Here is a 128726-nt window from a genome sequence, read left to right as displayed (position 1 = left end):
TTCCCAGTGGAATCAGAGATACTGATCTGACAAAACCCTCCAATGCCTAGAACTTTGAATTGTCTAAACAGAAAATGCACTACATCCAAAGCCAGGTCTTTCAGTTCAAAGCCCCTCTGAGTGGCACTGAGGTCATGTGAGAAGGCATCATCTCAACACGACTGTGTTGCTCTCTCACCCTCTCAGATGAGACTTCCTTCATCAGGATCTAACTAAAATATGTCAAGGTTAATATGTTAAGGTCCTCCCTACCGTGGTCTCAGTGGAGGCCAGAGTGATGCTGACAATGGAAGAAAATCTCCATCTCGTCATGCCTTGCAATGGCAGCTCTCAGGCTATGCTGACCAATTTATGCAGGAGCACCTTTTGTTACTGTTAGAGCAACTGGGATGCCATATCAGGGACACCACTAAGACCTAGCAATGCTATTAGATGTCAGTGTAATGTAAGATGTCATATCTTTGCCTAACAAAGAGCTTGGTTTAAGACAGTTCTGGAGAATCTCCTGCTGTCTTCTCTGTGACTGACAGTCTCTGCTGGGTGCTTAACGTAGTGCCAAACTGCACACACAACAGCTCCACTGCAAGTGGTAGCTGTCATGCCAGATGACTTCATGAGCAGAACATAAGTACCTGTGTGAGAATCAGCCTGATTCTCAAAAGTTTCCAGCCTTCACTGATTCCTTGTGTTTATGGAGAAACACATTCCTGCAGGGCCATGGGTGGCATGTGACCGTAGCATACCCTTGTGCCAAACAGAAGCTGTAATCCCACCAAGGCTAGTGGCTGAACACTTGCCATCCTAAGGCAGCCATGTGGGTAGAATGTGGTACAAATGGCAGTGTGACTAGACAAGAAAAGGAAGGACCAGATAGCACTGGGAAACCACTAGCTTTCGCAGTCTAAGTGCTAAGGACAAATTGCCTTCCAAGGACGTGTTGGCAGTGAACATAACTCTAGCTGTGTCTTGAGCTTTCGTGAAAGGTTAAGGCACAAGATGAAGAGCTATGGCAAACTATGGAGACTTGACTCCACAGAGTATGGGTACCTTCCACAGTTCCCTGCTCTTAATTTCCTCTTGTGGTCAGGTTTGCTGTGGAAACGTTTTTTTAATAAGAGAATACACTGTTATATCTCTGTGACTCAGTAGGCGCAGCTTGGGTCTTCTTTGGCAAGAAGAACTTGAGAAAATAGAGCAAATAAAATCATTATTTTGAAGTAGCACACATGTTACAGGTGGGATGGAGCACAGGATGGAGGATATTCAAAATAGCAGGGTTACTGTTACCTTGAAGTCCCTCACGTTTTCTGTGAATTCATGCTCTAAAGCTGAGAAGGAGCAAGCCCCAGCTAGCAGTGCTTCCCCTGCCTTTTCCCTACAGATCAGATCTATCAACACACTTGGCAATTACTCACCTACTTTCTCCTAAGTTCAGGCATAACTATAAAGCACAGGATGCTTTCTACTAATGTTACCTATAAAACTGTAAGAATTGAAGTAATAGACTATTTTTTAACCTCTGCCATAGACCTGTCTCACATACCAAGCACACAGTAAAAGGTAATGCTTATAGTGTTGGCTAATACACAGTAACATGTCCACTCTGTGTAAAGATAACTCATAAATGTAAAAGCCACTCAGAAGCACTGATATTTTAGTAACAATCTTCACAGAAGTAAGTCCAGAGGGGCCACAACATTCGAAGTAGGCATTGCTTTGAAATGTAGCATTACAGTTCATCAGAACTTAAAAAGAACTGAAGTTACTTCTGAGTCTGGACAAAAGCTGCTGAGGAAAAAGGAAAAAAAAAATCCAAACCGGCAGATCAGACCAACAAATGAGGTCTTATTTTAATTGCAATCACATCTTTGAGGATGAAAACCTGTAGGCAACTGTGGATTTGTCACTGCCAAAGAACTGCATGAAACTAACAATTATAACTGATGGCAGCAGTGGAGGAACTAATCCCACAGCAACAAATGCAGCTTGAAAACCTCCCTCTCATACTAAGGACAAGACTGAATAAATACTACAGAGCTAATAGGAAGCTGTAGATGAGAGCACTTGTCAGAGCTGGCTGTGAGTGAGTTTGACCTATTCAAATAGCCTAGCAAGTCCACAAGGCCTGTGGAGTTCCTGGAAGAAAAGGCTGCTATAGAATGTGCAATCAGTCGAACACACATAGATACACAGACACAAATGCCAGACAAAATATCCCAGCACAAAAAAAACCCCCTTAAAGTTATGTAACAACACTGTGTTCTTGCTTGCAAAAGTCTCCTTTCACAGTGACAAACGTGATATGAGTGCTTATTGCTCCATGAACATCTTCTTGGCTTTGAGACCCGGCTGGCAAAAGGTATGATTAGAATAAAGCAAAGATTCAGCACATTGTTTTGATTAGGTGCTGGGTGCCACTGTGGCTTCAGGTGCCTGGGAATATAAATCATGATATAAATGTTTATTTACATTGAAGAAGAAAACTGCCAAAGCAGAGCTGAATTTGATTTCAAAATAAAACAAATTAAAATCCATAGAAACTGGGTGTTTAAATCCTATGGCATGGATTAATTATTAGATTCCTCTTGCAAGGAAAAACAACCAGCTGAAACTTCAAGGAGTTTTCTTCTGCAGGAACTATCAGAAAGAGGCTGCTTATGGATTTCAGACTTTCATATGAAATCTACAGGAATTATAAATGCAAAATATATGAGGGTATCAAACTATCAGAGCTATCAAAATACTCAAGGGGATGCTTCCACATCTAGAGAAATATTCTCTCATCTTTGTGCTACATGCTGGAAGACAGGATTTTTACAAAAGAATGAGCATGAAATTTAGGTCTATAATCAATAAGACTTTTTAAAAAGAGAGATTCATAGTCAATAAAAAGTTTTTTTGCTGAAACTTGGGCAGTGCATGCTTATTGTGCATTACAATGCACAGCACATTAAGAAATAATAATACCAGAATAGAATCACACGCCTTAAGTGCAGCAGAGCAAAGAGAGAATCTCGAGTTGACATGCTATAGAGTGTGGGGCGGGAAGATGGAAGTAGAAAATCTCTTGCATCTCTAGTAATGCAGAGTAACTTACTGAAATTTTTCTCTTACTAATTAATTTGTATTTAATTTTTGTGTCAAATATTAATTTCGGGTGTGTGTCACAATTTGCAAATAAGGTACTAAGGTAAAATTATATAGAACTGAAACCATCTCCAAACTTTGTAATCCTTGGATAAATTTCCTTTTACAGCTTTTCTAAATTTGGCTTATGGTGTTGACAGATTCATGGAGGAGTTCAGTAGACGAGTATTTTTACATGTCTTCATGCATTAACTGAATTAAAAACATGAACAAGTTTACAGGGGTTAAAAATACTATTAGTCCCTGCTACTATTAAGTGCTTGCTGTAAGCTTCTAATCAATTAAGAATTCTGACTGTTCATTGCTTTTCAGAGCTCCCTTTCTGAAAAAAAAAAAATTGTTGGAGGATTGATACTAATCTTACATGCCTTACCTTGGCTGCACAGCTGTGAGCTCCTGCCTCAACAGCTCTCACCCTGCTGTCTGCTGCTCTCAGATCTGCTGTGGGTTCTTTCTGAATCCCTTTTCAGCCCTGCTTCCTCATGGGTAAATCCTGGAGGCTTACTAAAAATCCACTTTCTCTCATGTGCTGTTCTTTCCCTCCTCTAGTCCTAGTTTCCTGAGGGTTTAACATGGTTTTGGGTTCCTGCTGGGCTAAGTAGTGGAGACTGAGCCAATTCTGTCTGGAGCAGTACCTGTGATCAGTTCTCCCCACACAACAGAAGGAAGAAGAGGAAGGTCTCGTAAAGCAAACCGACACAGCATGCTGTTATATTCCGATCAGCATAATTTCCAAAGTAATCTCACTTGTCTGAGACAACTTTCTGAGGATACAATGAATCACTAAACTCTTAGCATGTGAAAACTTTTAGGTAGTGGCAGTCCTGCAAAGAGGCAGCATCAGTCCTCTGGTACTCTTTAAAACTAAAGCTTTAAATTAGAGTTTAAAGGGTGTTGTTTCAGCACAGACGAGAACATTTTCTGCAGGTCCTGAGCTATCTTTGGAGAGGCCTTTTTTATAATTGTATATATTCTCCAGAAAATGGTTAGCAAAAGCTGACATCATTTAATTGGCTGAAAGTAACTTCATATCATTTAGGAAAGACATCGGTTTAATCTGCCTTTTTTTTTTTTTTCTTAATTAAATTTGTCACAGTGATGTATTTGCACTATTAAATCATCTTGAATTTGCAAGAAGATTTAAAAACCAATGTATTTTTAGAATGACGCATTTTCAATCAATCATCTGAATGAACCTGCCGGGAGAAAGCAGGCTATGGAAGGCACAGCAGGGACAGCATTCTCCCAGAAGAGGGATGCAGACCTATCTGGTTTTCTGCAATGTCCACCATGCTAATCCTCTGACTCAGCTGTAGTGAAGCAAAGGTTAAAGCTGAAAAACAGCTTAAAGTGTCTTAATACCGTTAAAGGGAAGGATATTTTCATTGTCTGATAAAGGTAATTTTGTATTATTATTTTATTTTAGAAAAAACATAGGGAAAGCTTTGATTAGCACTGACAAGGAGCCTATGCCTAGAAGAGGTGAACATGATCTGCTCTACCTTGAGTTTATAACCTGCACCCAGCTATGGACAAATCCTGTGGTTGGAAAAATTTGAACTGAAACCATATTCTGCGCTTTGAAAGTGAGACAGAGAGAACTGAGTATAGAAAATCCGTGCTTTGCTCACTGCTTGACAAATTCCCCACTATTGGCTTATCTAACCTACCTTTCCCACTCCTTTCCTGATAGCTTTACAGAAGCCAAAACAACTCTCAATAAGAGCTGGCTTCATAGCTGTGCCCCAAAATACACCGCATCTACATAGTTCTCAGAACTTGGTGACATCAATATCGTTGTGGCTTGCTCTCACCTTTCAGTACAGGGAAGTAGATTTGCAGCAGAATGCTGATCTCTTCCTTGAGCAAACATCTACTGCTTTTTCCCTGGAAACAGTAAGGTGGAGTCCCTGATAAATTAAGCTCTAACAGGCTTCAGAGCTTCAATCATTTCCATGTCAGTTTGGGAAGTGTAACATTTTCCTTCTTGCCATAATGTTGCTTCCAAAGTTATGTACCTATGTCAGTGTGTCGCCACCCACTAAGGTTGTGACAGCAATCTAAATGGTTTTTTTTGTTCTTCAAATCCAAGTACTTCCTTCAGTTTCAGCTTCTGAACTGGAACTGCTCAGTTATGAGAGTTTTGAAAGTACTCACCAGGATGAGTTTGTCATATATTTCTTAAAATTAATATACAAAAAGAAACAATCTGCTACATCAAAATGATATTAACCACAAATGTTCTGGAAGCCCAGCTGCAGAAACTGCTGTTGTCACCTGTTCCTGCTTGGTTCCCTAATGACTTATTGTCACAGAATTTCACAGGGAAGAGTTCTCTAAGATGTTGGTCTCGGAAGACCTGTGCCAGGCTTTATAGGGAACCAAATGAATTAATCACATTAGCTCACACAAAAAGATTCCATCAGATATTTATCCTTGTAAATCCCACTTGTACTGGATAAAAATATTATCTCAGGGATGCTGCTGTGCTCAACAGGGGCACTGCAGGACAAGTGGGATGTCTGCTCCCCAATTCAAGGTTATGACACATTTCCCTCTGCTTCAGTTCATGCTTCCTGCTTGCAGCAGCTTCTGCTTAAAGTGGATCTGTGAGCAAGCAGAGGTGGCTTGGAGATAACCTCCTTTATTCCTGGGCAGCCTATTTTCATTTTCCAGTTTCAGAGTGGAAGAACATGGATTTGATGAGTCCGTGTTGAATGACTTTGCTCTAGGTATTTGTTTTCTTGCAGGCAGGAAGATGCAGTGGGCAATCATGCCTGGATTCCTGCGTTGGATACTCCTGGGACTTGCAAATCTGAAATATCAAAGGCATTTGGATAGGCTAGCTCCTAGACTCCAGTGTAAGGGCATGTGTTATGTGCAATGCTGAGCACAAGAAGGAAGGACTTGCAGATTTTTCTCAAGATATGAAACCACTTGTGCTGGTTTAAAAGTTAACCAGCAGGGGGAATGAACCCAACTCAAAGGAGAGATTATAAGTCAGAATAACAATTTATTAAAATAATACAGTAAGTACAATAATACAAACAAACAATTGGTCTCAACCCACAAAAACCCAAATGTGTAACCCAGTACCCTGGGGCCTGAACAAAGTGGTGTTCCTTGGGCCCTGTTTGAGTCCAAAGTAAAGGGAGAGGGGAAGAACCTGCTGGTGGGAGAGCTGCTGCAGTCTGGCCAGAAGTGGTGATCGCAGTCCAGTGGTGGTCTAAGTCTGGTTGAGAGCGATGAGATGCAGCCGTCCTCTGGATCCCACGAGTGGGTTAAAAAATGTTCCAAAACTCCAAGATTATATATCCTCCAGTTCAGGCAGGAATGCTTGGTACTCTCCTCAGGGCGGGGAGTTCACAAAGGGTGTGAGGACAGAAACATCCTTCTATCTCACAGGCCTCTTAACACCTAGTTTATAGCCTGAGGAGTCAGGCTCTATGGGCAGAGGGTGCGAATAGTCTATTGACAACAATAGTCTAGTTTCTGGGAAATGACATGGAAGGCTATAGAATACAGTTTTGGGTTACACCCACCATGATGAACTGATCTCAGCTGTCCTAACTAGGACATTATCCACCCCTTATTCTATGCCATCCATGTCATGCCCAAATTAACCCCCTTTAAAAACTATATCCCTTTAAAACTATATACATCTATCTATCTATCTATCTATCTATATATATACAATGAAACATTACAGACCATTCTCACTCAAAATTAGGTCCCCTTGTGGTACACAACGTGTCTCCCCATCTTTTTGCATTACCCACCAGGTGGAACCAGGTCCCTGAGCAAAAACAATCCCTCGGATGGGTTTGCCTTTGCTTGAGGTGGGACTAATCCAAACAGTCTTCCCTAACATTCCTCTCATATGTACCACGGGGACTTTATCTCCATCTACAGTATGCAAAAGTTCTGATTGGGCAGGGCCAGCTCGATTGATGGAACCTCGGGTGTTGACCAACCAGGTGGCCTTTGCTAAATGCAGCTCCCAGTGTTTGAGAGTCTCCCCACACAGTGCCTTCAGAGTGGTTTTCAGCAGTCCGTTGCACCGCTCAACTTTTCCAGCAGCTGGTGCATGGTAGGGGATATGATACACCCACTCAATGCCGTGCTCTTTGGCCCAGGTGTCTATAAGGCCATTCTTGAAATGGGTCCCATTATCAGACTCAATTCTCTCCGGGGTGCCGTGTCGCCACAGGACTTGTTTTTCAAGGCCCAGGATGGTATTCCGGGCAGTGGCATGAGGCACGGGGTATGTCTCCAACCATCCAGTGCTTCCTTCTACCATGGTCAGTACGTAGTGCTTGCCTTGGCGGGTTTTGGGGAGCGTGATGTAGTCAACTTGCCAGGCTTCCCCATACCTGTACTTTGACCACCGTCCACCATACCATAGAGGCTTCACCTGCTTGGCCTGCTTGATGGCAGCACATGTCTCACAGTCATGGATGACCTGTGAGACAATGTCCTTGGTTAAGTCCACCCCTCGGTCACGAGCCCATCTGTATGTTGCATCTCTCCCCTGGTGACCGGAGGCGTCATGGGCCCATCGAGCCAGAAATAATTCTCCTTTGTGCTGCCAATCCAGATCTACCTGAGAGACTTTAATCCTGGCAGCTCGGTCCGCCTGCTCGTTGTTACGATGCTCCTCATTAGCCCGTTTCTTGCCTACATGAGCGTCTACGTGACGGACCTTCACACTCAGCTTCTCTACCCGGCCAGCGATGTCCTGCCACATCTCCGCCGCCCAGATGGGTTTCCCTTGGCGCTGCCAGTTGGCCTTTTTCCATCGCTCCAGCCATCCCCACAGAGCATTGGCCACCATCCATGAGTCAGTGTAGAGATAGAGTCTTGGCCACTTCTCTCGTTCAGCTATATCCAAAGCCAACTGAACGGCTTTAAGCTCTGCAAACTGACTTGACCCACCTTGTCCTTCGGTCGCTTCTGCAACTCGCCGTGTGGGACTCCATACAGCTGCCTTCCATTTTCGGTTTGTCCCTACAATGCGGCAGGAGCCATCCGTGAAGAGCACATATCGCCTTTCATCTGCTGGTAGCTTGTCATATGGTGGGGCCTCCTCAGCACGTGTCACCTTCTCCTCCTCTTCTTCAGAGGATAGTCCGAAACTCTCACCTTCGGGCCAATTGGTGATAATTTCCAGAATCCCAGGGCGATTAGGATTCCCTATCCGGGTTCGCTGCGTGATCAGAGCCATCCACTTACTCCATGTGGCATCGGTGGCATGATGTGTGGAAGGAACTCTTCCCTTGAACATCCAGCCCAGCACTGGTAGTCGGGGTGCCAGGAGGAGCTGCGCTTCGGTGCCGATTACTTCTGAGGCAGCTCGAACTCCTTCGTAGGCAGCCAGGATCTCTTTCTCAGTTGGTGTATAGCTGGCTTCAGATCCTTTGTATCCCCGACTCCAGAATCCCAGCGGTCGTCCTCGGGTCTCCCCAGGTACTTTCTGCCAGAGGCTCCAAGAAGGGCCATTCTCCCCGGCTGCGGTGTAGAGCACGTTCTTCACGTCCTGTCCTGTCCTTACTGGCCCAAGGGCTACTGCATGGGCAATCTCCTGTTTAATTTGTTCAAAGGCTTGTTGTTGTTCGGGGCCCCACTGGAAATCATTTTTCTTCCGTGTCACAAGGTAGAGAGGGCTTACAATCTGACTATACTCGGGGATATGCATCCTCCAAAAGCCCACAGCGCCTAGGAAAGCCTGTGTTTCCTTCTTGCTGGTTGGTGGGGACATGGCTGCTATTTTGTTAATCACCTCCATTGGAATTAGACGGCGTCCATCTTGCCACTTCACTCCTAGGAACTGAATTTCCTGAGCAGGTCCCTTGACCTTACTCCGTTTAATGGCAAAACCGGCTCTTAGGAGAATCTGGATTATCTTCTCTCCTTTCTCGAAGACTTCGCCCGCTGTGTTCCCCCATACAATGATGTCATCAATGTACTGTAGGTGCTCTGGAGCCTCACCCTTTTCCAGTGCAGTCTGGATCAGTCCATGGCAAATGCTGGGACTGTGTTTCCACCCCTGAGGCAGTCGATTCCAGGTGTACTGCACACCTCTCCAAGTGAAAGCAAATTGTGGCCTGCACTCCGCTGCCAAAGGAATGGAGAAAAAGGCATTGGCTATGTCAATGGTGGCATACCACTTGCCTTCCTTGGACTCCAGCTCGTACTGGAGCTCCAACATGTCCGGCACAGCAGCACTCAGGGGTGGTGTGACTTCATTGAGTCCACGGTAATCCACCGTCAGCCTCCACTCTCCGCTGGACTTACGCACTGGCCATATAGGGCTATTAAAGGGTGAGCGAGTCTTGCTGACCACCCCCTGGGTCTCCAGTTCACGGATCATCTTTTGTATAGGGGTCACAGAGTCTCGGTCGGTGCGGTATTGCCGACGGTGCACTGTTGCTGTGGCTATCGGTACCAATTGTTCTTCAACCTTCAGCAGTCCCACAGCAGAGGGGTCCTCTGAGAGACCAGGCAAGGTGTTCAACTGTCTGATTTCCTCCGTCTCCACAGCAGCTATGCCAAAAGCCCAACGAAGTCCTTTTGGGTCTTTGAAATACCCACTCCTCAGGTAATCTATGCCAAGGATACACGGGGCCTCTGGACCAGTCACGATGGGATGTCTGTGCCATTCCTTCCCAGTCAGGCTCACTTCAGCTTCCAGTACAGTCAGCTGTTGGGATCCCCCTGTCACCCCAGAAATAGAGATGGATTCTGCCCCTACGTATCTTGATGGCATTAATGTACATTGTGCGCCAGTGTCCACTAAAGCCTTATATCTTTGTGGCTCTGATGTGCCAGGCCACCGAATCCACACAGTCCAATAGACTCGATTGTCCCTCTCCTCTACCTGGCTAGAGGCAGGGCACCCCTAGTCCTGGTCATGGTACTCATTGTGCTCTTCTTGTGGGTATGACCTGGAGGTCCCTTCAAGAGGATCAGACGTATCATCATTCCTGTACCGTCTGGAGTCTTGCCCACGAGAGACTGGAGCAACGTTTACCCTTGAAGAGTTCTTTATGGTATTTGTTCCTCTTTTCAGTTCACGTACCCGGGCTGCTAAGGAAGAGGTGGGTTTCCCATCCCACTTCCTCATATCTTCTCCATGCTCACGGAGGTAAAACCATAGATCGCTACGTGGAGTGTACCTTCTCTCCTTAGCTGGGGAACGCTGGCTCCTGATAGCAGAGACTCTTGTTCGTCCTGGCGAGATATGGAAAATCCCTTCCTTAATTTCTTCTCTTAGCTTCTGGTGTCCCTCTTCAATTTTCTCTTCTAGGCTTCGGACGTGTTCAGCCAGTTTGGTTTCCACAGATGAGACGTGGGCTCGTAATGGGGCGGTGACAGTGTCTTCATAAATCCTGAGTTTGCTAACCAATGCTCCCACCTTGTCCTCTCCCTCCCTCCATTGCAGCGTTGCTAAGTAGCGGGAATACATTTCTGGCCCGAGTCGTGCAAACTTTAACCACATTTGGGAGGTGCACTGTACGCCATCTGGACTCTTAGGGAATCTTTCATCCTCTGAAAAGATTATCTCCAGTACAGCTAACTCCCTTAAGCACCGGATACCTTGTTCCATCGTGTTCCACTGTCCTTGCTGTACGTGGAGGTCCTCCTTGCAAAGGTATCTCTCCCTCACACTGGACAACAGTCGCCGCCAGAGGCTGAGAGTTTCCTGCCTCCTTCCAATCCCCTGATCAATGACTACATCTCGAGACAGGGATCCCAGCTGTCTGGCTTCACTCCCATCTAGGATCGTATCGTTAGCTGCGGCATCCCAGATTCGGAGCAGCCAGGTCAGAATGGACTCGTTCGCCTGTCGTGTGAACTCTCTCCGGAGCTCACGTAGCTCACCCAGGGACAGGGACCGAGTGATTATTTCTGGCTCTGTCTCCTCCGGTGGATGTGAAGGTCCCGCCTCTTCGTCATCATTTGCTATGCGAACTGATTTAGTCTTTGATTTCCTTTTCTGGACAGGGGCGACTGCTATTGGTTTTGCTTGTTCTTCTGGCTCCTCGATGGTTTGTGTGGACACGGTGCTGGTTGGTTCATTTCTTTCTCCCTCTGACTCAGCTGTGGTTTGGGTGGACGTGGTGTCTGCGGATTTGGTCCTTCTCTCCTCGCCCTGACAGTGCTGTATCATGTCAAGCAGTGCCCGGTAGGCAGTGGCCAGGGCCCAGCAGGTTGCTGTGAGCTGGCCATCTCTGGAGCTGCCAGAGCATTTTTCCTTCACCAGTCTTATCATGCTAACAGGATCCTGCAGTTGTTCAGGGGTGAATTTCCAGATCATTGGAGGAGAAAACTTTTCCAAATACTGGCTGATGTCCTCCCACTTCCCGTGCCACTCAGCATTATCTGCTCCCAGGGCAGGTGTCCAACCAACCTCCCTAAAAGGCACTTTTCTGACCCTAAACATGGTGTACACAGTACAGAGCAGACAGAGCAACACTAACAATAACATTATGCTGTCCTTAACATCAAAAGGGAACTCAATGTTTTCAAAAACTGTTTTAGCAGGTCTGAAGGGGAAGAAGGAGGTGGGAGGCTGGAAACCATCCACCCCTGTTCCCCCAAAAAGCTGGGTACGATTTTTAATGAGGCCCCAGAGGTAGCAACCCAAACCAGGACAGGCAAACAGGACTGAATACACATTTACAATGAAACTCATTGCTTCTGATGTTAGAATGACATAAACATAATATACTAATAAAGCAATTTGGATCCCTCTCCCTGGTCTTAAAGAGAGCATCAAAACAGGCAAATAATACGCCATCTGTGGAAATATGAACAGGCTCAAATACAACATCCATGTGAGTGCATCAAACAACATGGTGATCAGGGAGTTTCTATATTCAAATAGACAAATGCTTCAAATGAAATTGTGATTCTGACTTCTCTCTCTCTGCCCGACGTTTGGGCGCCAAAATGTGCTGGTTTAAAAGTTAACCAGCAGGGGGAATGAACCCAACTCAAAGGAGAGATTATAAGTCAGAATAACAATTTATTAAAATAATACAGTAAGTACAATAATACAAACAAACAATTGGTCTCAACCCACAAAAACCCAAATGTGTAACCCAGTACCCTGGGGCCTGAACAAAGTGGTGTTCCTTGGGCCCTGTTTGAGTCCAAAGTAAAGGGAGAGGGGAAGAACCTGCTGGTGGGAGAGCTGCTGCAGTCTGGCCAGAAGTGGTGATCGCAGTCCAGTGGTGGTCTAAGTCTGGTTGAGAGCGATGAGATGCAGCCGTCCTCTGGATCCCACGAGTGGGTTAAAAAATGTTCCAAAACTCCAAGATTATATATCCTCCAGTTCAGGCAGGAATGCTTGGTACTCTCCTCAGGGCGGGGAGTTCACAAAGGGTGTGAGGACAGAAACATCCTTCTATCTCACAGGCCTCTTAACACCTAGTTTATAGCCTGAGGAGTCAGGCTCTATGGGCAGAGGGTGCGAATAGTCTATTGACAACAATAGTCTAGTTTCTGGGAAATGACATGGAAGGCTATAGAATACAGTTTTGGGTTACACCCACCATGCTCTATGGGCAGAGGGTGCGAATAGTCTATTGACAACAATAGTCTAGTTTCTGGGAAATGACATGGAAGGCTATAGAATACAGTTTTGGGTTACACCCACCATGCTCTATGGGCAGAGGGTGCGAATAGTCTATTGACAACAATAGTCTAGTTTCTGGGAAATGACATGGAAGGCTATAGAATACAGTTTTGGGTTACACCCACCATGATGAACTGATCTCAGCTGTCCTAACTAGGACACCACTGTACAACAACATGTGCCTTCCTAAGTGAAGCTCGAACTTGGGGACAAGAAAAGTCACCTTGTAGCAAAGGCATATTAGTCCAAACACCTTTCAGGTCTCCCTCAACTGGCCTCTAGGAAGATGGAGCAAGTCAAAGAACTGCATGAGAAGCTGCAGGTGCCCAGAGATTGTTTCCTGAACTCTCCCATGGCATTTTTTTCAAAAGATGGGTATTCTCCTGAGAAGTCATTCTGCTGAAATAAACTGGGATCTGCACTCTCTCAAAAAAATCAGATGCAAGACTGTTAAGTGCACACATAATTGCGTTGTTTATCACGGCAGGTAGTTTGGTTTAGCTCAACAAAGTAGGCTTCAGGGCAGGTCCTTTCGCTGTGGTAGATTTACCCCAGAAACATTAATATCTTTGGAATTCTCTGAACTCATTAAAAATGTTCACTTTAGAATGAAAAAATTGTCTGGATTTTAGAGTTAGTAGAAAGAAGCTTATCAAAGGCAGGAAAAATTCTTCCGCAATACTTCTCATTCCCTTCTGAGTTTTCTGATATGATGAAAGAACATGAAAAGGGAATGTGCTTGTTGCAGTTTTTCAGCAGCAGCATCAAAAGTGTTCTTGTTCTTTTGGTAAATATTTCAGCTTTATTTTGGTAAATATTTCATGCCATTTGAGGGTTTACTCTGTCCTCTTTAGTGAGGAAAATCGCCAGTCAAAAGTTTCTTTTTCCCATAAACCGGAGCAAAATGAAATTCCCCCCTGGAAACTGACAGGAAAATAAAATGTTAATTACATCAAGACATTGTTGAAAAAACCAATACAATATTTAACTCTGTACTGCTGAAAAGAAAATAGTCTTTTTCTTTCAAGCAGCTCCATTAACAGGGAATGTTAGGAACAAGAACCAAAACCAATACAGAAATGGCCCTCTCAAAATCTGCTAAGGCACATGATCTGAAGGCTGGAGCCTGCCTTCTCCCGTGTGAGAGAGGACAGCAGTATTGATATGAGAGAAAGGAAAAAAACTGTCATTTTTTTACAAAGCTGTTCTGATACACAGTACCTCAGCTGGTACAGTGTTCCACAGCACACTTCACAGACACACTTCTCTAGCCTGCTCCAAGTTGATTTTCATTTACCTCCTTCTAGAAAATAAGATACTGCTTGCAGAGATCCGATCAGTTGTTTCCTACTGTTGCCACCAGCATCTAGCTTAAAACTGATGATTTATGGATGTCTAATTGACACAATTGTTACCCATTTTTATCACAATCAGGTAACAAGACTCAGCTGCTTAGCCAATATATCCCAAACTATTTATATAACTTGCGTTGGGCATCATTCCCCGATTAAAAGTATGTCAGCTCTTCTCTCTCTTGGACCAGTTCTCTTGGCTGGAAAACAGTTTTGTTTGCTATGTATTATATGTGATGGTAATTAACACACTGTCTGGTTGACCTCTATTTTCACCGTCCTGTACCTTCAAGAGACATGGAAATCCTGATGATCTACGCTTTTAGCTGGAGGAGTACAATGTTCAAAAGACATAGTTACATGGACAGCATCTTGATTTAATAGTATGATAGAGAAGAAGAAATAAATCTCACTATTTTTAAGCTACTCCTGGTCAGAATTTTTTTGATTGCGTATTTCTTCCCCAAACAAAGGCATAAAAAAGTTCTGAAGTTGTCAACAGAAATGTTTGCCATAAAAAGAAGCCTATTTTACATTCAGAAGCAATTTTTGGTAAGAAATACAACCACTTCTGCTGCAAAACTGAATTCCTAAAATGTCTGAAGTTTTCAAATTCTTCCATCTGAAAAATGCTGACACTTCTTCCATTTCATGGCAAAGTTATGAATCTGGTTTTTTTTCCTATGTGTTACCTTAAGCACAGCATTGGGTTAAAGGTGGTTTAATTACCTTCTTGTTGATATCTTCCTAAGGATAACCCTAAACTTCCTTTTAGTTTTGTATATTGATGGATACCTTCCATTAGTGTTAATAAATGAACAGCTGTAAAATTAATGAAGTTTTCATAACCAGGTTAACACAGTCTATAGGAAATACTGATACTTCTAGACCCATCCCCTTCAGAATTTGGTATTTCAAGACATTTCTCAGCCATTTATCCCCGTGTCTTTCTTTATCTCTGTCCAAAGTTGTCTGTAGAGTCCTGCCATTTTACCTTCTTTCTTAGAAAGCACCTGCAGCATCACCTTCTCTGCTCACTGTGCTTTGTTAGCACTCCCTACCACATGAGTGCTCTGAAGTGCCTTCCTAATGCCAAACATAAATAGCCCAGTGTGATCTGGCCCAAACTCTGTAAAAAGGGGCAAACTTTCTGTTGTGAAAGGTAAAGAATACTCAGCCAGGGAGTGCTGGACATCTGCACATGTTGGTGTGATGCACTCAGTCAGAGAATTGCAAGCCTCCCTTCATGCTAGAACACTGTATTCATTCAGTTGCAGAAGCAAATAGTGTAGAATTGTAGGACTGTTCTACTTCCCCTTAATTTTTCTACCTTTTATGACCAATGGTATCTAGGATTTTGATGTGTGGGGAGCCTGACAAACAAATAAATGACTTTAATACTCTGTTTGATTTTGCAGTCTTTTGATATTAAAGTCAAACTTCGAAGAAACCCCATAGCTTAAAAATAATGTTTTAAATATTACACATACCCTTTCCCTTGATTTTTTTTCTTTTCTAAACAATAGAGTTTGTCAATTAAGCATGAAGATGTTTTTCTTCCTTGAAAACTGCACTTTTCTTACAGTAAGATTTTTTCTTCACCAGTAATAAAAAGAACACCTGACATCTAGTTTGATGCTGAAGATAGTCTAATAGTTCCCCATGGACCTAATCTGCAAGGCAGGACTCTCCATAACTCCAAAGTTCACTTCTCAATTTCCTCCCTTCCTGTTGAAGCATGCTTGGTAAATTTGTCCTTGGGGAACCTCGAGTGAAGATTGTCTTCACAGATGTTATGAAGAAATATGATAAAGGGGAACATTTCCAGAATAACTTCTTTTTGCTTCTGTTACGATATTGTCATCAAGAACTGTTTTTCCATCTTAGCACTTTCCTATCCAATTTCTTTGGAGTGAATGGGACTGAATGCATAAATTCTTGATAGTAACTAAGGGCTTGATAGAAGAAAAAAGAAGGAGAAACAGAATAAAAAAAAGGAAAAGGGAAAACCATGAACCATTGAGGGCTGTAGGCAGGAGGAAGAGGAGAGTCCTACTGGAAGCAATCATGAAAAAAAATATTTTCCTTAGCTTTGCTTCACTCAGTCCTTTGTCTTGCTTTGCACAGCAGCAGAAAAATTATGACTTCCTAAAAACAAAATCAGGACCAGAGACTCAGGTTGCTTATTTTTTTGACAGAAGGGAGAAGATGAAGTGCCTATAGACTAAGCAGAAGAGCCAGAAGTTACAGGCTATCATTCTTCATTTGTCTCCAGACAAAAACCAGATAGTTTGGAACTTTCTGAAAGCAGATACACCAGCCTAGCAGTAGTCAGAAATGCTGGAGGGAATTAAGGAGATCTCCAGGGCTGCAGACAACCTGTTCCAATAAAGGGAAGTTCCAGGAGAGAAGACATGAAGCTTTGTACCTTTGTTTCTACCTGAGGCAAAGCCGAATGGTTTTCCATCTCAGAATCATAGAATCACACGGGTTGAAAGGGACCTTAAAGATCTTCTAGTCTCAACCCTCTTGCCATGGGCAGGGACAACTTCCACTGGACCAGATTACTTACAGTTTTTCCCAGCCTGGCCTTGAGCACTTCCAGGGCTGGGCCACCCACAACTTCCCTGGGCAACTTGTTCCAGTATCTCAACACCCTCACAGTAAAGAATGTCTTCCTAACATCTAACCTAAATTTCCCTTCTTTCAGTTTGCACCCATTACTCCTTGTCCTATCACTACAGTTCCTGGCCAAGAGTCCCTCTCCAGCTTCCCTTGTAGGCCGCTTCAGGTACCAGAAGGTTGTCATGAGGTCTCCACATAATCCTTCTCCAGGCTGACCAGCCCCAACTTTCTCAGCCTGTCTTCGTAGGAAAGGTGCTCCAGTCCTCTTATGAACATTGTGGCCCTCCTCTGGACTGGCTCCAACAGTGCCAGGTCCTTCTTAATGTTGTAAGCACCAGAACTGTATGCATTCCAGGTAGGTTCTCAGAGAGCAGAGTAGAGGGGGAAATCCCCTCCCTCAACCTGCCGGTCACTCTCCTTTTGATGCAGCCCAGGATTCCATCGGCTTTCTGGGCTGCCAGTGCACATCTCTGGGTTGTGTTGAGTTTTTCATCAACCATCACCCCAAGTTCTTCTCCACAGGGCTGCTCTCAGTCACTTCTCCACCCCGCCTGTGGGTGTGCTTGGGATTGCTGGGATGCAGGTGTAGGACATTGCACTTGGCCTTGTTGAACTTCATGAGGTTTGTGTTGGCCCACCTCTTAGACCTGTCAAAGTCCCTCTGGATTGGCAGCTCCTCCCTCCAGCATGTTGACTCCACCACACAGCTTGGTGTGTCAGTGAATTTGCTGAGGGTGCCCTCGATCCCGCTGTCCGTGTTGCTGACACTGGTCCTAGAACTGACCCCTGAGGGACAAACTTATCACTGCTCTCCACTTGGACAATGAGCTGTTGACCACAACTCTAAGTGCAGCCATCCAGCCAGTTCCTTATCCACCACTTTATCCACAAAGTTCTTTATCCATCAATCAAATCCAGGTTTCTCCAATTTAAAAACAAGGGCATCCATCACATGGGACAGTGTCAAACACTTTGTATCCTGTTTCTTGCTTCCTGTGGGCACTACTCAGATCCCAGTAAAAAAGGAGCAGTTGACTTCATGTTCAAAACAATGTTGTCAAATGGGGACAAGGCTCTTCTAATTCAGACTTAAGAGTATTTTTACCTAGCAAACATGCTGTATTTTCCTAACAATTTTCAATTGCAGCAAGAGATGTCCCATGCATAATACTGCTTCATTGAAAGGAGCAGTGTAGGAGAGTGATCTCAGTCATAATGTAGATCAGTTATCCTTACTTCTGAACATTAATGGATTGTCAGTTATGATTAGTTTCTTGTCTTGTCTACAAAGAAATTAATTCTACAGAGTAGTTTCTTACATGAAAGCACCTGTCTCCAAACTTGCTTAAACCAACTAAGGCACCCCACAGAAGTCAGCCAAGTATATACACATATCTTCTGCTATTACCTACTCAACAGAGATGTCCGATGACCAGAATCTTAATAAAAATCCACAAAGGAGTCATCTGGAATAATCCCCATACTTATTCCCCAGAAAAAAAATGTCAGTTTACTTGCTCTGTAGACTAGCAGACATGATCCTGCTGAATATGACAACACTGTCTCCATATTCTTATTCACATGAGCAGAAACTGATTTGAGGGAAGAAGTCTTCTCACATAGAGTCATTCCTGATCACCAGTATGTGCTGATCAGGGCCATTAGGCCAGAATTCCTAAACAGGGAAGCACATGGTACAAGAAGCCTTTGGTAAGAAAAGTTTATTTTTCTGGTGCTTCATGAACCTGTAGCATCTGCAGAGGTGCTGACAGCTAGGAAACGTGCCTTGTAGTGGTCAGGTAGTGTCACTCATCCCTCTGCCCATTAGGTACCATGCTAGTGGAAACCTATTTTACATCAAGTTTGATGTGAATGACTAGTAATGATTAGTAATGCCTAATCATGCAACAAGAAAATCTGCTGAAGATTTGGCATCTTAAACAGTTTCTCCAGCTCAGCCTTGCACTTAATGCCAGTTCTCTCATACAAGACTTACAAGCCATCTGCGCTTTCACTTTGTGGGTGTTTACTTTTTAACATTGGGCCAACAACAAGATCGGTCTTTAATTTGCTTAAATTAATCTGAAAAACTGAAGATATTACTTCTCCATCAATGTCACAGCCCTAAAACGCTTCCAGTTACTCTGATTAACAATTTATACTTGAAATTCCACAGCCTGCAATATGCATTAGCCTGAAACATCACATTCAGAGAGACATGAAAACGCTTATGCCATCGAGCCATTCAAGATATTTATCTGTCTTTACAGAGAAACTGCATGTGTTTATTCCTAGTGAACTGGCTGGAGCTGAGTTTGTGGCCTAGATACATGATACTGAAAGAGCAACGACATCAGAAAAATAAGTGTCTTGTCCAAATTCCCCAAGTTCTCTTATTTTCCCATCTACTTATTGATTATACCAGCCCGCATGCTAATCAGGGGGAAGTAAGTAATGCAGAAACATGAAGGGAATGCAAAATGGTGAGGGTATGTTCTGGTCTTACCTCTCAGAGATCTGTTCTACTACTTTACAAGACACACAGTTATGATCTTATGCACTATACTTAACATTTGCCCTATCAGTTTGTCACATTTTGGTGTTTTGTAGCATCACATCTGCATTTTTATTGGTAGCCTATCTTCAGGAGAATTTCCTTTCCACTGATGGAAATCTTCACAGCCGTGGAGAAAAGTGCAACCATTTACTACAAATGTTACCCTAGAGGCTCAAAAGCTACAATAGCAGGATATAAACAGGGAGGAATATGTATGAGACACCTGAGAAAGCAATGAGAAAACATTTTTCAAGAAGAACAAAATAGTTCAGAGCAAAGTACAGATCTGTTACTTCATGGGAAAAGAGAGCAAATGATGGGTGATACAAACAAATATTGCACTTTTTTTTTTCTCTCTCTCATCTTCACAGAACTGTCACCAAACAACATTACAAGGCACGAAAAACAGTACTAGGGTAAGGAAAAGAACAGGATAAAAATACTGTGAAAACTGTGTAAGTCTGAAGAAACTTGTCCTTGGGTGCTGAAGGAAACAGACAAAATAATCATAAAGATTACTGTTTCTGAGAAGTGGTAGAGGAAATGCAAAGCCCTGCGAACGTGCAGGGCAAACATATATCCACTTCTGCAAAGGGGAAAAGTTGACTTTTGAGAGCTCTGAGGTAATCTCTAACTTCAGCTGCAGAAACCACGAAATTTTGGACTGAACGAAGCTCACTGTGGAGGAAAGGAAGACAAAGACAGGTAAAAGGCATTTGCCAGGAATCAAGTAGCTGGCCTCACTTGTAAGGGCACACTCAGTGGGTGTAATACACATCGGTTTCAGTAAACCTGCACATCACTTCCTTGTTAGCACACAGTGAACCTACAGCTCTAGTGAGCTTTCTAGGGAGCAGACACCTGGCTGGAGGGTGGTCTGTGTGTTTTTTAGAAGGCAGTCAGAGGAGTTATTGAGGAGTCACTGTAATTTGTGGAGAGAGATGCAAATTGGTTCCCGTGGGGGTCTGTTCTATGCCTTGTGTTATTCAATTGTTTCATTAATAACCCGGAAGATGAAGAGTAAGTGCATTTACAGAACTTGCAGATGACACAGATTGAAAGGGGCACTCAGGAGGACTGGATCAGAATTCAAAATGATCTTTACAAATTGGACAGATGGCCTGAGGTCAACAAGATGAAATGCCACAGAGATAAGTGACATATTTTGAAGGAAACAAACCAAATGTCACATACAAAAAAAGGCAACCATATGGCTAGTATAATGTTAGGGGCTTTGAGGTTGAAACTAGCTCACAAAGAGCATCAAGACTCTGGTGCTCTTCTCTTGGGATATGTTAATAGGAATATTTAGTAGATACTCTAAGGGAGGGGAAAAGGTTTCAGCTGCAGTACTGTGTCCAGCATGGAGCACTATACTTTGAGAAAAATGAATTATTCTCTGGATGGTTTTCTGTCTATAAAGGACATAAGAGATATTAGAAGACATAGTGGTCCCTGCTTGCCTCCAGCCGAAGTCATATAGCAGTCCAGAGGTATAAGACTTGGCAAGACACAGGACTTCTGCTCCCCTGCATTGAGCTTCTTTGTACAACTTTTTAATACAATTGATAATTTTAGTCTTGCAGCTAATATAAGGATGCCTTTAGGTTCCAAGTTTCAGTAAACAAGACATTTTTCCAAAGCCTGGAAGGCCTACATTCTGCATCCCTCTCTCCCTTCCTCCCTTCTTTCCTCTCCTTCAGAGTATTTGCTTGTCCTATAAAGAAGACTGAAAACTCTGTTCCTTGCTTGCCATATGATCGACAATATGCCTTTTGTGTTTGCCTCAGACAAACATTTATTTTTCTTCAAAAAAGTTCAAGTGGCTAAGCCCTTCTTCCATCTGTATATGCTTTTTGTGACTTCCTTTCTTAAAACCGATTCCACTGCTTCACTTTCATTTCCAGTACAGGATTATGTTCTTTCTAGAAGCTAGCACTTCAAGGGCAGCTCAAAGCCACTCCACCTGTTAGTCAGGGACACTGACTTCCTCTATCCTTGCTAGGCAATCTTTCTGAGGTTAGTTTTCCCTTTAATGGCACATCATAATTTTGTTTTGCTGTTATTTCCCAGAGTTGAGCACGCTCACAAAGTTTCCCTGGGAAGAAGAGCTGGATACTCAGAAATTGTCTACCTTTTTTTGATTGTTTCTTGTTCGTTTGGGGGTTTTTGTATGTTTTTTTTTGTCTGTTTTCTTAATTCTTCCCCCAACCTATGATCAGTCATGGAAAGCAAAAATGTTATATTCCCATCGTGAACTGTGAGGATTCTGAACAGCTTTCAAAGTTTTGCCAGAGTATCCAGAATAAGATGTCTTTTCGCACCTAGCGTAGAGATCAATATTTGTGCACCTGTTTCCTACTGTGCTTTATTTTCATAAATCTAATTAATCTTTAACGACATCATGTGGGATATATGCAGCTACAGTAAATGCTAGTGACACACTCAAGTGCAAAATATAACCACTGAACTGTAGTCTTCTCCAGTGCTGAAGGCAAGCATGGGAAATGGCTCCAAGCAGCTAAGTCTTAGTTCAGTTTTTCAGAACTGTATGAGTTGCTGGTAACGGGGCACTTTCCTACTCAGAAGATACTACAGTAGTATTAGACTGTACATTTTCACACGTCCCTTCCTTCACTTTTGCTAACTCAGAAGGCTTTAGTTCTAGGGATTTTTTTTTTTCAGTCAGAGGCAATGTTTGTCCCGTCTATTCATAACCATGCATTGCACTTGCATATGTATGACTTTGCAAATAGGCCAGTAATGGCTGGAATTCAGATGTGTGTGTACAATAATAATTTCTTGCTATCATGATTTCTATCTAAGTCTCAATAAGAATAATAATAAACACTTTGCATATTAGGCTTAGTTTTGTTCTTATGCGACATGCTGCAGAAAGTCACAGCCTAGGTACTGATGTTACAGCATACAGCTCAAACGGAAGCATAACATCTGAGTAAAGGCAGTAAAATACAATTTTTTTGGTGCAAAGAAAGGAAAAAAGCCACAGTGGCAAGTTTTACATACTCTGAGCTTCAAAGGAGCTCCAGGAGCTGCCATCAATAATATTGCCTCTTCTACAAGAAGCTTGATCATCCACCCATCCTTAGAGAAAAATGGTACTGACATGAGTACTTACTGTGAAACTCAAACTGGTCCATGGTGCTGCACTGAGCCAATGGTGCCTACTGATTCCTGCTCCAACTTCTTTGGGGTAGTTCTGTACAGTGTTAGATATGTTAGATACAGCCTCATTCATACCCATCAACACGAAACACAGATGTGCCTCTCAAATCCCCGGACAAATGAGGTCCACGGCTAGAGGTAACTATTTTAGGCAATGATCTTCAGCATCCCATTGGCAACAGTCAGTATTTCAAACTCTTGTGCATTGGAGTGATGTTCCCAAGTTCTTTTAATTAATTTGTATTTCCAGCTGACATGGAATTGTGATGCACTCTGGTATGCCTCTTCTTAATAATCTTTCATAAGTCTGAGACATCTTCAGAAAATGTGTGCTCCTTCTGAAGATAACTAGAGAAGCCAGTCCTCTCTTTCAAATGGCTTGGGACCACAGATTATGCTTTTCTCACTTGCCTGAAGTGAGTCAAATACATTTCAGAGATGGACCCAAAGATCTGTTGTCATATTTTGAGGGATTTTTTTGTTTGTTTGTTTGGTTTGGTTTTTTTTCTTTGTAGATGCAGAAAACATCCATAAGCAATTATTTAGTTGACTCAGCAATTCCCTAGGAAATGAGGATATAAGCTGCATTGTTCTATAGCAACATCACAAAGTACAGTCATTTTAGATGAAAGCCAGTGTTCAATCTGTTTCATGAATCAGAGAAAGATCCTGATACTCTTTGCACAGCGGCTGGCTACAGATCTGCTAAGGGGAAGATTTTACTGGTTCAAATGCAGATGTCTGAAAGTCAGATATCTGCTACAAATTACCCACTTAAGCTCCCTTTGTCGAGAGACAGAATCTTAAAACAGCTGTTTGAGAGAGGTGGGTACCTGCGGGCAAGCAAATATACCTTGGAGATTCACAGTGCTGGTAGTGTGTTGGAACCAAACTCTTCAGGGGCACTGAGGTTGCAAGGAAGGCTTTAAGCATCTCATTGAAGGGCCTGTGGGACCACAGTAGTAATCACTGCCTGCAAAGAACAGGAGAACCTGCTCTCCAGTGATTGCAAAAGAACTCCCCAGCCACCAGACAGTGGTGAATACCTTTAATGGGAGGATGGAAGTGGTTTGCCTGCTAATATTCTTTCCAGACACTTCACTGTCCTGTGACTTGAGGGATTCATATTAATAATTGCAAGCCAAGTCACTGCAGGCGGACCTTGGACTGAAGTAGCCTCTTGCTGTATCAAACAGGCCAGTTCCATGAGGACTGTTAGCAGGCTGTGTCATCACATGTGAGGCTGTACACACGTATCCTCTTCTAGACCAGGATCTGTCAGGAAGGAGGTACCATACCCAAGAACTTGGTTTTGCCTCTTCCACAGAACCATGTTATCATGACTGACATGAGTTACTAAGGATTCAGGCAAGCAGCTCTCCTGAGAATCATGGAAGTGGAAGGGAGAGACAACTGCTACTTGTAAATCACCCCTCCCTGCAGTCACTCTAACACCTGGTTTTCTAGGGATATCCATGCCTGATGAGAGCAATCCTGGAGGAATGGAAAGGAAAGGAGCATTTTTATTCAGATCAGCCTTCTGTGAGACATTACATTCACCAGTGTTACAAAAAACTTTTTGAGATACATCTAGCACTAATGGGAATAAAATGACATTGGTATTATAATTCTTTGCTGTTAACTTCCACTCAGAACTGCTCAACCCTAGATACAGTAGGCTTTTTTTTTTTTTTGTAATTTTCAGAATTTTTTCTGCCTAGACATGAATTTCTGTAGTTCTCTCCTCATGCCTCCTCAACCCCAGGCATTCCTATTAAATATCCGTCCTTTCTATCTTTTCTGTTTCACCACATCATATTAACTCTCTGGGTTGCCTATCCAGTGACCAGAAAAAAAAATCAATTTCCCAGTGTTAATGTCTACAGTAAGATTTCTTAAACAATGTTAGATTGTTAGAAAATCTGTAATTCATAAAAAAAGAAACCTCTCATTAAAAAAGGAAAAAGGTTGTAGACTATTTACTGACCTGATTCTGGTTCTAACAAATAAAAAGAAGATTTTGGTGCCACCTGGTCAAGGAAAGAAAAAATTTTTGATTGTTGATTAGTTGTATGTAATATTTAAAAATAATAAAGACAAATTCCTGCAGCATGAGCTATATAAAAAAATAATTATTAACAAAATCCCAGGGCAAACCTAAAAATACATTTATATCTCAGGACACTTCTAATTGAGCCCATCTGTGTAGAAATTAAATATTGCTGATTTTTTTTTGCAAACAGACATGGCTGAATGGTTTCCACGCTGCCCTCACAAATGTGAATCCAACAAACACCTACACGGAGAAGATGAAGACATCACTGCCTGTATATTAGGAAGGGCAGCCACTGATGAAATCAGCACTGAGCCAGGTCACAGTTTAAGGGACAATTTTGGTCCTTCTCAACAGGAAAGACTCGATGTGTAAGAAGCACAGGAAACCAAAACATGCACAAACACATGACAGTAGAAGTTACATGGGCAGTGTGCTTCAGGTTGCAATGGTTTCACACATTTTCCCTGTTGCATGATGTCAAGCCTTTGTACCAGCATGCAATGTGAGAACCACCTGGTGATGTCTAATCAGGCATGGAAGACTGATGTTCCCGTGTAAACTGGCTCTTTGTGCCATTTCAGAATATCCATTTTCTCAACCCCCTGTTCCTGAAATCTAGTCAAAGATGGCCTGAATGCCTACCCCAGCCCACATACTGTGGAGGGCCCTGAGCATCACCTGCCAGGAACTGACACCTTAGATCCTTTGCTCAGTGCGTTTTCCCAAATATATCCTTCCTTGAGAAGTGATCACTGACTGGAGCTTCCCCAGCAGTTTTGTTCCTTCCCTCAGACATTGGGAGGCTTCTGCATTACCCAGCTCATCTCACAATGCTTTCTTCCCTCTATAGGGAACTCCAGCTCTGGCTAGAGAACTACTTCACCACAAGTAGGAAGGGAAATACTGTGTCTCTCAGCCTCTCTAACTCAGGATGAGTGCATGAAAGCAGCTCAGTGTTCTCCATCAATTTCACTGTGCTGGAATGGCCCAAGAATGGCTCCCTAACTCACTGGCTACTGCAAATATGTGAAAACCTGAGGGGAAAAGCATACTGTATAGGGTAGACATGGGAAAAGCACCTTCATATGAGCAATGAATATTTTGTGAATCTGAACGTGTCAGCAGAAAGATACCACAGTATACGAGAAATGGGTAGAGGACAGAATGTAACTAGAACTAGGTAAAGCATAAGGGTGTTTTTTGTGCAAGAAAAAGACACCCTTTATTTACACATGGCATTTTTTACCTACTTTCAACTAATAGTTGAAATAGTGCTTTAGAGAAAGGCTTGCATAATTCAAATTTTTATGAAACACCACAAATCTGAACAAGACAGGAAGAAGTTAAAAGGATCTGCATTCTCATTTAGGAAATAAAACTCTTGTTCAATTGGAATCTCTGGATTTTTCCTCCATGTCATTGAATCAGCCACATAATTGTAAGCCTTTAGAGAAAAATACTAAAAAATATCCCAAAGCAGTGGGGGGGGGGGGGGGGGGAAGTTTCATCTCATTAGGGAGAAATTGAGCAGTAAAAGCCAAATGAAAAAAGATTGTAATTTACATAAAGGAAATCCCTAAGGACAATCTAAATGCTCATAAAGAGAGGGCACAATGGCACTAGGTCCTTTTATTTTCATTAAGCCATTAAAATGTAAGGCAGAAGAACTGAAATGTCTAGAAAATGTGTAAGCTTTGAAGACAAATCTAAATGTCATGAAAAAGGCAGAAATCTAACATGAAGGAGTGTTCTTGGTACACTGACAGAAACTGTTCTGTAAACGCCACAACCAGACAGATACCACACATGGCTTCAGGTAGGCATGGTTTGGGAATCTTAAGTGCATTTCTCTGTATCAGTTGCATTTTAATAAAATCAGTTCAAAAGCTCCAATTATAATGATGATCATAAGATGTCCGAGATTACATGTGCAACATTAGTGCTCCTTAGGTCAATGAGTGGAGGCAAAAAAGCAGACAGACAGACTTGGATGGTCCAGAAGATGACTGAGACAAAAAACCCCACAGGAATAAAAGTGATGCTGGATGTAAATGGTAGGGTCAGAGAGAGAACAAGAATTGGGACCACCTGAAGAGTGCCAACTGAGCAGATGGACAGATACATGGATACAAAGATTCCCAGCTTCTTGTCAGTGCTCATTCTGGACTGAAAGTCCAATGGAAAATATAAACAATTTTTTTTCCAGTGTAAGTATTTCAGAAATGTCAATAAGATTTTGACTTGGGTCTTTGAACAGCAGTGGCATTTTTACTTTTCAGGACTTTTGTTGCTGTTTTCCACAGTTTTCAGCTACTCCAAAGAGAAGAAAAATGAAGCAAACAAACAAACAACAACAAAAAAGAAAATCTGAGAGAAAAATAAATATTTCTGAAAGGGAGAAGCCATTTTTTAATTGGTGAAATACTGTCCAGACCATTCTGAAGGTCTGCAGTGGTTTGGGATGAACAGAGAGAGACAAATGAGAATGCAGAGACCAAGAGACAACAGTTTTATTACATTGGTCATTGTAGCTGTGCCTAAAGGAGACAAATCAGGATAAAAGGATCTTTCAAAATACAGATGCCTTGTGTGAAGAAAAGGCTCTGATAACATTTATTTTTAAAATCTGTATTTTGCACAAAATACCTATTAAACTGTGAGGGTTGGAAAGAAGCAGTTTGACTCCTCTAATGCCTGAATGCTTAGAAGCTGACTTCTGCCCTCAGGCTTTGGTTGATTCAATGTGTTTGGATACAAAGCCCTTGCTGTTTCCCAAACTAAAGCCTTGTCATTTGAGTCCTCATTGTATGCTGTGGGACCATGGCAACTGTGCTCAATGAATGACTACATCTTCAACCTTGCTCACAGGAGAAGCCAGGTTTTATACCTTATCTCTGTACACAGAGATGGGATTTGCAGAGGGGCCACATGAGTGAGACCCTCTAAATATTGTCCCAAGACACCTTGAAATCTCGGGAGACAGGGACAATTTTCAAATCTTCATTCCACCTGGGTATGCCTGTTATTCTAGTTCAATAGAAGCTTGTAGTCAAAGGCATGGGGAGTCCTTTGAGCCCATCAGGGTTCCTTTAAAAACAGTGAGTCATACACAAATTAGAAATGCTGTACCTGCCAGAAACTGTCCAATGGGTGTCCCCCTATAAAAACTGTATAAACACTGATTGTACATTACAAGAAGGATGCTGAAGTTGGAGAAGGGAAAAATATGCATTGAGTGTACATTAATTAACAAAATTCCATGCAAGTTGTGGGACACCCACAGAAAAGAAGTAGTCTTTGCCCCAGAGCTGCTGTAGTATGCTTACAGTAGGCTTAAGTCATATGGAGCTTTCTGTGAGCAGAAAGACTAATATGTGTAGTAGAAGCCCCCTGGCAATTTCTTCTGCTTAAATGATCATTCCTATTTTTCACAATTAGATTCTGATCACTACCCTGACAGGTAACTGAGGAATACAGAATGGGTCGTTATTTTTCTGTGCTTAATATTTTACTGCATTATAAGTGTCATGATGCTTAACAATTAAGAATTTTTCATCTAATTCAGCTCAATTTATTGAGGTGCTCAGTTAGAATCCTAATTCCTCCTTTAGCCATTAATCTGCCAGATGTGATAATACACAGCTAGCTTTCCTCTCCTTGATTGATATTTTCCTGAATATTTTTCATCTGCATATTTTCGGTGAGGTTACACAGGAAAGTCTGGGGTTTTCTGATGGCTGTGAGTTTTTGTCTGTGACAAGAATGCATACACAATAAAAGGTAGTTGATTCCTTAGTATCTGGCTCTGCATACTGTGGTTATCACTTTTCCAATTATCTGAGGAGGTCAAGACCAAGAGAAGGCTAGCAAACCTTTATTGATGATTTAGATCAGCGGACTGAGTGTACCATCAGCAAATTTGCAGATGACACCAAGTTGAGGAGGGAGTTTCTATCAGCTGGAAGGCAGGAGGGCTCTGCAGAGGGACCTGGACAGGCTGGAGAGTTGGGCTGATTCCAGCAGGATGAGGTTCAACAAGGCCAAGTGCCAGGTCCTGCACTTTGGCCACAACAACCCCCTGCAGTGCTACAGGCTGGGACAGAGTGGCTGGAGAGCAGCCAGGCAGGAAGGGACCTGGGAGTTTGGATTGACAGGAAGCTGAACATGAGCCAGAGTGTGCCCAGGGGGCCAAGAAGGCCAATGGATCCTGGCCTGGATCAGGAACAGTGTGGCCAACAGGACCAGGGAAGTGATTCTTCCCCTCTACTCAGTGCTGGTGAGGCCACACCTGGAGTGCTGTGTCCAGTTCTGGGCCCTCAGTTCAGGAAGGACATTGAGGGGCTGGAGCAGGTCCAGAGAAGAGCAACAAGGCTGATGAAGGGACTCAAGCGCAAGTCCTGTGAGAAGAGGCTGAGGGAACTGGGGTTGTTTAGCCTGGAGAAGAGGAGGCTCAGGGGAGACCTCATCACTCTCTACAACTCCCTGACAGGAGGTTGTAGCCAGGTGAGGGTTTTCTTCTCCCAGGCAGCTCTCAGTAGGACAAGAGGGCAAGGTCTTAAGTTCTGCCAGGGGAGGTTTAAATCAGATATTAGGAAGAAATTCTTTACAGAGAGAGTAATCAAACATTGGGATGGGCTGGCCAGGAAGGTGGTGAAGTCACCACCCCTGGAGCGTTTTGAGACTGACTGTGGCACTTAGTGCCACGGTCTGGTAACCATAGCGTGTTGGATCAAAGGTTGGACTTGATGATCTCAGAGGCCCCTTCCAACCCAGCTGATTCTATGATTCTACGAAATGGATTTTTCAACTCTCTGGAAAAAATATGAAGTTTTCAAATCAAGGACCCATGGGGCAAGTTAAGGGGCCCAGGGTTGGGGAAGGGGTGCTGGGTAGGCAGAGGGGCCATGATCATCCATGGGGCCACATCCATGAATGTGTGTGTACTTGTGAACTGGGAGAGTGTCATGTTAGCAAAGCCAGCTAAGTCATTGGCAAGCCAATGAACCTTGGTCTGGGGCAGCAACAGGCTTAGGATTAGAGCTCTTTCCCGGAAATCTGTACTAGCCAGTACAGTCTGCTTGCTGTCGTGGATGTTTAATAGGTCTCTAGAAATGGGAGGCAATCTCTCTGCAAGAGATTTGACTTCAGAGTTGTGAGATTTTAATTACATCTAGTGAATCCTATTATATTGTGCTGTATCATGCTGCAGAACAACTTCAGGAGCTACGAAAAATTGAATTTCATAAGGAGGGATAAAACCAGAAAAAAATCCACACATGAATATTAATATTGAATACTGCTATTAAACTTCTCCTAACTACATTCCTGCTACTTGCCAGTTAGTGGAGTTAGCAAGCTAAGTTTGCAAAGGGATATTGGGATTATTGAAAAATTTGGGGATAGTGTATGAGAAAATGGCATAGATAGGAAACTGTTATAATGATCAGAGTTAATAGACATGAAGGCTCCATTCCAATAAACAAAAATTCACAGGAGATCCAATGATCTGTAGTCTCTGCAAACCTTTGGCTGTTGCTATGAATCTTTCTTTAATAAACTCTCCGTTAGTAGAATTTTAACTATGCTGACCCTAGCTGGCTTGAAGTTGGAATGATTGCCACCAGCTGTGCTGTCAGTATGATAGGAAAAATGACACTTCCATTTGTATGTGACATTTAAGGTGTTTGTGAGCCTGCATGCATATATAGAGAGCTAAAAATAGGTCGATAACCAAAATAAAAGTTTGTTACAAGAGTATGATTAAGGAAAAAAATAAGCAATACCTGATAGTAATCCCACCATGTTCAAAACATGCTTCACTCTGAGAATGCTTTTAAGCCTACAGCTTTTCAAAGCCATATCCTGACTACCTGAATAAACCTCCACCATCATGACAGCCATCTAACCAAACCCTGGAAATGGAAATACACAACTGGAAATGGAAAGAGTGAATGAATACACAGCCAGTCCCCCTCTCACAGGCTAGCACACAGCGAGCGGACTTCTTCAAGAATGAGTCAGTGGCTCTGAAGCTCTTCCTAGTTCTACCCTAGACTACCTCCCAATAGGCCTGTTATGATCGCCTGTAATAAAATAAATCCTCTGCCTCATTAACAGGACTGACATGAATGAGATAGCCCACTAATCCACTCCTTAAGAAAGGAAAACCGGGGATCACTATTTTATAAGCTATACACAGGTAAAGCTGAAACCACCTCATAAAGGAACCTGACAGTTCATTCTGTTTACAGAGCAAGAGACTGGGGCCCTGTGAGACAAAGTGACCTGACTGACATGAGTAGCAGGCTGAGAAACACCTCCTATAGGATTATTGCTGTCTGATTTCAAGAATAATTTCTTGCAGCACTCTTTGCATACAGTGGAGAGTGTTGTCTGACTCCTAGAAGAGTCACAGAGAAAACTTGTTTATGGATATACCCACCTGCACTAGAAAGTTGTTTCTTGAGGGCCTTTCCTTCTTCACAAGTTATGCAGCGCTCTGATTTTTACTGCTATAGACCATGCTACCTCCCTGAAACAGCCAGGGACCAAACTTGTCTGTGATCACTTTTAGAATCCCAAGTATGGCAGCTCCTTTCCTCTGCCACAACATCCCTGTGCTAGGCAGGCTGGCAACCTTTAAGAAGGTGACAGATGTTTCTGTTTCTCAGCTGCAACCAGAGGAAGGTAACTTGCATTCTAATGTAAAAAGAGGTTGCACGCAGCTACTTAATTTTTCATTATTTCAACCTCATTTTTCAACCAAACATTTTCCATCCTCGACTCATTGTATGGCCCACCATTAGACAGGCTGCTGCATATTCTTTTCCTTCCTAACTTAGAGAAGAAACCCACTCCTACCTCCTCTGTGAAACAAATCGTGTCAACAGTTGCAAAGATGATTGGTGCAGAACTTTACTCTCAAAAACTTTAGTTGGTCCCTACTGTGCAAAGACATGGCTGCTTACATTTTCCATAGCAAAAAAAGTACAGATCAGTCTGCTCTAGTAAGTTCTTTATAAGGATCAACAAAAGCTGGGCTGAAGCTGGAGCTGCTTAGGTTTAATGCACTAAAAGCATTCTTGTGAATGCTGTTATAAAGGCATAAATTGCAATGGTAACTGAACAGAACAGCTCAGAGAGGAAGCTGATGCGAGAATATAATGAGTTTTGGACTGACAAATGCATGAAGAGCCTGCTAGGCCACCTGAATGCTGTTCACTCAGAGGTCACTTAGCCCTTTGGGGGAAATACACAACTTAAAAGAGGCTGTGAAAGAGCTTCCCCCTGATCTTTGGGAGCACAAAATCTAGGAAGACATTTCCAGACTCCGGCTCCAGCTCAACGGTGCTCAGAGATTTCTGCAGACACAGAGAGAGAGCTGAGTCTGTGGTCTTCACATACTTTCAAAGTCACCATCAGATGACAAAACACTCATGTAAGAGTGGGAAATGGTTCTGCACCTTGTCCCCGGTTCCATTCCTTTGTACACAGATCTTCTCCCCACCTCCAGGCCACCATCAAGAAGAAAACAGATGATGTTTTCCATTCCTTATCATGGTTATGCTCCTTAGATTTCCAGTGCTGTTACACTGCTTATGGCATGTTCTCTCTCTCCTTTTGCCTTTGATTCATAAGGTTATTACCATTTAGCCTGGGTTATTTCACCTTTTCCATCCCTGTTTTAAGGCTGTGATCTGAAGGCAAGTTAAAAGCAACGGTTCAGGAGAAGGCAATTCAATCCGATGTGCTGCTTTGCAGGGTGGCTGGTCTCATGAAATGGTCTTCACCTCCAGCAATGAAGCTGCAAATTCAAATCGACACCAGAGGCAGACCTGCAGTTATCTTTGTTGTCTTCCTACACTTTTGTGTGCATGTCTGAAAGATCACAGATGACTGACAACACCACCTCTAGACATCTAAACAGAACTTTTCTTGTTGCCTTTCACCCTCTCTTTAGTAGTCTTCATAGGGTTGCCAGAAACGGCTGTTCCATAATAAAAGTCTTTCAGCAGATAAATAGAAAGGAGTAAGGGATAATGCTGAATGAAAGCCACATGCAAGAATGCACGTTGCAAACACTTTATCTTGGTTAATTTCTTTTTGTCTCTTTGGAAAAATGTTTAAACATCTAGTGCTGGGATTTCACACACACATAGACACACGCAGTCCCTCTGACAAAGGCTAGCAAAAATAATAGCACTGAACAGACTGGGCTGACATCTGAGCTCCATATCCAACATTGCCTGAGTAACCATGGCTTTCACTAGCACCCACATCCTTAGTCTACATAATGCAACCTTTGGACAGCTGCTCTTCTTCAGTGGCTCTTCTGTCTGCTTGTGCATGGCCTCTTGGTCCATGTTCACAAAGCCCCCTCAGCATGGTACTTGACAGATTTTCCATCTCCATTCCTACCATTCCCTAGAGAGAGACAAATCTCTCTCATACCTTCAATTCCATCCAAGTATTTAATCACACTGAGCCTAACCCAAGGGACCTTCTCTACTGTAGCCCAAGTTTTGGCCACTTCTGCACGAGTGAGAAATAAGTTAAAGAGGTGAGGTGAAAGAGAGTGGCTTTTTCTGGTCTCAAAAAGAAAGTTCTGACAAAAAAGTGGCTTAATAAAAGAGCTGCTTTAACAAGGAAGAATAAAAGGAGAAATATAGATAGCAAGTAAATCTTATGTCACCTGAGATACTGAGAGTCCCATGGCTGCACAGCATGGATGGACTCTGGATGGATTTTCTCATGGTATGCTGTGCTGATCTCATCTGTGGAATAAGGTTCCTCCATTTTGCTTTCAGGAAAACATCTCTATTCTCCATTTATACCATCAGACAGGAAAGAACTTTTCATGAGACCTTCTTGCTACTCTGTTATATAGAGGCAGGTACAGCCATCACTAGCACCAGGTGGGAGCCGCAGGGTGCAGTCCCTGTGAGCTGTCTGAGTTTATCCTGAAGCCAATGAACTGTGCAGCACAACACAAGCACCAAGGCTGCGCCGTATGAGCAGCACAGCACAGGTCTGGCTGTGCTCAGGTGAGCTGTGCTGTGAATCACTAACTCCTCTGTGTACAATGGTCTCCTGACCACAGCCATGGCAGGATCCCGCCAGAAGCACTTTCTCACCACCATGCTGATAAGTACTGTATGCTCTTCTTCTTTCACCTTCCCCACCCTATACCTTGTAACTTCTGCTTGATTCACAAGCTTCTGTATCACAAGCAATGTCTTCTTTGCATGCTGATTATGTGCCAAAATAGAATCATTGCCTTTGACATGGAGTCTTTTAACCCACTGTATGATTTCTACTAGGCACAGGGTAGGAACCTAATTTCACATCTACCTGTCACTTATTTGATGCTATTAGCTTAGTCCTGAAACTTCACCAGCCACTAGAGCAGGTCCAGTTCTGTTGTGCGCATTTAAAATGCTTTTGACTAGAAGAATGGCACCTGAGGTAGCTGGCAAAACAGGAGGTGGTGCATGTAGTAAAAGCCCTCTGTAACCGCTCTCTGCCATGGGAGGAACACCCCATTATTCTGAAGATGTTTTCTACAATTACTGTTGTAAGTTTGGCTTTGATGAACGCTACACTCATTTCAATCATTAGTGCTTTGTTCTCTAGAAATTGCCTATAGCCCACAAACAAACTGCTTAGATTTTGCTTGGTAAAAAAAAATAAATAATTTCTTTATGTAGCTTCTTGTAAATGTGAGAGCCTTTGGGGTGTTTTTAAAAAACATCATTAGCAGTTTTATTTTTATCATAATTTTTGGAAGAAGGTTATTGCTTGCCATAGAGGCTTTCACACTCAAAGGGGTTATTGTTGCACTGGGAATTATATTGACCATAATAACTTTAAAAAAAAAATAAATCACAGACTAAAAATAAGGAAATACAAAGTGCTCTGCTTCCTGCTGTTTACACATCACATATATGTCAGACTTTCACAGCTCTTCTGCAATTTCCTCACTCCAGCCTTGCACACCCTGGGTACCTGAGCCATGTACAGTTGGGCTACTGCAGAATGTCTCACACACAGTCACTAAAAATACTGGGTCTTTTTTCTCTGATGGACTGCTGTTTGAAGCATTAGTTTGGAGTCACATTAGGCGTTCAGCAGACAAAATAAAGACTGCCACAAAAATTCTTATGCTTTTGGAATATGAAATCAGAAGTACTGTAGAAAGATCAGGAGTCAAGCTTGGCAGGGCTTGAGAAAAGTGATGGTTTAAACACCGTTCCAGGTTCTGATTGTTTTCTAGTACCTATTTGCACAGAAAAAGCCAATAAGTCTGTCGAGCTCAGTTGATATTTCACTGAGGCAGGTAAAAAACAGGTACAGGCGGGTTACATGAGCTATTTTCTTTCCCCACACAAATGCTAGCACAGAAAGAAAATATTTTTCGGAGAGAATTCATTAATATCCTGAGATAAGTAATGAGTGAGGCACAATACAGGGAACAATGAAGCCTATACAAAGCAACAAAGGGTGCCTGCCTACAGCAGAGCAACATAAAATAGAGGAGTTCACATTTAGAGACAGGTTCCATAAAAACTTTGAAATCTAGATTTCTAGATCAGCCAGGGCCAGTGCCAGAGGACAGATTATTTAAAAAATGAGAAGGAACAAACAATTCATGGCACCAGAAGCCAGAGGTGGGTGTTTCGCAGTAGGATAAATTAAGGGAAGACTTTTGCTATATATTTTGATATAGGTGATACCTCTCTGGACATTACAAACTCCAACTGACTGTGAGTGCATATGGAAGAACAAGAACTTCCCTTGCACTTTACAGGCATATTTGACTGAAAAGAAACTACTAGAACAGATCACCATTGTATCAAAACAGCCCTATATATACAGCAGTTTCCCAAATCCATCATCAGCCAGGAAGGCAGGAACATTACCATTAATACTGCCCACCTCACAGTCCTTAGGAGCTCTCTTCAGCCAGTACCTGCATGTCAAAAAAAACTATATCACATGTGAATAGATCAGAGTTGGCTGATGTCAACACTCTGATTAGAAGTCAGTCTTATGAACACATTCATGTTTCGTTTTATGTGCCAAAAATACAATACCGAAGAGGCTAAAATTCAAGGACAGAGAGGAGGTGAAACCTGATGTCAGTACACTTCATCTCCCACAAGGTATGAGAAAAAAGTCGAATGGCTCTATTCTTTCAAGTGAATCAGAACAAATGTGGTTCAGTGGTGTTCAACCGAATAAGGACTGGAAATCAAGCAGTTAAAACCACATATAAAATAAGAAGTTGATCACACAGTCCAGTAGGTGTGCCCTGGCAGCCAATGAAGACACCCAGTTGTTCCTATCAAAACTAGAAAAATCATGGGTTCACTGGTGTAATAAACTGGGCAGTATATCCTAAGACACAAGGGGCACTGTAATCCTCCAAACAGAACCAAAATTCTATAAGGAAAGAAATGCTGCAGGACACATTTCAACAGAAATATTTACAGCAGCACTGTAGATCACAACTGTACATTTACAATTGTGGTCAGAGTGTAATTAAATTGTGAATTTACAACTGTGCAATTACAGCAACATTGGCAAAGAAATTCAGGACACTGAAGCCTAGACACAAAAATGCTGGGATGGAAAAGGAATATCTTGACTTTTGTTAACAAACATTCAGCAACTGTCCTGTTTGCTGTTTTGAAGAGACCACCAAATCATTTGAAGTCCAGCATCTGCCTTGTGGTGTTTGTTCTCCACTTCCTCTCTGCTCCTTTCTCAGCCTCGTTTCTCAATAAAGAGAGGACATGAATGAGCTACAAGGGAGGTGCTGAGGTGATGTGTGGAAAGGAGACAGAAGGAGAGCTGAGGGAAGGGACAGACAAGAAGGGAGAGGAGCTGCAGGCATTGCCAGAGGGAGAGAAAATGAGATTCAGGGCAACTGTTAACCATCAGTCACTGTTTTACAGTAGTAGAGACCAAGTTCATACTCCTACCCCCCCAGTATTATAACTTTTGTAGCTCCCTTTCACAAAAACAAAAGCAATCAAGATAGATACGATATTTTGATTGAAAACCAGTTCCAAAGAGAGTGGGGTAAAATCGCATTACCTGCCACTCTCTACTGAGCTCTGTAACCCAGGTATTGTTACAGATGTGATGAGTAAGAAGCCTGGGTACTGCTAAACATCTTGCACTGTCTGGAAATGACAACAACATCTTCATCACAGCTTCATTTCTCTAACTTCTTGCTGGGTTTTCCTTGCACCTTAGGTAAAGCAATTCGTTTTAACTCACTCCTGCCACATTTTGAGTCTACTGGGATGAGGAAACCAGATGTGCCAAAGTCAGTGGCATTCACATGCAAATAGAATCCTCAAACTATTAATTCAAACTGCATCTTTAAATTTCACCTCCAAGCAGAAATCCCACTACATGAGGCACTCTTTAGTTTGCCATTAGCTAGTAATGGGTACACATTAAGCATGAAATAGAAGTCAGTAAAATCTTTATGACTGTAATATTTAGAAGCAAGGCACTCATCACCACAAATTAGAGAGCAGTGGGAAGAGTAATTTTTTTTTAAAGTTGTGCTTCCAGCTGGGTTTCTAAAGCTAAAATTTTAAGAGGAAAGCAGACAGCAGATAAACTAGTAGAAATCAATCTCTCCCAGAAAGTATTGAAATGCACTTTGGTCACAAGCAGTGGGCTTTAGGAAATTGCTGTGTAAGTTTTAAATGTTCAGTGGTGGCCAATTCCTCTCACAGTTCTCACTGTCACTAGAGAGTGAGCCTGGGAGTAAAAGGAACATCAGCATTGCTTCTGAAGAAACTTCACAAACCCTTCTCCTTCCAAAGTGAACCATTAAATGGTGGTGTGGCCAAGGACACTCCTACCTCTATCACGGAGGATAACCTGGAGGTATCTAAGCACAGTGTTTTCCAGCTGCAGCAGGGATGCTTTGGGGACCCACTCATCAGGAGAGCTGGCGGTTTTCTGTGAACTGTGCCTGCTTGCTGAACGCTCTCAAATCTGTTCATCTGCAGAGAAAACAGGTGTGTTTGATCAGATCAGTGGTCCACTCAGGCTAATCTTGTGTCCTACAAAAGTAATATGTGGATATGAATGAGGAAAATAGGGTACAAAGCATCAACACAGAGAGGTTCTTTTCCCTTCAATTCCCACATTTCAGCAGCTCAAGTGCCTGGCTGAGGCAAATTATGATCACTTCACAGCAGGTTAGAACACAAGATTCAGTTCTACTCCTCCTACAAAAGCACTCCATGGAGTCCCTTAATGTAGATCCACATCAGTTTTTTTCCAACATGACAATGGTGTTCCCAGACTGGCTGCAGGATATTTTCTATCTCCATCACAGTTCTCCATCAGCAGGACAGAAGCCCTCTGGTTAGCTGCATCTCTCCACATATGCACATGAAGCAACATTAATACATTGGCAGTGGTTGTTTCCTCCTGCAAGTAACTCAGAGAGATTGCATTATCACCAAAACAGCAATACTTACCCCCGAGGATCACTGTGGAGGTGAAACAGTATGCTATATCCTTACCGAAGAGAACAGGAAAAGAAAAGCAGCCAATAATTGCCATTTGGGCTTGGATCTGGAAGGCAAGAAAACTTGACCCTGTGTAAGAGATGGCTTCATCTCTTACTCTTTTTGTTGTTTTCACATTGACAGGTTTGGTGAATAAAATGGAGGACTTTGTCTTTAATTCCTGGCGGGTCTGCCTCCATCGTCCTGAGAGGACATTTTTAGACTACTTGCCAGCCCCTTCTGGAGAGTCTACAGCAGAGAAAAGTTATGTTTTCCCTCCTCAGCAGAGCCAGCCTGCCCAGATACCGACGGTCTAAACAATCAGCAGCGTGGAGGAGTCTGCCCGGAGGCAAGCCGGCCAATGAGCATTGATCGTGGGTTGCCCAACATCGCCAGTAGGCAGTTTTTTGTTGGTGATGTTTCGTTTTGGGGGTCCAAGACAGCTGGAGTTCAGTTTTGTTTTGGCCCAGGACATGCAGTGTTCAAGATCCAGTCCACCAGGCTCTAGTGTTCTAGTCTACTCTGGTCCTGGCCCCGCTCCTCACTCCATCGCACCTGACTCCATCTCACCTGCCTCCGTTCCACCTCTCTCACTTGCCTCCAGCTTGGTCAGGTTCATCTCAGGGTCCAGTGTTGGCTGCTGACCCCCGGACCTGCTTTCACCCATTTCGCCTGCTTGTCACCATCCCACCTACCCATCCACTCTGCTCACCACCTGCCTCCATCCGAGGGTCCTCTTGCTGACTGCCTGAGGTCGTAAGCACCTGGTTTCTTCCCTCACTGGTGGTGGCCATCCTTTTGTAATTTAATTTTGTAGCCTTTCCCTTTCCTTATTTTTCCCCTTCTCCTCCCCTCTTCCCTCATTTTTACCATTTACTTGTTGATAAAAATAAAGCTAATTTTCTGTTCAAGACCTTAACATTTGGATGTAGTGCCTGAATCTCATCTTTGTAGTATCCATCTAAAAAACCTCGTTGCAGTCGCTAACTGGACTGTAACACCCTGTCCAGAAGCATGGGATGCAAAGTCCTGGTAAAGGCTGCAGGCAAAAGAAGGCATCTCAGAGCACAGCCACACACCAGGCCCAAACCCTCCTCTGCGGGCACACTGTGCAGCAGGAAACAATGTTGATAGACCACCTGCTAATCCTGAACTGCCATGAGCTGGCTGCATGATCCTGCCTTCTCCTTGCCACCTCGACTTTCTGAAAGTGCCTCCACAAGACCTGCTCCCATAGTCCTTGGCATCGCACAGGATAGAAGGCATCTATCACATCTATCACCACACTCTGACAAACACTTAGTGCCCATCAGTACCCCATGGGACCTGCCAGAGGGCTTCCTTTATATTCATGTCATACAGCAGGCAGGAAATATGCACAACTGAGTTCTGCAGGGCATAACACAACTTAATGTCCTGATGTTTCCAAGTGCTGAACACACGGTCTAAGACTTTGGTAGATATGTATTCTTGTGGGAAACTTACTGTCCAGAGAAAGAAGTTTCTCTGATGTACTTGTGAAAGAAATTTATGCCATTTCTAATATTATTTTAATGAGTACTTTTATTGTCCTCCAGAAATTCTGCAGGTAGACAACATTTTTGGGATCCACTTTTAGATTCAACTGTTTATAATATAAATATAGAGAATAAGTATCTTTTGTGACGTAGCTAGAAAGTTTCCTTCTAAGTTACAGTATTTTGAGAAATATCTGATAACAGAAAAGTCCATTTATAATGAAATGGGGGAGAAAAAAGGCACATGTATTGGGATATTATGCTAAGATTTTGGCTGACTCTTTCCCATTTGCAAAGGAAATCGTCCCTGAGTTCAAAATCCCAAGAAGACACTTACTAAAGATCCCTGTTAAGGTGGCCCATGTAAAGTAACTTTCAAGGAAGGTCTGTGGACATTTAAAGAGCTGGTAAAGGAGTTCCACAGCACAATGTCACAATGTGCAAAACTCAGCAAGCTCAGCCAACAGTGGGAGCTGTGCAGTGAGGACCAGGTGAAAAGAGACAAGAACCTCTTGCCAGTAATTTTGCCTTCTCCTTAACACAATTTGTAGAATCAAAAAACAAATATTTTAATTACAGATAAACACAATTGTCTAAACTGTTTTTATTTACTAAAATGTGGGAAAATTTAAAAAGGGAGAAATCAAATAAAAGAAAAATAACTTGGTTAATTTTTATTTTTTTTCCCACTAAGGTGAGTTTTGCTGTCTGCAGCAGGGACATTGTCTTAAGGGATGTGTAGTTCTACATTTGTTTTAATGCCACATGCACAAATTGGTCTGTAATGGCATTTGGGTATACCAGATATTTTGGTTTTTTCTTGGTTGCCAACCCACAATTGTGGTGTGAATATAGGAAAGGGAGACGTATATTAGCACATCTGAAATCCTGCAGTTTTTTGACACATTAGGGTTATTTACATGAACATAAATAAGCCAATATGAACTGCTGAGCTCCTGATGGGGTTTCCGAAAGCCACCAGGATTCAATCCACAAAAAAAATCCTATAACATGCTTTTAAATCCTCTGGAAGCAACTTTATGTTCCCAGATTCCTCTGCTGCTTTTTAAATAACATCAATAATATAAAAAAGCAAGGATGTTTCTTCATTATAAGAAGATACAGTCAAAACAGTTACAAATTAAGAAATGTTCAACATAAGAAACATTCAGGCAGAAATAGGATGGTTTTTAGGATTACAGCTTCTCAAAGGGAGACATACAGGGCTGGCTCCTTGACAAGGACTCATGGTTCCCATGGGAACATAAATAATAAACAACTATAAGAATAAAGCACTCTCGCAGTGATAAAGCATAAAGCAGCACAAAAAAGGCACATAGTATATTGCCTAAGAACCAAGAATTTTGGTTTTTATTTTTACTGCCCACATGCTCTCCCTTCAGATCAAAACCACATAAAATTATCTAAATGCAAGCTTCAAACAAAGCCAAGTAGACTTTCTTCACATTTCAGTGCAGCTTTTCTGTGTGCTGATAAATCTGTCATGAAAAGTTTATTTCAGGTTTTCAAAGGAATTTTGGCTTTTGTATGACCAGGAGAAAACTTTCAGAATAAAAAACTCTGACTACTCCAAACAAACAGTGTGAAATGCTGGGATCTTAGCAAAACCTCTAAAGAGATTTGGTCCCTTTATGAACAGTAAAAAAGACTGTTTTCTCACCCTGTTGCCTGAAGAAGCAGCAGTAAGTCTTCTAAGGACTGTATGCTAGGCTTCTTGCATTTATTGTGTGGATTTTGGCCATTCCCCTGCTCTCAAAACATCCCCAAGCAGGGTTACTTCTTAAAATTGCAATGATACTTTTGAAAAAGCCTATAAAATATTTTACTTTTTCCCAGTTATCTAACATCAGTGAGCTATTTTAACATGCTTCTCACTCGAGAAGCGTTCATTATAATCCTGTTTCTGTAAGTTTACCACCAGGATAACTGTAAAGTCAGGCTCTAAAAAAAGAAAATTCTGGTAGTTTTTCAGTCTTCAGTCAGTTTACCAAAGGCTAAAAATTTTGAGTGACTGGCTCAGCTTTCAGCGGCTACTCCTACAGGGACTTTGGCTTCTGGTGGCCTTATATGACATAGATCCTTAGCACCTTAGGTATCTGAACTTTTCTAAATCCAAATTACACTGGCTAACTTGAGCCCCTGTGTATGATTCAAAGCCTTTTGATTCCTTCTTGACTTCAGATGGCTCCCAAACTGAAACAAAGGTTGTATGACACTGACCAACAAAAATGGACTCAGTGACGTACAGTTCATCAGATTGCTTAATATGCAAGTCTTAGCCCAGATTTTTACTATTACCAAACAGAAGTTAAAGAAGCAAGTCCAGATGAGGGTATTTTCTCCAAAAGGAGACTATGCATGCTGCAGAGCTAGAGCTGGGCCTTGCTCTCTTCTGCCATGCTTGCAGTTTTCTTGGGATATAATGCTGGAGATAGTTTTGTTGTTTCTGCCCAGTCACATATCAGAAGCACTATGCCAGTGCTCTTTGGATGTCCATGCTCTGGAGCATTCTACAGTAATGTTGTTCCAGACAAATATGGATGGTGGAAAGCTAGCACTCCATATGCCCAGGGAGGTGATGGAGTCACCATCCCTGGAGGTGTTCAAGAAATGACTGCACGTGGCACTTGTTGGCAAGGTGGTCAAAGGTTGGACTCAATGGTCTTGGAGGTCTTTTCCAACCTAAATGATTCTGTGATACCCAGTTGTCTTTCTCTCAGCAGGGTAGAGAGAGCCTACAATCTCTCATCGGACTCTTCAGAGATGGAAGGAGACTTTGCCAAGTGCCCACGTACCAGGCATGGTGTGACAGTAAGTGCAGAATTAACCTGACAGCAGCTGTTATGTCTGTGTTGCAGCTGGCTGAGAATCTGCACTCTGCCACACCTGGCACTGTGCTGAAATGCTTAATAAAGCAAAAGTCCTGTGTTCCCAAACAACTGCAGAAAACAGTATGAGAGAAGAACAAACCCTGAATACCCTTTGAAACAAATTGTGACTTCCAGATAGGCTTCTAGAGTTGAGATTAACAATGTCATCATACAGATACCATATACAAGTCTCTAAACAACTTAATTAGTTTTAATCTATTTCAGTTCAGTGATCATCTGTGAAGAGCCCTATTGAAAAAGGAAGGACTTGAATTGTGACAGCTGATCAATGAAGAGCCCGTAATGGCACGTACATGATTATTCCAAAAATAAAATGTTGACAATTTCTTCCATGGTTCAGTATTATTAGCAAGTTTATCTTCAGTGAAAAGGCAACATTAATGCAAAAAAAGTGTCATGAGGCCAAAAGAGGAAAGAGTTTCAGATTTTGTTTTGATAAATGAAGAGTTATCAAGGAAAATGTAGAGAAAGAAGATGCCCCCATAAAAGTTGCCTCTGTCAAAATAAAGCCTACACGAGGGAAACCCTTCTAATACAAAACAACAACACAAGACAAGTTCAAAGCCAATTTTAAGTAGGACTTTCTGATTATATACACTTTGTGATGGTACCTACAATTGGAAATATTGCAGAAATTACAAGATTTGGCATTATCAAAAAAAAGGCCAATGCATAAGTAATCAGCATGAGCTTTCCACAGTCCCACTGAATTAAATGCATTCAGTGTATTTCCATTTCAGCGAAATACTAAGGAGAAAATATTTTAATCCTAAAATAGAAGAATTATGCAACTTCGACTTTAATCCCAAAATTATCCCTGCAATAATAATTGTCTAAGATACTTCCCTTTCATAACAAATGATTATTCTCCTCTTTCACAAAAGAGGACCAATACGTTTTTATTTATTTATTGGCTTTTTATTTATATTTAAAATAAGAAGGAGAACATTTGTGTAATAAGAGAGCCGGATTTGCAGAGAAAGCTATTTTTATGTCTCCCATCAGTGGATTCTAATAGTCAGTCTAGCTCTCACGAAATGTCCTCACTTTCCCTTCTGACCCATCCTCTCTCTGCCATCTGTGTGTCTGGCTTCACTTACTGTGAAAAATATCCGTGGAAGCCAGCTGTCAAAGAGCGCGCCGACTGAGGAGGGAGTTTCCTCTGACAGAGCTAGGATTTGTGCTGAAGGTCCTTCTAAGACATGTCCCATTTCCTCCACCACTTCCAGGACTGATGCAAGAATTATCAGGTGAGTTGTTCACCTGTATTACAGAAAAAGTCCACTTAGGAGATCACAGAAGACTTCTGCTCCATCCCCTGTGCATTTCCTCACAGAGCTCTGAAAATCAGAGTTGTGGCCCAGAGCTGGAGCTGCCTGAATTGAGTGCCAGGGCAGAATTATGTGTTCTGAGATTGCTTTTTCGGCACAGTTAGGTACCCATGGCCTTACAAAACTGGAGGCACCCAATGAAATGGAATCTCTAGCACAACCAGTGGGACCGCATACCACCATGAATCCAGTTGTGAAAAGAACAATATTGCAAGAGGAAAGAACAAAACAGCTTATGTTCAGACTTTTCTTCTTTCTGTTTGTCTTTTTTAAAAAACAAGCAACTAATGTCCTGGAGATATGATGACAATTCAGACCATAAAGTGCTCTCTGCTCAAATTAATGCACATCTTTTATTTGTTTTCTGCAGAGCCTGGACCAAGGCATATGTTTAAAGGAATAGGGAGGGACACAAAAATGAAACATAAAGAAGACTATATCTACTGTGTATGAGTAGTGTGATTTAAAAAAAAAAATTTAGAACCTTAGAAAAATGAATAAGAAACATTTACCTCCAGTGCTTTAACAGTACACAAGCAAAATTAAATTGAAGAAAGTATAACCCAGCACATAAGCATTACTGCAATGAGGCAGGAAGTGTCTCCTGGAAAGGATGTTTTGCTTATAGCATGTCTGAAAGATCTCAGGGCTAATTCATCAGAAACTCGATGCAAGTGCATACAGCATGTTAATATATGTGGCTAGAGTCAGAACCTTAGCAAAGAAACAACTCTTTGGTTGACAGCTGTGCTCCTTTTTTTTTTGAGTGGTTGCTCTTGTATGAAATTTGTCTTTAAAGCTCTATGGCTTTAATAGAAAGAAATTATCTTCTCATCCTTCTCAAAAATTCAACTGTGCCTTCTCAGTCCAAGGATCAGACTTGGGAAACTGAACTACAGTGAGACAGTGGCTTTCATTACAGCAGAGACATGATCTTCCTTCTAAATGCTGCGTGAAAGCAAACACATGCAAACAGAGGACAAGTAAATACCTTTTGCAGCAGGCTCACTACACAAATTCCAGATATGGCAGTATACACCCTCAAGTCTCTTACACCATGCTTACATGTGTGCATAAATATGTAGTGCTGATTCCACAGTGTGACAGCTATTGCATTTTGTCCCATACACAGAGAAGTCAAAAAAGAAAGTCACGCATGGAATGAGCAGGATCAGGGAAGACCTTTATTTACTTTGAATGCAATACAAATATCTCTAGCACCCACAGAACAGAGCCTGAGAGAACCAAACTACACAGCCTGGGTGCTAGAAGCATAAAACAGAGGAAACTTGGTCTTGGTCAGGCACTTCAAAAAAGTTCCAAACATTTCATCAATTCATTATGTAAATTGGTTAAGCTGCCCGTGGCACTGCATCCCTCCTGCTCCCTCTTTGCAGTAGCTGAACTGTGAATTCTATAGGAGTGAGAGAAGTGTGACTGCAGAGCACTTGTTGTAAATCCTATTTCTCAAGAGCTTGGGTTTCTGAGGCTCTACCAGCAGGTAAAGCCTCTCCTGCCCACTACTGGGCAGGCCCCTCCTCAACACTTGATACCATTCAGATATGCATTCCTGGATGGATGGGGTCATGCATGCTGGGGAGGATGGGGAAGACGTGTCCTATGGCACATCAAAGCCTGCTTGCAAGGAAGAGATAAGCCCACAAAATCTCAGCACAGGTCTTTTCATTAGATCATACACTCTTGTTGAAATGTTTTTCTCCATCATTCTGATGTTGTCTTGTGCAGAGTTTCGATTGGTCTTCATTTTGTTTAAGATATTCTGAGGCTCTCTGGCTTAATTTCCAGGGAGTGAACAAAAAAAACCCCACATAAAATATAAGAAAAAAACCTGTCAGCTTTAGGCTGATGACAAGAACTTTAGATCACAGGAGATAGCAGCCCTGGGGCAAGTTCTGTGGCTTTACCATCTATTTGTGTTGCACCTGCTACATTAAGGCATTGGGTCTATTACAGAGACACTAACACAATGTTCATTTATGTAAGTGCAAGCCTGTCTTCCAACCTAAGAAAGAAATCCCTGAGAGTGGGTTTATGTTAGGGCCTGTGAGAATCAGTGCCTACCCAGCCCTGAAAAAAAGCACCTACCAGATACCTACTGCCAGGTTGCTGGGAAAACACGAACTGGTGGAGATAGCAGGAGCAGTATCCAGGAGTGATACAGATTTACAGAGTGAAAAATCTCGTCTGTGTTAGATTACGGTGTACCAATATTGGCTGATGAGTCTGCGAACTGATAGTAGATGCACAGCTGAATTATTAGCTGCACACAGTTCCCCAAGTCCTTCACATGCCACATAATACCAACTTCTAGATCACTAACCATGACCATACAACCAAATCATGAGATTAAAGCAGAAGGCTTAATTTGATTTGAGAAGTCATCCTGTTAATCTGTGACAATGTGTTGTGTTTCTATTAAGGGATTAATGTCAGGATTTTCTGTTACAGTCATTACAGAATTCGATAATTCTTTAAGGAAAAAGTTACTGTGGGATTGAAATGACTGACATGAGTTTTGTACTTGAGTTTGTAATTGTCATATGTTTCTGCTAGAATATTTAAAATATGGCTAAGTGCCATGAAACAGATTGCTCACAGGACTCACACATTTCTGGTTTGATTGTGGAAGCTGCGAAAGGGGATTCATACACCCTAAATGAGCTACCTAGAAGTTAGAGGTATGAGACTGAGTTAGTTAGTCAAGACTTTCTTCATACAAAAAGGGGAAGAATAGGACCACCATATACATTCACCTCGTCAAACAATTGCTCAAGACAGGTTTGGACATGCTTCTTAACATCCAAAAGAGGAGCCAGCTCAGATACAGATGTTGAACTGTATGGGCGATGAAGAAATGAGGTTGCACACACAGCATTCAGTTTTTGGGATTCTGTACAGAGCTGTGTGCTTCTCATTTGCTGCACAGTTTAAAAAATTCCATGTAACTATACATATACCCACTCATACCTGGTTAAAAATAGACGAACATATAAAAGTGAATTTTTTAAGTCAAGCATCACAAACTGGAAAACATCTGAAAAAAGTCCTGCCTCAAACTCCCATCATATCGTGAAGATCAAACAACCTCCACACGTCCTCCACGTTTTCTGGTGCAACTGCAAACACTGAGTTACAACAAAGAAATAAGTGTAGATGTTTCATGCTATTTTCCTCATCCAGGAATCCCTTCTAATTATCAACACACTGAAGAGCTTTGTGAAATAAATATCAGAAAGGGATTTTTCTAAACACAAGTTGAAGGTCACCTGAAATACAGTAATAACGGAGCTGATCCTCCACCCATCTAGTTCTGCAGCTGTATTTCAGGTGACCTTTAACTTTTGAGTTGTGAGCCTTGCCCCAGACTGAGGAGTGAGGATTTCACATGGAAATCCCTTTGTGGTAACAATTTCTTAAACTTTTTCTGTGTGGTGATGTATTTCCCACTGTAGGGCTCTTGACTGAAAGAAAATGAGAGATTTTGAAAGCTGGATTCTAATATCTCATTTTTACTTTTTTCTTTTCAGATGGAGCGCTTTTTTTTTCTTTTTTTAAGCAGCATAACATACCACAGGGGAAAAAAAAATCACTATTTCCTTTTTTCTTTCTTGTAGTCTAACAGCTCCTGGAGAAAAGGATCCCTTCTTGGTCTTTCCAACAGCTGTGAACTCTCCTGCTGGCCTTCTCTTGGCAGTTCCAGACTCCTGGTTTAGAGGTTTTCAGATGCTAATGCCACTGAATATACAAAGAGATCTCTCCTTATATGCCTCTGAAACAATTCTTACCTGCACAGCATTGAAGTGAAAATACAGCAAATTTGCAGAGCGTCCTTTCAGGGGAATGCTTTGTGAACATCAATGCAGGAGAGAAAGATTATGCATTGAATGAAGATAGTAAACAAAATTTTCCTTAGAGAAAGAATAAAGTAGTATTACTTAATTGGCAAATCACAGCACATATTGATCACAGTAAGTGAAAACTCATGCATTATCTGCTCAGGAATAATTATCAGAGCAAACAGTGGTAAATTACTCTATAGAAAATGTAGAAAAAAAGTACCTGGTGAAAAGAACAACCATTTATTTCTTTGCGTGATTGCTAGCAGTTTATGTTCCCCCTTTCTGAATCTGCAGAGATTCCAACACATCTGCTTGCTTTCTTTCAGCAGGGGAGGCTGAGACCGTTTGTACATTAATGTTTAATAGTGATTGGATTGCGGCAGAAAACAGAAGAGAGAACAAGCAGAATGAGTGAGTTGTCCTGTCCTGCCATAGGACTCATAAATGTCCTTGTGCGACTCACATCAGACAAGATGAAAGAACAGAGCAGCAGTAAGAGATACAGAGATAAATATGAGCATGTGCAGGCTGAAGCCTCTCCTGTAGACAGAGGTGAGAGCCCAGCACTTCTCAGCTGAGATTCCTTGCACCATCATACACCAGAATGTTATTCGATTCCCAGCACAATCAAATCCGCCTATCCCTCAGGACCTCACCATTCTTCTGTCCAGAAACATCCTATTTTTTTCAGTGGGCTGAGAAATTCGTAGCTCAGCCTGACTGGATATCTAAGTCTTCCTGCTGTGTCTCTTGAGGAGTCTTTTAAGGAAGGAGACCAAGGTCCTAAGTGGCCAGCACAAGCCACCAGTAATAAGTTCCACATGAATGTGAGTAAAGTTTCAGTCAGAGCACATAGATAAGGTCTTATGGTTCTACTCTTTTACTACAGATTATAATACTGGTCTTCTGCGTAAGTGCTGGCCATGCACTTTGCAATATTCTATATGCATTTTTGAAAGTCCAGTCCCAGAAAAAGCTACACCATTTCAGTGGCCCATACGGATGAACATCTTTACCCAGTTCATCTTTCAGTCAGTCTCATTGCCAACAAACACAATCTCTGAATGGTAAGAAATGGAAGGAGGGTGCAGCATCACTGAAGGTGGTAAAGCTTCTTGACCCATTCTGTCACAGGCTCCCTGGAGAAACAGGCAATCCGGGCTAGTCCTAAGAAAAAGTTGTCTGCCTTACCTGTGCTGCATAGTCACTACTGAAGATCCAGTGGTATAGAACTGGGTAGAAATAGAGATCCAGCAGTATGGATTTCTCCTGAGGATCACTATTGCAAGGGTGTAATGGGAAAGGAGAGGAAAACATCGCAAAACTGGAAGGGTTGTTAAGAAAATTAGGCTCTTTCTTAGACTGAAATGAAGTTAAAGAAAAAGTAGCTTAATGGTCATTTTTCTGAGTGGAAAATATTCAGTAATGATGTCCCTCAGGTTTTAGTTAGCATCCTCATCAGAAAACTTAAGAAGGAGTTGAACAGTGAAATATCCAATCCTGCTGATGATAGTCTTTCAGGTAGTCAAATGCCACAGTTAATGATGAGGCAGTCCAGAATAACTTTTCAAAACTGATTCAGTGGGCAAAGGATGGCTGATGACCTCTAGCATAAACAAACATGAAACAACGTGTCTACAGAAAAATAATTCTAAGCTGTGTTATTGTGGCACTGAGAGCAGAACCGGCAATTATAGCTCAGGTCAGAGCTCTCAGAGTCACTGCACACAGGTCTCTGCAAACATCACTTCAGCATGCAATAGCACTGAGTTGAACAAACCACAGAATGGTAAACACCAGCAGAGAAGATGCAGAACAAGATGGGGGGAATCACTGTTTTGTACCCAAAGACTTGGTGCACCTACCTCATAACCACTGTGTGCAGTTCTGTTTCGTACCCCTCTAAGTGGGTGGTGGTGAGGATCAGAAAGATAAAGGTAATCAGGTGGTAGACTTCTAGAGAAAGACTGTTCTACAGTCCTAGGCCAAAGAGTGACTTGATGAAATTAAAATGAAATGGTTTAAAGGAATAAAAGAATTCAGTGGGGAAGAAATTTGTGGAATCTGCTGTCATAGGAGGCTCAATATGGAGACCATGTCAAAAGTTGTGGTCAGCAAGTCTGTAATTATGTAGTTTAACTTTTACATCACAGTTCCAGTGACAAGCTGAATAGCAAATCTGCAGAAAACAGTCAGGTTTCCATGGTTTCCCTCAAGGTTCACCTCTGCCAACTCTCACAGCTACCCTCTCTGACACTCTCCAACAGGAGAGAGCAAGCAGGGAACAGTATTGAAATGAGAGTTTAGAGGGTCTCCATGGCAGATAAGGGATTTTCTAGATATAGAGAGTAAAGATGGATGATTCCTATTCATGCCAGTTCTCTTGAAAGCCTGGGAACATGCAGATGGTCTGACCCATCGTATAGCCAGAGGCAGAGAAGGTTGATCCAGTCTAGAAGTAAAACCAGCTGCAGACAACAATACTGGAAGACCACAGGCAGGTGTGATCTCAGAGAACAACCTACTTTGGAAAACAGGAACTGCAAGACCAACAGCAGAAAAAGCCTTCTTAATTTTTTTTTCCCATCATTTGTCTCAGAAATTGAGATCTGTCTGAAGAAGCATTTTGGCCCAGAAAAATCAGCTTAGATACTAACCAAAAATATTTGAATAAGGAAAGGCAGAGCAGTATGTGCTCTAAAGCACTAACCAATCCAAAGAGAACAAGCAGTGTTTTCCTTGTACCCAAGAAAGTTGCAATTGCTCAGCTTCAGCAGCATGGAGATACTCACGCTGAGGATGTTATTTCCATTTTGCTAATGACTGCTGATACTGGAGAGGGGAAGAGAAGGCAGACCCAAATACAAATAGCTGCTACCTGCAAAAATCATCCCCCTGTGGGTAGAACACACCTGGCCCAGCTGGTGTGAATGGGCCTCTGCAGGCCTTGAGCCATACAGTATGGAGGAGTAGGTGACAGTAGGACATGCTCTTGTTCCTAAGTTCAGACCCTACACTCAGATACACAGCAGATCCATGCTTGCCCAAATGTTTCAAAAAAAGGTGGGATGATCATTTAAAGAGATCCAGAGTCTCAAATGATAGCACCGTTCTCACAGGCCCTGCTCAAAACTTAAAAGAGATGGTGACACTGGCTGCAGAGCAGAGTGCTGGGTAGAGAGTGGCCCTTCACTCCAGAAGTTCCTCAGACTCTTTCTGGTATCTACCTTGGAGATAAAAAAATTGCTCAGGGATCCATTCTGCTGGTGCTAATAACTCCAAGATCAGGGTTTCAATCCCCATGGTCATTCACTTACGAGTTGGACTCAATGATACTTGTGGGTCCCTTCCAACCCAGAATATTCTGTGATTCTGTGACTGTTTATTTGTCTAATCAGAGACAATTTCCATTATTTGTTGTCTATTGCTTTCTATCTGTTTGTGTACGGCTGTATCCCTAAAAGTTGTTAGGAGGGTTTTTTTTTCTATAGAGTTAATTGAATCCACTGTACGTGTATTCCCCCCCTCTGTTCAGTTTTATCAGTCCAGATTCATCTGAGTTGCTATTTCACAGATTATCTAGGTGCCCCATTCCACATGGGACCACAGTGAAAGTGAAATCTGTGTGCAAACTGTATGAAACTTCTGGGGAAAGACATATTATCAGCCATTTATTGGTTGCTCACCCAAATACAAGAGTCTGGCAGCTCCATACAGAGACTAGTCTGTATCTAAACTGCCTCTAAGACACTTGCTAAGTTTATTGTTGAGTAAGGTGGGCTATACATAAGTTCCAGCTGGCAACAGTCCTTTATGTGGTTTGCCAGTAGAAATGAACAGTGCAGAGTAATCTAACACCTGGTTGGATCCAATGTGTATTATATACAACTCACTGCCTGCAAAATACTTTACTTTATGAGGAGTCATGCAGCCAGTGAGCACACCAAAAGAATATATTTCATCTATAAAATGTGTGGAATTTCAAGCAGGCAAGCTGACTGCTTGAATACCAGAATAATAAAGATGGTTTCAGGCCATTTCAGTCTGATCTAAACATCTGCCTTCTATGAGGGTTCTTTTAAGTCCAGAAATCAGACTTAGTCTTTCTTCTCCTTCATCTTTGAATAGAGTCATCTTTCAAAAGGCATAATGAGGAATGTATCTTGTTGATAATTTACAGTTCTGGAAGAGAGAAAAGAAATGCTGCTATTATTATTATTATTATTATTATTTTATTTTTAGTTAAATGAACTTCTCTCTTTACGGAAAACAGAAGCAGAACAGCAAAATGGGCAAATGTTACAACCTGAAGCTGTCATAGCAGCTCTCCTGAGAATTTTAATCTGCCAGACTTGTCACAACCCATTGCACTGTTTGCTGTGTCACCTTGCATCTTGAATGAGCTGTTCTTGCCAAGTAAAAACCAAACTTTCTTCCCAGGCTTTGCCAACCCTTTCCCTGCAACTGTGGTGGAGAGTTGATGCCATTTAACTGCTCCTTCAGCAAATTTGGAATGCCTGTACTTTCTTTCACAGCAGAGACTCAGAAAACTGCGAGTGCTTAGTTAAGCAGCAAAGACTTACAACTGAGCTTTTGTTTTCTCTGCCATATCATATATTAATTTCTAAGGGACAGTGTGTAAAGTGGCACATATTCCTTCATTCCACACTACTCTCTCTCCTTACTCTGAGAGGAAGAGATGTGGCACATGGGGCTGAAGATCCAGAGAGGAAGCAGGGTGGTGGACTAGGTATGTTTGCTCTGCATGAGACAGAGCTGGGGACTAATGGGTGCAGAGGGAAGGCAATATGTAAGACATGTCATGGTCATGATGGGGAAGGCAATATGTAAGACATGTCATGGTCATGATGGGGAAGGGAAAGGCAGTGGGGAAGCCAGAATCAGTGTTATGATCTTTGGTTAACAATTTGCTTTTGCAACTGTCTTGTTTTTCCTTGTTAGTGTGTCAACAAACAAGAGACATTCCACCTCCCCTACAGCTGTCTCTAAAGGAGTAAAAAAACCCCTATCCTTCTTTTGTAGATATGGAGAAATTTATGTACTACAGGAAAGGCAGCTTTGCCACTGCCCCATATACCAGTCAAATAAAACCCATCAGTTATCCTTATAACTCTTTTAAGATTACAAGACAAGAATACAAACAGGGAGCTGAGCTTTGGAGTTGAAAAGCATGGAGCAAATCCATAAAAAATTTCGGTGTGAATTGCACATCTAAAGGCTAAAAGGCTAAAACCTTCTACCAAGACACAGAGCAGTGGAAGAGGATGGAAAATTACTTGGTTTAATTAGTTTAAACAACAGAGGAAGATTATGAGGATTTCTGGATGATTCATAAATGCAATGCTTCTTTTAATTTAGTCATTAAGGGATTGAAAAATGAACTTCATAGGATTTTTCCTTTATGTTCTGAAATTGGTGATTTTTTTAATAACTGTTTCAACTGTCAAAGCAATCTCTGGTTTACTGACCCGGAAATATATTCTGCCTTATTGAGAAACAATGTCTGAGACTGATTGCTATTGTTGATAAAATTATTAGCTGACAGCAACAGAGCTGGGGAGAGCAAGGAATCCTGCCTGTTACAGTCTGTGGATGCTTGTTACACACACAATTTCCTTCCAACTTATCCAGTGGGTCTGGCCTTCAGACACATCTCATACACTTGTATTTTCTCACCAGAAACTCGCTTCTCTTTACACCAGTTAGTTTGTTTCTTTTGGATATCGGGCAGGAACATAGTAAAGATTTTTCAAGTCAAACAGCTGATCAGATTTACCTGAAACTTTCTAAATAGCATTCAACCATAGAAGAGTATACCTGGCATAGAAGAGTATAGGCCTGGATGCAGTTGTGTCAGGTGGGATGTCACGGAAAACATCTGTCACAGAGCACACTATCTGCTCTCCCAAAAGTGAGAGGACCAGTCCTTGTGATTTTCTGTTTATCCAAGCTGACTATAGCTCTCTTTCTTTGAAAAGCATATACCAACAAGTGGGATATCTGACGACAAGACAGTCAGCCTATCTGAACACGTATCTCACCGAGATCTCCAGAAAATTGTCTGCAGGGAGAAATGTCTGGGAAGCCAGTACCAGCCTACAGATGAGAAGCGCCAGACTAACCAAATGCAGTTATGATCTTAGAATCTCATGATTGGTAAGTTTCTGCATATTTGTGCTGCTGCTGAAAGGGGTTCAGTCAGATAGATCAGGTACATTTTGGAACAATAGAGATGTAAATTAAATAGTGAGTTTTGTCTCTGGTTTTCTGATAAAATCTAGATACCCTCTCCAAACTGTGGCACTATGAAGGTGGGAAGAACTAAGACAAATGCTGCCAGATTTGTAATACAACCATAGCTGTCCCAATACTCTTGAAGACCTGGAGGTTAGTAATCTGTTCTCCTTCCTTTCCTTTGCAGTTTCTGCTGTCTGTCCCTACCTCAGGCCCTTGGGCCAGTTTCAGGTGTTGGCAGAGCATGCCGTTATCATCTGTATATACAGGATAAAGGAGACACTGTCCTACACACAGTATTTGAATTCTGTGCATCAGAGAGGAACTGCACATCTGATTTTCCAGAATAGTTGGCAAATGAAGATAAAATAAAAAGCTCTGTGCGGATCTAAAAGCCTCAACAAGTTAGGACATCATCATCTGCCTGTCTGAAGCAAGTCTGAATGGCCTAGCCTGCTGTGCTGCGAATTTGTTTTCTTGTGTAGTGATTCTCTCAACACTGTCTGATCATCTCTAACAGAGCAAGAGTAATAGCCTGGAAAAACTCCACAAACTGAAACTGAAAGGTAAAGAAGCAGGTGGGAACAGTATGTCTCTAGTGCTGGTCTCATTCTGACTTCTGAAACACTTAAAAAATATTCTATTACTGGGATGTTCTATCTGGGCTCAAATTGCATCTCCCTGATAAAACCCGATAGCAAGTCTCAGAAAGATGACAATTCACTTTCTTTCTACCTACTGTCTCTGGGACTCTAAGCAAAGAGCAGCTGTTCTCTCTCACTGAAAGTTGTTCCTTGCAGCAGCATTGGCATTTAAAGAGTCTGATGAGGGATAAACAAGCAGAGATGACCTATCTGGTGCACTGGTGGAGCAAAACTTAGCTAGAGGTGCAGTTATGTCATTTCTCTGTATCAAAGCATCTTCTGAGGTGTTGACTAGGACTCAGTCTATATGATGCCCAGAGTACATTGAAATTAGCCCTGCCGTGGACCACAGCCATTAATAGTGTTTTAGTGGCACTGACCCCTCTCCTGGGGTCTGTGGACTGCTATCACCACAAGAGTTGCTCAGTGAAACCATTTCAACAGCAATTGCTGGAGCAGGAAAATTTTGAACTGATCAGCTTAGAAAATGGCCTAGGAAAATGCATTGGAAAGGTGGCAGTGAGCTTGCTCTCTCAGGACCTCTGCTCAGGGTTAGTGCCACATCTGTATGCTAACTGGACTATGGTGCTACTAGTTATTACTCTGCAATGTTTCCCAGAACCTTGTTTTCTGTGCAGGAACATCTTGCATGGTGATCCTCTATTCTCACAAATGGTGTATACATATTACTGCAATGTGAGAAGCAAATCAGAAGTATGTACTTATTTTCTCTATTTAATTGGAACAATCTTTCCGTATAATGAAGCATGAAAGTGGAAACAAAAATATGCTGGAGGTGCAGGGGAAGGAATTTGTTATACTGTTTGCACTTACTGTTTATGCTTATCGGTGATAAAAATAAACTAGTTAAAAACATATCTTTTTTGACAAGTTTAAAGAAGCTGTCAAGAAGTGGATCAAATGCATCAACAAATGATTTCTTTGCAAGTGTATTTAGAAGTAGATGCTTGCTTTGTAAAATGTATCTGAAGCCTTCTGGTTTTTATGTTTCTGGCATCTGTTTCTGGTAGAGAGGCCATTCAGGAGTTCAGGAAGGTCATATCTTCTAGCAGGACCAGGGAAGTGATTATTGTCCTGTAATTGGCATTGGTGAGGCTGCACCTCAAGTGTCCAGTTCTGGGCCCCTCAATTGAGGAAGGATGTTGAGGTGCTGAAGTGCGTCCAGAGAAGGGCAATGAGGCTGGTGAAGGGTCTGGAGCACAAGTCCTAAGAGAGATGGGGTTGTTTAGCCCGGTGAGGAGGAGGCTCAGGGGAGATCTCATCACTCTTTACGTAGAACTCCCTGAAAGGAGGTTATAGTGAGGTGGGGGTCGGTCTCCCAGGAAACCAGAAATAGCACAAGAGGACACAGTCTTAAGCCACACCAGGGGAAGTTTAGGTTGGACATTAGAAAGAAGTTCTTCACAGAAAGGGTGACTGGCCTTTGGAATGGGCTGCCCAGGGAGGTGGTGGAGTCACCACCCCTGGAGGTGTTTAAGGAAAGACTGGACGTGGCACTTGGTGTCATGGTCTGGTTGATATGATGTTGTTTAGTCACAGGTTGGATTCGATGATCTCAGAGGTCTTTTTCCAACCTAGTTGCTTCTGTGATTCTGTGATTCTACTCTATTACTCTAATCTGGGTTTCCTGCTGCACAAAGAAGTTCACTGAAATCAAAGGGTCTTATTCTGCATATCTGAGGATGACAGTTTCCAATAACACGCATGCAAAGGAGGCAAGTCACATCTTTGGAAGTTAGTAGTCACTTTGGGCTTCCAGAGTAAATGAAGAAAGAAATCACAGTTATGATGAGGGTTAGCTGAGTAAGACATTCCACAGGGTCTCAAATTCAATTCCTCTGCATGTTCACTGAAGAAAATCAGACTGCTGCTTTCTGATGAACTGCAATTTTCCTACATGGACCTGTGTTGTGCATTTTTGCTCAGGGTAGAGGCTGGAATGGACAACATTCGTTTTTTGGGATGACCCATAAGCTGATAAAATCCAGTCGGTGCATTTAGTCCTAGAGTTAAAGACACAGGAGACAACAGTAAAAGGAAAAAAGGGTTTTGTCATTTTAAAACATTAGATAGCTGTTAAGCCCCTGCACAGAGGCATTGCTGATTTTAGCAGATTTTAAAGTGTCAAAGTTTACTCTGGCTGAGACAGGACAAAAAAGTTTGTACTATAGTTGACATCTCAACATTTTCAACACCTGTCTCTCCTTCATCTATAGTTACATTATCCATCTTGTGGGAGTTTTCATGTGTCTAACAATTGTTTGGAATTCAGCAAAAGCATTTGATGTTTTTCTTTGGGCTCTGCTCTCCATGAGCTTGGGACACTACAAGTGGGTTTTTTGTTTGTGAAAATACTGAGTTTCTGCTTGGTTAATTGCAGGAAGGCAGTAATACAGTGTGAATAGTGTTACACACTGTTCATCTCTTCTCTAAGCCAAAACCACCAAACACTTTCATCTCAAAAGGGCCTAAGTCTATGTTCTGCCCTTTGTTCTTTTTGTCTGCACTGAAATCAGCCACACAAACTTTGTTCTCATGGCCCCACTCCCTCAACCCACCCAAGACACCTCCAAGGACACACGTGAGACAGAGGAAGAGTGATCTGTAGGTGTGGTACTGCTAGACTTACACATAAACCTAAAGGTAATGTTGTGTGTGGCCACACCACATCCATGTCAGCAAGCCTAAGGAGAGGGAATCATCTGAACAACAAAGAATAAAGGTCGTTTACACTGGGAAGACAGCTGACATAAAACCAGAGTTGCTGTGTTAAAGTTTCTGATGTGTTCTCCTCTCCAACAGCCCATAAAGCCTGCCCTGATATGCTGGGATGCATGAATTCTTTCTGTTTCCATCTTCCCCAGCCAGAGCTTTATCCTAAATGGAAATCCCCCTGATGAGCAAAAAGAACCCAGCGGCATCGTAAAGTTTCTTGCTCTGGATGAAGGAACACCATGGCTGGTTTGTTTTTAAGACTCCCAAGGACTGTTTCTCACTTCTCTGCTAATTTAAGCTGTGAACTCAGTCTAGAATTGTGGTCAGCACAGTGGCAGCTGGTGATTGGAACTACAGGAAACAATTTCTCCCTGCTCCAGTGGGAAGTACAAAATATTTTGCCTCTGAATATCTTAGGCAGTAGCAGCAGCTGCTCCCTACAAGCATTAGAGGGAACAGTGCAATAGGTGCCCTATATCACCTGAGACAAACCTCTCAGCAGCACACCACCACATACAACAAGCAGTGTCACATCTCATAAAGCACCACAGGCAACTTGAGACAGTTTTGTCAGAAACCTAGAGTACCTGACTTTTGGGAGATGGGACTAGCCCAGAAGAACGAGCAGCAAGCCTAGTTCACCAAGGGGCCTCACCTCACAACTACAGCCCTGTCCCAACCACTGGGGCCCCAAACCTCCATTCAGTGTGTGCTGCTGAACAGCCTGAACCAGTTCTGAAGAACAAAAAGGAGGTTTGTCTGCCCAAAGGTCTCACTGCAGTATGGGCTACAGACACTAGAGACCAGGTACAGGGTAGCAACCACAGTGCAGAAGTTCAGCTAGTCTGGGAGCAGACTCCATCTGCAACCAGTTATCAATTCAAGGAACTGACAGCCCCTGGCTAGTTCAAAATCTTTCAGACCCTCAAACAGGAGTCTGCACAACATTTACTTGCTTGGTCAAGTATGATTACAAGAGCAAACAGCAAATGAAAGAAAATCTATAAATATTCTGCTAACTGCTGCTCAGAGCTTTTTACCAGCTAATCTGAAAAAAAAGAATCCACTAATGTTTGTGTGTTCTTGCCCTTGCTAGTGGTGGCAAGAGTCTGTTAATTGAAAGGCAGTTATCAATGCCACATTAATTTAATTCTCTCAATTTTAAAAGAGGTAAGCGAAACTTTTGCTGATGGATGTCTTAGCCTGTGGTTTTAGCAGCATGGCTTTGTCAAAGAGCAGAATCTGGCTGCTCAACCTAAAGAAGTTTTGGTTTGGACAACACAACTAGACTGGACTCTACTGCCCTAGTCCCAAGGTTTTTCTCCCCTCTCCCCCCAGTTCTTTTCCTCTCCTCTGAGTGATTTTGTGAGTAACTAAAATATTTCCCTTCCCCCGAATGAACAAATTAATAAAAGAAAGAAGGATAAAAGGAAAAGGGAAAATCTATTGTAATAAGAGCTACCAATTGTTCAGAAGTTTTGTGAGCATAAAGATTCTGCACACCGAACACACAGTTCAAACTTCTTGGACATCCTCATCTGGGGTCAGCAGAGACATGTAACCACTTTTTCATGAAAAATGCTATTTGTGTTGAAAGATAGGGAGCTAGGAACCACTGTAATATCTTAATAATTCCATGATTAATAGCAATTCTTCACCTTGGCAAAAGTATGAGAAAGAAAATTCATCTGGGTGTGCAAGATATACCTCTGCAAGCAGCAGTGTACTGAGGCATCAGCGTCTTCAGTCTCCCTCCTACCAGCACTGTGAAGGTGCACACTGCAAACTCCTTCTGGCTGATGAATCAGTAGGGAAAAGCCATGGTTGGTTCAATCGTTCCACTTTATTCCACCTAGCATAATAAAAAAATTATGAATAATGAAGAACAAGATCTCAATATGTGAAAACCTGTGCACGAGTTAAAACTTCTTCCTTTGCTTTCCCCAGATTTTCACCAACAACCAACCAGCCCACTAAGTTATGGGAACTAGGGGGATAATCTCAGATGATCCTTCACAGATTTACATTAACAGCTGCTCATATGCATAATTACACATTTCTTGTTGCTTATCAAGCTTAAATGATCTCTCATGGTACAAAAACACATGAAAGAAGAAACCATCAATTTCTGCAAGAACTGTGTTCAAACTGACTTACTGCATGACATTTCACACGTCATCCATTCTGAAAAGAATTTTTCAGAAACTGGCACAGAGAAATGTGCTGTAAAGAGCATAATTTTAGAAATCCCTCATTCTTTAAGTAACAACAAAACCAGCAAACTAACCAAACAAAACCCCAAGTGAACACAAAAGAGAGAGAGCGAAAAAAGCCATTTGGACTTCAGGAAGTCCAAATTTCCATTTCGTGTCTGAAATTCACTTTCTTCAACCACACTGAAAAATTCTATGCAATTTTTCAGAAAAAAACCCCTGAAATTTCTGCATAAGTGTTCTCAAGGTGTTTATGTTGCAACAGTGAAGTTACTTCTGGCAGAACTGGCTGAGCTTGAATCTGCTCATCTCATACATTTCTAGAGAGCACAAGAAGGAATAAAACCCCTTATACTTGTCCTGAGAGGTAAATTAGTGTTTCTCTAACTCCCGGTGTCCTTGAACTCCACAGACTGTCAACAATATTTACTTTTTAATGTCAGCTATAAAGCTGCCCTCATCTACTGGCCAGCTATTGAAGATTTTGGCAGTGGAAGAGGAATTTGAGCAGTCAGGGTAAGTCTTCATACAGCACTAACAAAAGTTAAGAACAGAAAAAAAAGAATCCATTTGCACTTCCTAGTAGTGGCAAGAGTCTGTTAATTAAAGGCAGCTTTCAATGCCACAAAAATTTCATTTTCTTGATATTTTATTTTTTAATTCCCATTCCCATGGACATTCATGCAGCAGGGTTAAAATAAGGTGGGCCTGAAAGTTAATCACTCCTCCACAGCACAAGAAGCTAAAAGTAGTTTTAATTTAAACTGCACGCTGGTTTTCAGGCCCTGTACAGTCAGAAAAGCAAATGCATCCTTTCAGCGTTCTCGTACACCAACCTAATGAAGGACAGTATAGATTTGTATTCTTTCTGGATTTCAAACCTTCCAGATTTCATGGTAACCCTTAATCACTCTCTTTTGTCAGGAGGTCTTAACTCTAGGACATGGCCTGCTTCCCTGGATTTGTTTTTAGGACTCTTCACCCACTCTGCTTGGAGTCAGTAACTCACCAAGAGCAGCTTTGACATGACTCATTCTGTCTCCTGGATGATCTAACAGATTGTAAATATGAAGATTTATGAGGAAATACACTGGGGAGGCTGTGCCTGGATGTTTTTTCACTAAAAATATTGCTACCTGTGTTGCTTCTCTCCAACAAGGCAGACTTTTATATGTAAATCTTTCCATAAGCATGCTAATGAGGTACATAAAGCTGCCTCTTTCTTTTGAGCAGAAAGAGTCCATGGAGAACTCCCTATTTCAGCTGTAAGTTATGAATACTCTGGAGGATGCACTAACATATCCAGAACTGCCTTTATCTTTATGCAGTACTGACCTCCCCCTTCCTCACTATGTACTAAGCTCACTTTCAAGTTTTTCCAGCTACAACAAAAAGCAGAAAAGGTTGAAGGCATTTACATATTTTTGAGGCACAACTTCTTGTTGAAAAACTGTCTTTTGCTGACTGAATATTCCTAAGTGTCATAGGTGCTCCAATGGTAACATGATAAGTTTGGCTCTTAGTATGGGACTCACCTTAAGTACCTTGTATAAAAAGCAGGGAAAGTTGATTACTGGATGAGGAGGAATGTGCATTCTTGAAGATCTTGGGACACATCAGAAGACATTCCCAGTGTTCTTGGAGCAACCCAAAGTCTTAGGAGACAGCAGTGAGTTCCTAAGACAGAGACAGTGATATTCTACCATAGGAAGGTTTGGAAATCTATGTGTTTCTGTCTCTGATCTTATGACATTGTCTGTAGGGCAGACCAACTCATCTTCAAAGAAAGGTTTTCCCAACACAGGCTCTGAGCAGTGCTTACTGGAAGCACAGGTATGCACAACTCTACCAGAGGACAGGCTTTTCTTCGTTGAGAGGATGCCCAGAAAGCTACACATCTAGTCTTAATGTCACCACTTAAAGTCACCACTACAACTGGCCAGTGCTGTTCAGTCTTGATGGGATCTGGCAATGGTGCCCCATGGTGCTCTGCACCACTATAATGATCCACAGAGATTGGTTCACCCTGTTTTGTCTCTTTGCAAGGGCTATGGACAGACTCAAGCTTCTCTCATCAGAAGACCAAACTAACCCAGTAGCAAGGCATTCTGAGTATGTAGGGGTGAAGACACAGGAAGAGTCAACAAGACTCACTTTTTGGCTCTGATGATACAACCTTGCTGTGCCTATGTCACTCCCTGGTATGACTGCACTTGCGTGCCATCAGGAGTGCATAACTATTCAGTTCTGACTTCTTAAGACTCCAGGAGAACTTGATATTCAAACTTCCAACTAGACTGCCCTCATGGGGGTTAGGGCTGGTTATCCTTTTTAATATACAGTCAGCCAGATAACGGTTACTTCTGGCTTCCCCACCTAACACAAGCCTTCCTCAGGCTGTAAGAGCTTCGGGACATTACACTGCATCCTGTTATACCCACACAAACAGCACTACACTCTGTGGTCAAATAGCCAAGCAAAGAGGTAAAGGGCATAAGACAACTGTCTTGTTTATGAATTGATAATGGCTCCTTAATGCTCCTTTGACAAGAAGGTTGAGCAGCATAAGTCAGAAAGATGAGGTGGCTCACTGGTGTGTTACTGCATATCCTAGCTGCTATCTGTTGACTAGGAGGGCTGATAAATGGAGTTCTAATAGACAAGGACCTTTTCACACTGGAGAAAAGGACAGTGGGTGAAAGGATAAAATGCAGTTAAAATATACAAATAAAAATCCTGAATTCATTAGGGATTAAAAAGTAAGTGCAAGTCTTGATCCCTGGAGACAGCAGTGGAACAACTGGAAAACTAAAACAGAAACAACAAAAGACATGACAGGAGAAAAGCTGAGTTTCATAAAGCAGAGACCTGTAGGCACAGTAAATAACCAAGGAAAAAAAAACCAAAATCAATCTGTCCTTTAAAGGAGGTCTATAAGCATGACTTTAAGTTTCTCTAAAGGCATCTGCCTTTAGAGAAGAACTAAAGAAACACTGGAGACCCTAGCTAAACAGGACAGGTGCAGCCCATTTCTCAACTGTCCCCTGGTCATTAGTTATGTCCGTGGGTTCTCACCTGGAAGGTGTTCAGGAAGCAGGATAAGGAGGTCATCTCTCCACCTGTGTATACTTTGAAAAGGGGATGAAACAATTGTTTTGTATTTATTAAGCAAAAAACAATCACGTAGTTACAATCAGCAGCATGGTAAGAGAGCAAAATACCGCACCATATTTCTCTGTCACAAATAATATGCAGGTTCTGAAATTTGAGGAGAGCTGCAACACTGTGGAAATCTCAAGGATTGGATTTTCCTACACTGTTCACACAATCTCTTCTTTTAACATAAAAGTTGCCATTTTTTTTCCAACTCAAAGGACCATTTAGCCCAGCCTGTTTGTAACACTCGACAAGAGCAAATATATTGGAGAAAGCAGAAAAGGGCAAGCACACAGCAATATGGTCCCAATCACCAGTAATTTGCAGTTCAAGGACTTCCAAAGGAGATGTTTTTATATTTGAGACCCCAATTAATTTCTTTTTTATGACTTTGTCAAGTTACCTTCTGAACCTCAGTGAACTTCCAACAGCCACAGTATCCTATGGCAAGGAGTTATACTAATTAATGGTAACTTGTATAAAGAACAAAAGAAATTCTTCTGTTTTGAAACTCTTTCCTTCTAATTTCATGTGTTGCTCTGTACCTTTTAGATTTGAAGGGACAATGAAGAGTCAAATTCCATTCACCTTCTCAAAACCATGTAAGAATTTAAAGAAAACTCTCATATCCCTTCTCAGTTTTCTCTTTTCCAGGGTGCAGTGTATTTATTATTTTTAGTAGTGGCAGCAGTCTTCCCAAAGCCGTCACAGATGATCATTCCCCTTTCTTTATTATGTCTTTTGTACTGAAGAGATACTATTCAAAGCAGTTACAAATGGCTATTGTTCTACACGGGCATGAAGAGCACTTTGCAGAGACTGGTGGACCACAAGGCTTAGGTAGATAACATGAGTGACAAGGTATTCAGGAGCTCAAGGTATCCAGCAAGCAGTTATCCGAACCTGGGCTAAATGAAATCCTGCTAAGTACGAAGGAGAAGTATCTCCAGTGATCCACAGGCAGGAGAGAGAGGGACAAGCCTACCTTGTCCCTTTCAGCATTGTCCCTTCTAGATCTGTAGCAGATCTGAGTCTGCTTTCAGGATGATTTCCTATCTGCAGAGAAAGGGTGTCCCCAGAATCAGTGTGTTTTCTAAGTTTAATTAAGGAAACCCAGTCCTGGAACAGACACAATCATAAATGACACACAGAGATAACCCCATTTCTAGAAATGGGTATTTCTAGATGGTATACCCATCTGCTGTCTCTCACTTTAAACACTAGAGGTGATAATTTCTGAAACACATTTTACTACTCTTTTTTTTTTCCCCAAGCCCTTTATTGTTTGAGCTTTTAAGACTGGGTTTTATTAGGCAAATTCAGTGACATCTCTGAAAACTCTGGAAGTGATGTCTGACACTGCTGACAGCTCTGTGAGAGTTGATCTTTTCTCTTAAAGGCAGTTGGACTTCTATTAATACATATAAAAAATTCAATTTTACACAAATTATAATATTATCTATCCCTCAGGCTTATAACAGAGAGCTAAATAATATGAATCAACAATATCACAAGAGCTCTAAACCCATAAGGCAAATAAAATTAGACCCACATCTGTAAAAGTTGCAAACCATAAGCCAGTCTTGCGATTTCATGGACAAGGATACAATTTTGTATGTTTCAGCTTAGCTATGCTTCCAGCTGACTTTCAAAGCCATGGATAAACACTTCCCAGAATCATAGCTGAGAAGAGCATAATTGGCAGAGACTACTGTATGAGTACGAAAGAAGATATCAAGAAATACAAAGAAATTTTCCAGATGAGAATTGTCAGAGTCCGAAAATGAAAGGGTGTCTCCAAACCCACCTTTTCTAGGACAAAATAAAGTATATGGCTTATTAAATTCTCTCATAACTGGAATACTCAAAAGAAGAAAAATCAAATGAGAAGCACTGGCTGCTCTAAATGGATGAGAAAATTTAAAGCTTTGCAGGAATGTCTGCTTTGAAAGAGCAAGTGCAAGCTTATGACAGTCATGAGCAGAGCTGGATCATTCCTTCAGCCTATCTGTGAAGCAAGAACAGCACATGCAATATGGAATGACTAGGGCTTTCCATAGGTATGAGTTGTATCTAAGGAAGAAGTGGCTGAATGATATGAAACTGTACTGAGGAACAGGGGCAGTGGACAGGTTCATATTGCTTTCCTTAAGAGGGATGTATTTAGAGGTGCTTTGTCATCACGGCTCAGGACTCCAGTCTCCCATGTACATGCATACCAGTGTCTGTACAATCTGTCCTGCTGAAGACAAACCAAAAGAATCTGGGATACACACTGGAAGAGCCACCCAGAGGCAGGCTGAGAGTTGAAGCACACTGTGCTTCGGAGAGATCATCTAAAACTGAGGGTATTCCAGTGATTTCAGAAGGGTCTAGCTGGAATCTCAGATGTCTACTTTAGCATCTGAAGAACAGACCTGAAGTTCAGATAGGCAGCTTCTGAAAGATTCAGTTGTAATGATTTTGTTCCGTTAATGTTCCCTACAGCTTTTCAAAGTCTCCTGGATAGACAGGGAATAATGTCCTTCAGCATGAAGGGAGGAGGTGTCACTGCTTAAACTTTGGTAGTTCTCTCTGGGCCTGTTGTTCCCTGATGGTTGTCCTGGTCTTTTTCTTTCACCTGCACTACTATTCTTCCTTCCTATCCCCTTAACTTGTGTTTTGCTTTCCAGAAGAGCTTCTGTGTTTTTCCTCAACTTCTTTGTTCTGTTTTCTCCTTTTCTCTTCCAGTTTTTCTCCCATTAGTCTACCACAGGTAGATCGTGCTTACCTTCTCCCAGATTCCTGGGAAAAGGCTCTACTTCTCAGTCTGTGCACACCACCACACTGGCTACAGATTGAGTCAGAGAGTATATTTAAGCCAATGAGTCATCCACAGCTCTTTCAGAAGGAGATTTTTTTCTAAGATTGCTATTACTGACATAAGCAAGGAGCCTATACTGTTAACATCGAGACATAACTGGTAAGACAGGTGAGAGTAGGGAAATGTCCCTTATTATGGGTCAGAATAGCCACCTTTCTAAGTGAGATGTTTTAGGAGAGGAAGAACTCGTTTTGAAGAGATCAGTTTTAGTGCAATAAGTGACACTTCTTTTTTTTTTTTTAAGATTTCATTTTCTTCAACATACAGAAATGCCACTCAGCTTTTTAGGGGTTGTTGGCATGTGCTGTATAAAACTGTATAATGAATTAGTTTCATTTATAGTCACATAGAGAACTAAATAGAACTAAATTGGTTAAGTATTCAAAAAAAAAAAAGCTATGCATACTGCCAATTAACAAAACCATCTAATGTTCAGTACTTTCAAAATGTTTTGCCAAATGAAAACCAGAAATGGAGATGATATGTATAAAAAATTACTCCACAGAGTTAACATGTGTGTTTGTAATTAAAAATAAAAGGGAGCCAGCATGTTTCAGAATGCTTCGATATTATATATTCTTCCATTCCTGATGTAAGTGAACTTTCCCAGAGAAATTTAGTACAAGTTAGAATCACCTAAGAGAGAATTACAAAATGAATTAAATCAGCAGAAGTCTCCAACCTGCAGAAAGAAACTGTAGTGATAAAGCTCCTTATCAAAAGGATATTACAGTAATCAAAAGAGAATATAACTGACAGTAGTTCACCATAAAAATTACCATATCCATTCATCTGCAGTTTCAAATAAATGCTTGCTCTTTATTTCTTTGTTGAGCAGGAAGGTGTCGTAATTGACAGATAGTACTATTAGGTATTGTTCCCAGCTGTCAGACTTCAGCAAAAGGTTGCACCTTATCAAACAAAATAGTTTTCAGAAAGTTTTTCAGGGCAAGGCACAGGCTAAAAATTAAAGAAGAAAGAGGTTTTTATAAAATTGAAGACTACATCTTTCAATCCAGTCTAGCACTTATGGCTTTCAATAGAACAACAAAAGCAATTTTGACCTTATCTTTGACTACATCCTTGGAAGACAGCTAAAGAAATGAATGTGAGTCAGCACAGAGAAATGCAAGTGTTTTCTAAATTCCCAGTCACATAAAGACAGCGGAAACCCAATTAAATCAAGGGAAAGGTGCCCATTTATATCAGATGTGGGGCTGTTAAGAGATGAATCTAAAGTAAATTTACATAGGTGTCTCTAAAAAAAATAAAAAGAAAGTTTAAGCCTGTGAAATTATGTTTACAACCTGTACAAGCAGCTTTCTCTCTCCAGACCTTAACAATTTGTTCTGAATAGACCTAGCTCATGAATAGTAACTATCCTCCCTAAGCAAAGATTGTACCTAGTAATGGATGTGCTTCAATTTCACCTTTTCTGCAGCATCATGGCATAAAGCTCCCGCAAATTCCAGGATGCAAAAGCCAACAATGCTCTAGAGAAATCAATCCACCTCAATCTATTGAAGCAAAAATACCCCATGAATATATGACTTATTAAATAGTGAGAGACTGAAATCAAATGGCAGTTTCTCTCATCATTATCATTGAGTTACCAGAACAAAAATTACAGAGAATAGGCCTAATGAGGACCTAGTTGACAGCAAAGTAGAAAAATATGCAGCAACTGAAATTAATGAGGAAGCAGGATGGGAAATGAAAAGGGTAGAGCTGCTCTTGGTCAGCACAGGTTCATCAACACCTCTTCTCACTGACTGAGTTAAAAATCTCTATTACCATGAAGGCAGTGAATCTATTTGCTGCACACCATGTCCTTTATGGTAAACAGCACAGCCCTGCTTGTGTCAGTTCCAAAGGCTCACCAGAGCCTATACTTATCTACAATGCCGTTTTTTAGTTTAGAGTTTGCTTTTCTTGCTCCATGCATCACAGATCTGTTAGGTCACGTATGTTCTAGAGTCTCCCGAAATGCACCTGTACATTTCTGAAGGAAATTGAAACCACCTCAGGAAATATGCAAGTGACATTCAAAGCATTAAGCAAGTTGCTTGTGTGCATAGCTTTCCACCTGAGCATGCAGTTGTGTGAAGCTTTTGCCACTGAAGAATTTTCCATCCAGTTAGATGGGAGAATTTGTATTCTACAGTTCTTTATCAAATCACTTCCCCTAAGTGGAAGGCATTCCAGAGACAGGGTACTAACTGTATAAGCAGACTTCTGAGTCTCATTAGTTCTTTTTTCCCATTGTGACATGAACCCAAGTTAACAGTTCTAGTTTCTCACTTATGATGGAATTTTCTTCAGGGAACTCCACATGTAGCTTTGTGTATATACCACCTGCAAAGAATCCTTGAGTAGAATTGCTCTGTCATCCAGAGCTTGTTATCACTGCTTTCTCCATGCTGACTACATCATATTTTCTTCTCCATAAGAGTCAGATCATCTCTTTTTTCAGACTCAGTTGTAGACTCTGTCAGTACCCTACCAAATAGGAAGAGAACAAAGCAGGCACCACACCCCAATTCATCTGCATTGATCACAATGATGTGGTACTCCCATGGATCTAAATGGAAGGGTGCTATGCTTGAGATACATCCCACAAAAAAGAATGAAAACATTTGTTCTTTCTTGCACAGCTGAGTAAATCATAACTGAGAACATGTGTCTGACCTCTAAGCCTCCAAACCCAAGAAGACACAGACCTGGCAAAATCCACAACAGCTGTTTTGTTGGGCTGTGAACTATGCTGGAGGCCTACCAACCAAAACCCAGAGGAAGCTTGAGGAAGGTGGTATAAGAGCACTGAACAGCATAGATGCACTGCTATAGAAAGAACTTCTGTCATCCTGTCTAGTGTTGCATGGACGGGGAGAATCTGGAACGAAGGGGGTGGAGGAGATACAAGCTGCATATTTTTGAATGTACTCTCTGTAACTGTCTGGCAGATCAACTCTTCACATTTTTCTGCTCTGGCTTTGCCTTCCACCTCTCTTAGGTCAAAGAAGAGGAGCAATGGCAGAGCTGCTGTCTACTAGATGACATGGTTCATTTGCACAGGGTCTACTGTGATTACGGGGACATGGAAACCATGACATGCACTTTTGTTTCTGAGGTACAGGTGGAGGATATCTTGAACCTCTACTTACCAACACAGACTTCTGAGATGGTCACCCATCTTGGAATGGAATTATTCCACCAGCAGAGCACAGAGGGTGTTACTGAGATTTTAAATCGGGGGAAAAGGAAGAAGGGACAGCATTACTAAGACTGTGAGGTCTTCTCCAGCTTCACAGGGGAATTACTCAGTCCTGAGTCCAAAATAATATCATGGAAGTCAAACACTGCCAGTGCTGACAATGGGGTAGGCAAAAACTTCAAAGTATTTAGGATTCACTGGTCTCACTCAGCCCAACTGGCCAGAAGCTTCTGCAAGATTCCCTCCCTGCCTCATGGTGCTGAGAATCTGACTGCATTTCAGGTTAAACACAAAGTGCCTTTTATTTGCTAATGTGAGCACAGGTAGGCAATACCCTTCTGGTGAGGATGCTGAGAGGTAAGAAGACAGTTTTTTCTGACTTGTCAGCGCTACACTGTCAGCTGTGTGGTGGGCAGGCCATAACTTCAGCCTGGATTTGTGCAGCAAACAGGAGTGGGAATTAAAGTGGGAGCAAGCAGAAAATGAACCACAAAGGTGCAATGGAGGTGATTTTGCAGCACACCTGCCCTGATGCAACTCTCTGCACTGAAGAGTCACCACTTACTACAAGGTCACATAACAGAGAGGAGATCTGAGCTTTCCCTCTGGGAGAAGAACACCGTTAAAGGCTTGGCTTGTAGTCAACAAGAGTTGGATTACATGAATCAAAGCCATTTGAGAAAGCTGCTTATGGGAGAGAAAAATAAACCCCAGCAACTGTTCCCAGGTACTGCAGCAGCAAAAAACTCAACCAGTACTGTTTCTGGTTTTAGGGTTCACAAGCCTGGGCTGGCAGGAAAGAAGCGGGGAGGCCCAGTAGTAAACTGCAGAGAAGAGTGGGCTCTGAAAACAGCAGGTTCTTGATAGGTTACTATTATAGATCTTTGAAAGCCATTTTTCTTTTTTTTTGAAGTGAAGCAAACCAAGACACAGAACGAAAGAACAGGCCATGGGACACAAAGGGGGCATGATAAATCTCAGGAAAGTGCCTGAAAAATGTTCATCCCTTATCCGTTTGAAGTATTGTAGAGACCAGAGTGACGGGGTTGCAAAATTCCATGTGCATGGCTCCAGCTTGAGCTATTCCAAGGGAGGGATTCAAGCTGATCAACAGTGACCCTGGCACACATCACAGCTTTTGAACTGTAAAAGGGACAGTTTCTGCGTAAGTGATGCTTCTCCAGAAAGTGTCACAGTCTCGGTGACATGAACAGGCTTCACATGCTAGGAATCTGACTGTAACTGTGCAAGACAGATTTTTCTCCTCTGTGTGAAGAAAAAGCTCTGATGTAGTAATAGGCCTTTCTCCTGCAAAAGATCAGACACAGAGGAATACATCACTGGAGTTTGGTACAAAAGGGTGATAGGCAGCCCTGTGTGCTCCACAATGTGCATCCCCTAGTGAAGGATCATGATCTACCCCGCCACAAGCAGACTGTCATTAAAATTTCACACAGTGGCACATCATGAGAATCATCAGGGAATGATCAAACCATTCTATGAGCACAGTAAAGGGACAATCTTCCTTCCAGCAAAGCCATACTAATGCTCTGTGATATCTCCTTTTGCTACTGAAGGGTCTTCTCTCACTTGTCTCTGCTTGGTTCTCATTTCTTACCTCCTTATCAGGATCTCTTTATATGAGGAATAGCTTGAGCCTCCGTGATTTATCATCTTAGCGGGCCTAACTGAAAAATCTTAACTTCCATACTTGTCTTTAATTCATACACTCAGTATAAGACAGAACTTATTTAATTTATAGTTCCTGATTTTCAGAGATGTCACTGTGCATTGTAATTTTGTTATTGCTTCATATAACTCATTCCTGTCTAATGATATTTTGGCTGTTTATGCAGGAAGCAGCAAGAGACCACATTCTTTCCAACAAACACACTCAATATGACCATGAGATTGAGAGTGCACTTCCCCACATGCAGTCAATTCACGAACATGTTTCCACAATAACATGCAGGGAAAAAACAAAACAAAACCAAGAATGCAACCCAAACCAAACAACCAAAAAACCAGACCTGCTCCCGTCATCTTAACTTGGAAACATCTTGTCCTTTATAGGTCACGTATTTCCTCCTCCAACGACAATCTTTATCCAGAGAGACTCTGCTCTATGCCCTGCTGCTGGCTGCCTCACAGTCTGTTGGCAGATATTAGAGACTTATGATTCAACATGAGAATAATACTCCTCACCACTCTGCAGAAAAAATGTGTCTCCTGGTAGGCATTTATCAGTTGCATGATTTTAAAAAACAACAAGATTTAGTTAAAGGATAAGGAGCATGCCATTATTTCTCTTAGAATACACAGTGTGGGATAAGACTGGGGAATGTTGGAAAAACTAATAACTGTCTTCCCCATTTTGTTCTTAAGAATCCTGTGAAACTCCTTTAGTTGCATGTTTGCATTCCTGCCTCAGGCTCTAGGTGAAAGCTAATGAAGGGAAGAAATAAAAGAATAAAAAAGTCATTGTTGGGCTTTATTTAAGCCAAACTCAAGTAGACACGACATCCCAAGAGACTTCACAGGAGCTACCATGTAGGCTAAATATAATTAGTTCAACTTGAGTGTTCTTTAATTGACTTTGAGTGAAAGGAGGTATAGGAGGCAAGCTGAAGACCCCAGACTAAATGTAGCTGCTCTTTGGGCAATATGCAATAAATCTGCACAAAACCCAAGTTATCTCAGGATTTGTTATTAGATGTGTATAGCCAAAGCTTAAAACCTTTCTTGAAATCATACCAGCTTGCTATTCTACTGGGGTTTTTTGTCTCCTGGAAGACTGATTTTCTGCCAGAGTGCTACAACTCATTCATAGTTTTTTGTGAAGTGGAGGTGTTAATAATCTCTCATTCCTGGGTAGTTTCCCAGGGGTAGGGTGTTTCACCTTACATAACTCTAAATAACTTGCAAGTACGTGACTCTGTGTGAATTAAACTCACTTTATGAACAGCCTAAGGTAGCAAACTAGGTCAAATGAACCGTGTCCCAGAAAGAAATGGCAACTTCTCTCTCACGCTCCTTTGGAATTCTGCTGGTAGAAATTATGGAAAGATGTCAGTTCCCCAAGAGGCAGCTTGAAAAGCAGTTAGAATCAAGAGGTTAAGAGTTTGAAAAACACGGCAGAACAATTACATGGAAGTACTACAGTGCCAGCTCTTATCCAAGGAGCCTCACCTCCTACAGGCAGTCACATGCCCCAAAGTTCCCTCACCTCTTCCTGTCATGAGGTCTGTTTGCTTCACTTCTTTTTGCCCCAAGTGTCACAATTTTGTAACACAATACCCCGAGTGCTCATAGGCTGCCATGTGACTGGTTGGCAGCACCAGATGACCCTCCTTACCTATCTGCCCTATGAGGACTTCAGAGAAAGAAAGCCCTACTCATTAAATATGTAAGGATTCACCTGTTTCAGCCACAGTTAGACAGTGAGTAGCCTCCATTTGGTTAATTGACATGTGACAAATGTTTTCATACTGGTCTGTGATTGCCTGTTTCTTGACTCCGCCATACCCGTATATAGCACAGATATATTACTATGTAGGTACATAAAGACATAAGTTAAATATACATGCATATATTCATAAGAATGTAGGTATAAGCAGTAGAAAATATGCTTTAATCAGAGCTTGAGACATTAATAACTGATGTCTGACTGTGAATAGAAAGCAATTAAAGAAAAATTAAAACACAGATTCAGTCCCCAACCTGATTTAAAAGGCAGCTGAACAAATCTTCACAGGTCTGGGGTAGCAGAAGGGCAGTGGGCATTATAAGAGTGGGAGACAAAAATGAGCTACAACATCTAAACCCATCCTCAGAGGCCAGTCGAGGGGTTCCCTGTGCAGCCCTTGCACTATGCATAGAGGAATCAGTTCTGTGAACTGAAGTGGGAGGCCCCTGCACTTGGCCACAGCCCAGCTGGATGATCATGCAGTATGACTAAGGCAGACTTTGGGTTTTTGTACAGTGATGCAACACACAGGCAACAATGTGCATGAAAATGGAAAAACAGAGAAAATGCCAGTGTCAGAAGAATGGGGGGGATGGGGGTAAACGCAACAAAAAGGTCTAAAATCTTTCTGACACAAACCACACAGACTGGGAGAACTGGCCAATGGGCCTAAGAACTGGAAAGTAAAATTTTGGTATGTTTCACACAGATGGGGCAGGTCTTGATGAACTCCCTTTTCCCAAGTTTTGGGTCAGTCCTAAAGCTACCTGGAAGACCACTTGTGCAGGGGTTGTGCAAAATTTGTTTCCTTACCCTTAAGTCAGTGACCCTGTAGAAAGCTCCAAAATGCTCCAGCTGACTGACTGAGGAGACAGAAGTCAGTAGTGTGTCATGATTTGCCCAACATTCCTGTCCAGAACCTGGCACAGTCTCAGAAAGGAGGGTGGACACAGATGGGACAAGGACATTCTGGGAAAAAGACTGAAGAAGATGAGAAACCAACTCCCCCCATATGTTATTAATAAAGTTTATCTGTTCAAATGAACATTAGGTGTTGCATTTCTAACATGGCTGTGGTAGCAGTAGGTTGCTAGACATGCCTGCATCACTGCTTCTGTTAAAAGACATTTGTTGTGTTGCTGGGAAGGTGGGAGGCTTTGGAGATAGAAATTATTAATTTGAACAGAAGGCAAGTGGCATCCTGGCTTTCAAACCGGGACATGTAAAGCCTACACAAGGTATAAGCCTTGCCACAGAAGTTGGAAGAAACGGCTTTAGAAGACCAGGTGATTGTGGCACGAGTGGATGTGCAGTGCAGGTAACCTTGATGAACATGCAGTGTTTTTCAACATATGACAGTACCTCATGTGTTAGTGACGGCCAACGTGTCCGAACATCAGTTCAAAAGGTAAAACAAGCTCTGAAACAGTCCAGGCTTTAAGCCTATTTTAGCAGGTGGCCACAAGCCTCAGAATTCAGATTGACTAGAGAAAAGAATTTTTAAATCAAGTTTTAAAATTCAGTTAAAGAAGTACAACGTTCATCATCTTCCTACCAGTAATAAGTGCAGCAGTTGTAGAACATGACAGAATGAAGATATGTGATTTATTTTACCATGTGTGACACTTTTTCCTAAGCTGCTACATTATCAGAGTTTACAAAGAGTTACAACCATAATTCCCAGGCACCTCTCAGAGCCAAGTGGGCATGAACCCTTTCAACTTGTAGGAAAGAACGCTCCCACAAGTGTCAGCAGGAACAGTATAGTGTGTTTCCACTTGGACAGGACATCCTGTGGTAATACCACCATGAGGTAAACATGGAGGAGTGGCGGCTGCTGCCAGCCAGTCTCAGGGCAACATGTGAACACCCTATGGAAGCTACTCCTGCTCTGGAAAGCCTTCTGCTGGCAGGCAGGGATGTCTCATTAATACTGAGTCTGAGTTCAAGCCACATGGCTCAGGCTGGATACCAGGTGATTTGAAGACAACACCGAGGAGGTGCTGTGGTACATGATAGTGCCAGACTGCCTGCAGGGTCTGAGATAGCAAAGCAGTTCCTATAACCAGGGCAAAGCAAGAGCAATGACAAAGGTGCAGAATGCAAAATTTCTTTCTCAGTGCCCCGGCAGGCAGCCTCATCAATCCAACAAAGATGGTTTAAGGAGCCTTCAAGCCAGTTGTTAGCGTGGATCAGGATCAACTACCCACCTTCAAGCAAGTTATCAGACAGTACCTGTATATCATAAGCCAACCCATATCAACTTTGACAATTCTGAAAAAGGTCTATTTTCACACCAGATATTACATATGGGAATAATACTGCAAAGTTCATAACTTGCAGAAGGCTTCCTTCAAGGCTTTGCTTTACTGTGAAAAAAGGAGTACAAGCTAACAGTAGCAGTCACAACAGAGACACAGACTATTTTGAAAGAAGCTGAAAATTACTTGGAAAAAAATCTGTTCAAACAGGAAAACCTGGGGGAAGGGGACGATGATCATAGATTGTAACTTTACATCCAGTGCTATCTGTGGATGAGATTTCAATTCATAGAGTCATTCATGACCTGGCTTTTCTATATTCAGTACTGCATCTCATTTTATTTCTCATAGCCAATCCAGATAACTGAGAATATAATTCTATTCTCTTTTCCTAGCATGTGGGATCAGCTTTCAATTGCTTACCTACTTGCATCAAGAGATAAACGAATGAAGTGACTTGTGATAACTAGAAATGAATCATAGAATATTTTAGGTTGGAAGAGACCTTTAAGATCATTGAGTCCAACCACGAAGAAGGGTTAAGTGGTGGGTACCATTCTGAAGGTGCTGTGGTACAAAGTGTTTAGCTGTGCATGCACAGAGATGGCACAGCTGTGCCTTCCAATCTTTCCCCAGCTTCTTCTTTTGTCCCTTCAGCTTTGTCATTGGAAATGATGCATTTCCAAAGGCCTGGTACTAAAAGCTCTTCCGTCACATCTGCTCAAGAGGTTTTCACAAATTGACCTTAATTGTCAGGTTCGTTCATCTGTTTTCTCTTTTGAGCAGATTTTCCATAGAATTGTATGCATCAGAAACAAGAAGTACAATCAGGCTGAAAATGCCATCAGTTCAAACTCTACATTGGATTCAGATACCCACATTTAAAGCTGTAGGCTGTGTCTGCATGAGAAAAGCTGTCTCCCTAGGCTGTTCCCTGAGATTCAGTTGTCTAGCAAACAGAAACATTTTAGAGGTAGACACACTTACCATACACTTGAAAAAATGCCAGCAGTCTGAGATGGTGGCAAACAAGTCATCGTAGGATCCCAGAATCCCAGAATCACTTAAATTGGAAAATATCTTTAGGATCATCCAGTCAAACTGTTAATCCAGCATAGCAAATCAATGACTAAACCGTGTCCCTGAGTGTCACATCTACACATCTCTTGAATCAATCTGGGGATGGCAACTCAACCACTTCCCTGCGCAGCCAGTTCCAATGTTTGACAAAGCTTTCAGTGATGAAATACTTCCTAATATCCAAACAAAACCTCCCCTGGTGCAACTTGAGGCTATTTCCTTTCGTCCTATCATGTGCTACCCAGGAAAAGAGACCAGGACCCACCTGGCTACGAGCTTCTTTCAGGTAAAAAGAGAAACAGTTTCTTTCACTCTCTGACACCTAAGGAGTTTAAAAGGAGGAACAATAGGTGGGTACCATTGCTGTAGCCCAGTGTTAAAACAAGCTAGATCTGACCTATCTCACTAAGACTGTGACTAGACAGGGTTAAGTTCAGCTGTCTGGGTGCATGTGCTGCCACACTGCAATGGAATTTACTGCCTGTGTACTCCTGGGAGATGTAGAAACACCACCACTGACCAGCAGGATGAAGTGATAATCTCATGACCTTGCCTACACCTCCAATCAAACTAAAATCAGAGTTTATGTCCTCTGGATTGCTGCCTGGTACTTCATCCATTAGTTCATCTCTTACTGTGGTGCAGTTACAGAAGCCCATGTGTTGCATAAGAACATCAGCCTTCCTACATCTGACACACAAAGCCCAGGCTTTACTGCAATGAAAACCTTTCCATCAGTATCCCCAGAAGACTCCTCTCCATAAAATTCCTGCACCTTGCCATTGGAAAGGCTCTAATTTCCTAAGAACCACTTGCCCTCTGAGTACTATGTGCTAACTGACCATTAAAAAGGCTCTGCACTGTGGAAGAAGACTGTGACATGATCACAGGCAGGAGACTTTAAAAGAGCACCTGCTGGAAACAATGTCATGTGTCTGCTCCCACTGCTGTGTGCTCTCCCGGTACCTTTGCAACTGCTAAGAAATCTTCTGAGTTACTCAAGTCTTCCAACATCATCGCCAGGCACTGCAGCAAATTGCTCAACATAGCTAAAGAGATTTCAGAGATTTCACATCCCAGGTGTCTTTGTTTGACCCACTGGAAAACTAGAAAATGGTTCCATTACTTCTAAGGCTTGACTTCTGTTCACTCTGCAGGCAGTTACCTCCCATCAGACTCTCGTGATTGTCTTGGGACTGAGAACTGGCCAAAGCTGAATCAGACACACAGAATTCTTTAGCTGGAGAAAAATGTGGGAATGAAATGTAGGCTTCTGCTGTCACATTACATTGTTTCCCCCAATTCCTTTTCTCTGAAGCTTTCTGATTTAAGACTAATTTTCTTTTAAAAGGTGTATGTTGAATGTGAAAATGCTAATTGGTTGAGCCCAGTTTAGCAGTCAGTTAATGTCAACTGCTTTTTTGCAGTCACTTCATTTCCATAGGTCACCTTCAGTTCCTAATTTCCTGCCAGTTTTGTTAATTTTAACAAATGTATTACCTGATCTTGTTGCAGATCTTTTTATCTTTAAGGGTGGGCCAGAATACTTCACTGATCCCAAGGGTCCCTCCAATTCAGGTGTCACAGCAGTGCCTTACATAGATGTTTCCATCACTCTGTCTTCCTTGGCTGTTCACAGTACTGCAGAGAGCAGCACAGCTGTGACAGACAGCTATCATCGTGGGAAACAGCTGTGGGGAACTAGATCCTAGCTCACAGCTTGGGTATAGTGACTTCATGCCTTCCCCATTGAGCTGTGTCACAGTCATTCACTCTCTTAACCCATCTGAGTATGAGGGAAAACCTTTAAATTTAAGCTTCAGTAAAGAGGCTTTAAATAGCTATTCATCTTATCCAATCTACAAGATTCAAGAAAATACACAAATGAAATGTGCTGCCACAGTTCAGCTGATATGAAATAATTCTGTAAACACCAAAATTAAGTGATGCCTGAACTGTTAGACAAGGTTTTCTCTTCTGGTGTAGTTGCAGACACTGTTTTCACCATTTCAGCAGCAGTTTTGGCTACCCACGTCATCTTCTGACTGTTGACCAGGCTCTCCTGGCCCTCACAACTTTGAATGCCTCATATGGATGGCATAGGCCAGTTTCTTAGCTCACTGAAACAACTCAGTAACAATTTTTAAGTCAGTGAAATGATGTAGATTTCTGCTTACTGATCTACCCAGATTATCCACTGCCAAAGAAGGTAGGTTTTCAGGTGAAATTAAGAATGTCTTTAGACTGCTTTCTAGAATCCCACAGTCAGGCAGAGAAAGTCACTTACGTAACACTTGAGCAGAGAAAAAGAATGATTGATGATTATAATGGTTTGTTGTTGATGTGTTCATTATTGGGACCATATATCCACAGCAATTATAAAGCACTGTAGAAAACCACACTTTTATGTCATTGCTGCCCTTCCCAAACTAGCACAATCTATAGATAGGAGAGTCTTGTAATGCGTTTCCCTGCACTTGCCTTTAACTCTGCTTGCTCAACCTCCAATTACAGCTCCAGCCCAGCCACATAGTGTCTCCCCTCTCAAGGCAGCAAAGACTCTGCTGCTGTAATCACTGTTATCATTCTCTGCATTTTAATCTCTTCAGAAGCTAAGATAGCAAGAGGGGAACATGAATCTTATCAGAAGAGGTTCACATGAAATGTGGTAGAATTTTTTACCCTCTCACAGGAAGGAAAACTGAACCACAACCAAATGTTAAATCTGACCCACCATCACCTAAAGAATCCCCAGAAGAAAATGGCTTTTAAATTACTTTTTTCTTGGTCAATGTTATTTAGCAGATCTGCAGACTTCCAGCCTCTTTATGGCAGGGAGGTTGGAGCTTGGTGATCTTTAAAGGTCCCTTCCAACCCAAACCATTCTATTCTATGCTGATTGATACTGGGACTGGGATAGAAGTCCTGTTCAAAAATGAAACTGACCTACAATTCACATGTCACAGAGTAACACTTCACCCATTTTCCTGCATTTGCATGGTAAGGGTGAAGGTAGATGTTCTTTAGAAACTGAAACCAGATGCAGTATGCAGAGCTCATGTATTTTAAAACAGAATTGCCACAACAGATGTATCTGTGTATTTTACAATTAAAGGAGTCATGATGTACTTAGTCCAAGGTTTCCCAAACCTTCCCAAACCTTCCCAAACTTTCCCTTCCCAAACCTTCCCTTCCCAAACCTTCCCTTCTTCCCTCTTATCCCATACCTTTTCTGCTCCTAAGGCATGCAGAAAAGGGAAACTCATGTGTGTTGAGTAGTTGCAATATAGCCGGAAATTTCTGAAATATTTGAAGAATAGCCTGATACTTCAAATTTATTGTGTGTTTGTGAGTAAAATCCATCATCTTGAAGCAAAAATCACAGAGAAATCCAATCAACCCATTTATTCTTCTAGGCATCTTTTGGTCAGTATGCTGCCTGGGGAGATCAAGCTTCCAATTTAATGTTTTCTTTTTTTTGGATTCTTACATGAGTGAAACAGGAATCTTCTTCTCTTGTATATTGTCAAATATATTTCCTGTGGATAAACTGTTCTGGGGGTAATGGACCATGCTAAAACCTTAATCTTCCCTGTTTGAAGGTGCTTTTGTTTGAGTGGTAGTTTCATTAATTGTTACTTCATAAATACTTATTCATTTACCACACAGGTGTGAGTGTGCCTCCATTGTCTTTAGGAGAGAAATTTCTTTCTATTCCCCCGCATTTTGTAAAAATGACATCATATTTTGCTTTCTTTCCCAAAGTCACGAGACTTCCATTGTCTACTGCTGTTTCTATCTGACACTATATACTGATTCTGCTTATGTCCCAACAGCTTCAGACACAGTGCTACTGATTGGATACCTCTTAAAAAGAGGTTAACTCTTGGTTAATGTGAAGCTGCAAACTGGATGTTTACAAACGTGGTTTACAAACAGCTTTGCACTGGGAAGAGGCTTCCCTCACTTTTTGTCTGGGGCTGATTCCTGCCATAAGGCACAAATATTTTCACTTGCAGGGATATTTCCCAGAGCCTGTGGGGGAAAAAAACCCACCAACCTCTGAGTTCATTCTGCTGATAACAAAAAAGCATCATAAATAGTCTTGTAGGCAACCTACTCCCAGGCTCCAGAAGCATTTACTCGGTGTGGGGTGCACACAAGATACCAATATAGAGCACAGCACTGTAAGGGCTACTGTGGGGCAATAAAGCTAAAGCAATCATTGCAATCATTATGTGTGTGCAAGCAAAAGAAAGAAAGAAAGAAAAAAACAACAAACCAAAAAACACAAAAGACTTCGTTCTCTGCTTTCCACCAACAAGTGATATTCAGCCGCTCCCTGGGAAGTAGAGCTTCAGTAGACAAGGCAGATGCTTCAAAAGGCAAAATAAAGAATGCCCCACCTTCCTCCTCCTTTCCCTTACCTTTTGTTTCTCAGCTGACATCACATGGTATGAAATATCCCTTTGGTGGGTTTGGGTCAGCTGTCCCAGCCATGTCATGTACCAGGATCTCGCTCTTCCCCAACCTACTAATGAGAGGTGGAATGTTTCAGAGACAGCATTGGTGCTGTGCCAGCACTGCTCAGCAGGAGCCAAAACACTGGCTTGTTATCAACACCTTTCAAGCTACCAGTGTAGAGCATGGCTCTGTAAGGGTTGCTGTGGGGAAAAGGAACTCCATCTCAGCCAGAACCAGCACACTCTCACAGAAGGAGGTGTTATTTTTCTGAGATGCAGCGATAGTGCAAAGGTGTCCATTGGCAACTCTTTAGGAAAGTTGCTAATGTGTGAGCTAATTTTTTCCAAAGAGAATTAATGTAGTTATCGAGTTTAAATAGCTGCTTGTATTTATATTCGTAAGAGCAGTTGTGCTGGCTGAGGATTAGGAATAAGAAAATGTGGAGGAAAATATGAAATAAAGGTGAAAATATGAAATAAAGGTGAAAATATAAAATAAAGGAGGAAAGATGGAAGGAAGGAGTTATAATGAAAGGATAATAAATCCAAATATAGTCTTTCTAAATAAAGAACAGATGTCATACATCCTTCTGATGTCCATGGCTGAGCTAGCATCTCTGTAATGAGCAATGTCTGCTCAAGACTGGCTTGGCTAACATACCAAGGCCCAGAGGGAGATTTATTCCTGTTCATCTTCCTTTTACCTCCTAGGAAGACAGAGAGCAAAGCAAATTGCAATAATTTGGGACTGTAAAGCAAACACAGAGTTCTAATTATGTTGTTTTTCACCAACAGTCCCTTTAAATACACTGTCCTGGCTTGCATTTTCTTTTCCCAAGCCCATTAGTTCTGTCAGTAGTGTCTTTCCTGAAGGAGAAAGTTATTCTAGCCGAGTAGCCCTTGATTATTTTCATTATTATCTGAGACACCCGCATGACTTACAAAACATTTACTATGGCCTCTGGCCTCTGCAAATGCTGCTGTCTCTCTTCGGCATCACTTGATCTGGTTTAAGAGATTCATCTAATTCAACTGACAGAAAATAATTTAGTCAGGTCTTAAAGCAGGTTTCTTGCTTGACCTACAAATCTAATTTCCCATCAGCAGTTGCTCTTTGGTTGTCTTAGAAATTTAGACACAGACAGACAGATAGACAGATGTTCTCTGTTCTAATACCCCTTTATTTGTTTTGCCTTCCGGATGTCATGAATATGCTGACATGAAACATCCTTTCACATACTTTGTCTGCTGCAGTGCTGATTGTACATACATTCTGAACAGTGGCTGATTGACTGTTCATTATCACTCTAAGTGTTAAGAGGAGAGCACCAATATCAAGGCTGTTTCTCTAAGGATGACTAACAAAGCAACAAGTCAGATTAGACAATTTTAAGTTACCACCTGCATCTATGCTGAATGGCTCCAATAAGTATTTTCTCCAAACTTGTGTCATAACCTATACAAATGTCCTTTTCTTCCAATTTTTTTAAGCTGCTTCCATCTTGCTAAAGCTGGAAGGGACTGTTCACAGAAGTAAGGAAAGCAAGGTGAGAGACCACCCTGGATGAACTGAGATCTGCTGATCGAACTGAAGGACAGGAAGGAAATGCCCAGGCAGTGGAAGCAGAGTCACGATGATGGTGCTTTAGGTTTGTAATTTGCTTTGTCATGAGATTAATGTATTTGTCAGGTTATTTCCTTAATGCCAGAGGAGAGAACACCTCCCACCAGAATATTGTGCCAGTTGACTTAAGAAATGGCAATTGTAATTATGAAGAGCTTTTCCATCAGAGTGGTGCATTTAAAATACTTCTCAGTTTGACAGCCTCTAGCCTGTTACAGTGTAAGGCCAGAGTGTTTCATTCCAGGTTGGTTATGAGGGGCAGTCACCCCCTGTTGCTGGAACACTCCAGTGGAAGGTGAAGACCAAGGACCCAGGCAAGGGCTAAGATTCATTGACTATGGCCTACACTGTGTATCCTCTGTGTTATCTTTGCAGATGGAGATATGTATAATTGACATCAAAAAAGTATGAGCTGGCTGAAGGATGAGGGCTGGTGGAGAAAGGATGGTATTCTTTTTGTCTCTGAAAAACTGAAGTAAATGAAATTGTGTGACAGAACTTTGAAGGACATTATGAACAAAAAGCAAATTTGCCTCATTAAGGGTTATTTAAATATACAAATACACACTTTTCATGTGCTAGTAATCTTAATGAAGTTCATGTTACCACATATATGACTATATTGCTTGAGTCTCTGCCTAGATCATGTTGTATGTAAACAAGAGGAAGAGGATAAGATTGGGCTATATAAGAGGAGGGTAGAAATTTTAGCTAATTAGGAAGAAGATTGAAAAAGGCCTTGAAGACAGTTAATACACTACTCTCTCAATCCCAAGTGGGGATGCCTTCCTGGTAAGCTTCTTTGTATGGTTGTTATGATTAACTCAGTTAACATAATATTATTGTTACTGTAAGAGCTGTATCACAGCTCGTGCATTTATAAATGACAATTCTGAATCTGTATTTCTGTATTGTTCAATAAACCTCACTATTCATGGGCCTGTGATGGCAAAAGTTCCTATAGAATGCTACCAGACTTATTATACTGAATTGGCTGTAGTCAGAAAGCAAGCACAGACGCACCAAGCCCTCTGAGCTCTGAGGACCAGGTGGAACGCAAGGGGATTTATTTTACACCAAATTTCTTACACTTAACATGGCACCCAAGTAAAGTCTTCTCTTTTCAAGCAACCAGTCGGTGACATAAGTGCCTAACAGGCTTGGAAATACTTCATCTGTTACTCCTACCCGTTCCTAATACTGATATAAAGGAAAAAATAGACCATTGTAGTGCTTCTGTTAATCCCAAGAAAATGGGATTTAGCTGTAATGGTGTGTGACTGTTCAATGACTCTTGCTGCAGACTGCCAGTGGAGTATGCCAAAATTGTTGAAATGTGCAATCAGTTCCTAAATTAACACTTAGTAGCCAAAGCATGTGACCTACTTGAAAAATCTGAGCTGGGGTTATAATTTCTCTTGTGTTTACACTCTCTTTAAGATTTGCTTTTTCATTAAACATTTCAGTGCTGTTGTTTAGTCTTGTTTTAAGGAAGACAATCAAGAATTACAGGGAGGGATATTCAGTGGTTCCTCAGTGCATCAATACATAGAATCTCTTAGGTCATAGTGCTAGTTTATGTACAAATTTCTGGGTCAAATATAGTCTTTTATTTTCCTATTTCTATTCAAACCATTTTCAAATGGCTTGGTCATCCAAGCTAAAAGCAATTAGAACTATTTGTCTGCAATATAAAATCATACAATCTTACATATAAGCATTGAAAACATTAAAAATGCACATAACTTTTTAAGAGCAGATACTTTCCACAGCAGAGAAACTGCTTTCCACACATGTGAATTTTCTGTGTTTGAAAGCTATACATATGTGCAGCTGCTTTTATTTGACATCAGACATACTTGCCAGCCTTGATACTGATGAGATACATTAGAATTCTTTTTTTTATCAGAAATTTTCTTTTTATATGGTTTCTAATAATAGATCAAAAATAAATCGCTTCACTAGCATTCTTCTCTGGAATTACTTTCTTTTAAGGCATCTCAAAGAAATGGCTATTTCTTACATACTTAAGAAACCCACACTGTTGGGTATTTAATCCTTCTGTTTTTAGCCTGAATCCTCAAGCCATCTTGGCACCATTGCTCATTGTGTGACTGATGTGTGTTTGTTCTCCCTCTGACTTGTTTTACAGCAGTGTTTCTTTCAGTCATGCTGCCAATTTCCACCAGTTTTCTGAAAGTAGTCTTTTATTCCCTGTGCAGATTTTCAAACCAGATATTCCCCATTGCTTACTGCCTCTCTTCATCTGGCTACACCATGTTCCAATTTTCCTAAATCCTGAGGTTTACTACCACGACTTCTCTGCAAACTCTGCAGTTCTGCAGTCATAGTCTTGAAAACTAAGCTGCTTGAGTGCTCACTGACCATTTTCAGACACGCTTCTGAGTTTAGAGAAGCAACCCTGCATTCAGAAAGGAGAGCTACCTCCTCCAAAGTCCACCTTTGAAAAACGACGGCTTTCAAGACAAGATTTTAAAAGCCTGAGAAGTCTTCATTTTTCCAGGGTCAAACAACTTCAGGAGGCAGACCTCTGAATTCTGAATTTATTTAGACACAGGAAATATCATCTTAAAGACTATTCTCCAGTGCTGAGAAGTGTTGCTGCATTCCAAATATCGGTTTCAGCACCTGGAATTTATCTAGAAAGCTGCTTTATAGAGTGTAGAGTTAATATATTCATGGTAAGCTGCAAAAATAAAATAACAGATATTTTCTGCATTACCTGAAATCTAAGCAGCATCTAAGCAGAGATGATGGATCATCACTTTGCATTCAGTAAAGGACAAATTCTTGAAGAATCACAGCATAATTCTTGCCAAGTAATCATTTATGGCAGACTACTGAGACAAAGAAGGGGACACGGAGAAGAGGAGTAAGAACTGTTGCATTCCTTTTGAATAAATGTGGAGTAGGTCTATTGGCATTAGGTGCACACAAGTACCGAAACAGAGCTGCAGCCAAATGTCTTCCAGACTTTTCTGTTCTAAAAGGAATTCGGGACTTCTCAACTGCTGCTGGCATCCTGGAACAACTCCTGTGCAGGGCTGACTAACAACCCAACCCTATGTCTTGGTCTGAGCCGCCCTCCCGGGAGCCTGGGGCCTGGAGTTGATTGGTCCTGGGAGAGTTGTCCCTGAGGGACCAACGGGAGCTGTTCTTTTTCGCTCCTGTGAAAATTAGATATCAACAACAGCCAGAAGTTGTTGGCAGTGTGTGTGTCGCAGGGTGTATCTGACAGAGAGAGAGAGAGAGAGCCGAGGGGTGGCTGCCCCCTCCTGCCCCCCGAACCCAGAGAGGGGGCCCTGGAGGTGGCGTGGAGCGTTATGAGGTAGATAGACTCACAACCATGAGGTAAGAGGGAGAGAGGTAGGCCCCTCACGAGGGGACCAGGCACTCTTCCCCTCCCCATTTAGGCTGCAGGGCACTTGGGACAGTTTATAACCAGACCGAACGCCTGTGGCCAAGGCTAGGGGGCCCTTTTTCCCCTCACTGCACATGAGAGGTGGTGGAGGTGGATTTACGACTCGATATTGGACCCGAGCCAAAGAGAGGAGGCTCGGTTGCCAGAATAAAGCAGCTGCGATGCTGTGCAGAAGCTGGAAGAAACTCCAGGTAAAAATTGTAGACAGGCCAGGAGGCTCCGTAGTTGCCCCTGTGGTGGTTTGAATGGGGAGCAGCCGAAACTGACGGAGGAGGACAAGCTGAGCTGAACTGCAGCAGCTATGGAACAGAGAGAGAGCCAAACAGCAGCAGGTGTCCATGGGTAAAAGACTTAAAACTATTTGGGGTAAAAAAGGAACTGAGTGAAGCCCAGAACCTTGCAAACCTGGAGAGTGACAAATGGAACATCTTACTCTCTGGGGAGGAAACCTTCACGAACCAAGGAGGAAGGACTCTAGAGCTGTCTCCTTCTTGGACCTCATGATGAAGATGAGACCTCAGCAAGGAGTTGAGGGCTGGTGGGGGTGCAAGAAGAACCCCTTTTCCCTGATACCCCAGTGAGAGAGAGACTGTTTAACTATCGACCTGAGGGCTTCTCCTGAACTGATGTGGGAGGATCTAAGGGTGGTAGGATTGTGTTAATATTGTGTATATAATTGCTTTTTAGTTCCTATAGTATTTATTTGTGTATAGCAATAAATTGTATATATTCCCTTCCCCCTTACTGAATTGTGCCTGTCTGAAAATTTCTCTTTGGTGTTGAGGTAAATCGTGGGGGGAAGCTTGAATATTGGATTTTTGTGGGGTCAAACCCCCACACCAGACAAATGCACTGCTCTTAAAGATGTGTCTGTGCTCCTTAGACCGCACACACCATGAGTTATGGAGGACTGTCTGCCTCAGCACAAGCAATCCAGTCCACCCACTTCAAAACATTCTTTCCACATTAATGATTTTCTTTCCCTTTCTTTTTTTTTTTTGTTTTCCTTTGGTGACGGGAGGAGGGAACAGAAGAAAGGTATTGATGATGCAGCAAATCACACAACTCTTCAAGTCTGAAACAGCAGGAAGACAATACCTGCATCTTCTCACTACTTCTCCTCCTGCAATCCATCTTGGATCAGTGTAGGTAGTCCTCCCGGTGCATGTTCTGGGTTAGTGAAGTGTACAGGTGATCCTGCAGCCTAAACTTCAGATGCAGGCTCAGATGGGTAAATATAAGGAGAAAAACTACACAAGAAAATATTATACACACAACTGCATTCAGGGTGGAAAACGTAACAATCTAATTCTGTTAGAATTCCCCGTCTCTGCCAGAAACCACAGACAAATTTAGTAAACAAACATGACTGTGGTTATCCCCTGAAATGAAAAATCTGGACAAGTCCTTGCTAATGTATCCTTGTCAATTTTTACTGGCTGGTCTCAACAGTAGAAGCCATCTTTCGGTCCACAGCTGCACAATTAGTAATGAATAGCATATTATATGGGATGTTACCTGAAGTTTGGTGTGCCAAAGAACTGAGCATCTATAAAGGCATTATTGAATTGTCTAACTACAGGTCTCTGAAATTATTCGTGGCAGATTGTCCTGTTTCTCTGTAGATGACTTAAATCAGGACCATAATTGGTCACACTGTGGGTGTGACCTTGTCATGCAGAAAATCACTTTGAAAAGAGAAAGGATCAGATATTCAGAGAATTTGTTTTTTAATTTTCACCAAAAAAGTCTTTGAAATGCATAACAATTGTGACTAAAAATAGAACATCCATTCTACGTAACACGAGCTATGGTTAATAAATTAAACTGTGTCTTTTATATCAGATTTTTTCTGTGAAAAATAGGAAGTGATATGACTTCAACATAGAGGACTTATCAGTATGGGATTTGTGTCTTTCTAGGATAATACATTTTTGCTTTTTTATCCATAAAAGTTGTTCATTTTTTAGTAGTGACACAAATTCAAAAAGCAGTATCCAACAAATTATTTCATTTTCTTTCTTATAAAGAGTTATTGGAGAATTACCACATAAAGTATGGTGACTTATTCTAACTATGAACAAGACTTGTCAGTACAGGAGTATTCTGAAGGTCTTTGGAACTAACTTTGTAATGTGGGTGACTGAGGAATGAACAAGGGTGAGTGCTTTACTGTATCTGACAATTACAAAAAAGAATGGATTAGAGATGTAAATTATGGAAGCTGCTGGATAGCACCACTGCCAGAGAAGGAGCTGGTGGGCATGCTGATGCACAGCAAGCTGACCATGAGCCAGTGTGGATTGCACAAGGACAAGAACCATCAGCAGAGTGATGGCAACGACCCTTCCCTTCTTCCTCTCAGCCTTGCTGAGGTCACGGCTGGGGTGTGGAGTTCAGTTCTGCATTTCCCAGTACAGCAGAGACTTAGGCTTTCTGAAGCAAGTTTAGTGAAGGGACTGAAGCATCTTTTGCACAAGAAGAGGTGAGAGAGCTGTGACTGTTCAGCCCAGAGAAGGCTGGACTGCCTCCTCCAGGACGCAGGAGGGCATTACCAATGAAGAAGAAGGAGCCAGACACTTCTCAGTGGTGCCCAGTGACAGGATCAGATGTAATGGGCACAGACTGAAACACAAGAAATTTAATTTAAGCATGAGAATAAATAAATTTATTGCAAGGGTGATCAAACAGACAGGTTGTGGAGTCTCCAACTTTGCGGACATTTCCAGTCCAACAGGAAAGGGTCTGGGATATCCTGATCCTTCAGACTCGCTCTGAGTCGAGAGACAGTCTATTGTTAATTATAAAATATAATGGGAGAATAACACCCAATTTGTTACTAACTTCAGTGATTATTAGTGGTATAAAACCAGGTAGCTTCAAACCTATTAGTAACAGGCCCAAGTGATCCCTGCCAAAGTCATGATGCAGTGCATCTGCGTACAAACAGGCCCAGGATCCTTAGTTTTACTCTGCAACACAAGGTTATCCTGAGACCCAAAGATATGCTGTTCTCCTATCCTTCCAGAATACTCAAGAAGACAATCAGCTGCAGTAAACTAAGGTTCCAAGTGTTAACTCCCATAGCAGTGGTGGTACCTCCTTTTAAACTGGAACCATATCATGTTGACCTGCACTGTGCAAGACACAATTTGTCTTCCTTTGAATAAGGCATAAGAGTCCTTCTGCTTCTCATGTAGGTTTCTAATGATGTAGCAGCCTTAAAAAAATGAACACTCTTAGGAGATGTACTCTTCACTTCTTTTGCCCTATTAGTTTTTTAAAAAATGCAAATTATTACAGCTAATGTACAACAGAACAAAACACTGCTTTTCTTCAGTCTGGAAAAATCCAGTCAATTTGGAATGGTTCTTTTCTTTTTTTTTTTTTTTCTTCTTGGTGTGTGAATCTGTTCCTGGATCAAAAGCCAGAGCAGAGGAACTTTTATAGAGAGTCAAAGAAAGAGTAGAAGCCATTTATCCCTGTTTTCTCTTTCCCAAATATAGATTCTCTTTCAGGGAGTGTACTGTTCTGTAAAAGCCTCTCTTGCTCCTGTGGAGTTTTATGGCATTTCATTACCAAAAATCTTGGCTCACTGGGGAGGTCCCAAATGCTTGGAAGTTGGTGAATGTCACACCAATCCACAAAAAGGGCTGGAAAAAGGACCCGGGAAACTACAGACCTGACAGCCTGACCTCAGTGCCTGGCAGGGTTATGGAGCAGATCATCCTCAGTGCAATCACACAGCACCTACAGGATGGACAAGGGATCAGACCCAGCCAGCACAGGTTTAGGAGGGGCAGGTCCTGTCTGACCAAACTGATTTCCTTTTATGATCAGGTGATCCACTTGGTGGATGAGGGGAAGGCTGTGGATGTGTCTACCTGGACTTCAGCAAAGCCTTTGACACCGTCTCCCACAGCACACTCCTGGAAAAGCTGCAGCCACGGCTTGGACAGGGGCACTCTGTGCTGGGTTAGGAACTGGCTGGAGGGCCGGGCCCAGAGAGTGGTGGGGAACGGGGCTGCATCCAGTTGGGATCCAGTCACTTGTGGTGTCCCCCAGGGATCAGTGTTGGGCCCAGTCCTGTTTAATATCTTTATTGATGATTTAGATGAGGGGATTGAGTGTACCATTAGCAAATTTGCAGATGACACCAAATTGGAGGGGACTGTCTATCAGCTGGAAGGCAGGAGGGCTCTGCAGAGGGACCTGGACAGGCTGGAGAGTTGGGCTGATTCCAACAGGATGAGGTTCAACAAGGCCAAGTGCCAGGTCCTGCACTTTGGCCACAACAACCCCCTGCAGTGCTACAGGCTGGGACAGAGTGGCTGGAGAGCAGCCAGGCAGGAAGGGACCTGGGAGTTTGGATTGACAGGAAGCTGAACATGAGCCAGAGTGTGCCCAGGGGGCCAAGAAGGCCAATGGATCCTGGCCTGGATCAGGAACAGTGTGGCCAACAGGACCAGGGAAGTGATTCTTCCCCTGTACTCAGCGCTGGTGAGGTCACACCTCGAGTGCTGTGTCCAGTTCTGGGCCCCTCAGTTCAGGAAGGACATTGAGGGACTGGAGCAGGTCCAGAGAAGAGCAACAAGGCTGGTGAAGGGACTCAAGCACAAGTCCTGTGAGGAGAAGCTGAGGGAGCTGGGGTTGTTCAGCCTGGAGAAGAGGAGGCTCAGGGGCGACCTCCTCACTGTCTACAACTCCCTGACAGGAGGGTGTAGCCAGGTGGGGGTTGGTCTCTTCTCCCAGGCAGCTCTCAGTAGGACAAGAGGGCATGGTCTTAAGCACTGCCAGGGGAGGTTTAGGTTGGATATTAGGAAGAAATTCTTTGCAGAGAGGGTAATCAGGCATTGGAATGGGCTGCCCAGGGAAGTGGTGGATTCTCCATCCCTGGAGGTTTTTAAGATGAGACTGAATGTGGCACTTTGTACCACGGTCTGGTAACCACAGCGGGATTGGATCAAAAGTTGGATTTGGTGATCTTGGAGGTCTTTTCCAACCTGGTTGATTCTATGATTCTATGATTCTGTGATTCATTATACTCTGACTTCAGTGTATAAAAGATTTGTTGAAGCTTTCACTGTTTTAATGAGTAGGAACAGACATTGTGATGCTTCAAGCATTTTATTTTCTGGTTTGTTTTCACCTTCTAGACTCAGACACTTGAAGAACAAAACTCAAATCACTAAAAACAACAGTAGATGATAAAATCACTGTTTTGTTTAGTGATGTGGAACAACAGATTTTCTTTTCCTGATGCAGCCAAATTGTACACTCTGTAGCAACTGCTACAGAGTATTTGATTAGATTGTCCAGATCTTTTTGTATTTTGCCAGAATGTCAAAAACAAGATCAAAGACTTGTTTATTCTCTACCTGGGGTAGATGGGATTTATTATGTCCTGGTTTTGCTGGATTTATTTTGCTGGATTTGAAAGCAAATGACTTGCAAAGCTTAAGCATCCTGAGCATCATTCCACTTAAAACTGTCACATCTCCCTTTTGGAAGAGGCTCTAAGGCAAGACCCTTGAAAGAAGAGATTGAAGAGCTCATTACACATATCCTGATCTAGTCCATGACATTGGAAATGTGGAAAAACCATGGGGGAAGGAAAGTGAAATTGAGTCCGGACACCCCTTGACCCTCTGAAGCTTGTTTTTTTCATGAAAAAATTTTGAACAATTTCCTTGATATTTCACTATTCCTTTGTAGAGTCCCCACCCGGAGCAGCTTGAGAAATGTGAGGAAAAGACAATTCTTACTCTTTGGACTGTCTATACAATCAGAGGGAATGGGAGATATCAATACTTTATCACAAAACAGTTGCTGGTACTATAGTATTAAATTCTTGGTTTCATGGCTAGTATTTCCTCTAACTAACTATTCAATTTAACACTTTAATATTTGTGTTTACCTGGAAGCATATGAACACTTAGATCAGACTAATAGATACCTAGTCATAGATAATATCCCTGGGGTAGCATCAGGCAGGTTGCCATCCTAAGCTTGCCCCACTCAATCTGGAACTCCAGAGTGAGTCTTTAATATTTTTTCTTGGCCAGTGCCATAATCTCACCTCTCAGTGAATGATGGTAGAAAAGTTGCAGTTAGTAGTTTTTGGAAGGCTTGGTCAAATTACACTAGATTTTATGGGACGAATAGTAAATATGATTAATTACCTGAAGATTTCCGATAGGAAATGCTAGTTTTCACTGAAAATGAGGTACTTCACACAGAAGACTTTTCAGGCTGACTGCAGCAAGCAGGCTTGAAAAGTTTCATTTGCTGGTTTAGGCGATATCAGTTCCTTTTCTACTCATTTCCAAGAACATCACCCACTCTGGCCTCTGCTCTCACCACATACTACAACCTGAAAAAGAAAGGAGATTTATGGCATCTCCAGCATCATGTCTGAAAGCTGCTCTTCTTTGGCACCATAGATCACAGGTTTTCAATGACTGAGTAGCCTAAATCATGCCAGAGGTTGGCCATTTTTCATTCCATAAAAATAAAATTATATTCTTTTTTGTATCCTTTAAGGAACCAGAAGGTCCCATTCTTTTACAGACCTGTCCAATACATGATCCTGTAACATGATCATGTATTGTCCTTAGGAGCTCACCACTTGAGTAAGTATTGTCTTGATTTACAGGAAAAGTTTGTTCATAAAATGTGAAACCTGGAAAATTGCATCCTAAGGAACCCAGACAAAGAGAAAATGAGTCCCAGCTAGGCTCATATGTCCTCATTGAATCTCTCCAATAGGTAGAAAAATCATCTCTTTGTAGCTCCTGCTCAGAATAAAAGTCAGACATCATTATAGTGTGAATCACTATCAAAGATGTCTGTCTCCCCTCCTAACAAATCCATTTCCTTCAAGTATTCTGATTCTTTTCTCTCATAAAGGTGTGGGGCTATAATAATTTTTAACTTTAAAAATGATTCTCAATCCATTTGAGTTTCTGAAAATCAGATTGAAACTCTTATATCCTCATAAATGGAATAAAAATCTTTCTATATTTTATACTCCAAAATGGTGAGGTACATGCCCATGAAACTCTAAGAAAGGTTTCATGGAGATGCTATTAAAATGTGCCATGAGAAAGTTATGTCTCCAAACCTGCCTGCAGAACACAGTTCCTTTCTGGGGAAAACTAGTTAATGAGATGATCAGAGAAGGAAGAAAGTGCCTTTACCTGCCTTCTTGCAGAAAAAAAAGGATGTCACTGTAGCCCACAGACTGACATCTCATTCCTGCCCCATACTGATTCCCATCCTTTGACTATAAGCAGCTGACTTTGTGTGGGATAGTGTTCTGTTCTGGTTTGGGTCATTCCATAAACCATTGCATTGTTTGAATTCAACTCACTAGCTATACCCAATGGCTTGTCAGAGAAGTGACCCACACCACAGAAACCTTAAGTTCCTTTCGTGGTCCAAAACAGACTTTCCCAAGGCAGGAATAGTCCTGTTCACATTTGTGATTCCTAAAGTATGTTTCCAAAATGCAAAGCATAAAATCCCCAAAGAAAACCCTAAAAGCAAACATCATCAGATAACGTTCAGTGTCCCTGAGCTGCTGGCCAAAGGAAGAATACAGCAAATAACTCCCCACAGTCTTTCCAAGAGCAGCTGAACAATTGTCTGAGCTAAAGTAAAATAACTCTGGTACCTGGAAAACATCCACCTGTGACCAGTACCCAAAGTTTCACATACTGAAACTATGAAGTACAAGGACAGGACCAAGTGCCTTGTCTGGTCACGAGTGGTCTGGCAGGATGGAGCGTGGAAAGGATGCTGGGAAGTAGACAGATGACAGAAGATGCATGTGATAAGTGAAATGGAGAGAAGCATTTGGGTAACCAGGGAATTCTGTCACTGCAGGGAATAGCAATGAGGGTATCTTGGTGGTCAAGGCAAATCTGCTGCAGGAACAATGCTATTGGGATGAGTTTAGGTAGACAGGCATCATTTTTATCAGTAGACTGGAAGTGGTGTGCAATTACATTTTATTCAGACAGCTGTTTATCCTTCAGCAGGTGACAGATTTCCTTGAAGAAAGTCCTTCCATTCCTTTAATCTGCTAACATCCGATTCAGGGAGCAGAGGCTATCCTTCACCTAACTTCAGGCAAGAAAAGCAGAGTGGGGCAGAGCTATCCAGTACAAGAGCTTAGGAACAGCGGCTGTAAAGGGATTCAGAGAGAAGAAATTTCCGAGGCATCAGTGTAAAACCTGAGAACAAGAGGGAGCCGGTACCTTTGCATCTGACTCTACAAAAGAGATGCTTCTTGTTGCTTCTTGGTTAAATGTCAAATCTTTTAACAGGGCAGAAATTGAAATCACTGTGTACATGGAGAAAAAAGGCTGCAGAACCCTCAGTAAATTAGCAGTGATAAATATTTGAAGGATTTTTACATCTTACTGGTCTGTGATGAATAGTAGAATTAAACATAGTAGATCTTGTCTTCCCTTTGCATCCCAGCAGCAGGAAAAGAAGAACTCGTAGAACAGTGACATACTGGTTAAATAAAAATTTTCCTGAAGGTGTGTAAGAAGCTAAAAGATAATGTTTCATGGATCATCATTAGAAAATAATAGATGGCATGACTTCAGTAAGCCATGCTGTAGCTCTAAGCTGATGAACATCCACTGGAGGTTTCAACCTTATGTATACAGGTAGATGTAATAAATACGAAGAGACTACTCAGTGTTCAAATAAGGCCTGAAGGCTGCACCCATCCCAGGTATGCCCAGGTACACTCCAGCCACCTTTAGCAGCATAGCATGAACAGACTTCTTATCAAACTTATTTTTCACAGGGAGTAGCTGAAGTCCAGATGCCTGTGGCAAATGTTCATTGAAAGATCCTACTCTGGACAATGTTCAACCAGTCAGGAATGGGAGTAATAGTCTACCAGTGCCTGCATTCCGGGAATGCTCCCCTACCAATCCAGATCTGTTGATATGGATACAGCTAATATTACTTACAAGATAAGAGCTAAAATGAAAAAGTAAGACCATGAAAAAGTCTACAAATATCTCAGTAATCACTATGATGCAGTGGATTAGAAACACAGTGTCTGAGTCTGGGTGTAACGAAGTCAACAAAGGGGATCCTTGGATTATTTCAGTTGGGTTTTGGCTGTCTCCGTGTCTTTACAGGTGTCTAACCAAGTGACGGATCACTTTGAATAGAAATAAATACCTGAGATAAGTTCTTAAAATAACTACCAAGTCATTAAAATGCACAACCAAGTAGAATGCTTCCCGTGCACCACTACATGGCTGTCAGCAAACCTCCAAGTGCAATTTCTTATGTGGTCTTAGCTGATGCATGGAATACAGTTGGGGTATTTTGCATGGTCTTTCACGCCACTGGACCTGCTCTCTCCTGCATTAAGCAAAGCTCCAGCACAGGAAAAAATTTTTGTCAATGTCCCTGAGTCATTGAAGATATCAAAGGGAGACCATCTCTCCAAGATTCAGGTTTTGTATATTAAATAAATTTATTTTTGTTAAAGAGGGTTCGCAAGAAAAAAACATGGTCAGGCAAACGCAAAATTGCATCGCATATAGTTAAAAGTCTAAACGAGAATTTAAAAAATTAAGGTTAGAAGAAAATTTTGGAAGAGAAAGGAACTTAGGACTGATTATCAACACTTACATTTTTAAATTGGTTATGTTTTCTGAAAAAAATATTATTTAATTTTTCCAAGTCATAAAAAGATGTGGTTGTTTTTCCAGTAAAAAATAACTTGGATTGAGTAAGTGTTAAACAGAAAATTATAGTTTCTCTGCCCCAAAAAAACAAGCAGGAAGACAAATAAACAGAAACTCATTATGCATGCAGTATGTCTGTGTAATGTAATGATGTCTTTGACATCCAGGGTACTCATTTCAGCATTCAATGTCCTTAAGTCACTGTACAGAAGGGTTATTGAAACAAAAAAACAATCAACCAAACCAAACCAAACCAACAAAACCCCAAACAAACAAACAAAAAACAAAACCCTCAAAGATGCCTAAACTGTTCATAAATATGGATCAAAATTTAGCAGATACCTTTAGGGGGAAAAAAAGAAGTAACAAGAAAAAAAAATTACAATTTTATTTGTGCCAAAGGAAATATTTCTGTTGTCTCTAAAAGACTTGTCTTTTGCTTTAGAAGGAAAAAAAACCCCAAACCAAAGACAGGAAAAAAATTTGTTTCATGCTGATGTAGAATGAGGTCACCTGCACCATTATAATAGTTACTTACTAATTACTGCCAAATGTTATTGGTTTGTATTTGGTCACTTACATGTATGACTGTTTGGAAGAACCAATTCATGGCTTTCACTGTTTCTATAAACTGAATGAAGGCTTTTATCTGTCTGAATCCTCACCATCCTGTGTTGTACCATCTCATATCTTTCACACCCTACCGGTCTCTTACTGACATGTCTTTTAATTCTACTTTTTAGCACTTGCAAAGAAGTGAACAGTTTTGGTTCCCATTGTTCACATGCTCCATTTTGTATTATCCTAAAAAAGCATTTAACAGAAGGGCCAACAAAATACCTACAATAATGAGATCTAATTTGGATTCTGTGTAGGCAGCTCCAATAATGTAGTCCATTTGTTCTGTCTGTTTTAACCAGTTCTTTGTTTGACTGATTTGCAGCCCAGTCACTTATCCAAATATCTCATCAGTTACAACTTTCTCGAGATAATCATCCTAATCAAGTTAAACCAAGCCTGTAATTGTTTCTCAGCCCTGTAGTTTAACTGTTGAAACCCCCTCCTGCTCCACAGCCATTCATGTCAGTCTCCTTAGGAGGTGGAATTTTTATCTGATACGGATAAATTATTCAGAGTGCCTGAAATATATGTAAATTTGAGAAAACTGCAAAAGAGTGCACTTTAAACCAAAGAATAGAGCTAGAAGGAAAGAAAGAAACACTTAAAACAAAATAAGAACATAACCAATTATCCATAAGCTTCTTTTGCCTACCTCTACTCATACTAAAACCTTGCCCAAACCTCAACCCATTACAAGTGTTCATGTTCATTTTATTTGAAGAATAGCACTGTGTAAATGGTTCTCTTCAACTAGCTGCTAAACCCCTATAAATCTTGTAGAAGTAACATACAATATAAAAACCCCACATTCTTCTCAAATAGCTTCTAAATGCTTTCTTTCTGAGACCCTATAACAATAAGCCTTATCCAAACTGAAATTAGGAAACATGCTTCTTTGAAGCACACTGTGATTTCCATTTTACAGCACTAGCAGAAGCTGCAGCTAATGTTACATTTGTATTTATATTCTAAGCTGTTCCCTTTTCGTTTTCTCTGTTCTGCTGAGTTTTCATTGTTTTCCTTGTTCTCACGCCCAGGAAAGTGGAAGAACAACAAAAATCATACATGGAATTGAGGAGAAGGATAAAGATTTTTGTATCGTAAAATCATAAAAAATGTTTAAATATGTAAATTACACAGAACGTCAAAGGACAACACTTATCTCTAAAACTAGATGCATGAAATTGTGGAGTAGCTTACTGATGTTAACTTTTCAAGGCCCAGAGTTGTGCTTGAAAAGAAGACCACAGTCAATCCCATACATGTTCTGTCTGGTTTAAGGACCTTTCCCACTATCCCTGAAGTTCTTTCAATAATCAGTATAAAGACATGTTCTCTGCAGAATTCTGCTAAATATTTGCCTGCAAAAAAACGCAGGACAAGGAAAACACAAAAATATACAGGGTTCCATTAAGCTTCCCCATCCAGCTGTTTTACGTCCTGACTCTTTCAAGTGACACACACAAGATGTTGTAGATGAAACTGCAAAGACTCCTCAACGAAAGATGAGAGAGAATCCCTGTTCCTAAAGTGTCTCTTTCCAGTAGTGTTGTCTAAATCTGCAGAGCTGAGGAAGGATTTGAACCCAGAAATTTTTTCTTAAGCTTTCCTTCTAGAGTGTGCATTTAGATATTTACAATCACTTTGTAATGAGAATAGAGATTTTCGAAAATATGGTTTTAAATAAAAGTTGTCATTGATAACCCATTCAATTCAAGGAGCAGTGCAATGAGACCCCACTAGGTTTCACTCTGATTCCATTCTTCTCAGTATTTCAGTTATCGGCTTGAACAGCACAACCTGCAAAAGTTGTACCCAGCACAAGAGTGAGAGGAACGTATATACTGACCATCTGAACAGAGGAGCCAAGATCCCAACAGGAGAGGTGATGGCAGCAAACACAGAAATGGATTCCAGAAATAAGGAAGAAAGGATTAAATATGAAAATAAATTGGGAAGTATCAGTCAGTCAACAGAAAGGCAGAAAAGTGTTCTCAGTTATATTGGATAAAAAAGTAAGTTTATGTCTGTCAGGGAGATGCAATATGGCAAAAACTGGTGTATGTTAACAGTAGCCCTTTATCTGAGAGGCAATTGCCTCTCCCTGGTCCGTTCATAGGTTATGTTAACTGGAGGAGTCAGTACTTTTCCAGGGGGATTCCAGAGCCCAAGGAAGACATAGGAAAATTGAACAACCTAGAAAAAAGGTTAACGCCAGAAAATATGGCATCTTAGGGAAAGTTGGAAAAAGATGAGTTAATTTCACCTCTAAAAGAGGATATAGAGTGTGAGTAACTTGCTAACAGCTTCCTAATGCTCCAGCTGAGGCTGCCTAAACTAGTTCCCCCCACACACACTAGGAAATGTCATTAGCAGCCAAGTGTAGTATGGAAAAGGTGGCTGGCACCTCCAATACCAAAATTAGTTGGAATCTTGTATGAGAAATCACCACTGTGCACCTTTCTACTCGAAGAACTTTTGCTTAAACTTAAAAAGGGGAAAAATGTTTCTGTTTGTAAAGAAAAAATTGTCTTTCTCAGTTGTTTTTTTTCAATGCCAGATTGTGTTTGATTGGTTCGTCCCAGTAACAAAACTTCTCAAAACCACAATTTATCCAGTATAGGCGAAGTTTGCATATCCTTACAAATCCTCTGATATGAGCATCAGTCATGAAGTGAAGAAGGAATTCTGCTATGGAGAGGACCACCTGCTGTTTGCTTTAGGTGTGGTGAGGTTTGGGCCAAAAGCGAGAGTCATAATGACCAACTCTCTTCATGTGTGGGAGAAGTAATTAAAAAAAAAAAAAAAAAAAAAATAAATAAAGGAAGCTGGAAGCCTTGTTGTGGAGGCAGTAATGCTTTATGGTAGTGATTAGAGGAGGGATGTGGCAGGGCTTCCCATTTCAAAGAATCGTGTTATCACACCAACGGTCAGCAGCCACTCACAGGTGAAGTCAAATGAATCAGACAAATCTGGCACCTTTGCAGTTGAACCCAAAACCACAGTAACAAAATTATGTCTGTGGAAGGTGAATGGAAACTCTGTGCCTAGTTAATGTATGTGAGAAACACTGTGGTATGTCTGCCTGGAAGAAAATTTTAAATTGTCTAATAATTCTCACAATGAGTTTATCTGTTGTCTCTTCATAAAGTGCTACCTCCTCTTGGGATCCTCATTTCCACAAGCTCTTTTAGTTTCTTTTTCTGACAGACAGCGATGAAACTTCCTAAGTTTATGGAGTGAAATTATCAACTGGCAGTTACACATAAAGACACCAATCCAGAATTCTCCAGAATCAAGAGGATTCTTCACATTTCCTTCAAAGGATTTTGCATCAAGTCCTAATCTGTAAGAGAAATGTTGTGGAGTACACTTAAGGACGAAATTAATGCATTGTGCAAATATATTCAAATTCTGTACAACTTCCATGATTATGTTCCTACCAGTCAGCATGCATTTTAATGTATTCTTCCCGCACCTGGTGCCTCAATAACAACTAAATTGCTCACTACCAACAGAGCTTATTTGCTTTATTGAGTTATAGATGCATAAGTGAGAGAGGGACACAAAATGTTTGTACTTCTTGTTAACTCAGATTTCCGCTTCAGAGGCAACTGTTTTTCCACCTGTACTTTTTCCAGCAAAATAGTCCAAAAGCCTGCTGAGCATCTGCAAGTACTCTCACTCCTCTTCCACCGTTTCATTTGTGTGCATATATGTGGGCATGCTGTGGCACAAGCTTGGCTGAAGTGGAACAAAGTCCCCACACAGCAAATCATCTGCTGCACTCCAGGACAACTGGTTTGTCACAAGACAACTATTTCTCTTATCGGACAGACAACACCTGTATCTGTACAGGAAGAACAACAGCGTCCACGGTGAGTTTCTGGTCTTTACAAATTAACCACAAACCCCAATGAACCACAGTGTTTACTCCAGTTGGCCCAGCATGGACACAGAGGGAAGGAAAGAAACTTTGAAGCATTGTCTGAGAGGAAAATAGGACTCATGCTACATACATGAGCATCTTTGTGACGTGTCACCATTTGTTTTCCCCTGTAAGCGTTGTGGTCTGTCCAGGTGTCAGACCAGGAAGTTACTCCCAGCTCTGCAGGGCCTTCATACCTACAGCTGTGCTGAAGAAAATGTCTTAGTCCCAGAAGGAGATAAGCAGGTTCCATTACTGAGCAAGTGTTACTAACAGGATCAGCTGTCAAAAGGAGTTAAGAGCTCTAATAATCATTTCCTTACATATTTGACGAAGAGAGTCTCACAGAACCACTTGAAAGGAGCAAGAGCAAGCATCTTATGCTGTGCTGCACAGAAACACATCTGAAAGACGGAGTTGAAGGATTTTTTTACACAGACCAAAACTTTCAAAGTGAATTTAAAGTATAGAACATTTCATGGAAATTAGGCCAGCACGACAGAGATGACTGGAGAAAGGGAAAGGAAAAGACACAACATGCAAAGATAGAAGAAAGAGAGAGCTCTTTCTCCTTGATGTCCTGTAGCTTCACACAGCAACTGAGGGCTAAAGAGAGGATACAAAACCAGCCAAAATGGACCACAAAGCGTGGGAGGATCCTGGCAGTAAGTCTAAGAGCTGCTTTTTTTAGTAGGAGTTGATCAAGACAGCATTCCATTTCAGCCCACTGGTTTTCTTGCAGGTCTTCAAGGCACTGTGAACTTCTGCTGAGTATTGTCTAGGCAGCATTTCTTGCCATGTTTCTTTTGTGTGGAACGTCATTTAATTTGTTAAAGTACGAGCAGTTGTTTCTCCAGTTTCAAAGTTGTCCAAAAGCTTTGCCAGTCCAAATTATTCACAGTCCTCATGCTTTGATCCCAAGGTCTGAGCTTGTTTTCATGCCCTAGTCACTGACGTAGCATCATGAGACGAAACATCAGATTTCACTAACAAAGAACTAACTGTGTTCCTGCAATTAGAAATAAAGACCTAAAGCTATGCACTCCTACATGTAAAGTTATTTAATTTTGGCTGCACCTAAAATATTTCTAGGCATAAGATTTCCCTAAAAAGAAATATTTCGAAATGTCATATAATTTCTCTTTTTGGCTCTGTGATTTTTTTCCTGGTTTGAGTCTTGAAAGTTGAATATGTTACATTCTCAAGCCTTTCTGTGCACTGGAGACCTCTAAAAGACTATTATTTCAATGAATGAAACGAAATAACCCCATAACTCCAGAACCAGTGTTTTAAGATAGGAAATCTGATGAAATGCAAAGTGCCGTTCATTCTGAATTGCTTCACACCTCTTCAGGAATAGATCTCTACCCCTAACACCGTTCTTGCTAGACTCTTGTCACCTGTATTGGAGGGGTAATAATCCCAGGAAGAACCATGGGAGCGGGTTATACAGAATTTGCATAATGTATGGCCAGCACGGCTCAGAAGATTCACTTGGCAATTCACTGCACAAAATCTGTCTTATTCCTGCTGAGACAATTCTAAGGAGATTGCAACTACCTAATGTATCTGAGTAATGAAACTTACAACTCAACTCATGCTTTATTTGGAGGATAAGATTTGTTTGACAGTTTTACACCTTCAGGCATGATTTAATTAATATTAGGAGGTAAGCTAATAGGTTGGTTTTTTTCTTCCTGGTGACTAACTATGCTTAAGTGATGAAAAGTTTTGCTATCACTTACAGCTGCATCATCTGGTCTCTTTCATTTTCTATAAAAATTATCAGGTGTAATAAAAAGAGGTAAAATTACTGCGAAGGCCCTCCTATCTAGTGTAAATTGAATTTCCAAGCATATTTCTAGGGTTTTCTGGTTTCTGGCACACAGGTTAATGTCAATGGGTAATGAGCATATTTCCATTACTGGAAACAAAGAAAAAGTTTAAAGCAAGTTAAGGCTCACCATGACAGTGTATGCCCCACAGTTCTAGCCACACTGCCTCAGCATGTTCTGTTTCACTGTCAAAAGACCAGACAACAGCTTCAGTTTCATCAGCAGGGTACACTGTACTCCCCCTCCCCAGGTACAGATCAATAGCCTTAGGGCTCTTCAAACAGGAAGAATTTGCCAGTCAACCACAGACAGACAGTCCTGTTCTAGAAGGCAAATCAAATGGCTGCATGGGATGAATCACAGCAATTCCTCCCACTTGTCTGGAGGGCTCTTTGTTCTCCACATTGTCTCTCAAAGAAGTCTAGGGCAACCGGGTTCAGAGGATTTGTTGATATCAGAAACTATCACATTCGCAGCTTTCCTCTTACCTGCAAGGCCAGATGGGCTGCCAAAGGAGAAAATTGTATCTCTGATATGATTTATTCTTAACAAATCCATATCAGTTGCTTTCTATCCTTTTAATATGCTCTTGAGAGCTTCTAAATGTAATTATTAATAATGTGCCTAAGAGTCTTTCCCCAGGTTCAAGTTGTTCCCCATGGTCCCATTTTCCTTTTTAGAGAGAAGTAAGATGCCTGAACTTCCTGGGCTCCTGAGAGTTTCTTCAGCCTTCATGACTCATTAAATACTGTATTGTGGGCCTCATGTATCCCTAGTAATAAAATCTGATAGTGAAAAATTGGATCTTAAGAGGTGCTTAAGGGATCTTGACACTCTGAGTGCCCTCTCCCTCAGTTCAATTAGTGATAGCTGGCTGTCTTGTATCCCAGGTAAATTTTAGCTCTCTGTGATGTAAAAAATAATTGTAGAGCCATCAGATAGAACAGTGCTGGCAGCAGTGAGGTGAATGAATGCTTTTGAGGGTAGCACAGACCAAACTATTCAGGCAGTCAGAGACTGAGCTCAGTCCTTATTTCCCAACTGTCTCGCTCTTTCTGATGCAGTTCACTCAGTGAGTACCTGCCATTCAGCAGCATGTGCTGTAAATCTGCTCCTCAAGATTCACTGCACAGTTGAATGTAGAGATTGATTCCAAGCCCTGGGATAAACCAAAGGAAGAAAGAACACCTGCGACTTAGAATACTGAAGCAGCATATGTTTTAGTAAGTATCTTTGATTTCTTTTCCTTTTCAAGCTGTGACAGAATTTCCTTCCCTGTTCTGCCAATGCAGCAGACTTCAAAGAACCCTAAGCCTTTCAGAGAGTCTACTTTTGTCTTCAGCCTTTGATTCCTCTCCTATAGATTACCAGGACTGAAAGACCATATATGTTAAGAAAGTGATGACTGCAGCATGGTGTGATTTATTTATTACCCAAGCATGATGTTTGGAGTCAGGTCTAAATCAGTGCAACACAACAAGTCACAAAACAAAAATGGTAAATGTATTTCAATTACACTTACATAATATATGCAAAATATCTCATATAAAAGAAGTCTGTACCTAACTTCATCACTCTGCACAAAGTGTCAGAGAGCTTTCCTCTTCCATGTGGATCCACACAGGGCATCCAAAAGGTTGTCACTCCCTCAGTAACATAAAGGTAATAGTACCACACATAATTTTCCTGTGGTTGGGTAGCAAGACTTCATTTAAGGCACTAAATTATATAGATCAGACATAGGTGCTGCCACGTCTTCTAGCAAGTTGCTGAAATGGTTAATTATCCTGCACCTTGAAAAAGGAGCTTTGTTTCTAATCTGAATACCATTCGGCCATATGTTCCAGGTACCAATTTCTTCTGGTAGAAGCCTTAGTTATCCAGACCTGTGGGTCCCATGGGTTGCTATGAAGTTCCCAGTTCCTGACCTTTTCAGTGATTTAGCTGGGAGGAAGAAATAGGTTTCTTCACAATTATTTTAACTTTTTCTGTCCTCTTTCTTTTGTAAACAAAGAACTAAAAGTAAATTGCCAAAACTTTGAAATCAAAAAATAATTTTGGAATGCACACAAATTATACAATGTATTCTGGGATTCTCATCATAGTACATAAGAAATGTTTACTTCTGCTTTTTGACAATTTACCAAGATATGGAGAGATATTCTCTTAAATACAAGTCCAGGTCCAAGAAGTAGAGGAGAGATGGATGGATGGATGGATGGATGGATGGACAGACAGACAGGTATATGAAAGAATTATTTCATGGACTACTGAGTAATAGGATGGGAAGAGGGAGGTGGTACCATCTGCCTTCAAAATTTCAAAAAAGACAAAATAAAAAAATTAAACTTCTCTTAATCTACACATCTAAAACTGTATACAAGTGCTTTATTCATATTATGACAAGGCTAAAGTAGGGACATTCTCAGAATTACATTGAAAACAAAAACTTACATCACTGAACATTAAGAACTGCGTTTCCTCTGTGCCCTGTAACATCTCACAAATGCAAGATGTAAGCACAAGAGACTTTAAGATTGTCACTGATAAAACACTGGAGATTCTCATGGAAATATGCCCACTGAAGTTTTGAAAAGTGGGTGAGGGGCCACTTGGCAAAATTCAGCCTTTTCCAGGTAGATATAGGACAGAAGAGTCTGACCTAAAGGCACTAGGACAATAGAGCACAGAGTATGAACTTAACCTGATATTTGCAAAGAGATTAATGTTAGATATAGCAACAAGTACAAACAAGAGATAATCTTGTCTCAGGCATCATTGGGGAAATAATGTAACTCATACTTTTCATTATTTAATCAAATACAAAGGCTCAAGCACTAGCCAGAGTCCTCAATATCTTGAGCTAGAAAATTATTCTTCCTGGAATAAGTGAAACTTACATGGATTTTTACTTTCCTTTCTTAACCATTAATACCTGCTTTTACCACAAATTAAAAATAAGTCGATGTTCTCTGAATTTTTTTTCATTGCACAACAATACCAGAAAACAGTTTTTGAGCACACAAGGTCAATATATGTGTATATGTTTATTTATTAGTTATATACGTGTCTTGCTGTAATAACAAACTAGGTACATAATAAAACATGCACCAAAATAGAAAGTGGGGAAAAAAATTACATAAAGATGAAAAATCACAATATTTTAATCTCAGTTTAATTTTATTCTATTTATAAATGGTACAGAAAATAGTTTCTTCATGCACTCCAGTGGATTGTTTTGTGCAGCCCTTGCAGCATGTCCCACATCCAGGGCCTCCACTTCTCAGATCACATCCCTAGAGGATGTCATTCTAGACAGAAATGAGGAAAAGTGACAGAACTGCAGAAAGATGACTCCCAAATACCTGTGGAAAGAGAGGACATATCTGGGATTTATACCACAGAAATGGAAACGCTTGTCAGGATTTCTGAGTAGAAGCAGCATTGACCTTCAAATTTAAATCTTCAAAATTTGTTAACTGTGTTTAAAATGTGGAATTTGTGTGGTTCTTTCCATCTGCCATCCAGTTCATGCTTGCTGTTTTGTATGCTACACTAAGGTCTACATTAAAGTCCACTTTCAAGTGTTCACATCAGCCACGGAATCTACACTAAAGTTTTCCAGAAAAGAAATTCCAAACATCCTGCTCTCCCTGTTCCTTGTTCAGCTGTTGGAGCTTTAAGAAAGGCTCCACCAGAAAACAGTTGGCTGTGCCCTTTAAAATCTTCCCTTCCCCTTCCATCTCACTCTGAAATGGCACACTTGGACTAAACAATTTAGGAGCAACAAAGGCAGGACACTCAGTTCCTGAAGCAGATGGGAAGGAAGGTAACAGTGCATGAGCCTACAGCATTTCTTCCCTTGCCATATGCTCTAATTACACTTGGTGCTATATACAAACAGGAAAAAATTGGCTCAGTGAACAATACCTGGAAAGCTGTTGCTTTTCAGCAATACTGATGGGTTGTATTGAAAATGTGTTAGCTTTTTTACAGTATCATTCAAAGAAGTACTAGACTCCAAGCCAAACAGGGAGCTCTCCTACTGGCACAGAAGTTTTCATGAATTCAGTAATAAAGTAGAGAGGTTACCAGCTGTCCATCATGTTTATTTTGAGGTCAGAGAGGTAACTGCATCATGTGTGTGATAGGCAGAAAAGCAGCATGAGTTTCACACAGTAAAAGCATCTGATAACTTCATAGGGGCACGCAGCCAGTATGGCCAGTGCTGTGGTTTCTGCTGCCTCAGCTTCCCTGCTGTGGTGCACATCCTTGCTAGAGGAATGTTAACTCAGGTACAAGTCATCCTGGAGGCAGTGTGTGACATCACCTTAATACAGGACACTGCTCATACCTTCCTAATGTGCTTTCCTCTTTGTATGCAAAGCTGCTGGACACTGAACAGTGAACAGTAGAGAGACAACACCACCCACATTTGCCCTTTCTGAAACTCATTCACCATGAACCTATAGCATAGGTAGTACCTTCAGCACATTTCCTTGTTTTCTATTAAGTCATTGTTAAGATGGTGCTGGCGTTTGTGACAGAAGTGACGTTGGAGAAAAAATGAAGTCCTTTAACCTTCTTTTACTCACCACAAAGGTTACAATAGAGTAGTTTTGCTGCTTCACTGTTAAATCCTCCCCAAGGACTAAAATCAATTCCTAATCCCAGTTTCTATCTTCATTGTTTCTTAGCCAGCTCCAGAAATGTATGAATATTAAATGCAAAACTAATTGAAGGCAGATGGAAATGGATTGAGTAATCCAACAAAGTACCAATAGAGCTCTGCTGGAAGACTTAAAGAAAACCTAATGAAACAAAAACAATCTTTATTGTTAGCATTTCCCAGGAGGATCATTTCTTGGTGAATATTGCCATTCTTCTGTATGAAATATTCAACAAAAATATGCGACTACATTCTTAGGAAAATTCATCTTGGATCTCTCTTGAAATTAAACATGTTACAGCATTGAAAGCTAGGGTGAATTAGGCTTTATGTAGTGGTGGGTTACTTCTCATTGTCTCACATGGACTTATTTATGTTCAGGATTCTCAGCTGGTGCTGAGGCTGAACTTCACTCCCCCTGTCTCTGCCTTGAGGTTCAGGGGCTTGAGAGGTGTGAGAAGAAAGTTTAACGTTAAAACTGAAGCAAAAATAGTTGCACAGTAACTCAGCTTCTCCACGTTGATTGCCAAAAGTTCTCCTATCTTGTTTTTTCAGGGGCCACGTTTTCCTTAATCGTCCTTTTCTATCTAACATAACTGTAGAAGTCCTCATTATTCTTTGAATCCCTTGACAAGTTCAGCTCCAACTCTGCCTTAGGTTTTCTGCTCCCTTCTCTATATATCTAGGCAGTGTCATATTCTTCCCAAGGTGGATATCTGTCCTGGTTCCACTGCCTTTGCATTTCTACCTTTGGCTGGTCTCCTACCTTTCTTTCCAGACTTCTCACTTGGAAACAAGAACTTTTGTGCTCTGAGAAGAATGTTCTTAAAGAGCTGCCAGCTCTTTTCATCTCTTTTATCTCTGAGAGCAGTTTCCCAGAGGGTCTCAATCCACTAGTTTCTTAAACAGCTTTTGCTCTCCTAAAGGTGAGGATTATTCATCTGGCACCTGGCCCATATACCTCAACATTGTGAATTTAGTCGGGGAATTATCAGTGCAGGCCAGGCTGACACACATCTTGGCACGACTAATTAGTTTATCTGTATTGGTAAGCAACAGATCTGGTAACGCTTCTCCTCTCCTTGGGCTGTCTATCACCTGGATTAAGAAATTATCCTTAACACACTCCAGGAATCTCCCGGACTGCTTACAGTTTGCTGTGCTGTTTTTAAAGCAGGTGTCAGGGTGTTTGAAGATCAGAGCCTGAGAGCTGTTAAGTAAGAACACATCATTAACAACCTCCCCTTGATCTGGTGGTCTGTAGTAAACACTGACCATGAGGTCTCCTTTTTTGGGGCTTACCCTAATTTTTACCCATAATTGCTCATTGTTGTTTTTCAATGGCAGCTCTGTGAAATTTATGCATCTTTTTACATAGAAAGTAACAACTTCCTCACTGTTTCCCACTCCTTCTTCCTTGCCTGTCAGTTCTGAACAGTTTATAGCCACTCTTTGCAGTGCTGCAGCTGTGCAATTTGTCCCTTCATGTTTCATTGCCAGTGGCTAGACCACAACATTGTAGCTGCACAGTGATTTCCAGCTGTTGCTGTTTGTTACCCATGCTACCTGCATCAGTACAGGGGCACATCACCCAGGTTACAGGCTGCTTCACCTCTTTAGATGAATACTTCCCCAACGCCTTTGAGGCACTCCACAGTGTTCCTGTGATGGTTTCTAATACATCAAGCAGCCCCCTGGTTCTTCTCTGTTGCTCAAAACTTCATCCTCTTCCCCACTAAATCTAATTTAAAGCTCTTCGTATAAGTCTGGCCAGGTGGTTGGTGAACAACCTTCTGCCCTGCTTTATCAGGTGAGTCTCATGAGCTCACAACAGACCCAGTCTCCAAAGGTAGATTCATGATCATATAAGCCAACACCTTGAGTAGGACATCAGCTGTGCAGCCAGGCATTCACCTTTTGATTTGACTCCCCCTTTATAATCCCATACCTCTGACTGGGAGGATGGAGAAGCACTTTGTGCTTCAGCACTGACGTGAGGGACAGATACAGTCTTTTTTGAGTGTTCAAAGTTGCTTTGCCACAGACCCTACATAGAATGTTATTGAAGCAGATGTTAATTTGAAGGGTTCAGTAGGCTCAGCAGCCTCTCAGTGACACTGTGAATGCAAGACCTCGATAGGCAGCAAATTTCTTTAGAGAAACAGCCAGGATGGAAACTAGGTGTTTGGGTGCCTCACAGCAAGGAATCCCCGATTAGTGATACTTTACATCCTTTTCTGAAGCTACTGTTTCTAACACAGGTAATAGTATCCAATGGTTAGCGTTTCCTCGATGCTGTCCATCAACAATGTGACCTTTATTCTGCATCTCAACAGCTGTCAGTGCGCTGCTCTTTCACCATTCCTCATGCCAGTGTCTCTTTATCACACGGACAGTCCAACCTTTTCAAGCTGAGGAGGTTACATTTTTGAAAATCTGTTTCTGTTTCACATTGCTAGACAAAGCCAAATCCCAGTTGCCCACAGAAATTGGAATCATGTCTTCCGAGTGTTCTATAAATCACACAGAACCAAGTGCTTTCATACGGGGATATACAGGAAGAATAAACTCAGAGCTCTCTTGATTCTCTCAGCTTTGAGCATAGTTATAGGTGTTCCAAACTTCTAGTAGAATTATGGACTACACTTTACTCTGGAATCCTCTGCTCTACATTTTTTACATTTTTATGCATGTATTTAATTTTACAAATATTTTTCCTTTTTTTTTTTTACAGGAAAATGAGAAGTCATGGGACAAATAAACCTCGGCAGACAGAAAACAGTGGCAAGATCCCAGAAATCCAGATATTCTTATTAATGTATTTTTCAAATCTTTTTAGGGAACAGTGAAAAAAAAAAATACAGCAAACTTAGGAACTCCAGCTTTAATTTTCTGTAGTACCTTTCCTCTGGAAATGTTGCTTTACAGACCAAGAACATCAAGAATGCAGAAACTTTAATAAGGTATTGGAGCTAGAGCAAAGAAATGAAAAACAAATGAACCCCATTGAGAGTTTCAGGAAAGGGATAAAACTGTTAAAATCACTGTTGGTCTCTCTCTTTTTGCACCACTCAGGATCTAGTGTGAAAGATTTTAAGCTTGATTACTCATTACCTTTCCAATATTTGCTTTCCTTTTTCTCTTTCCCCAAACAACATGTGCATTGTGACATTTCACTGTGAAAGCAGTTTGTAGTAGTTTCATGTATAATGTGACAACTGGCATCTTGTACCAACTGTCATCTTTTTGTAGAAATATGAAGTAAAACAGGAAAGATCCAGCACTCATTGGTGCATTATGGCTTGCTTCTACCAGATAGTCAGCGCTGCAAGGTTAGCAACATAAAGTAATTTGTCTGAGATCAGAATAAGCAGGACTGGGGTTATGTAAAAAAAAAAAAAAATATATATATATATATTAAGGAGTTAGCCCATATTTGAAAGATAGTGACATTATACTCAGGGAAAATAGTGGATGTAAAAGCTGTGTCTCTGAACTGCCTTAAAGTGATTGAGTTTCTTGAGTTTTGTTCTTTGGTTTAGAGGAAAACAGAAAGCAGCGCTCGTTATCACTTCTGAGTCTCGCAGCTGCCCTGGGTTACAAGAAGTTAACACAAGGAGTGACAGTTCTCTTACAAGATGAGTCAACTCACCTCAGTTCTTCCATAACCCTCGTGACAGTTAGCCTTGTGGAAAAACAAAACCGCTTAGTATCTTACCTCTTTTTAAGACAGCTTATACACAGAGTACTTACTCCAAGGTAAAAAGAAAGTGCCATTTTAATAAGGCAGGAAGTCAAGTCCCATCTCTGGGCTCGCTTCAGAATGGGCTTAGGGTCTTAGGAGACATAAGCCTGACTAATGTCAAACTTGTCAGCAACTAACTTGTTTCCCATTCCTTTTTTTTCTGTCTTTGTTCCCATTTGAGAAGAAGACTTTGTCATCACAAATCAGACAGGTGTCATGAAGAGAATGAACAAAAGCAAGCAGTGTCCAGAAAGGGTAAGTAAAAGATGTCTACATCTGTGTGTTGTGCTGTGTTATGCATGAGATTCATTGGTGACGTTAGTGTTCAGCTAAATAGTCCAGACTTAGTGGAAAATCAGATATTTTCCAGGTACATTGATGAAAAGAGCATGATATTTTGGATCATGAAAAAAAAAACATGACTGCACCAAGGGTGCAGATGCAGGAAAATCATTGAATGTTGGTGACCCTGACCTTAACAAGACTTTCAAGGTGGTTTCTCACAGTATCCTTTTATCTAAGAAGGAACTTACTGGTTTAGTCAGGCAGATAACTCCCTGGGTGAAATAGGAGTGGATCACTGGGTTCAAAATGAAGTGGCTGACATGCACTCCACTTGATATGAACTTCACTTGACTTGAGTGACAGGTGGCTTTTCTTGAGGATTTCTCCTATCTGATATTTTATTTAGGAAAATAGGAAAATATCCTATCTGATATTTTATATTGTTGTCAATGACCTACAGGAATAGACAGTGCATCTCATCACATCTGAGGATGACACCAAACTGGGGTTGCAGTTCAAATGTTTGAGAGCAGACCTGTCATTCGTAGAGATGCAAACAAGCCAGAGAATTGGGCTTGTAGGAACATCCTGAAATAGAGCAAAGAGAAATGCAAAGTCCTGCACCTGTGAAAAAAGCTTGTTCAGCCTGGAGAAAAAGACAGTTTTAGGGGTACCTAATAATTGTCTTATAATACCTACAAGGTCATAAAGAAGACATAAAAAGTCTTCACAAAGGTACACAGAAGGAGGATCAGAGACAGTTGTCAAAAATTAAATCAGTGGAGGTTCAGATGGATATAAGAAAAAAATGGAAGAGTTTTTCTAGAGAGACTATTCAGTCTCCATTCTTGGAGGTTTTCAAGATTTTTTGGATAAAGCCCATGCAACTTGATCTGAATTCAGTATTAGTCATGCTTTAAGGATGAAATTGGATTATATAGCTATGAATCAAATGTAACATTGTAGGAATCTTGCAATGAATGAGAAATAAATAATATCTATTATCTGGCTTCCTGATTTCCCAGACTCTGAGGAGCCTCACCAGCCTGTCCAGCCCTACACCAGCTTTGTCTTTTTGACAAGGGTGAGGGCTAATCCTGTCTCCCCTGAGGAAGCACCAGAATGGAAGCTGTGCAGTGAAAAGTCATAGTATAATTTTGCATGAAGAGGTAACACTCTAAAAGGCCACCTGCGAAGAATGTGCTCTGAAGACACTTACCATATCCACCCACAGTAGATCCTGGCTGTCAACTCTCCCAAATTTTGTTGTCCATGTGCTATGGAAAATGACAACTTCAAACTCCACAGATCATTTGACTAACTTGTAAACCATGTGCCTCATCCTTTATATGCAGAAAAGCAGAGGTTTTCTCCTCATTACACTGAATACCTTGAGAAAGAAACAGGCTTCTTCATCCCAGATTTCGAGGAGAATTCTGTTTTCCTTGCTCTTCCTATAGTTACATCAGTCTTTTGCAATGAAATGATCCTACACCACACAACACATCCATTGCTTCAGCATATGACATCTGAATATATCTTTCTCAAGAAAGATTTTATGTGTAAATTATACTGAAAGATTAAAAATTCATTTTTATTTAGGCCAGAGTTCCAGCTGTGATTTTGCAATGCAATGTGAACAACAGCACAAAGAAAAAGAGGCAAGAAATGTTTAACCTGCAGGCCAGACAACCAAGACACCAGAATCTTGATTTAAACACCTTGTGTTTAACTCAGAGCAGGTCTTCCATGTCAATGTGAATATCTGTATCTCACCATAAGGCAAAGAGTTATTAACAAGCACACTTTATACAGGCAAAAAGAAAAAGTATTGCTTCAGTAAGGTTTTAAGCTTTTGTGAATGATGCAGCAAGGGATTATATTTAATGTTTCTTGCCATCTTTAGTCATAGACACTGTGCTGCTGTTGGTCTGGAGTTTACTATGAAGAAAATGAAACCAGAAACATGCCAAGCATACAAAAGGACCCCCCCTTACTGATGATAGGGTGGAAGGTAGGGAGCAAAATGAGAAATTGAGAACAAAGCTTTGCCATCTTATTCCTCATGTGTAAATATTTGCATTTGAAAATTCAGTCCCAGAGAGAATCTCCATAGTTTTTTTTCTGTAAACACATGTGATTAGCAGTTTACATCGTGCCCTGAATAACAGAGGCCTCAACATTATCTGTGAAAGTCAAAATCATCCCCATCTGAGACAATGACTTTTATATCTTAGAACTGAACTGACTCAGAAAATTAGGAAACATTTCATGGATTTATGAAGCTGTGATAGCTTTCTCCTTAAGTCATCCATTTTTTATGTCACTTATCATATTTATATCCACAATAAATCCTCAGTTCCCTCCATTATTTATGTTAAATCTGCTAATGATACTGCAGTGAGTTGTGTACAGCACAAAATAGGAACTTATTTTTCAGGGGAAATAAAAGACCAAATGCATCCATGTTTCATTTCTTATGGAGCTATAAAACTCATTCTATGTTCTAATGAAATTAAAGCAAAAGATAAGAGTTCAGATAGGAACTAATTAGAATCAAATCAGAGAAAAGACCAGGGTTGCATTAGGATAGTTCACCATAGTACACCACACAGTCTGAAATTTATGGAAAAAAATCTAATGGGAACAGAGGAAAAGCTGAAGTTTGCTTCCAGATTTATCTGCACTGAATCTGCAATTGTACCATTACAAATCCCTTTACAACTTCATATGGTGTAGTGGGTTTCTGTGGCTGGGTTTTGGTAGCAGGAGGACTACAGGGCGGCTTCTGTCAGAAGCTGCCAGAAGCTTCCCCTGTCCCATGGAGCCAGTGCCAGCCAGCTCCAGGATGGGCTTCCTGCTGCTGGCCAAGGCCAAGCCAATGAGGAGTGACAGTAACACCTCTGTGATAACATATTAAAGAACAAAAGGTTGTTGCGCAGAAAGAATTCCAGTCAGGGAAGAGCAGAGAAAGATCATGGGAACAACAATGTAGACACCAAGGGCAGTGCAGAAGGAGGGGCAGGAGGTGCTCCAGGTGCCAGAGCTGAGGTCCTGCAGCCCGTGGGGCAGAGCAGGGTGGGGCAGAGGTGCCCCTGCAGCCCATGGGAGAGCATTGGGGTGGAGCCCATGCTGGAGCAGGTGGATGCAGGAAGGAGGCTGTGACTCCATGAGAGGCCCAGGATGGAGCAGGGGGACCTGCAGGTCCTGCTGGGGACCTGCAGCCCCTGGAGAGGGAAGCCCAGGCTGGAGCAGGTTTTTCCTGGGTAGGACTGGTGGCCCCTGTGGGGGACCCATGTCGGGACAGCTCATTGGTGAAGGACTGACCCCATGGAGGAGTGACCCATGGACAGCAGTTTGGGAAGAGCTGCTGCCCGAGGGATGGACTCACACTGGAGAGGTCCATCAAGGACTATCTCTTGTGGAGGGACCCCACAGGAGCAGGGGAAGGACTCCTCTCCCTGAGCAGTGGCAGAAACAACAACTGACTGTAACCCCCATTCCCATCCCCCTGCACCACTGGGGGGAGGAGGGAGAACATAGAAGGAAGGAGGAGTGAGGGGAAGGTGTTTTTAAGATTATTTTACTTCTCACTCTTTTACTCTGACCCTATTTGTAATAAATTCAGTTAATATCCCCACTCTGAGTCTGTTTTGCCCATGATGGTGATCAGTCAGTGACCTCTCCCAGCTCTTCTCTCAGCTCATGAATCCTTCACTGTTTTTTTTCTCTCCTCTGTCCAGTTGCAGAGGGGAGTGAGAGAGAGGCTGTAGTAAGTACCTGGCATCCAGCCAGGGTCAGCCCACTACATATGGCAGATTGGTGAAAAGCAGTCTGCTTTATGTCCAGAAGCCCTACTTTAGGTAAGCAAAGCTACACTGCATGCAACATGACACTGTGAGAGGTACCATTCTGAATATAATCTCTGAAGGCTAATAAAGAGAATTTTGGGGGGTTTTTAGCCTGCTTCCTTCAAGTCATGGCAAGACCTATATTTCCCAAAATGAGATATTATTGGAGTCTTCATTTCTCTCAGCAGTGAACAAGTATTAAAATTATTAAATAGTGTAAATTGTCCATGCAGATTTATAGAAAATTGAGAAGCAATATACTCTTAATTTCTCTGAAGGAAACAGTGGCAATTGAGATTCAGTAGAGCCAATGTCCTTTGCTAGTGTCTACTTCTTCATCTCCTGTTGTGTCTCTACAGAGGGTGAACTATTAATTCACTGAAATGGGTTTTTTGTTTGTTTTTCCCTGACTGATTTTTACTGTGGAGGGAATGGAGAAAGGGAGTCTACTCCCTACTGAAGTCTAAAATGATTTCTCGTCTATGCTGTGTAAAAATATATCCCACTGAGTCAGACATTTTTAAAACACAGACTTTTGACCCATACTTCAGACAGCTTTGTCTCAAAAGCTACACTTGTGGGAAAAGGCTTTCAATTTTATCAGAAGTGTATGTATTTGTTCTAACAGTGATTGGGGGGCTAAGTGCAAGGAAAAGTGGTTTTTGACAGGCAGCTTTCTCCTGTATTATGGAAACATTTTTATTTTCAAATAAAACCATTCTTAATGAAGGCACTTGGGAAGACCAGAGGAATGCCCTGTACCCCGCAACTAAAACAGACACTTACCATAATTTTGTTGCTTCCCTGTAGGTTCCAGTGAGATGTCACTGACCCTTGCTGATAGAAGAGCTCTGGAACAGATAGAAGGCAGGTGATGGAGGGAATACTGCATGTGAAGATGGGCTACAGACTCACAGATGTGTCATGTGAAAGCTGTGTTCTCCATAGCCAGAATCCACTTCTGTGTTCAATGGTGCATTTTGACAGCCTTTCTAGCTATGATTTCTTCTGAGGCAAAGGTAAAACTAGTGTTCGGTGACAGCTAGGCTTTTGATGCCCTTCTTTAGATGTTTACATGAGTGGCCTTCATTTTCTGAGGTTCACAGCCCTAAAGAATTTGGTGACCAAACACAGCCTTATTTCTACCAAGTATCTTTCAATCCCATAACGGAGTTCCTGTTCCAAAAGAGTGGCCTCCAAAAAATGACCAATATCAAAAGAAACAGCACAAGGTTCCTTTGATTTCCCTCTTCTTTTAAGCCCATATCAGGCAGTAGAAAAAAAGAAGGCAAAGTTTTATCTAATCTCTGCAGCTCTCAGCAACAGGGAAACACTTGAATCAAATAAGGAGCATGCCACAGGCCTGAAGGAGTCAAATTGGTAAAAGTTTCAAGTGTCTGGAGAAAGCTATTCCAGTCAGTTCTTCTTTAAATTTGGTCACTGCTCAGGTACAGATGTAGAAAATTAGGCATCCCAGTTTGAATTTAAGAGGGAGCCAGAATGAGTGGAGTGGGATGAATCCTCTGATAGGCACTTGCTTCACTCTTCTGTCCCAAAAGATACAACTCATTCTGACACAAACTGGAACACACTTATCTTACCTCATGGACACGCAAATCTAACTCACACGAAAGTAAGCTACATGAACAACAAATGATACTTTCCTCAAAGTATTTGGCTTCTTCTTTTGCTTTTTTGAATTTTGGTCTAATAAAAAAGCAAAGAATATTTCAAACCATACATGTGTTTAAATACTGTTGGAGCAGGTTCAGAGGAGGACCAGAAAAATTGATGAGGGATAGTACAACCCTCCTATGAGGAATTCCTTAAATGAGTCTTATATGAAAAATGGGGACAGACTCTTTAACAGAAACAGTAGCGATAGAACAAAAAACAAACAAAAAAAACCAAACCAAAACAAAACCAAAACAAAAAAAACCAAGCAAGGGTTAATGGTTTTAAAATAAAGGAGGGTAGATTCAGACTAGGTACAAGGAAGAAATTTTTCACTCCAAGAGTGGTGAAACATGCAAATATGTTGCCCCAGGAAATGGTCAATGCTCCACGCCTGGAAACATTCAAGGTCAGGTTAAGTGGGGCTCTGAGAAACCTGATTTAATTGAAGATGTTCCTGATTACTGCAAGGCAGTTGGACTAGGTGACCTTTAAAGGTCCCTTCCAATCCAAACCATTCTATGATTAGATGATTAGAACATTCCAGGCAAATATAACTTCAATGTTTATTACCAAGAAAATGTCATCAAGAATAAAAAGTATTTGTTTTGTCGGAATTAAAAATTTTACATAGCTTTTCGACCATTCAAAAAATAATATCAAATGCAAGGTTTCTTTTTTTAATGGAGTAGAAAGGAATTAAATAAATGAAAACAAATAGAAATAAATGGAAAAAAGTCCTATCTAGCAAAAATTACATTAATGAACTCTCTAAAACGTTATAATGAAAAGAATACCTAATACAAGCTATTCCAATTAAAATATTCTCCCTTTATCACTTGACCATTAAACTAATGTACTTTCAACCACGTATTTAATTTTTTTGGTTCTACTTTTCTTATCAGCAGAGCATAGAATCAACATTTCCAGCACAAACTCTTTCTCTTGAATATACTAGAAGGAGTTGGGGATCTTTCTGGTAACATAAAACACTTTACAGGCATCCAAATATACTTGTCACCTCTTTTGTCCTCTAGGCCATTTAGCCCTATATGAATTAGACATACCCCATTACTTTCAGGTAAGGATTCTACTAGCAAAAGAGCCAACAAAGAAACTCACATCAGAACCCTCTGATTGTAACAACCTCACCCTAAACAGCATCCTCAAAGGAAAGGTCTTTGCAGCTATGTTACATTTTCCAAAAGTTTGAAAACCAGCACATTCTCAGTCCCAAGAAAGAAACAAAAATCCTTATATGTAAGGATTGCTTGCTCCTGTAACCATTTCAATTTTGTACCTGTAAACATGCTAAAATAATGATCAGTTATTTTTAAGCAGGTTTGGTGGGATTTTGTTTTGATATAATGACTGAAATGTCTCTTAAACAGAATTAATTTCAGCATTAGACTGCAATCCGATCTTCTGATTTCTTGTCTTTATCTAATTCTCTGCTGTTTTTTTTTAAATGTGTCAAATATTTTATGTTTTCCTGTTAGTATTTTACAGACTTTTTTATTTTACAGGCTTTGCTCATTTTTTACACATTTCTCTTTAAGACCACCATTAGACTTGCATAGGTAATACAAAAGAAAGCACACTAACAAGGTGCTGGTCTCTTTTTTTTCCTCTCCTTGGCAACTGATGGATTGCAGATGAAATATTTTTGAAAGACTTGGCAGCCAAACAGAGGGACAATCCCTTCTAAATGTGTTACGTAAACAATAATTGAACAAGAAATGTGCTGCATTGAAGCTGCACATACATCCTATTTTGAGCTGTCCATTGTGTTAGAAGTGTTAGACCAGCTCGTACTGGCTTGAAAAACAGAGTGTGTATTAAAAAAAGGTCTCTGAAGGACGGATCTTTCTGCAAACTTGACGGGAGAAAGCATCACTCTGAAGTCTGATCTTGTCTCCCACTCTCTGAAGCCATTGTGCACAGAGCTCCTTGAAGGTATTGTGGTAGCTTCACCTCTCCCTGGCACATGGCGTGAACAGAATGAGCAAGGCACTAAAAGGTTCTTCTCATTTCATTCCAGGTAAAGCCAGTCAAGATGCAGCTGGTTTATAGCACTCAGAAGGGGCCTGTCTATTTCTTGGATGATTCTGGTTTCACCAAGATGTGAAGTTTTCTGCTACTGTCTAACTCTAGAAAAAAACCAGAACAAGCAGAACTTGAGAGCAGCCTTTCTTGTGTCTGGCCAAGCACCATCTGCCACAGGACCTGCCCTATATACTGACCACATCAGAGAGTTTACAAAAACAAGGTGTATGCAGCATCATCCTCTCCTCTCAGATATTTGGTTTCTATGTTCAGCAGTCCCATATCTCTGCTTCTCAGCAAGACTTTCAGTGTTACAGGGTCTGCTGCAGATCTTTTTCCTAGGAGAAATTTATTTCTGGCAAGAAACACAGGCACCCTCCTATTTTCTATTCCTTTCATATACATAGCGATGCTCTCTGTATGACCATTTGAAGTGGACCTCTGCTTTATGTAATTATCCACATCCATGAAAAAATAGGGCATGTTTGCATATGATTGGGCATATTTGCATCTGAATGTACATGTCTGTGACAGAACTCCTTGTCTAGACACCTCATGTTCCATGTGGGGACTGCAATAGGAAAAGGCTATATGATAAATTTGCTTGTTGGAGGGTAATGCAGAACCATTTCAGCTGCTCTTAGAGAGACAGAAACCCAGCTCTTTTTAAATATGACTGTCCAAATATATAAAAACATTTTGTGCTGTCTTCCGTTAGAAGCACACTGACAGATCATAAATATCTGAGGCCAATCCTAGGATGGATTATCTCAACTCACAAAAAGCTGCATTCCAGTGATTTCTCTTGGCACAGAACTGGCTTTCAGAGAACAAGACTGTACAAAGTTGCCACAAGAGCAATATCCCTTGACCTCACTGACAAAAGCAATTAGCAGGTATTCAAAGCATTCATTACAAGAGCAATCTGCTCCACAGTGCCCTCCCCATCTGCTTCTAGCCCAAATATCCTTACCCAGTCTTATTGCCACCCAGTAGTTCTGAGCAACAACTAGTTTGAAGGTGCCAGTTTTCACCCTTCAGAGCCCTCAGTAGTGGTTAAGGGCAGAAAAGAACAGAGCTGGCTCCCTTCAGAAAGACAGCTATAATTCTCCTTATCCTGACAAACTAGCTGTTCATCATCACCATCCCAGAAGCAGCCCTACCCAGCCTTGAAAAAGACACAGGGAAAAATTACAAATTCCTGTTGGATTTTCCTCATGAAAGCCACGTTGCTCAAATGAAAAACCCTCAGCATTCCTATTGAGCAACAACTTCTTACCCTGTGTCAACCCCTTATTTTGTGCTGCTGCTGGTCTCTCCTTCCTTTCACTAATACCATAAGGAACCACAAAATATTAATCTTTTCTGCATTGTTTTTACAAACAGTGCAGCATACAAACTGCTTTTGAGCAGCCCTCAGATGTATATAAGAGCTAGTCCCTTTTTCTCCCACCTGACAGAGAAATAGAGAATTGATTTTCCTTCAGACCCTGTGGCTCTTACAGAAACATTTGCAAAGAACACAATCTGCTGACAAACAGCAAAACAGGTTTAATCCTGCAAGTGAACACTTTGCTTGTTCAACCAGATCTAACTGCGGCTTTTCAAAAGCTCAGCATCTCTGCAGTGTAGCCTTGCAGTCTTACACTGCAGCTTCCAAAGTCTGCATTGAGAGCTGATGACCGTGCACTGCAGTGTGACGCACTCCTACCACAGTGCTGCAGTCTGTACAGACTGAGTAAAGGACAGCAAGAAAACAAGAGCTCAGCATCCCAGTTAACTTCAAGGACATTACTTTGTTGAAGCAAAGCTTAATTGTTTTAATGCAAAAATTCAAAAAGTGGAATGCCTCTGCTTTGATTTGAATTGCAACAAATTGAAATCTGTGTTTTAGAGTTAACTCCAACATGACAGTGGAACCTTTGGAAGCTTTGTACTATGTTTATCCCCACATTTTGCTCTGACAGTTCCTGGCAAATCTTTTCAGCAATAAATAGCTTTTACACAGCAAACAGCACGTGGAGTTGCAGGACCCATGTCATACAGCCAGCTGGACTGGGGTATCCAAATGATTTTAAACTGATAACACCTGACCAGAATTGTTTACTACCTCACTTAGGCTACCTCCACACTGCAGCATTTCTTTGTCAGCTAACAGAGTTGTGCTCTATGAGGCCAGTCTGATGGCATATAGTTCAGACTGCAGGAGGCCCAGGACCAAAATCTGAAGACTGTAGTTTTTCCTTGCTCAGCTCTCTCAAAAGACAGATTTCAGTGACAGAGAAGAAATGTTCCACATAGAGCAGATAGCAGACAACGCAGAAATAAAATTCAAGAAATATCCCAAGGCAAAAGAGACTTTGCAGGAAATGCAAATATGGTTGAAAGACTTACCTTTTCTTTATTGAAGAACCTGAATACACAGCCGCAAGCATGAAGACACTTGAAAGAAATACTGGAACATGCAATCACATGAACTTACCTAAACTCTCTAAGTAGACTTCCTGAATCCCTTCATCCTCCATTAAAGTCTTTGGGATTGCCACATTTGTTAACTCATGTGGTTTGATTCTAATGTTATTATAAAAAGAATCAAAAAGTGCAGAACAAAAGAACACTCACAGCACACTCTAGACCCCATCTTGCCATGCCGTCTGTTTACAGTCAGAGAGAAGCACTCTCCTCTCTAACAAAAAGCAGAGACATTTCTTTTGTGGAAAGTTAAGGTTCCAAGCACTGCTATAGTTAAAGGGTTTTGAGTAAAAATATTCATTCTTGGTATTCCTTCTTGGTTCTTAATGCTGAGTTGGGTCTAGTAATAAGATGAAAGAGAGTAGTCAGGTGCTTTCAGAAAATACTGCCTAACAGATTGATTTCTCTTATAATAGTTATTGGCATTTCAATACTCCAAACTAGCACTATTTCTGGAGGTATTCAATAATCCTGCCTTAGTATTCTCAGAACACAAGAATCTGGCAAGCTGAATCCTTGCAAACTGGGGAAAACAAAATGAACTCAATGTGACCCGCAGAGACGACCCTGGGCAGGAGCTCAGTGGATTTCTTTAGACCACAGGACAGACTTCTGCAAGCCAAGTCTGCAATTTTCGACTTCAGTTTCACATCACAGGAAATCCAGATGCATTTTAGTTTCTTTTCTCGTTTTCTGGTATGGGTGTTTTCCTCCACAGGCTTTATCATGCTTACCTTTGACTTCAGAAAGTTAGCACGGATTATTTAATTGTCTTCTGTTGGAGTTTGTTCTGCCTTTCATGATTCAAGTGGTACTCCTCTGGTTTGACCTGACAGCCTGACAGATCAAATTCAGACCTTCTACTGGCAGGTCTGCAGAAATAACAGATTCAGCACAGACAGGAGAATCTAGAGTGAAAGAAAACCAAAACTCTGTCTACAGATGCTATGCAACTTTTTGCAACACTTACTGGGTGAAACTGTCAGAATCAATATATGTGCTATCAGAGAAGGGAGCAGAAACACATCCCAGAAGCACAACTTGACAGCAAAGGGGACAAATTAACATCATCTTTATGGCAGAAGGGGCACCATATCTCCTGATGTCTCTGATAGCAGTCCCAGTGTCAGACTATGACTTCCTCTGAGGATACCATCCCTTTCCTAAGACATCACTCACATAGCCAATAGGCACTGCTCACAGGCAGATAAAGCGTGGGAGCTATCTTGGGATCTTCTCTGATGTGATGTTTCCAGGTGTTGGCACTTACCATAAGTGCATGTCATTCAAGGCACATCAAAACTGCCTCCTCAGTGTACCCACAAAGGGGGTGTATCTTGGATAAGGCTCTTATCCAAGACCAACATCATGCAAAGCCTACTCATTGCTGAATCAGGACCTCCCAAGCAGTGGGGTGGCTGAGGGAAAGCTGTCATTCACATAAGGATGCCAGAAGCTATCTGTCCCCCTGTGAAACATTTCCTATTGTATATCACCCATCAGTACTCACTCAACAGTCCTGACTTCCAACTTCCTCTGGACCAAAAGCTACATCTGATCTAGATGTAAGCCAGAGTCATTCAGATCATAACTCCTCTGAACTATTTTGATTGCATTTGTTAATATGAGCTGAATCATGGCACTCTAAGCAGAGGTGCTGACTCCTCCTGCAGACTACAAATTAGGTGCAGATGTTGGCAGACCTGGACAGAAGAGGCAGCTCCTTTCCAAGCTTGCCCCCTGCAGCACAGGTTCCAGAATTTCATTCTCTCAGTTGGTTCCAGCTCCGTGCACAGCCCTCATTCCATACCTGAAGTGTGCTAGAGGAAATATTGCCTAATAAAGCTCATACTGTTGTGCTCTCAGGTGGAAGAGACACAGAGATTTCTTGCTTTCCTTTTCCTTTGCTTCTCAGCTCCAAGGCAAGATGCTGTTCAGTTCTACCCAGGGGCAAGCTCTCTAAAGCACCTGATCCAGATGTATTGCAGCTTTCTTAGGGCTGTTGTGGTTGTGGGTAGCCTGAAAACACACCTGCTGGGAATATTTAGGTGGACCCAAGGAGCACAGTCACAGCCTAGACAGAATAGACAGCATGGACAAAGATGTACATCCTCTACAATACAGGTGCTGCCTGACAGGAACTCTGCAGACATTTTCTTGCAACAGAAGAACAGAACACAACAAGGCTAATAGGCCTGGATATACGGCATATATCACTCAGTGTGTTCAGTAAGGGATTGGAAATTACACTGTTGCCAAATGCCTTCCTGTAGATGTAAGAGCAGACTGCCTGAACCAAAGATATTGGTAGCATATTCCAATAAGCCTTGATAGGGCAGGAGATGTCAAAATAGGCCTGTTCTAACAACACATGCTTATGGTTGTGGAGAAATGGCAAAGACTGAATCGTCTTGCTCTTGGGAAGGGTTGTGTAATGTCAAGTCTGCAAATTAAGCTTTACAGAATTGGGGGAAAGCAAGTTTCAGAGGGAAAATGACCATACTTTCTGCCTTATTTCCCTGTCTCTGCAACAGATAAGCAGATGAGGAAGTGAAATGGAAGCTTTAAAAGAGAAACTTTTGTGTAGACCTTTATATTATTACCATACGGTAATTTATTCAACAGCAAATATCCTGCATCCTGGACTAGCTTTCAAAAACCAAACAGGCACCCAGAGTAAAGAAAATGGGCCCCACTCTCACACTGGTGCAGGCAGGCACATCTGTCTGATACACGAGTGAAAACTGAGGGACTGTACATGTAGACCAAGCACACAGGAAGACTGCAGGCACCATGTCATAAATCCTTAGCATGTTTGGAAAGGCAAGCTGGATACTGCTAAGGTTTCCTTTTTCTCCCCAGCAAATCACCAGAAATTTGAAGTATCTGCCATAGACAGTGGATCCAAAGACAACAAAAAGTAAACAAAGATGATTTTCAGTCTTCCTTAACAGGAAATAAAAAATGGAAGCTCTCTATTCAAAGCATGTAAGATAGCAAACAGGTAACAATTGCTTCAGGAACCTTATTAAGCAGACCTATATGTCTTCATAGAAAGGAGAAAGTTTTGCCCTGATTTTGCTATTTATGGTTCAAATTTTACAATCTGGAGACCTCTCTTACGGTGTGAATAGGTGATTTCAGGGAGGAGGGCTGTGCTCTCATCCAGAGTCCTTCTAGCCTCTATGATGAACTAAGTCCCTGCAATTATATTTTAGGCCACATGACTGTGTTCAACTATGTTGGTATATACCTCTTCTGGCATTCAAAACTAGGTACAACTTAAAAATATTGGAGATCGACCCTTTCTTTTGAAAAATGTAATGAATGACTCTATTAACATCTACACGATCACAGGGTTGTTTGATACAGAAATTAAATTTTCTAATGCAGTGGTGACTGAAATATATTCTTCCATAGTTGAGCCAGGAGTTTAGTAGCTAGCATACTAGATAGAGGTGTAAGAAGTCTGGGCTGTAGTCCAAATTCAGCTACTGATCTGATACATGCCCTTATGCAAGTCATTTAGTCTCCATTTCTCTGCATACCTCTTTCTAGCCCCTCTGAATTTACATGTGAAAATTTCCAGGAGCAGGGAAAGGGACTAAGTCTGTGCATATATCCAGCACAAGAAGGGTATTCAATTCTGAGCCAGGGTCTGAATTAGCATAATTCAGCCAGCTGCTGAAGTAGCATAATGCCTAAGTTATGGATATGGATAAGCACGCAAACAGAAAGTGTCCAGGGAGAGAAACTGTACTTCAGGGTGTAATACTAAAGGCAACTCTTTCAGTTATTCTTCCGTGACCTTCCGTTTTTGATCACTATGCTTCAAAATCTCATCTGGGCAAAACAGCAGATTGCATTTAAAATGTCATCCATTTAACTAAAAGAATCCAACGAACACTGAAAATTGTATTACTAGGAAATCAAAACCACTAATTTGACATTAACGTAACCTTTAAGAATCATTCCTCAGAGAAAAACCTAACCTTTTTACCTAAGCAGTAAGAAACACACTTTGCACGAGTCATGTGAGATCAGATACTTACCAGCTACAGAGAGTGTAGCGGGGGCCCTGTTAAAGGCAGCTGCCTCAGATATATCTCACAAGGTGGAATCTTTCAAATCAGGATGAACTTATTTCTCTGGAATTTTTATTGAATACAAAATCCCATATTCCAGGCAGAGACAAGTGTGGGGATCTATTGATCTGTCTTTAGGTGGGCTTCCCAAAGGATGGAATCAGATGAAAGGTACTATCTATCACCTCCCTGTTCTCAACCCAGAGCAGAACCAAAGTGCTCAGTCCATCCTTGCTGTGAAAATTCAGGGAATCTGTTTTGCTCTGAGAGTGAACACAATTTATGGCCTGTCCTGATTTTCCTATGGAACAAGGTTAGCCCCGAACAAGGCATAGGATGAGGATGAACCTGGGTTCTGGACAACCCCAGCACAGAGCACAACGAAGAGGCTTTCCTGGTTTGTTTCATTCTAGTAACCTCAATGTAGAAACATAATGAAACAGATTCTACAAAGCACAAGTGGAAAACACTTGCATTGAATAGTCCAATTTAGCAATGTCCAATTTAGCAAGAAATGTGACAAACGGTGTTTTGTCATGTACTATAATTGAAGCCTAGCCATGATGATATTTACACTGCATGAACTAACCAAACTGTGTGTTATCTACACCTCATTTATCTCAGTAGTGTCCAAGTCATTTTATTGCTTACTCAGGAAATTTGGGAAGGGGGACAAAAAGGCATACAACAAAATACTTCACACCATTGCTTAATGTGTTTCTAACTCTGTATTTTTCTGTACTTAGAACCCAGGATGAGGACACAAAGCAGTCTGCTGAATAGCACTATATTGCCATGATTTCTTTTTAAATATGGATAAAGTGCCCCTCTCTGACCATTCGGGTGCACCCAATAGGGGCAGCAAACAGACTCAGTAGCTGGAAAGGAAGAGCAAAGAGATCCTTTCGGTCCCAGTCTAATCAGCACACTAGTTTAAGCTTCCTCAGTTATGGCCTTGACAAGCTGTGATGCTCAATCCCCTGTAGCTGCAGGAGGCACTGAACCAGCTGTGCCAGAAGCCTCCAGCCAGACGTGCTGGTGGTAGACACAGCTCTCCAGGTCACAGGTTGCCAGCATTGCCTGGTGCCTCTTCACGAGTCTGGGGCCAACAAACAGTTATTTTGCAGAAGGTGTGCTGTGGTTGAAGATCTGAGTCACCTGGAGAAGGAGCTACAGGAGAAAGTGAACAGTCTTCCAAGTATCCGGGCGAATGGGTAAGAGAGAGACTGATTATTTTCAGAGACACTACAGCCTCAAGACTCTTGGGAGTCTTGAACCTCCATTGTAGTGAAGAAGCAGGTGGACTCAGAACCCTACAGGGTAATTAATCAAAGCATTGTTAGTCAAGGATCTGTCGAAGGTGAAGGCTGGAAGTAGGTCATTGCACATACCAGAAGGGAGGTTCCTCCTCCTCAAAATTTGACTGGTATTTTCTACAACAGGTGTGAGGCTCTGGAACTATGAGACCAGACAATTGATGAGGTGGGTGAAGGTCCTCCTGGAGCAGTGGGGCCTCCCAAACAACACCACCTGTACCCCACATCAAGACCTCCTCTGTTAACAGGAAAATAAGGGTGGTTGTAATAAGTGACTCCCTTCTAAGGGGAATGGAGGGCCTGATATGCAGACCAGGCCCAACTCACAAGGAAGTCTGCTGTCTTCCAGGGACTTGGATAAGGACCATTATTGGAAAACTCTCCAGTTTAGTAAGGACCTCTGATTACTGTCCATTATTGCTTGTTCAAACTGGCAGCAGTGAAATAACAAAGAGAAACCTGAGGGCAATCAAAAGAAACTTCAGGGTTGGTTGATAGAGGGATCAGGAGCATGGGTAGTGATTTCCCCAATCCTTCCAGTAAAGAGAAATAACATTGATAAGAATAGGCAGATCCATCAGATCAATGTGTAGCTCTGAGTTTGGTGTCACTGGAAAAATTTTGGATTTTTTGACCACAGGATTATCTACTGCCTAGTACAGTTATGGAGAAGATTATTCTGGAAGGTATTGAAAAACACCTGGAAGACAACACAGTCATTGGTCACAGCCAGCACAGCTTCATGAACTACTGCTTATCAAATCTAATTTCCTCTTGTGACAAGGTAGCCCACCCAGTTAATCAAGGGAAGCCAGTTGATGTAATCTTTTTGGATTTCAGTAAAGCTTTTGATCCTGTCTCTCATAGGATCCTTCTGGACAAACTGTCCAGCCCACAGCTGGATAAACACATCATGTGCTGGGTGAGCAACTGGCTCACGGGTCGAGCACAGGGGGTAACAGTGAATGAGGTGACATCAGACTGGTGACCTGTCACTGGTGGGGTTCCACAGGGCTCCATGTTGGGCCCTGTGCTCTTCAACATCTTCACAAATGACTTGGACACAGGACTGGAAAGGATACCGAGTAAGTCTGCAGATGACACAAAACTGTGAGGAGCTGTTGACTCCCTCAAAGGCAGGGAAGCCCTGCAGAGAGACCTCGACAAATTGAGGACTGGGCAATCACCAACCATATGAAGTTCAACAGGGGGAAGTGCTGGATTCTACACCTGGGATGGCATATATATAGACCTGAATGTTCGTATAGACTGGACAATGAGAGGCTGGAAAGCAGTGCCATGGAAAGGGCCCTGGGGGTCCTGGTCAATGGCAAGTTGAATCTGAACCAGCAGTGCCCTGGCAGCCAGGAGGGCCAACCCTGTCCTGGGGACATCAGGCAAAGCATCACCAGCTGGTTGAGGGAGGGGATTGTTCAACTCTGCTCTGACCTGGGGTTGCCTCACCTTCAGTATTGTGTGCAGTTTGGGGCACTGCAATATAAGAAAGATATTAAGCCATTAGAGAGAGTCCAAAGGAGGGCAACGAAGATGGTGAAGGGCCTTGAGGGGAAGCCGTGTGAGGAGCAGCTGAGGGCACTTGGTGTGTTCAGCTGGAGAAGAGGAGACTGAGGGGAGAGCTCATTGCAGTTACAACTTCCTTGGGAGGGGAAGAGGAGGGACAGGCACTGATCTCTTCTCTGTGGTGACCAGTGACAGGACCTGAGGGAACAGCCTGAAGCCGTGTCAGGGGAGGTTTAGGTTGGATATCAGAAAAAGGTTCTTCATCCAGAGGGTGGTTGGGCACTGAACAGGCTCTCCAGAGAGGTGGTCACAGCACCAAGCCTGACAGAGCTGAAGAAGCATTTGGATTATATTCTTAGGCACATGGTGTGACTCTTTGGGATAGTCCTGTGCAGGGCTAAGGGTTGGATTTGATGATCCTTGTGAGTCCCTTCCAACTCAGCATATTTCGTATCCAGAAGTCATAGGACAAGAAACAGTGGGGACTTTTTTTTTTGTTGTTGTTGTTGTAATAGACACTGCAGACTGAGATTATGCTTGAATAAAATGCAGGAGTCTTATCTCCCTGCAATCTCTTTGGGCATTAAAAAAAACAGAGTAGCACAAAAAGCCTGAAAACAAGAGCAGGATTGTTTGCAGGAGCAATGGACAGTGATATATCAAATGACAAATGGACTATCAGGCTGGAGGCAAGGGGGTATTTATTCACTTTATGTCAAAAATGAGCTCACCAGCCAATAGACAGATGTCTGCCAAAAATAATGGTGGAGAAAAAAAGGGGAATTCAATGGGAGATAAGCAGGTAAAACCTTAGGGCTTATGGTAATTGTTTTGCTCCACCTAAGTACGTGCATTAAATGGATGAATAGCAATTTGGAAAAGAGAGTTGGAAAAGTATCCATTTAGGCTAAAATACCCTTTATCTCATCCGTTGGTATGGGGTTTTTTTGAACAGACAGTTGAAGAAAGACTTTCCAGAGAGTGAGTAACCCCCACCAGGACATAAATGTCTGGGAAACACATTAATTGAAGATGGCCCAGGACTGCAGCATGAGGAGACAGCTGCTACTGATGACAGTACACCAGCGACTTTGAACAGGGTGGTCAGACCTGAGTACCAGTGGTGTGGTGACTGTGTGGCCCTGGAATACAGGACTGCTGTTCTCGGTAAAGACTCTAAGCTTTGTAAGCAATGTGCAAGACCTGTGGACTGAGACCTTTCAGGTTTGCCCACTCTGAACTTTCCTCAACCTGCCTGTAGATTAGTTTTGCTTCTCTTAGCTCTGACAGGAATTTCTCCGGCTGCCCAGCTCTCTGTGCCTGATCTGTTTTACTTTTGCTTCTCTTTGTGTTGTATGAACACAGTTTGGCATGGGCAGCAATGACAAGCTGTTACTCCATGTGCAAATGAGATATATACAGTAGCAACATGATGACAAAGTGCTGACAAATCCAGACCTGGTAGGAAGCAGAGGTCTTGAGAAGTGGAGACATAAAACTGTTTTGTAATGCACTGTACTACTAGTCATAGCTCCCACATGGTGTAGTAAATAATTATGATTAGGATCTTTTTGACTAATAATTATACCAATAAATATTTTGTATTTATATAAATATTTCTGGTTTGTCATCCTTAGTCCTGCAGGGCAAAATTGTGTGAAAGTTCAGTTACACCTGTATAATCCCTCAGACTCAAACTGTTGACAGAGTCTGGGGCTAAGATTGAATCCAGCTGTACCTAGACTCTTCTCTGAGAAGGAGTTTAGAAAGCAATGGGGTGCTTTCTGCACCTCGTGACTCAATGGGAGGGCT

At 41.6% G+C, this 128726-nt stretch overlaps 1 long non-coding RNA gene across 1 annotated transcript; it reads left to right on the top strand.

Moving 5' to 3' along the window:
• Positions 1–28509: 28509 nt before the first annotated feature.
• Positions 28510–89954, top strand: LOC127466595 (uncharacterized). The gene is made up of 3 exons (XR_007902791.1): positions 28510–28737; positions 89539–89614; positions 89771–89954. It is a non-coding gene; the product is annotated as an uncharacterized LOC127466595 (long non-coding RNA).
• Positions 89955–128726: the final 38772 nt, after the last annotated feature.

The sequence above is a fragment of the Manacus candei genome, unplaced genomic scaffold, assembly GCF_025592945.1.
Source record: "Manacus candei isolate 608988 ecotype Guabito, Panama unplaced genomic scaffold, ASM2559294v1 h1tg000010l, whole genome shotgun sequence".
Taxonomy (NCBI): domain Eukaryota; kingdom Metazoa; phylum Chordata; class Aves; order Passeriformes; family Pipridae; genus Manacus; species Manacus candei.
Note: the sequence above shows the minus strand (reverse complement) of the source record. Positions and strands in the feature narration are given on the sequence as shown.